General features: G+C 47.4%; 4 protein-coding genes, 2 long non-coding RNA genes and 2 pseudogenes across 17 annotated transcripts; 4 read left to right on the top strand and 4 right to left on the bottom strand.

Annotated features, from left to right (window-relative positions):
- Positions 1-36,841: 36,841 nt before the first annotated feature.
- Positions 36,842-55,264, bottom strand: LOC123631672. The gene is made up of 3 exons (XR_006733208.1): positions 54,627-55,264; positions 43,563-43,708; positions 36,842-38,815 (listed from the first exon to the last, which is right to left on the bottom strand). It is a non-coding gene; the product is annotated as an uncharacterized LOC123631672 (long non-coding RNA).
- A 122-nt stretch (positions 55,265-55,386) lies between these two features.
- RNF39 (ring finger protein 39) lies at positions 55,387-79,942 on the top strand. Of its 5 annotated transcripts, XM_045541514.1 has the most exons (9): positions 55,387-55,736; positions 55,854-56,250; positions 56,763-56,925; positions 62,499-65,077; positions 66,422-66,573; positions 74,489-75,081; positions 76,765-76,787; positions 76,996-77,087; positions 78,497-79,942. In XM_045541514.1, the coding sequence occupies exons 6-9, from the start codon at positions 74,719-74,721 to the stop codon at positions 79,075-79,077; spliced, it is 1,059 nt and encodes a 352-aa protein (XP_045397470.1). In that variant the 5' UTR covers positions 55,387-55,736; positions 55,854-56,250; positions 56,763-56,925; positions 62,499-65,077; positions 66,422-66,573; positions 74,489-74,718; the 3' UTR covers positions 79,078-79,942. The 5 variants fall into 5 exon arrangements, with proteins under 5 accessions (XP_045397470.1, XP_045397469.1, XP_045397471.1 ...); XM_045541513.1 differs by having other exon boundaries at positions 55,854-56,925; XM_045541515.1 differs by lacking the exons at positions 55,387-55,736; positions 55,854-56,250; positions 56,763-56,925 and having other exon boundaries at positions 59,571-65,077.
- A 606-nt stretch (positions 79,943-80,548) lies between these two features.
- Positions 80,549-83,178, bottom strand: PPP1R11 (protein phosphatase 1 regulatory inhibitor subunit 11). Of its 2 annotated transcripts, none has more exons than XM_045541518.1 (3): positions 82,791-83,178; positions 81,566-81,674; positions 80,549-81,121 (listed from the first exon to the last, which is right to left on the bottom strand). In XM_045541518.1, exons 1-3 carry the CDS (start codon positions 82,857-82,859, stop codon positions 80,919-80,921), a joined length of 381 nt encoding a protein of 126 aa, XP_045397474.1. In that variant the 5' UTR covers positions 82,860-83,178; the 3' UTR covers positions 80,549-80,918. The 2 variants fall into 2 exon arrangements, with proteins under 2 accessions (XP_045397474.1, XP_045397475.1); XM_045541519.1 differs by having other exon boundaries at positions 83,029-83,088.
- A 2,479-nt stretch (positions 83,179-85,657) lies between these two features.
- On the bottom strand, positions 85,658-89,094 carry POLR1H (RNA polymerase I subunit H). 6 transcript variants are annotated; one of them, XM_045541506.1, is made up of 5 exons: positions 88,955-89,085; positions 88,617-88,836; positions 88,360-88,460; positions 88,044-88,164; positions 85,658-85,902 (listed from the first exon to the last, which is right to left on the bottom strand). In XM_045541506.1, exons 2-5 carry the CDS (start codon positions 88,823-88,825, stop codon positions 85,878-85,880), a joined length of 456 nt encoding a protein of 151 aa, XP_045397462.1. In that variant the 5' UTR covers positions 88,826-88,836; positions 88,955-89,085; the 3' UTR covers positions 85,658-85,877. The 6 variants fall into 6 exon arrangements, with proteins under 6 accessions (XP_045397462.1, XP_045397463.1, XP_045397464.1 ...); XM_045541507.1 differs by having other exon boundaries at positions 88,964-89,085; XM_045541508.1 differs by having other exon boundaries at positions 89,015-89,084.
- Positions 89,095-89,177: 83 nt separating this feature from the next.
- Positions 89,178-93,588, top strand: LOC123631668. Its single transcript, XR_006733207.1, has 4 exons — positions 89,178-89,247; positions 90,324-90,510; positions 92,390-92,465; positions 92,864-93,588. It is a non-coding gene; the product is annotated as an uncharacterized LOC123631668 (long non-coding RNA).
- Positions 93,589-101,449: 7,861 nt separating this feature from the next.
- Positions 101,450-103,263, top strand: LOC123631667 (high mobility group protein B3-like). The gene has a single exon (XM_045541505.1). The coding sequence runs from the start codon at positions 101,784-101,786 to the stop codon at positions 102,384-102,386; it is 603 nt and encodes a 200-aa protein (XP_045397461.1). The 5' UTR covers positions 101,450-101,783; the 3' UTR covers positions 102,387-103,263.
- A 12,185-nt stretch (positions 103,264-115,448) lies between these two features.
- On the bottom strand, positions 115,449-117,691 carry LOC123632051 (annotated as a pseudogene). Its single transcript, XR_006733279.1, has 5 exons — positions 117,685-117,691; positions 116,327-116,601; positions 116,129-116,231; positions 115,655-115,687; positions 115,449-115,513 (listed from the first exon to the last, which is right to left on the bottom strand). The product of XR_006733279.1 is annotated as a patr class I histocompatibility antigen, A-2 alpha chain-like (transcript).
- Positions 117,692-120,060: 2,369 nt separating this feature from the next.
- On the top strand, positions 120,061-120,792 carry LOC123631962 (annotated as a pseudogene).
- The last annotated feature ends 17,709 nt before the right edge of the window (positions 120,793-138,501 follow it).

Genomic DNA, 138,501 nt, shown 5'->3' with positions numbered 1-138,501 from the left:
TGTGTTTTATTCTGCTTAATCATGCCCTTCACCCACAGTATCTTTAACATTAGCTGTTTGCTCTGCTCAGACACAAACTGCAAAGTCCCGTCACCCCCCTGCTGCTCCCTGAGAGGAGGGCACCAGCCGGTGCAGCCTCAAAGGGGGAGGGCGCGGCATGGGCAGGACCAGGTTGGAATCACCCGGGTTCTGTCGTCCACCCTCAGCACAGCGGTGGGAAGAGATGTGGCCGTCAGGAGCCAGGGACTGGGGGGGGGGGGTGCGCCCTTTCCCTGGGGTTCTTCAGGATTTCACATACATTGTCGTGTATTCCAAAAAATAACAAGTGCCTATATCATAAAACATACCCAAAGCTGTAAAACCTGAGATTCCACTAAGAAGTGGATCCTGTTTTTCTATCTGTATTAGTTTAGCTGGGTCTTTACAAATGACTGTGAGGCTGTACAGTATGTGTGTGTGGAGATCCTGGCCTGCTGCTGGGGGAGGGGGTTACACACCTTATGTCACTGAACCTTGGTGACTCTGTGAGGTAGACACTGTTTTTTTAATAGTTGTGGTCTCACTGTATAGCCCGGGCTGGGCACAAGCCCCTGGGCTCAGGCAGTCCTCCTGCCCCAGCCTGCCAAGTAGCTGGGACTGCAGGCTGGAGCCACCACACCCAGCTGGATCCTGTGATTATCCCCCTTTGAAAGTTAACAGAGCTGAGGCCTGTTGTGTTGTGATTATTTGCTCACCCAGGATCACACAGCCAGGATTGTAATCCACGTCTGACCCCGGAGCTCTTCTTTTTATCGTTTGTGGAGACAGGGTCTCACTATGTTGCCCAGGCTGGTCTTGAACTCCTGGCCACAAGCAATCCCCCCACCTCAGCCTCCCAAAGTGTTGGGATTATAGGCGTGAGCCAGCGTACTTGGCCTTGGAAGTTCCTAACCATCACACCGCACTGCCTCATTCAGAAATAGACGCCCGGTGTATACATGCATAGTGAGTGCAATGCGCACTGTCTGGAGGATGGACACACTTGAAGCTCTGACTCGAGGTTGAGGGGGCAAGGGCAATATACATAACCTAAACCTTTGTACCCCCATAATATGCTAAAATAAAAAAAAAAAGAAACAGATGCTGGGCGGGTCCTGGTGAATGTTTTAATACTGGCTGCCCTTCCCACGAGTGACTGGGATTCAGAAAGGCAATTTGCACTGCTTACACTGAGACATAAAACTGCTGGTGAGTGGAGATACCCATGCTGGCCTATCGGTACCTGCTCCTCCCCCAGGGTAATTTCACTTGACGTTCCCTTGCTTGCAGCATGTGGAGTCAGCAGGGGACGTGGACAGATCCCGAAACGCAGTGGCTTCATGGCCAGGCAGCTGGGGGACCTCCCGCCCCAGAGCCAGGGCTCCCAGGCCCCGCCCAGCAGTGCCGTGGTCTGGAGGCCCCTCGCTCCCTGTCGCCCCTTCCAGGACTCCAAAGTGCCACCCCACACGTTAACACCCACATGTCTACACTTGAGTTTCCCACAGCTGACATTGTAGCAACTCTTTCTAATGCAAAGGGACACCCACTGGAGCTAGTGCAAGTAACAGGCAAGCTTATTATTTGGACAGACATGGAAATGAGGAAAATGGGATTTTCCACCATCAGCCAGGCCTCAAGGGAAGCTCTGGCAGGGGTGGGGTGGGGCGGCGGGCAGGGGACAGCACCAGTCCCCAGTCCTGTAGGAAGAGCTTGGTCACGGGGACAAGCGGGCATAGAACTCACATGGCCAGACAGCACGGTGAGGATTTTGTGCATGAACTCACTTCATCCTCACAGCAGCCCCTGAGGCAGGTGCTATGGTTGACGTCCCCATTTCGTGCAGAGGAGAACTGACGTGTGGGGTCGAGTGACTGGCTCCCAGCCAGCCCATGGTAAGCAGCAGAGCACACGGGTTCAGGTGGCTGCGCTCCCATCTGTGTCCGTGACCACCGCGCGGTGGCATGTTGTACATGGGAAACTGGAAGGACGGGGCTCGGGGTCCGAGGGCGCGTGGGGACTGGAGACCCTGCGGCCCCTCAGCAGCTCAGGTGTGGACTCCCGCGAGGCCCCGATGCCCTGCGGCTGCTCTTCCACCACCGCCACCGACACATTCCTCGTGGACCCCTCTGGGTCTCCCAGGGACCCTGGTGCTTTCAGCTAATCATCCTTGTGCCTCTTCCATAAGGTCTTTCTCAAAGGGCCGCCTCAGAGATGTGATTGGCCAGCCATCTGCGGGGGGTCCCCGCGGCCCGGTGGTCGGAGCAGGGCCCGGGAGGCCTGGCAGCGCCTGAGGTACCCGGACTTCCTCCAGTGGAGAGACCCCAGGGCCCGGCAGCCTCCTCCCCGCCTGGTACTTGTTCTCTCGTGACATCAGCCCCGCCTGGGACGCAGCATTGTTGGCCGTCACCTTTAGGAGTGTTCCTTCCCTGGCTACTGCCTTGTTGTTTTGGGGTCTCGTGCTTCTCTGAGATTGCAGCTCCCTGCCAAGCACCCACATCCTCTTCCTGAACACCCACGCCAGGCTCCTTCCCCTCCCCCACCCCCAATCCCGCCCAGTCCGTCGTGCACAAGGGCTCCAGACTGGTTCTCCTTGAACACCACTTTCCCTTCACTGCCGACTCAAAACCTCCGACGGCTCACGATGTCACTGTGTCACTATGTCATGGCATCACCCGTCCAGCCTGCCGGCTTCCGGTCTTCCCCTTTCCTGAAAATTCCACACTGACCAGACCTGTTTCACCACACTCCTACCAACGTGCCGTGGCTGTTTCCTACCTCCCTGCTTTCATTTGTGTGGCTGTCCTGACCTGGAACGTTCTCACCTGTCTCTCCCACCTGTCCAATCCCCACCTCCCCCACAAAGCCCACCCTGACTTTCCCGGCCCCCTCGTGTCCCCTCTGGATTCCCAGAGCACTTGGCAGTTAGTGACTGCCTACCTGAATGCAGGGACACATTCCCTTATTATTCCGTGTGTGTGTCCTGGTTCCGCAGCTCGGTTACAACTCGTGGAGGGGGAGTGCAGGTTTCTAAAGACGGAATAACATGCTTGAGTCTACGACACGTTGGCACTGCGGCAGACACCCAGCACGCACGGTGTTAATTCCGACAGCGACCCCAGGCCACAGGCCCATCACCCTCCTTTTACAGGGCGCTGCAGAGCTCAGAGAAGCTAAGTGACGCCCGGGACCGGAACTCAAGTCTGACCCCTGAGTTTTCACGCTTCGCATGGCCACGTGGCACCTCCTGGTGGCCAGGTTTTGCTCCCTGCCTCCCGCAGCGCTAGCGCAGGGCTAACGGCCTCGTCACGGGCTCAGCGAGGACTGGCTAAAAGGCAACTGATGGCGTCCTTTAAATACGGAGGGTCACGAAGGGCCCTACACTTTCTGTCCATTCGTTCACGCATCCGTTTACAGTTTTACTGACACCGACTGTGAGCCGGCGCTGAGGACACAGAGCACTGTCCTTGCTCACGCAGAGAAGTGAGACACATACACAGACTGATAGACAACTGCGTTACTTCTGCATTGCTCCCTAGAAATGGCCACACACCCGCAAATCTACTGCCCTAAAACAACACATATTTGTTGTCTCATGGATTCTGTGGGTCAGAACTGTGGGCACAGCTTCGCTGGGTTCTCTGCTGGTCTCACAGGGCTGTAACTGAGGTGCGGGCTGGACTGGATCCTCATCTAGAGAAGAACCTACTTCCACGTTCACGCAGGTCGTCTCTGCTTCCTGTCACCCGGAGGCTGGGACTGCGAGCTGCCCTTGACCCCTGGAGGTTGCCTGCAGGTCCTTACCCAGGGGCCACTCGCTTCATCAGGACAGCAGGGAGTCTCGAGAGTGAGTCTGCCGGCAAAGCCGAGCCCGACACAGCAACACAGTCACAGGGGACACGCGTCACCTTCGCCATGTCCCTGCATCGGAAACCAGTCACAGGTCCCACCCACACTCGAGAGGGGCCCTCCCAGGGCGTGAGTGCCAGCGGCGAGGCTCACGGGGCTGCCTGCGGGTCCCCCTGCCACAGCGATGAAATGGAACGGCCAGGTGGGCGCTACAGAGCTCGGGAGGAATATTCCCTCCAACACGCCTGCCGGGCTCCCCGTGCCGAGGTGGCACCACCGCAGATGAGCTCGTGCCACCCAGACGCCTGGGCACACCTACTTTGATATGAGGTTGTGACAGACGGGCGCCACCATCGGTTCGCAGGTAAAATGCCGATCCCGCAAAGGGCCCTGGAGGTCGTGGACCGTGACCCCCGCAGCGGCCTCAAGCTCCGCTCAGGAAGGAGGCCGGGGCCACTGTCCTGGGGCCAGAGGGTCGGGCGGCAGGTGACGCTGTGGCTGAGGCAGTGGGGACGTGTTCAGGAGGGGCCAGGCCTGCAGGTGCACCGGCTGCACCTACCGGGGGCTGGACAGGAGGGAGGGGGGAGAGAGGAGGCCGAGCTGAGCCCGCAGTGAGGCGGCCCCGTGTGAACAGGCCGGAGCTGCTGGGGGCTGGGGAAGTCGTTCACCGACTCTTTCCCCAACTCGGGACAGAGACCCTCTAGTTCCTGTGGAGCACTCCTAGGAACAAAGAGATCCTTCAGGAATTCATGTATGTGCACACACTCCGTTGACTCCTGCACCGGCCACGAGGCATGAAGACGCTGAGGCTGACGGAGCCGCGGCCTCCTTGGCCGGGTGGAGCCCGCACCCCTGTGGTGGGGACCGGGCTGCCGGGACACCCACCTGCTCAGCACCTCCCTGGCGTTCTGGGAGGGAGAGAGAGTCACAGTCAGTTCCCAGGCTCCTGTCACCCCCAAATTCCCTTCCCAACTCACTCTGGGACGCCACTCCAGGGTGCCACCTGGAGACCTGGGGGGATGGCACCCCCTTCTGTACACGCTCTGCGGCAGCAGCACCGTGTGGCCTGGGAGAAGCCACCACCAGCAGCACACATCACCGTGTGTCCCGTGAGCCCCTCCCCCTCCCGCCCCCAGGGCTGCGGCGGGCAGACTGCCCGTCACGGGGCGGATCCCAGCTCGGCCGTGCTCCTGCAGCGTGCTGGCACCCGGCTCCCGGGCCGTCCTGCCCAGGTCAGCGGCCAGGCTGCCGAGCTGTGCTGCCGCCCTGGACGCCTCGAGGACTCTGAGCACCGCTGCGGGCCCGTCCTCCCGCCGGTGCAGCCGGCTCTGAGGGAGGGCGCCAGCTGTGCCCTGGTTCGGTGCTGGCTCTGCAGCTCAGCCTCCAGCCTGTGATTGCCGTGGTCCACCTGGAGCCACAGAGCAGGGGCCCCTAAGACTCAGTGGCATTCGGCTCCCTCCTGGCCCGTCGCGCTCTGAGAGTCTGGGTGGGAGTGCGGATCCGCAGCCTCTTCCCTACGCCGCTGCCTGTGCCTGTCGCAGGCCTTGCAGAGACAGCTGCGCTCCACACTGACACACACGTGCCACTCGGCTGTGTCTTCTCACTGCCTGCCTTTAACCCCCTTAGGTCATACGGTGAGGACAGATGCCACACTCGAGTGAGCGAAAGGAAAAGGAATGCAGACTGTCGGGGACAGAAAGGAGACCTGTGGTTTGTCAGTGACGTCAGCTGGGGAGACGCTGGTGTCCTTTGATCCTCACTCCTCCCCCTGAGCCAGGGGGAGCGGGCTCGGCCGGGGTTGGTTCTCCTTTACCATCTAAGTCACATGAAGGTCAAGGGCTCAGCCTGCCCAGGTGCTCAGCCTGCAAAGCCTGAGGCCGAGGCCAAGACCCAGGTTTGCAGCCTCCACGACCTTCCCCTCCCCCACACAGGCTGCTCCAGGGGGTACCCTGTGCCCAGCAGGACGGAGGGGCCCTGAGACACTCAGGTAGCCCTTCCGGGAATCTGCGAACCCACCTGCAGGGCCTGCAGCTTCTCCTCCTCCTGGGCCTTGAGCCGGTGAAGCTCTGCGTGTCCTTTCTGAGCTCCTGCTGCGGCGGCTGAGTCGCCCCTAGAGACACAGGCACACCTGCTTGTCACACCGGGGGAGGGTGGCGCCCCTGCAGGAGCCGGTGGGACACAGCGGGGCTCTGAACCCAGCACGAGGCCAAAGCAGGTGCTGGTCAGGTGTCACGCCTGGGGTAAGGACCTGGAGATTTTAGTTAGGGGGTAATTATGAGGAAAAACAATGAATAAATGTTTTTAAGTCTTAGAACCACACGAAAATAACAGCATTAGAGCCACTTCTACTTGACTGCGTGGAGCTTTTCTCCCGACATACTAAAGTCACGTGAGGATCTTGTGGCGCTCCTCCCCACTGCCCAGCGCCTGAGGAGGAGGAGGCGGCTCCGGTCCCCCCGCTCCCTGGCCCTCCCGGGACGCAGGCGACACCCTGAGTGGGAGCGAAGCCACAGTGCAGGCGGCCACGCGCTCGCTCTCTCAATCTTAAGCCGGTATCTGGACGGGTCACCGTGTCCCCGAAGCTATGGATGGGATGGACCAGCTGAATTTCCAAAAAAAATTTGCTTTCAGGTTTTTGATGAACTGTGAGAGGAGCAAAAATAGACAAAGCTGGTCCTGGTATCAACACAGGCCTGTAATGAGCCAAAGTGGAAGGAAGGGGAGGATGTCGGCCAAAGACTCCGGAAACATCCTTCGTGTAACCGACTGTTAGATGAGTTGCGAAGTGTTCTTGCCCCACCCGGTAACAAAAGCCTTCAAGGCCACAGTACTAACCGCGGCAGCGGGGTAAGAAGAAGCGGAAAATGAAAGAGGCGAGACACATGGCTGTAAAGGAATTTTAGAATAACATGGAGTGCACAAATCGAGGGGGGGGGTTGCGCACACAGCATCCGTTATTAGAATCACTTCTTCAGAAATACCCCGACTCACTTGCCTCTCCCTCTCCCTGTTATTTTTCAGACAACTCTTTATCCTTGGGGTAAAGGAACAATCACCTTTTCGCTGACTGTCTGTCCTCAAGTGGCCTCTTGAAACATGTTAAATCCCTAATTTCAAGCCTCAAATTCGTGCTCCAAACCGCCTGCCAACACTAGTCGGTCTCTCGTAGGTTCACTCTCCCAAACTATATCCCACGGTCTCCTCTCTTGTCAGAGCTTTCCCACCCTGACCTCCACCCACACTGCTGGCATTCCTTCCTCACGTATCACTGAGGAAATAAAAACCAGAACACCCGAGCCATCTCCAAAACTGCAGAGTTACCTAAGCTGGCAGACGCCTTCTTTTGTTCCCTGCTGCTACAGTGCTACAGGGTGTCCCCTCCCAGCCCGAAGGTCCGCTTCTCTGCCGTCATCTTCCTGGACGTCTTACTGCCTGCAGCTTCGCTCACCTCAATCTACTGTCACTTCTTAACACACACCACTCCCCTTCCTTTACTCCCGCCTTTCTTGTGGCTTATTAGGGTGAGTCTCCTTTGCTGGGTCCTCCTCTGCCTAAACGACGGCCTTTCCCAGGACCTTGCCCTGGAACTTCTTTCCTCCCTAGATTCTCTCCTGAGGATACGACATCAGTTCCCTTGGATTTAAATATTGTCTTTATTCTGCTAGATCTCTGTTCTAGGCTGTGGAAATACTACCCCTGACTCTGGAGATCTGGATTTTATATCCAATTGCGTATCTAAGACTCTTCTCTGATGTTTCTCAACTTGGACTCAACTTGTCCTAAATGAAACTCTTGATATTTCATTCAAACTGCTCCCCCAAGTCCTTACCTTTCACAGCATCCACTGAGTTTCTCAGACCAGAAACTCATGGAGTCATCTTTGATCCTGCTCATCCCCCACCTCACATCTGGTGCACCAGTAAATCCTGTCCATTCAGACGCTATGGTGCATTCTTCTATGACAAGACATCTCAAGACGGGGCCTCTGCATGTGCTCCCTGCCTCCCGGTCTGTGTGTCGGTCCAGGTCACAGCTTCTCTGTCACCTCCTCCATGAAGCCCTCACTGCCCACACTCACATGGGTCACCCGTTACTCTGCATCTCAGACCCTCATTTGTTTTCTTCCTAGTTCATAAAACACTCACAGCTCATTTGATCTCTAATTTGTCTGTCCCCCTCACTAAAGTGGAAGCTCCCAGCAGCAGGGATGGCCTCTGTCTTGCTCATTGTTGATTCCCAGCTTGTGCTCTGCTCCTAACACACAGCAGAAATGTAAGTTTTTCTTTAATGAATAAACACTGTTATTTATTTGTTCTAGGCTTCTCATCATCATTTAAGGATGGACTAGAGGACAGGACTGTGAGTCATTGCTGCACTTCCTGCAATGCCTGGCACAACACACAACCCAAACACAGACCCGGACAAATCGCTGAGCGAGTGACCAGGTTTCTCCATCTCACGCCTGTCCCCTCTCCTGTGGACGCTGCACCTCGAGGGAATCACATTAGGATCCAAGAGAACTTTGTCTCTTTGGCTTTTTGAACGATTTCCCCACCTTTCCATAATTACCTCCAGTCTGGACGCCCCCCTTTCTCACCTTGTGTCACAACATGTTCTCCAAAAGTCAAGCACCTGAAAGAAGACTTTGGAAATCCTGCCTTCACTATTGAATAGAAAGATACCATGTGGAAATATTGTCACATTTCCAACCAATCGAATATTAACTGGATTAGGGTGATGGGAAAAGTTGCTAAAAATAATTCTAAAGTGAATTGGTGAAATAAAGATATATAAGTATCCACAAAAATCCTGAAAAATAAAAGTATTATGAGGAGTCTATCACGATACCTGACACTAAAACATATCACAAAAGTTTAATGTCTGAATCGGTCTGACTCTGGCGCTAGACCACTGTGGACAACCCGCTTCTGGGTGGGGGTTTCGGACACAGCAGAGCGGCTCCCTCACCGCGATCTGTTGCAGGTCAGACCTCAACACGAGGGTTTGTAAGAACAAACAGAAAAGAATAAATAATAAGATGGTCTGACTCATAGGCAGGAATGACAGAATAAAACAAAATAGAGAGTCAAGGAAATACTCCAGCAAATACGAATATATGGCATGTTATGAAGTTGGCATCCGGTCAGTGGGGAAACTATACGGCTTTTTCAATAAATGCTGACAGGACAGATGGACTATAGCTGGGGAAAAGTAAAGTTAAATTCCTACCTATGTCCTCCTAAATGTGTTGAACGGTATTCATTGCAACATTGTGTGTAATTGTAAAACAAAACAATAACCTGAGATAACACAATGTCTGCCAATTCATGATACATCTGCATACTTCAATATCACGCAATTGTTGAAAAGAATTCAAAAGATCTATACATACTGATGGAAAATGATAAAATGTCCAAGATGATTTTAGATGATAAAAACGAGTTACAAAAAAAAAAAAATAAGAAATTCTTTCTGTGTGCGTGCATGTGTTTTAAGAGTGTGATTTTCTGGAAGGATACACAAAAATCTAACAATGGTGACCTCTGGGGGCTGAGAAAGGAGGGAGGCAGGAAGAAAGATGTTTAATTTTGACTTTATACCTTTTAATGTTACTGTTTCGTACTAAGAGTATGTGTAACTTTTATCATTAAAATTTAATAAAAGAAGATAAAAAATCATGATGAAAGGAAAGAAAAGGGAAATAAAAGACAAACGCAGGAAGAAGAGAGAGACTCGTGCACTAATTTCCAGCTTTCAGTATTTGCAGGGGAATTATTGCACATGTAAAATCTGATGACGTTTCCAGCCCAGTTTCTAGCATTATCAAGCAGGGGGCCGTATAGTCTTAGTCCTGAAAGGGTTTGGCACCATCCTGCCCATGTCCTTCCCTCTGCAGATGAGCAGGCTGAGAGTGGCTTATGCTTCCTGGGAATCTGGCATCACAGTGACAGTTTCCTCTTTTAGACAGACTCACACTGATGCCTGAAACTCGAGCATCAGTAGCAAACTAGGCGCAGAAAAGCAAAGACAAGGTCCCCACCAGGGCGAAGCAGAAGAGACAAGGTCGGCGTCAGCTGCCGAGCCTCTCTGAGGTGCCAGGTGAACAGGTGAGCAGGTGGGAAGGGGGGACGCAAGGAGGTGGGGCAGGGGGCTGGCCACGGTGACCCAGCCTCACCTTGTAGTGGCTGATGGCATTTGCAACGGGCAGCTCGCGATGAGACTTGTGTTCAGGGGACAGCAGGCGATCCACACACAGGAGAAGTCTCCTCTCCTCACAGAACATCCGCACCCTCTTCTGGCGGCTGAGGCAGACGTGGCCTGTCCCCAGCACCCCCTCGGAATAGGGCTTCCGGCAGACGGGGCAGCAGAGGACTCGGGAGGCCGAGGCCTTCTCCCCGTGCTGGGCCGGGCACACTCGGCGGAAGAAGTGTCCGCAGTCGGTGCTCGCGGCCTCCTTCAGGCACGCCTGGCAGATGGGGCAGATTCTGTCCTCCCGGCTGTCCTTGTGCAAAGGGACCACGGCCTCCTCCTGCCCCACCAGCCTCTGTCTGCGGGGCCTCCTTCTCCAGCGGGCCTTCGGAAGGCCTGCTGCGCTCACCAGTCCCAGACAAGAGGCCCAGGGAGGAGGCGGCCCGGGCAGCGGGAGGCCAGGCTCAGGCTCCCGCTCCAGGGCACCGCCCTCCCTCCATCAGGGGCGCCGCCGCAGGAACCGCACAAACCGTGATTCCCACGGGCTTGCGAAACGTCTTGTCGGCTTTGACACGCTCCCTCTGGTTTCCTTCTATTCGCTAAACCCGAAGTCTGTACTTTTCATACCCCTGGAGGAAGCAGGCGACTCAAGAACCAGTTCTGCTTTCCTCTGGAGAGCTTTCTGTGAGTATTTTATAGCCCCGAATTAAAAGGCCAGGTTGTCCTTGCCGTGGCCAGAAGCCAGCCGGACCGTCACAAAGTCACAGCTGGAGTCTCCCCGGTTGCTGTCAGTGGGAGAGTTTGGCGGGAGTTTGCAGTGCTCTGGCCCACGCGGCCACGCTGGGTGGCTGTCACTGTCACCGCCAGCCATTGCAGCAGCATCCCCACCAGCCAGTCCTTCTCCCGACATCCCGTCCAGGGTCAGATGGATCCCACAGTGAAAGAAACAGAAAGAGAACAGGACACGGAACAGCCCAGAGACTCACATAGTGTGTGAAGCCCCTTTGTTTCTTCCTGTCAAGCTGCTTCCAAAGATGAGCCAGAGAAGGAAGCTCCCCCGCTGCTTCCCTGGAATGCTGGGCCTTCCCTTGTGTTGCCTCCTGCTCCGCCTCTCGCCTGGCCCTCCTCCCAAAACGCCCTCTTAGTGTCTTACCTCAGTTCCCCGCTACAATTTCAGACCATTTTCTCAGGCTCCAGCCCTGGGGACATGGCCAGCAGGTGAGTGATTCTTAAGTCGTGCCAATTATGTATGTTCCTATGTGAGTAAAACTGGGGTGGGGAGCTGGACAGGCTCACCCGTTCCTGGAAACACAGAATTACGAGGAAATGAAACTCCCCATGACCTGGGGGAGCCCGAAGGGGAGATGGACTTTGGCTGGGGCAGGGTGTGGCTGGTTTGCTTGCTCATGGGGAGGAGGAAAGTCTTGGCCTTTTGACATAAATAGGGCAGGAACTGAGACTGGACTCACAGCCTGGGGACCCTAGAACCCCAGCTTAGGGAGCTTCAGGATCCGGACATCACAGATCTGTGGCCCCTATTCATGACGCTGGGACATCAACCGCCTGCCCCACCATCCTCCAACTCCCCTCCAGTCAGGCTGGTCTTGGCATTGACTTTGGGTGAGCTCTCGGGGCTGGGGCACGAACTGGCACTACCACTTGAGGCTTTTAAGGGTCCAACATTCTTGTTGAAAAGTCTCACTCCATAGCCCCTCCCTCAGTCTGACTTTGTCACTGTTTGCTGTGGGGTTGTGTGATGTTGTGATAGAATTTAAAATATTATATATATTTGGTCTCCATCCCCAGTTCCTGGCACAGAGCTCCTAAAACCCTTGGATGGATGCTCCTTGGCTTATGGCTCCTTGGGTTACATCCTAATAAACTCATCGAAGTGAAAAATATCGTAAGTTGAATATGCACTTAATACCTGAATAAATCCATCATAAAGTTGAAAATTATAAGTTGAACCATCCTAAGTCCAGATGCCCCTTATGATGGGGTTATGTCCAGATAAATGTATCTCTTATTGTTTATAATAAGCCCCTTTCAATCACACCTGAGTCTATGCTAATGAGGTGACTCCTAGAGGACGAGCACAGGTTGCCAGGAGAACCAACCATGTGATTAGAGGCTGGAACTTTGGCCCCAGCTCTGACCTCCAGGGAGGGGAGAGGGGCCTGGGACCGGAGCTAATCACCAGTGGCCAGTGACTGAATCAATCATGCCCACATAATGGAGCCTCTAAAACCCTAAACGAAAGGTTCGGAGGGACTCCAGGCTGGCGAATGCGCCCACATACCGGGAGGGTGGCGCACCCCAAACTCCACGCGGGACAGAAGCGCCTGTGCTCGGGACCCTTCTGGGACTTGCCCTGTGTGCCTCGACACCGGGCTGCTCTTTTGTGTCCTTTACAATAAACGAGTGATAGTAATTTCAGTGTTTCCTGAGTTCCGTGAATCATTGTAGCAAATTACCCAACCTAGGGAGGGGCCACAAGAACCCCTGATTTGTAGCCGGGTCAGCGCAGTGTGGGGGGCTCGGAGACCAGCACCGGCAGCTGGCACCTGAAGTGGGAGCAGTTTTGTGGAACTGAGCCCCCAACCTGTGGGGTCTGAGCTAACTCCAGGTGGCCAGTGTTGGAAGTGACTTGAATTATAGGACACCAGGTGGTGTCAGAGCTGGCAGCGTGGACGGTGGGGGAGAACTCCCCCCACACATTTGGCGTCAGAAGGGCTGTGAGCGGAGCATCAGTTGTTCTTTCCGGTTGCTCCTAAAAAGTCCTTTCCCCAAAGTCCCTTGGCTTTCTTCTCGAAGGAGGTGGCCCTTGAACCTCGGGGTCCCACGGGGGTGGGCACCTTCCTCACCTCATGCTACCCCTGTGCGACCGCCAGTACGGGAGCCCGAGGACCAGCTGCGTGCGGGCGCGCTGGCCGTCCCCTGCCGCCGCCCGCCGCCCGCGCTCGTCTTGGCTTGTCCGGCCGCGTTCCGCCATCATCCTGGGGATTTTAAGGACTACACGGACGACCGTCCGACACGGAGCCCTTCGGTTCCCTGTCCCGCTCCCATCCAGTGCCACCTCCCTGGTGCCCGCTCTCGGGAACGGTCACCGCCATCGCGGGTGCAGGCGCCGTGCCCGCTGCCGGCTCTCTCCCAGGCCGCTCGCCGCTCAGCTGCTCCTCGACCTCTGCGCTGCCACCCTCCGGTTCTACATTTCTGCACGGCTTGTGGGATAATACAGAGACAAAGATGTGGAGAGACCGAGTGGCCTGCCCGAGGCACAGCGGGGAAACAGAGACGGGGTTCAGAGCTGGGTGTCTGTCATCCCGCCCGCGAGCTGCATCACCGGAAAAGGTCACCTCTCTTCCTACCTTTCCTTGCCCTTGGAAGGAGTTGAGTGAAGGCTTGATAAATGGACAGACAGATTGATAACCGTATGTATGGGTAGACACAGGAAGAAAGAGCACTCTGTACCAATTTACAGTACTGGTCATACAGCAACTTCTACTATGGTTACTAGATAATTTTCTTGATTTTCCTACCAGCTTTTTGAGCCATTTAAAGGCAGGAATCCACTGTATTTAAGTAACACTAGCTTGAGAATGTTTCCAATGTAGAAGCCATTACAGGAAAGATCTTTAAAAAGATCTGAATGGGGGAAAAAAAAAAAAACTACAAAGGCAATGTCAGGAGACAAATGACCAAATAAAAATGGAAAAAACACTTATAACTATCATCAAAATCAAAGGGTAATTTCCCTAATGTGTAGGGAGCGATTACAAACAAGAAAGAAATTATCAATTACCAAGGAGAAAATTGGACAGAAGAAATGAACAGACACTTCATAGAAAAAAACATACAAAAAGTCTCTAAAACATATTAAAAGATGCTCAGTTTCTCTCACATGGAAAAAAGGCAAATTAAAATGACACTGAAATACAATTTTCCCCTATCAGACCGGCAGAAATCCAAACGTTTGGTGACGCAGTGCTAGGGAGTCTGTGAGGGGACAGCTCTCCCACACACTGCTGATGGGAATGTCAGTTAGTGCCCCTCCTTTAGGGAGTAGTAATTTCATAATTTCCTTCAAGATCACAAATGCACATTCTCTTTGACCAGCAATTCTGATGTTAGAAATTTAACATACAGGTATACACATGCATATATGAAATAGTATATCTATATAAACATTGCATCGATGTTTTGGAAACATTTGCATCAGATTTTAGAAACAACCCAAATGTTCACCAGTGAAGTTTAAGCTAAATAAACCAGCTGCCTCCATACAATAGGACACTGCAGCCATTGGCAGGGGGCAGGGTGAAGGAGGGAACTTTTGTTACTGGAATAATCTGCAAGGTAAATTGCTACATCAGAAAAAAGGCCAGGTACAGAGCAGTGTGGATAAGGTGCTATTATTTGTGTAAAACGAGGGAAGAATAAATACATACTTTTTATGCAAAGAATATCTCTGGAAGGATAGGCCAAGAAACTAGTAACAGGTTGCCTCTGGGGAGAAAAACTAGATGTCTGGAAACCAGGGCTGGGAGGGACACTTTCCAATGTGTTCCTTTTGAATTTTGAACCAGAAAGTATATCATCTTTTTCAACAATTACTTATATTTTGAAATGTTTAAGAAGAGTAGGAATCAGTGGCTAGAATGAAAGGAATTCTGGACTAGTCAAAAGATCTGGATTCTAGACCTAATTCCAGAGATTTGGAGCTTTGTGTTCTGGGACAGCCACAGCTTCAGCCGCCTTCACAGGGAAGGGGATCGCGTGTCACAGCTGGAAACGGCTGTGCTTCATAAACGTCAAACAGCACAACATCAGGTTATTATTCCTGAGTCAGCCTATTCGGCACAGCTCCTTACGTATACTAGGTGCTCAATAACTTTTAAAATGAGTGATCTTACCTAACTTTACTTGCTTCAAATATATTGGAGCCAAGAGTTTTCTGCTCTTTCGTTTTCTCCCTCTCCTTTGTGCTTCTTTCCTGCCTCTGCTCTGCCTCTTCCCGGCAGAAAAGGCCTCCTACCTCTTCCTTGCGGCTGCTCTAAACCCTTCGCACCGAAAAGGCCTCCTACCTCTTCCTTGCGGCTGCTCTAAACCCTTCGCACCGGTCAAAGCCCAGCTCAAGTCCCCGTTTCCTGCATGAAACTTTACTAACAACTCCGCCTTCATTCTTCATCGAGGGCCTGCAGTTACAGTTGGGCAGTCTGTTCACTGCACAAGAAGAGCCGCTGGCAAAGGGGGCGAGTGGGGACTGAGACCCAGCCCACAGTCTGCTTGCCAAGCCATGGGCCCTGGCTCAGGGTGGCACTGGCCCAGCATAATTTGCACAAAGGGGTTGGGGGAGCCTGCGGGTCTATGGGCATCTCCCTTTCCTAAACCACCATCTCATTTATGAACATTTGGTTTTTGCCAGTTTCCCTGGCTTTGGCTCATACTTGGCTCCATGAGGGACAGGACTGTCTTTCTGTCTTTCCATACCCTCCTATGCCCAGCCCAGGGCTGGGCACCTTAAGCCACTCTCTCAAAGATCTCCAACTAAACCCTAAACTCAAATCCTAGTGCTGTTTTCTCAGTCCACATCCAAACTGACAAGTCGAACGTTAGATCAGCAGCAGTCCTCTCCTTTAGATTCTCCTCTCCACTGGCTCTGGGGTCCTCTCACTTCTCTGGTCATCCGTAAAAGGAGATCCACTCGCTCCCCGCGCAGGGAGGTGGAACTGCGTGGACTTGGAGGACAGAGGGATCGGTTCAGACCCCCACTCTGCCCCGCACGGTTGTTAACCACATGCAGGTGCCATAACCCTCCTGCCCCCAACGCCATCCAGGTCCTTATTCCTGGTCTGGATCTCCTTGCTGAGTTTAAGCTCCTGCGCATCCTGGACGTTCCATTATCTGGATTATCCGCCCACCTGCCCAAACAGGCAGTGAGGGGGTCCTTGGGCTGTTCGGGGCGCTGTCTCCCGGCGGGCAGCAGGTGGCGCTGTCTGCAAGGCAGGACCAGCTTCGCCCCTCGCCTCTGGAAGGCATCGCCGGGCTCAAACCCAGGGCAGGGGGATATTTCTTTCAACAATGGTGGCTTGAACACAGGCAGTGTCATTCCTCAGGACAGAAGTGTCTGGCTGTGGAAAGTCAGCCGCGGTAAATGTAGGTGGGGCGTGGGGAGAAAGAAAGGGAAAGCACAAAACCGCGCAGGAGGAAGCAGGGTGGCCCGGGAGAGACAGAGCCTGCAGGGCAGCAGAAGGCAGGGGACCAAGAGCAAAGTTTGCCCGTGAAAACTGTCCCCTGGCAGAAATAGCCAAAGAGTTTTTAAGAACAGAAAAGCCTAATATCGGACTTTAAGTTATCTGCTGTGCAGTCGTGTCCCTGGATGAAACCCGCCCGGTCCCAGCTCTCAACACCGTCCATCCCGGACGAGCAGCCGCTGTATGACACAGCTACCCGGGCGACAGGCTTTCTAGAGAAACCACGGAAGAGTCTGTGCTCTGTGTGATGGTAGGGTCCTCAGAAAAGCAGGATTCGGGAGGAGCAGGGGTTCAAATCTGATAAAAGCAACAAGCTCCTGCTGGGAAACCCCTGACTTCAGCCCAGCGGGCCCGGGGGGACAGCCTCGATTGCTGCGGGACCGCTCACACGGCCAGCAAGACAGCGGCCTCAGAGAAGCAGGGAGCAGGGTGGCGGTCACCAGAGGCAGGGGGCAGGGGGGTCAGTCAGAGGATACAAACGTTTACTTAGATGGGAGGAATGAGTTCAAGAGATCTAAGGTGTGTGACTATAGTTAATAACAAAGTACTGCATTTTTGAAAACTGCTGAGAGAGTAGGCATTAAGGGTTCTCACCACAAAACAAAAATTGGCCTGAAACATATTGAGGCTATTAGTCATTCACCAGGGTGATAAAGAATCCTCATTTTGAATCCTGAAAAGCAGCCGCTCCTGAGAAGCACAGTCAGGTGGACCAGTGGCCGTTGGGATGGGGAGGTTGTAGGGAGGAGTGAACCCCCACAGTGGACCGTGTAGGAGGGGCTGGCTCACTGTAAGCGCTTAGGTCGGACACACCAATTTCAACAAACGGTTAAGGTTTCCCATTTAACCACGTCCTTGTGACGGGAATTTATGAGCCTCCAACTCCAAACTCAAGCATAGAGATAATCAAAGGAAGTACGCAAACTCAGAGGGTGGTGACAGGTAGGCAGAGAGCGACAGTCAGCCTGAAGTGGGACCCCAGCAGAGAGACTTCAGAGACGGTCCTGCCGCAGTTAGTGGGGTGAGCAGAGGACGATCCACCCTGAAGTTCAGCCCTGGCACGGCGCCTTTCCAAAGCCCTGCAACAGGCTCTAGCAATGTGTTCACATAGTCACACTGGGTATTCTGTAAAATTTGCAAATGTAACATGTTTTAACCACAGTTAGGATTGCTGCCTCTTTCCACTCCAACTTCCCTGTCATAGTTTCTCTTTATCAGGTGGCATTTTGGAGATCTAGCTAAGGGGAAGGTGAGCTGAGCTCGCGTGGTCTGGGTGTACCAAGATAGGTGCTTCATAAGCACTTCCATGTACAGTCAAGTTATTGCTGTTTCCATATAGAAATGGCTTCCAGGAACAACCTCCACCACCCACTGGGGCAGCTCACCTGACGTCAGAGACTACAGAGCAAGGTCAGTGGACCGGTCAGGATAAGAATGTACCTGATGACATGAGGCTCCAGAAGTCTGTGGACAGTGGAGCCAATAAATCCTTTGAACCCCTAGATGTAGAAAATCATAAGTGTGGAATTCAGTCTCATCGAAGGCCAGTCAAAATGAAAGTTCTCTTCTTCAGGAACATATTTAACAATGCAACTTTACAATAATAAACACATCATGAAATAAAATTATTTTTTACATATTTCTATATGAAATCAACACAAATTATTCTGACATCAAAAAGTAAATTTGAAGAAAACATTTTTTGTAGTTCCAACCAAAAACAGTAATTCATTGAAGGGAAGAGATAAATTTTAAATAGACTGAACAGATGCCTAGATTTTTTTGATACTCACTTGAAGAATAAACCATATAAAGACATTGAAATTTTTAAAAATTTCTTGTTTTGGCATAAAATATTGGCATCTACAAAGATAATCTCATTACAAACCTTTACGACAAAGACAGCAATAAAAAGGTCAATGACCTCTAAAATTTAGAGTATTTAATGTTAGTCACTGCCCAAGAAAACTTGAAATGCTCTAAAATCTTGGACTCCGATAGGAAACTCTTGACAGAGGCTTCCCCAAATTAACAGGACTAAAAATTGTGAAACAGATATTAATTTTTATAATCTTTCAATAATAAAAAATAAATTTTGATTAACATGCTAGAGGAAATACCAAATTATTCATTTTCATCCAAGAAAATGCGTTACAAAAATGTTGTCAAATGAAGAGTTGTCAAAAACTTTAAAGCTGAAAATATAGTGAAAATATAGGTGTGGTTCAGGCAGTTAGAAATATTACTTTTCTGGATTTTTTGATGTTTTTGGTATTTATCAGGTTTTTTTTTTGTTTGTTTGTTTTTTTGAAAGAGAAGGTCTTGCTCTGTCTCCCAGCTAGAGCAAAGTGGTCTGATCAGAGCTCACTGCAACCCGGAACTCCTAGGCTCCAGCGATCCTCCCACCTCAGCCTCCCAAGGTGCTGGTATTAGAGGCGTGAGCCACTGCGCCCAGCCTGTGTCAGCTTTTTAAAATTTATAATTTGTCAGTGCTTTTCCCATTCTAAGTCAATATTTACTTTGGTTCCTAATTTTATTTGTCCTAATTTTATTTTTGTCTTTTTCCTTGAAGAGGCCCAACATAGTGTAAGCTTCAAACCCCACAACCCGTGCCCTCCCCTGCTCCCCGACGGTGTGGGGCGGTGGGCGCTGCAGGGGGACTCCCCAGACGGGAGGTTCCAACACGGAGCCCTAGAGAGAGCTGAACCGGAGGACGGGCTGCCCGGCAGCGCTGGGGACAGGGCTCAGCGGGGCGAGGGACCGGAGAGACGCGGAGTCCGGGCCCAGGCCCAGGCCCAGTGCGCTCAGCAGTCAGTTCCCTTGGCCGTCCCTGCTGGAAGTTCCTAACCGTCCCGGGGCTGCGGCTGTCGGTGCTCAGGCTGTTGTCAGGCCCCTTCTTCGCGGGAGTGTCAGGGGCAAGGCGTGCACTGTGGAGCCTGCAGGACCTTCCAACACGCATCTGAGCCCTCCGGTGTTTCCAGCCCCACCTCCCCAACCTGCTGTGTAACTGTCATCACCGACCGTGTGCTTTAGGATTTAATAAAAGGCCCACCTCAAAGGACATTGGGGCAATATAGTCAGGATTGCTCCCCATCGCCCCCACCCCGCCGCATCGGTTGCTTTTCAGATGCGGCTTCGTAAAGCGCCGTCAGTCACCCCGGCGTGGCCCGCGCGCGACCACCCTAACTGTCCCCAGCCGCGCAGACCGCCCCATTCTTCGCCTGGCCGCTGCTGGGGGGCTGCCTGCCCGGCCCCCGCGCACTAAGCCGGTCACAGCCCCGGAGCCGCAGCCAGAGCCCGACAGTCCCCGCCCACCACCGCGCGTCCCTCCCGAGTCTCCGCGCCGCCTGCTCCCGGCCGCTCCTGACCAGCGGACTTCGGGTTGCAGCTCCTCCCGGGGTCCTGCGCGCCTCGGACTTCTTGCAGAACAGCCACCTCCGTTCCTCAGAAACCGAAGCCCTGAGCCCTGAGAGGCGGACCCCAAAGGCCCCTGAAAGTGGTCACCAAAACCAAGTACTTTTGTGAGTGACTCTGGAAAGATTTGCATTTGATTTCCTGCAACAGAGGCAGCGTCAGAAATCCGGCCTCCACACTCCCCGCCCCGCAGACGCCAGTCCTTCAAGTCACCCCATACCCCACGTAGCAAAAGCTGCGGGAACAGTTCAACCAAACCAATGGAATGAAAAGGCTTTGTTTACAAGCGGAGCACGCGGAAGCCTTCGCTGGCCTGCAGACTGTTAATGCATCATTTAGCACCTCCGAGTGTTTTGTTTGGCACCTCTTTCTGCCTCCAGAGCTTCCTGCAGCTCCAATCTCCTAGTCACATCCTGGTCTACAAACTGAGACCTATCAGGGGCCTTTATGCCACAGGGCGACTCCTTATACTGGTGTCGCACTGGAGCTACAATTCTCCAAGCTGCCCCGTGTGCCTGCATTTCAGCGGCCCCAGCCTGAATCGATGCGCAAACAGGTCTTTTGTTTCTGAGCGGTGGGGTGGGGGGGGGGTGGGGAGAGCTCCTGGAATACTAGATGTGTAAGAGGCAGGCTTCTCTTCCGGCCCTGGCTGGGGGTGAGGGGGCAATGTGTGTATGCAAGAAAAGGTCATGCAGACTTTACTACTACCTGAAAAAAAAAAAAAGAAAGAAAGAAAAGAAAAGAAAAGAAAAAGAGAAGAGGTAGGAGAGAGAGAGAGAAACTGTTTTCTCCTAAGATCCAGAGGAGAGCAGACCACTGAAAATCTGAGGCCTGGATCAGAAGAGTTTCTGCTTCTATTAATGGACTGAGTAATTCAGACCAAGCCTTCAAGTGAAGACAACTAAAAAACCTGGATGAAATATCTTAAAAGTATCTATTAATAGTGAGGAACTGCTGAGCCAAGATTTGGGAAAGGCAAGAATCTGTGGAGGCCAGCACAGAACTTGGGGTTGCTTCTGTTCTGGGGGCATTTGCGGATCCTGAAAAGTCCTGAATCCAACCCGCATTTTTGGCAGTCTTTAAAGGCTTGGGGGAACTAGGAGTGGAGTCTCAAGCCCAAAAAAATCTCCAGCAAGCATTGATTGTTTAAGGTGACTCTAAGTTGCCAGTGTCAAAACCAAAAATCCTTTTGGAAAGAAGATGATCATCCTAGGCTTCGAATTACTTCTGCAAGTGCTTTCTCAAATACATCTAGCAAACAAGCAAAGGTAAGAAAGCACCGGAGAGGAGAGAAACTACTAGTAAGAAAAGCAGAAACAACAGAAGACAGAATTGGACCCAGAGGCCTCCTCAGTCCGGGATTATTACACAGACTGTATAACAACTGTGCATGTTTAAAAAGATAAACGACATGCTTGAAAAATTTGAATTAGAAATTGTAACAAGTGGCACAACAGATTTGGGGGGAAAAATCGGAACCCTAGACTGAGACAGTGATGGGCACCAGAGCTATAAAGTCACAGAAACTCAAGTGCGGTGGCCAGTCGGTCTGCCTGTGAGCCTAGGAAGAAGGAAGGTGAGAGGCTACGTGACTGCAGAGAGAAATGGAGAGAGTAGCTTCCTATTTTCCAATCCAGCTTTTGCCACCATAAAATGATAGAACCACAAATAAAAAATAAAAAAAATATTTTAACTATATAAAGTGTTACATTCACTTGGCTCAAAAAACAATGTGATGTGGGGAGCGCGGACGCCATTACAAGATGGCGCCGATTTCCGGTGGCTTGGCTGAGGTAAACAAGTGTGGCGCATGCGTAGTACGTCTGTAGATCTGTTATATAAGTATGCATATGAGGTTTTCTGACTCGGCCTATTGGTGACCGCTTGTGATTGACTTTGACCTATCTCTGTTACTTCCTGTTTCCCTGAGGGTATATTACTGTGTGAAAGCTTGTGCTCAGGGTCTTCCACATCTTGAAGCTTAGAGGGATCCCCAATAAAGCACTGTAGAAGAACTCCTGTTGCCGCGTCTTCCTTGCTGGCGAGGCGGGCGCGACAAGTGGTGCCGAAACCCGGGAACCTGTACCATCAGGGCACCAGCGGAGACGACCTCTTGTGAGGTGAGTTCAGAACTACAGTGTGGGACGGCCAATTTCCCCGCCCCCAAGAGAGACATGGGCAACATACCACTACGCAGGTTTCTGTGGCCTCTGAAAACTCTGCTTGCTGAAAATAAAATCCATGTTGACGATCATGACTTAAAGAGATTGTTGAGGGAGGTGGACCGGGTGTCCCCTTGGTTCCTAGCTTCCGGCTCGCTCACAATACCATCTTGGAGGAAGGTGGGCCATGATCTAAGCGAGGCGTTAGATTTAAGGCCTGGCGTCTTGATACTTCATAGGTTAGTTATGGATTGCCTAAAGTGCGATCCGCAGGGTTCGCAGAGTGCAGCAGAACAGCTTGCGGAAGTGCAGTCTCAGCTCTCAGAAGGAGGGAGAGGGGAAGGAGTTGCAACGGTTAAGGACGATCAGTCATGTCAGGTAGAGAACCGGCGAACGGGTGACGACCCGCTGTTGCCAGAATTTGCAGATTTGCATTTGTCCGAGGCGGAAGGTGAATCGTCCGCCTCGGAGGGGGAAGAAGCTACCCCCTCTTTTCAGCAGTTGAGAAAGGAAATACGGGGACTTAAAAAACAGGATGTGGTCCAGCCGAGAAGGCAGGCCCCGCCCAGGCTCGATATAGAGACCTGGCCTCCCCCGTATTCCCTGCCCCCACCTACAGCGCCCCTCGTTGGGCCCGCACCGGGGGGTGGAGCGTCTCTCCTCCCCCCAGAAGCGCGGAGAGAGCTAGGATTTGCTTTCCCTGTGTATGTGGACAACAATAATCAGAGATATTGGCAACCTGTGGACCATAAGCAATTAAAGGACCTTGCAGAGGCGGTCCGCAACTGGGGGCATAGCGCAGCCTACACTTTAGTACTGCTGGAGAGGCTCGCCGCTAGTGCCCTAACCCCCACGGATTGGCAGCAGGTGGTGCGCGCGGCGCTAACCACGGGCCAATATCTAGACTGGAAGTCCATGTATCATGACGGGTGTGCCGCGCAGGCCCGTGCGAATGCAGCCCAGGGAGGCGGCAGAGCAGCGTGGACTTTTGACATGCTCACCGGACAGGGGCAGTGGGCCAATAATCAAACAGCTTACCCGGAGGAGGTGTATCGCCAGGTAAATCAGATAGCCATTAAGGCTTGGAAGTGTTTGCCCAAACGGGGGGAGGTGCGTGGCAATCTGACAAAAATTGTCCAGGCTCTGGCAGAGCCGTTTTCGGATTTTGTGGCTCGCATGATGGATGCCGCAGGAAAGATTTTTGAGGACGTAGACACGGCCTTGCCGTTGGTTGAGCAACTGGGTTTTGAGCAGGCCACTTCGGAATGTCGGAATGCTATTACGCCATGGAAAAGTAAAGGATTAAATGCATGGCTGAAGGCTTGCAGGGAGATTGGGGGTCCTCTGACTAATCAAGGCCTGGCGGCCGCGGTCATAACGACACAAGCCCAGCAACAACGCTGTTGCTACAACTGCGGCAAGCCCGGTCACTTGAGAAGACAGTGCCGAGCGCCAAGTAAGGTGAAGCAATCATCTTCACAGCCGGGGGTTTGCCCCGTGTGCCAGAAAGGTCGGCACTGGGCCGCAGGGTGCCGATCCTTAAAGACAAGGAAGGCCGGCCCATCTCCCGAGGGCCTAGCGGCAGCATGGTTGCACTGCCAAAAAACGGGAGGCGGGGCCCACGACCCCAGGGCCCGCAAACATATGGGGCGATGCTGGCGCAGGACAGCCCCCAGGGGCCCCCGGGCCCGTCTCTGCTGACCCCGGGGACTCGTCCCTCCTTGAATCCGGCGCTACCGGGGGGGAACCTAGGAGGGCCACCCCCGGTTCCGCAGGATTGGACCTCCGTGCCACCACCCTCACAGTTTTGACACCTGGGTTAGGATGTCAACCTATCCCTTCAGACTTTAAAGGACCTCTGCCGAATCATACTGTGGGATTAGTGCTTGGGAGGTCATCGGCTACCTTAAAAGGGCTGATTGTCCACCCGGGGGTTATAGACTCAGACTTCCAGGGGCCAATAAAGGTCATGTGCTCATCACCTCGGGGAATTATCTCCATCCACCCCGGAGACCGATTTGCTCAGCTTCTGCTCCTCCCTAGCCTTCACGCTTGGTTCCCCAGCAAGCAGGAGCCACGTGGTAGTAAGGCGTTCGGGTCGTCCGGAGGCACTTGTACCTTTCTGTCTTTGGATTTAAATGTCGCGCCCGCCTCGCCAGCAAGGAAGACGCGGCAACAGGAGTTCTTCTACAGTGCTTTATTGGGGATCCCTCTAAGCTTCAAGATGCGGAAGACCCTGAGCACAAGCTTTCACACAGTAATATACCCTCAGGGAAACAGGAAGTAACAGAGATAGGTCAAAGTCAATCACAAGCGGTCACCAATAGGCCGAGTCAGAAAACCTCATATGCATACTTATGTAACAGACCTACAGATGTACTACGCATGCGCCACACTTGTTTACCTCAGCCAAGCCACCGGAAATCGGCGCCATCTTGTAATGGCGTCCGCGCTCCCCACATCTCCCCCTACTTTATTATTTAAGAAGGCCTGCCAGACTGGAAACCGCCTCGTCTCGTGCAATGAGCGAACTCGGAGACGTGCAGAGGCCGGTTATAAAGGCGGCCGTGGGTAAGGCCTCTGTCTTAGGCTACGCGGGCTGCCTCCCGGCCTGGCACCAACTGGTGTGCCTCCAGGCGCGGGACCCACGCATTCCCGTCATGGAGGTACCTTACAGCCGAGAGAGAGGGGAGAGCAGGCAAGTCGCGGAACGCCTATAACCTGGCCATCCACACGTGGGGGTCCTGGCCGAGTTGCAGTGCGGCAAAGGCTTGTTGCAGCAACATTTGGTTGCGCCGATTGCGACGCGCCATACGGGTAAGGGCCACAAATCCTATCAGGGCCACAGTCGCGAGCAAGGCTAACAAACAGCCCATTCCCGCCCACTCTTTCACATGGTTAGCCACTTGCCACACCCAATCCGACAGCCCCTGGGCAAAGTTCACGTCGACTCGCGTAGAGTTGACGTGAACTATACTAGCCTGCAGCTGTTCCAGCAGAGTCTCAAACTCACTGGACCATGTACCCAACAACTGCTGTGACAGGGTTCGTGATAGGTTAGCTGCCCGGGAAGCGTTCTGAAAAGGGATAGAGGTGACACACATGCCAGGCAGGCGCCACTCGCATCCGAGCTGCATGACCTGCATCAACAAGTCCACTTGTTCTTGAACCAAGTCCACTCTTTGGTTGAGAATCATGATGCCTCCTTTCAGCTGAGCGTTGACGTTTGATTGGGTCGCCAGGGCGGTCGCCACCCCCGACGATAAGTTGTTCAAGGCGGTGGCCGTCTGCACCGAAGTGGTGAGCGCAACTGCAGCCGTCGCCGCGGCAGCTACCGCGGCCGCTACGGCGGCAACTATGGCTGCGGTGATGCCAAAGTCGCGTCGCTGCCGATACAGCATCGTGGCCGAGGGCGCCTCCACAGGGATATCAAACGGGAGGAAAGGTAGTTCTAGAGACTCGTTGGTGGTAAAAAAGCGGGGAAAAACCGTGGCGTCATGCCGGACGGGCATCGGCAGAGGGAAGACATCCATCAGGGCCCAGCGCGCTTCCGGTACCGCCGTCGCCGTCGTTAGGACTCCCGCCAGCATCAGCATTTGCAGTAGCGCCATCTCGGTCCGCAGGACGTTCGTCCTCCTCAGCCGTGGGGTGCACCGAGCGGGTCAATCGCGCCGGAACCCAAATAGGGTCCTCACGATCCTGCGGGAAAACACAAACAGCTCCCCTGGACCTGGCTATAACCGGATCCGGGCCTCTCCACTGGCTCGTTAAGACGTCCTTCCATTTTACCACCTCGCGGCGAGCCACCGGGGGGGACGTGTGTCTCTCTGCCGCAGAGCGGCCGGTCACGTCCAAAGTCAAAAAGTTTAAAGTAAAAAGGACAAGGGAAATGGTGCCTTTAGGGGACCTCTGTATGCCCTCCAGGGCATCTCCCCCTTTCTGTTTTTGTAGATAAGCCTTGAGCGTGCCATGGGCACGCTCCACAATGCCTTGTGCCTGAGGATTGTAGGGGAGGCCAGTGAGGTGTTTGACTCCGAGGCGGGCACAAAATTGTTGAAAAACTCTGGAGGTATAAGCGGGGCCATTGTCTGTTTTAATAGCACTTGGCTTGCCCCAGGCCGCCCAAGCCTCCAAGCAATGGATGATGACATGACTGGCTTTTTCCCCCGTTAGTGGCGTGGCGTGGAGGACACCAGAACAGGTATCTATGGAGACATGAACAAACTGAGTTTTTCCCAGAGAGGGAATATGAGTGACGTCCATTTGCCACAATTGTAATGGTCGCAGACCCCTGGGATTTACTCCCGTATGCGCGACATTGCGAAAAGGAGCACAAGCGTGGCACTGCAAGACAATCTCACGCGCCTCGGCACGCGAGATGTGAAATCGGAGACGCAAGGTCTCAGCTGGCACATGGTAAAGTGTATGAAAATCTCTGGCGGCAGCAAGATTATCGGCCACCCAAAGAGCGCGGGTGGCCCGGTCTGCCATTGCATTTCCCGCCGCCATGGGTCCAGGCAAGAGAGAGTGTGCTCTGATGTGTTGAATAGAGAATGGGCTGGTCCTACTCAGGATGATGTTCCTGAGGTCCGTGAATAAGGAGAAAACTGTACTTCTAGGGAGGATACAAGGGGAAGTTTCCAAAACCTTCACCGCGTTAACCACGTAGCAAGAGTCTGAGATGATATTAATGGGATCGGTGATGGTGCTAAGGACCAGACCAACTATAGCACACTCCACCAGCTGAGGGGAAGTGTAAGGAAATTGCTTAGTAAACACCTGGTCCTGGATAACATAACTCCCAATGCCTGTTTTAGAGCCATCAGTATAGACATCCAGGGCATTAGGCAGTGGGTGTGCCGAAGTCACCTTCGGGAAAATGAGGTCATTCCTCATAGCAAATTGCAATAGGGGATGTTTGGGGTAGTGATTATCAATGCCTCCTGGGAAAGCGCACCGCAGCACTGCCCATGCATCAAGAGTGGCACATAAGGTGTCTATCTGGTTAGAAGTGTATGGACAGATGAGGCTCTCTGGGTAGCGCCCGAAGTGGGAGAGAGCCATGTGAAGGCCCTTTAATGCGAGGTCAGCTACACAAGTCGGGTAGTGACCAATCACCTTTCCCGGAGAGGCTTGAGGATGTACCCAGAGAAGGGGACCATCCTGCCAGAGCACTGCTGTAGGAAGGGTAGGAGAGGGGAGCAGACATAGAAGAAAAGGGTCCTGGTGACGAATGCGTACTAGGTGCGCATTCTTAATGGCTTCTTCAACCCTATGTAAGACCTCTAGGGCTTCCGGAGTCAAGGTTCTAGGGGATGTGATATGAGGGTCTCCCTCAAGAATCTGAAATAAAGGTTTTAGTTCAGAAGTGGTAAGGCCCAAAAAAGGCCGAAGCCAATTGATGTCTCCTAATAACCGCTGGAAATCATTTAAAGTTTTCAAAGCATCCCTTCGAATGGATAGCCTCTGAGGCACAATTTTATCAGGAAGGATGCTACTGCCAAGAAATGAGCCCACTTCCCCTTCCTGCACTTTATCGGGAGCTATGGACAGCCCCCTTTCCTTTAACTGAACATGAAGGAAGGCGAAGACCTGAAGCAACAATTGGGCGTCCCGATGGCAGAGCAGAATGTCATCCATGTAATGGATGATTCTTACCTTAGGGTACCTCTGTCGAACAGGCTGGAGAGCCGCGCTCACGTAAATCTGGCATAGAGTGGGACTGTTAGCCATGCCCTGAGGCAGGACCCGCCAGTGGTACCTTTCATCAGGCTGCTCATGGTTCATGGAAGGGAGTGTAAATGCAAATCTAATTTTGTCAGATGAGTGAAGGGGAATAGAGAAAAAACAGTCTTTAATATCCAAAATGATCAGGTTCCAATGCTTGGGCAAGGCAGAAAGAAGAGGCAACCCTCGCTGGACAGGCCCCATAAGGCGCATCTGGGCGTTGACCGCCCTTAAGTCCTGCAGTAAGCGCCATTTTCCTGACCTTTTCTTAATCACAAAAATAGGGGTGTTCCAAGGCGAGTGAGAGGGTTCAAGGTGCCCAAGAGTGAGCTGTTCCTGCACCAACTCACGGGCTGCAAGCAATTTGTCGGAGGGCAATGGCCACTGAGACACCCACACCGGATCCTCCGAAACCCAGGGAATGGGCAAGGCAGTGTCAGCGGCCCCTAGGAAAAACCCAGCCCCTGTCTACCGGGATTGGGAGTAGGCATAAGTGGTGTTGACCTGCCTTGCAAATTCTTTCCTAAGCCCTTACCCGGGACCCATCCCATGGTACTCATCATGTCTTGGCTCTGAGCAGAATACTCATTTGTTAACTTAAGGTTTAACTGTCTCAGGACGTCTCTGCCCCAGAGATTCACTGGCAAGGGGAGAACAAAAGGCTTAAAACTACCCCTACCGCCTTCAAGATCACTCCAAGACAGAGTTCGGGCACTCACGGCTGGGGCCGAAGCGTAACCCAGGCCCTGTAAAGTTGCCTCTGAGCGGGTGAGCGGCCAGCCTTTAGGCCACCACCACTCAGATATGATACTAGTGTCTGCTCCCGTATCCAGCAAACCCTCAAATTTCATTCCCTGAACAGTCAATACAAGGGTCGGACGGGTGTTTAAATCCAAAGACAGAAAGGTACAAGTGCCTCCGGACGACCCGAACGCCTTACTACCACGTGGCTCCTGCTTGCTGGGGAACCAAGCGTGAAGGCTAGGGAGGAGCAGAAGCTGAGCAAATCGGTCTCCGGGGTGGATGGAGATAATTCCCCGAGGTGATGAGCACATGACCTTTATTGGCCCCTGGAAGTCTGAGTCTATAACCCCCGGGTGGACAATCAGCCCTTTTAAGGTAGCTGATGACCTCCCAAGCACTAATCCCACAGTATGACTGGGCAGGGGTCCTGTAAAGTCCGAAGGGACAGGTTGACATCCTAATCCGGGTGTCAAAACTGTGATGGTGGTGGCACGGAGGTCCAATCCTGCGGAACCGGGGGTGGCCCTCCTAGGTTCCCCCCCGGTAGCGCCGGATTCAAGGAGGGACGAGTCCCCGGGGTCAGCAGAGACGGGCCCGGGGGCCCCTGGGGGCTGTCCTGCGCCAGCATCGCCCCATATGTTTGCGGGCCCTGGGGTCGTGGGCCCCGCCTCCCATTTTTTGGCGGTGCAGCCGCGCTGCCGCTAGGCCCACGGGAGATGGGCCGGCCGTCCTTATCTTTAACGGATCGGCACTCTGCGGCCCAGTGCCGGCCTTTCTGGCACACGGGGCAAATCCCCGGCTGTGAAGATGATTGCTTCACCTTACTTGGCGCTCGGCACTGTCTTCTCAAGTGACCGGGCTTGCCGCAGTTGTAGCAACAGCGTTGTTGCTGGGCTTGTGCCGCTATGACCGCGGCCGCCAGGCCTTGATTAGTCAGAGGACCCCCAATCTCCCTGCAAGCCTTCAGCCATGCATTTAATCCTTTACTTTTCCATGGCGTAATAGCATTCCGACATTCCGAAGTGGCCTGCTCAAAAACCAGTTGCTCAACCAACGGCAAGGCCGTGTCTACGTCCTCAAAAATCTTTCCTGCGGCATCCATCATGCGAGCCACAAAATCCGAAAACGGCTCTGCCAGAGCCTGGACAATTTTTGTCAGATTGCCACGCACCTCCCCCCGTTTGGGCAAACACTTCCAAGCCTTAATGGCTATCTGATTTACCTGGCGATACACCTCCTCCGGGTAAGCTGTTTGATTATTGGCCCACTGCCCCTGTCCGGTGAGCATGTCAAAAGTCCACGCTGCCCTGCCTCCTCCCTGGGCTGCATTCGCACGGGCCTGCGCGGCACACCCGTCATGATACATGGACTTCCAGTCTAGATATTGGCCCGTGGATAGCGCCGCGCGCACCACCTGCTGCCAATCCGTGGGGGTTAGGGCACTAGCGGCGAGCCTCTCCAGCAGTACTAAAGTGTAGGCTGCGCTATGCCCCCAGTTGCGGACCGCCTCTGCAAGGTCCTTTAATTGCTTATGGTCCACAGGTTGCCAATATCTCTGATTATTGTTGTCCACATACACAGGGAAAGCAAATCCTAGCTCTCTCCGCGCTTCTGGGGGGAGGAGAGACGCTCCACCCCCCGGTACGGGCCCAACGAGGGGCGCTGTAGGTGGGGGCAGGGAATACGGGGGAGGCCAGGTCTCTATATCGAGCCTGGGCGGGGCCTGCCTTCTCGGCTGGACCACATCCTGTTTTTTAAGTCCCCGTATTTCCTTTCTCAACTGCTGAAAAGAGGGGGTAGCTTCTTCCCCCTCCGAGGCGGACGATTCACCTTCCGCCTCGGACAAATGCAAATCTGCAAATTCTGGCAACAGCGGGTCGTCACCCGTTCGCCGGTTCTCTACCTGACATGACTGATCGTCCTTAACCGTTGCAACTCCTTCCCCTCTCCCTCCTTCTGAGAGCTGAGACTGCACTTCCGCAAGCTGTTCTGCTGCACTCTGCGAACCCTGCGGATCGCACTTTAGGCAATCCATAACTAACCTATGAAGTATCAAGACGCCAGGCCTTAAATCTAACGCCTCGCTTAGATCATGGCCCACCTTCCTCCAAGATGGTATTGTGAGCGAGCCGGAAGCTAGGAACCAAGGGGACACCCGGTCCACCTCCCTCAACAATCTCTTTAGGTCATGATCGTCAACATGAATCTTATTTACAGCAAGCAGAGTTTTCAGAGGCCACAGAAACCTGCGTAGTGGTATGTTGCCCATGTCTCTCTTGGGGGCGGGGAAATTGGCCGTCCCACACTGTAGTTCTGAACTCACCTCACAAGAGGTCGTCTCCGCTGGTGCCCTGGTGGTACAGTTCCCGGGTTTCGGCACCACTTGTCGCGCCCGCCTCGCCAGCAAGGAAGACGCGGCAACAGGAGTTCTTCTACAGTGCTTTATTGGGGATCCCTCTAAGCTTCAAGATGCGGAAGACCCTGAGCACAAGCTTTCACACAGTAATATACCCTCAGGGAAACAGGAAGTAACAGAGATAGGTCAAAGTCAATCACAAGCGGTCACCAATAGGCCGAGTCAGAAAACCTCATATGCATACTTATGTAACAGACCTACAGATGTACTACGCATGCGCCACACTTGTTTACCTCAGCCAAGCCACCGGAAATCGGCGCCATCTTGTAATGGCGTCCGCGCTCCCCACATTTAAACACCTGTCCGACCCTTGTATTGACTGTTCAGGGAATAAAATTTGAGGGTTTGCTGGATACGGGAGCAGACACTAGTATCATATCTGAGCGGTGGTGGCCTAAAGGCTGGCCGCTCACCCGCTCAGAGGCAACTTTACAGGGCCTGGGTTACGCTTCGGCCCCAGCCGTGAGTGCCCGAACTCTGTCTTGGAGTGATCTTGAAGGCGGTAGGGGTAGTTTTAAGCCTTTTGTTCTCCCCTTGCCAGTGAATCTCTGGGGCAGAGACGTCCTGAGACAGTTAGACCTTAAGCTGACAAATGAGTATTCTGCTCAGAGCCAAGACATGATGAGTACCATGGGATGGGTCCCGGGTAAGGGCTTAGGAAAGAATTTGCAAGGCAGGTCAACACCACTTATGCCTACTCCCAATCCCGGTAGACAGGGGCTGGGTTTTTCCTAGGGGCCGCTGACACTGCCTTGCCCATTCCCTGGGTTTCGGAGGACCCGGTGTGGGTGTCTCAGTGGCCATTGCCCTCCGACAAACTGCTTGCAGCCCGTGAGTTGGTACAGGAACAGCTCACTCTTGGGCACCTTGAACCCTCTCACTCGCCTTGGAACACCCCTATTTTTGTGATTAAGAAAAGGTCAGGAAAGTGGCGCTTACTGCAGGACCTAAGGGCAGTCAACGCCCAGATGCGCCTAATGGGGCCTGTCCAGCGAGGGTTGCCCCTTCTTTCTGCCTTGCCCAAGCATTGGAATCTGATCATTTTGGATATTAAAGACTGTTTTTTCTCTATTCCCCTTCACTCATCTGACAAAATTAGATTTGCATTTACACTCCCTTCCATGAACCATGAGCAGCCTGATGAAAGGTACCACTGGCGGGTCCTGCCTCAGGGCATGGCTAACAGTCCCACTCTATGCCAGATTTACGTGAGCGCGGCTCTCCAGCCTGTTCGACAGAGGTACCCTAAGGTAAGAATCATCCATTACATGGATGACATTCTACTATGCCATCGGGATGCCCAGTTGTTGCTTCAGGTCTTTGCCTTCCTTCACGCTCAGTTAAAGGAAAGGGGGCTGTCCATAGCTCCCGATAAAGTGCAGGAAGGGGCGGTGGGCTCATTTCTTGGCAGTAGCATCCTTCCCGATAAAATTGTACCTCAAAGGCTGTCCATTCGAAGAGATGCTTTGAGAACTTTAAATGATTTCCAGCGATTATTAGGAGACATCAATTGGCTTCGGCCTTTTCTGGGTCTTACCACCGCTGAACTAAAGCCTTTATTTCAGATTCTTGAGGGAGACCCTCATATCACATCCCCTAGAACCTTGACTCCGGAAGCCCTAGAGGTCTTACATAGGGTTGAAGAAGCCATTAAGAGTGCGCATCTGGTACGCATTCGTCACCAGGACCCTTTTCTTCTCTGCCTGCTCCCCTCTCCTACACTTCCTACAGCAGTGCTTTGGCAGGATGGTCCCCTTCTCTGGGTACATCCTCAAGCCTCTCCGGGAAAGGTGATTGGTCACTACCCGACCTGTGTAGCTGATCTCGCATTAAAGGGCCTTCACATGGCTCTCTCCCACTTCGGGCGCTACCCAGAGAGCTTCATCTGTCCATACACTTCTAACCAGATAGACACCTTATGTGCCACTCTTGATGCATGGGCAGTGCTGCGGTGCGCTTTCCCAGGAGGCATTGACAATCATTACCCCAAACATCCCCTATTACAATTTGCTATGAGAAATGACCTCATTTTCCCGAAGGTGACTTCGGCACACCCACTGCCTAATGCCCTGGATGTCTATACTGATGGCTCTAAAACAGGCATTGGGAGTTATGTTGTCCGGGACCAGGTGTTTACTAAGCAATTCCCTTACGCCTCCCCTCAGCTGGTGGAGTGTGCAATAGTTGGCCTGGTTCTCAGCACCATCACCGATCCCATTAATATCATCTCAGACTCTTGCTACGTGGTTAACGCAGTAAAGGTTTTGGAAACTTCCCCTTATATCCTTCCTAAAAGTACAGTTTTCTCCTTATTCACGGACCTCAGAAGCATCATCCTGAGTAGGACCAACCCATTCTCTATTCAGCATATCAGAGCACACTCCCTCCTGCCTGGACCCATGGCGGCGGGAAATGCAATAGCAGACCAGGCCACCCGCACTCTTTGGGTGGCTGATAACCTTGCTGCCGCCAAAGATTTTCATACACTTTACCATGTGCCAGCTGAGACCTTGCGTCTCCGATTTCACATCTCGCGTGCCGAGGCGCGTGAGATTGTCTTGCAGTGCCACGCTTGTGCTCCTTTTCGCAATGTCGCGCATACGGGAGTAAATCCCAGGGGTCTGCGACCATTACAATTGTGGCAAATGGACGTCACTCATATTCCCTCTCTGGGAAAAACTCAGTTTGTTCATGTCTCCATAGATACCTGTTCTGGTGTCCTCCACGCCACGCCACTAACGGGGGAAAAAGCCAGTCATGTCATCATCCATTGCTTGGAGGCTTGGGCTGCCTGGGGCAAGCCAAGTACTATTAAAACAGACAATGGCCCCGCTTATACCTCCAGAGTTTTCCAACAATTTTGTGCTCGCCTCGGAGTCAAACACCTCACTGGCCTCCCCTACAATCCTCAGGCACAAGGCATTGTGGAGCGTGCCCATGGCACGCTCAAGGCTTATCTACAAAAACAGAAAGGGGGAGATGCCCTGGAGGCCATACAGAGGTCCCCTAAAGGTACCATTTCCCTTGCCCTTTTTACCTTAAATTTTTTGACTTTGGATGTGTCCGGCCGCTCTGCGGCAGAGAGACACACGTCCCCCCCCCCCCCCCGGTGGCTCACCGCGAGGCGGTAAAATGGAAGGACGTCTTAACGAGCCAGTGGAGAGGCCCGGATCCGGTTATAGCCAGGTCCAGGGGAGCTGTTTGTGTTTTCCCGCAGGATCACGAGGACCCTATTTGGGTTCCGACGCGCTTGACCCGCTCGGTGCACCCCACGGCTGAGGAGGACGAGCGTCCGGCGGGCCAGGATGGCGTCACTGCAGATGCTGATGCTGGCGGGAGTCCTAACGACGGCGACGGCGGTACCGGAAGCGCGCTGGGCCCTGATGGATGTCTTCCCTCTGCCGATGCCCGTCCGGCATGACGCCACGGTTTTTCCCCGCTTTTTTACCACCAACGAGTCTCTAGAACTACCTTTCCTCCCGTTTGATATCCCTGTGGAGGCGCCCTCGGCCACGATGCTGTATCGGCAGCGACGCGACTTTGGCATCACCGCAGCCATAGTTGCCGCCGTAGCGGCCGCGGTGGCTGCCGCGGCGACGGCTGCAGTTGCGCTCACCACTTCGGTGCAGACGGCCACCGCCTTGAACAACTTATCGTCGGGGGTGGCGACCGCCCTGGCGACCCAATCAAACGTCAACGCTCAGCTGAAAGGAGGCATCATGATTCTCAACCAAAGAGTGGACTTGGTTCAAGAACAAGTGGACTTGTTGATGCAGGTCATGCAGCTCGGATGCGAGTGGCGCCTGCCTGGCATGTGTGTCACCTCTATCCCTTTTCAGAACGCTTCCCGGGCAGCTAACCTATCACGAACCCTGTCACAGCAGTTGTTGGGTACATGGTCCAGTGAGTTTGAGACTCTGCTGGAACAGCTGCAGGCTAGTATAGTTCACGTCAACTCTACGCGAGTCGACGTGGACTTTGCCCAAGGACTGTCGGATTGGGTGTGGCAAGTGGCCAACCATGTGAAAGAGTGGGCGGGAATGGGCTGTTTGTTAGCCTTGCTCGCGACTGTGGCCCTGATAGGATTTGTGGCCCTTACCCGTATGGCGCGTCGCAATCGGCGCAACCAAATGTTGCTGCAACAAGCCTTTGCCGCACTGCAACTCGGCCAGGACCCCCACGTGTGGATGGCCAGGTTATAGGCGTTCCGCGACTTGCCTGCTCTCCCCCCTCTCTCGGCTGTAAGGTACCTCCATGACGGGAATGCGTGGGTCCCGCGCCTGGAGGCACACCAGTTGGTGCCAGGCCGGGAGGCAGCCCGCGTAGCCTAAGACAGAGGCCTTACCCACGGCCGCCTTTATAACCGGCCTCTGCACGTCTCCGAGTTCGCTCATTGCACGAGACGAGGCGGTTTCCAGTCTGGCAGGCCTTCTTAAATAATAAAGTAGGGGGAGATGTGGGGAGCGCGGACGCCATTACAAGATGGCGCCGATTTCCGGTGGCTTGGCTGAGGTAAACAAGTGTGGCGCATGCGTAGTACATCTGTAGGTCTGTTACATAAGTATGCATATGAGGTTTTCTGACTCGGCCTATTGGTGACCGCTTGTGATTGACTTTGACCTATCTCTGTTACTTCCTGTTTCCCTGAGGGTATATTACTGTGTGAAAGCTTGTGCTCAGGGTCTTCCGCATCTTGAAGCTTAGAGGGATCCCCAATAAAGCACTGTAGAAGAACTCCTGTTGCCGCGTCTTCCTTGCTGGCGAGGCGGGGCGCGACAATGTATGAAAAAGTGTACCTCAAGAAGACCTGCAAGCACCCTGCCCTTATTCACCCCGTCTTCCACCACCCACCCCTGACCCACAGGTAAACACGATTATGAGTTTCCTGTGTGTCTTTTCCATGTTTATGTAAGTAAAAGTAAATACAAGTATATACATTGGCATTTCTCCCTTTTATTAAGCAAAATTTTGCATGCTAAACACTGTTCTGTTTTTCCCATAACAACGTTGCCTAAAGATTTTCGTCACACTGGTACCTAGAGAGCCTGTAACCGATGGCTCAGTGTAGTCTGGCAACTGAAAGATTAGCTATTTTGGGCCAAGTATTGCGGTAAGTGCTGAGGACATCAAGATGGAAAACCATAGTCATGGGTACGAATTTTTATTTGCACAGTCTGAAGCGGAAAATTTTTCTAGAGTTTGGTTCCAGGAGGGGATTAGACCGCTGCCCCTGGGTGCCCCGTCCCACTGCTTCTGGCCATCTGTAACGTGGACTCGTTGGGATGGCCACGCTACCAGTTCAGTGCGTTGCAGTGGCCGATGTCAGCCCGCGAGTTTCCGGCAGCCTGGGCCCAGCAGCCCGTCTGTGCCCGCTCTGGGCCAGAGCACTTTGCCGTCTTGCAGGAGACGGGGGTATCAGCCTTCCTCCTGCAGGCTCAGCAGAAGCTTCATTTCGGACTGAGCTGACCTGGTGACAGGACTGTGACTCTGACTTGGGGATCGCCTTTAAGGTGCTGTCAGGTCTCTGTGGAGCTAATGAATGGACTGGGACCATGGGAGCAAAGAGTAGGTCAGACAAACGGATGGAGAGATATCCTCATTTGGAACAAAAGCTCTCCATTTTAAAGCCTCCTTAAATTGTTCCATATTTTAAAAGCAACAACAATGAAAAAAGCAATTTTCAAAAACACTCTTGGGTTAAAAACATCGACTAAGGAAATTTTCCTGAATTAAAATAGCTGGAGAATTTGAATAAATTTCCTGCATATAGGCCGGGCTTGGTGGCTCACGCCTGTAATCCTAGCACTCTGGGAGGCCGAGGCAGGTGGATCGCTCGAGGTCAGGAGTTTGAGACCAGCCTGAGCAAGAGTGAGACCCCATCTCTACTAAAAATAGAAAGAAATTATCTGGCCAACTAAAATATATATAGAAAAAAAAAATTAGCCGGGCATGGTGGCGCATGTCTGTAGTCCCAGCTACTCAGGAGGCTGAGGCAGGAGGATCGCTTGAGCCCAGGAGTTTGAGGTTGCTGTGAGCGAGGCTGATGCCACAGCACTCACTCTAGCCTGGGCAACAAAGCGAGACTCTGTCTCAAAAAACAAAAACAAAAACAAAAAAATTCCTGCATAACTAAAATAGAGTTTCCTTGCTAAAGAGGATCTTGGATATTCACCTGTACCTGACTCCTGGGTCAGGGTGCTCAAATTAAAGGTACAATCTTTACAGGAAAGTCACAACCCAAGGTCAAGAAAAAGCCCTTTTGAGTATGCCCCTTCCTCACACCCCCTGCGCCCACCCCCAGTATCTCTTACATAATACTAACATAAGATTTGATAGGTTTGTCTTTCGTCCCCACCCACACTCACCCCTCCTCCCCACCCGCTGGTTACTTGGAAAAATTGGGGAAGATGGAAAAGAGATTATTCCAGCACATGGGGAAGGAGGATCACTTGTAGCTTTGCCAGATAAAATATAGGCTTCTCAGTAAACTGCAATTTCAGATGTACAACAAATAATTCTGCAATGTGTCTCAAATATTGTATTCATTGTTTATCTGAAATTCATATTTAACAGGGCATCCTGTACTTTTATTTGCTGAATCTGGCAACCGTACTTGGCAAATCTGGGTCTCAGAGTATCAGGCCAGCTGGGAAAGACAGTCTTGAGGAACAGAAGTTTAGGTGGAAGACAGGAGATCCCGGGAGGGGAGTTTGGACTTCATTCTGTAGAAAATGGGGCCAATTGAAGGTGTGGGTTTTTTAAGTAATATTTACTGTGGGTTTTTTTCTCACTGTAAGAGCAAGTGTGTTCATTGTAATAATACTTGAAAGAGAAAAGTATAAAAGAAAATAATTACCCATGATCCCACCGACCAGCAGTAACAGCTGTCAACGTCTTGCTGTTACCTGCCTTCAAGTCGATGACTTTCACCTTTGCTGCTTTATCTCCATGACGTCTATTCCCTTCCGGCCCATGGCCCATGTGGGGAGGTGGCTTATCGCAGGCGCCGCTCAGTGGGCGGAGTGTCTGTCCAGCCTGTTCCCCGTGATGGCAGTGCCTAGAACTGCGCCTGACACGCAGTAATAAGTATTCACCATAACGAACAAATAAAGTGTCCTCCGCATCCCTTTTCTCTGAATAGATGCTTTTGATTATTTCCTGAGGGCAACTTTTTAGACATGGAATTGCTGGGTCAAAAGGTTTTATGTGCATTTTTAAAGAATTTTAGTACATATAACAAATATATTTTAGTAGATATTGCCAAAGTGCAGTCCGGGGGCCGAGCCAGCTCACGTCCCCACGGGAGGACTGCCGGGCCGCGCTGTGGAGTTGGGAACGGAGGGGACCAGAGCGCTGCTGCTGCTGCGTCCGGTTGGAGGCCTGAGCGGTCCGAGACCCCCTGTGAGGAGCTGGGAACTCAGATCGGGGTGTGCGAGGTGGGAGTTCATCTGCCGGCCAGGACCACCATAACACAGCGCCACACGCTGGGGCGCTTTAGCAGCAGAACTTTGTTTTCTCACAGCTGGAGGATGAAGTCCAAGACTGCTTGTCCTGAGGCCTCTCTCCCTGGCTTGCGGGTGACCGTCTTCTTGCTGCGTCCTCCTCACTTGCTGGAATTTCCCTGGTGCCTCTCTGTGTCCTCCTGTAAAAACACGCGTTAGACTGCATTGGAGCCCACCCCAGCGGCCTTATTTTAACTCAATCACTTCCCTAGAGGCCCTATGCACAGTCACACTCGGGGGTACCGGGGCTCAGGGCTCAACATAGAAACCTGGGGCGGGCGTGGTACAGCCCACCACAGTGTGCACAGGAGGGACAAGATCCACCGCAGACCTGCAGCGTTCGGAAGGCGGCTCTCCTGTACTCCTGAGTCCCTCAGGGCCAACACCAGATCCTCACCCACGCCTCCCGAAACGGGATTTTAAAGCAGTTTGCATCCCAGCGGCCTCCCCTCCATGCAGTCCAGTCTGTAGGTACCTTTATTAAAACACGGTTCCCAGAGTGAGGAGTTACAAGAGCTCTGCTGGGCTCCGGGCACAGTATTTCTGTGTTAGAAGAATACAGCATAGTCGGATATGTTCTGACAGGAGTGTGTTTAGATCCCTAGGTGCAAATAGATATTTCTTCTTGCCATTTTTTTCTGATGTCACTTGTGGAAGTAGCATGACTATTAAGGGTTGAAGGTGGACACGCTGCATCAGAGTTCTCCATAGAAACATTAGGATGTGCAGAGGGAGATCTGAGACCGGAGACCCAGGGAAGAGTTGAAATTGCAGCTTGAGTCCTAAGCTGGTCTGGAGGCAGAATTCCGTCCTCCTCCAGGAGCCTCAGTCTTTCTGCCTTAAAGCCTTCGATTGATTAGCCAGGCCTGCCCACATTACAGAGCAGAATCTGCTTTACACACAGTCTACTGATTTAAATGTTAATCTCATTTAAAAAATACCTTCACGGCGACATCTGGATGATGTTGACCAAATGTCAGGGTATCATGGCCCAGCCAAGTTGACACATAAAATTAACCATTATCAAGGCAATAATTTAAACAACCTCTCTAGGTAACTGAGTCAAGTGAAGGCCAGGTCTTTTCGGCTTCTTGCTCCTGCTGCTACTGAAGTGGGAGTGTCTATCTAGGAAGGCCACAGTTTCTCCTGGTGGAGGGGAAGGAGTTTTAGACCACCATGAGGTTTTCCATTTGTGTTGGCACAAAAGCCCTGGATTTATGTTTATGTCTCTAAGGAAGAAAGGGAACTTTACATTTTGTTGGGTTTCTTAATTTTATGACTGATCCTTTTGTTGGGCAATTCAGTGCAATGTTATACTGAATGCTGTAATTATTACTTATAAACTGACCTTCCTTGACCCATACATTTATTTGTGTGTGTGTGTGTGTGTGTGTGTGTGTGTGTGTGTGTGTTTTCTTTCTGTTTGCACGTATGTGATTTCTGTAGAGGATTTTAAACTTCATTCTTTTTAAATGGGGTCTTATACATGCAAATAGAAAGCAAACATTTTAATCATTAAGGTATTTTAAACAGAACTGTTTTCATTATTTCCAATTTCTAATTTCCATTTTTAACTAAATCTAGCTCTCTTCTAGGGAGGCTGGTTATAGAGTATCTCTGTGTAGGCTGTCCCTTGACCTCATTCCTACCCCACAGTCCTGACTTATCTTAAAGTCTAAAAACCTTTTGGACAGCCTGGGCAACATAGCAAGACCCTGTCTCTAAAAAAATTAAAAAATTAGCTGTACGTGGTGGTAATGCACTTATAGTCCCAGGTACTCGGCAGGCTGAGGTAGGAGGATGGCTTGAGCCTAGGAGTTTGAGGATGCTGTGAGCTGTGATGATGCCATTGCATTCTAGCCTGGGTGCAGTGAGACCCTGTCTCAATCAATCAATTAATCAATTAAAAAATAAAAATGTTTTTGAAACCCTATTTACATTTCACTTTTCTTATAATATGTTTCTAGTCATGCACTGATTTCATTTTATGTCGTTTGCCTTGATGCTGTCCAAAAAGACAGTGACCATTCCCACGCCTACCACGGCATACGAAGCATCCCATTTTTCCACATCGTTGTCAGCTCTGGACATTTAAAACAAATTTTGCCAATTTGATGAGTACAAAGTTTGTTTCATTCTGGTATTTTCCAAATAGTAGGGAGGGAGTTGAACTTATTTTAGAATTCTTTTGAATTTCTATTTCTATCCATTGTTCATTTTTTATAGTTTTCCTATTTTAACTAAATTATTTTATTTTGAAAAAATTAATATGGAAAACAACAGAAAATAATATAGCAAGCACCCTTGGAACCATAACCTAGAACTAACAAATGCAGAAATTTTGCCATATTTGCTCCAGAGTTTTAAAAATGAAGTGTTAATAAATTCAATGTTCCCTTGGTGCATGGAGTTTTCTTCTTAGTTCCATCTCTCTCTCTCCTCTGTCTCTCTCCCTGTCTCTCTCCCTCTCTCTCATCTCTGTCTCTCTCTCTGTCTCTCTGTCTCTCTCTCCAGAAGCAAGCAGCACCATAAATTTGGTGTGTGTCCTTTCAGGCCACATACTAAAACTTCTATCACATATATATGGAAGTGCAAACTCTATGGAATGTTGTTTTGTGTGTTTCTAAATGTATACAAATGACCTCATGTTCATTACTGTTCTGAGACCTGGCCATATGCATACATACAGATCAGTGGTTCTCAACCAGAGGTTTTGTCCCCCAGAGACATTTGGTCACATCTGGAGACACATAGAGAGTAAGAAGGCTCTGGGGGCCACCTGGGTCCAAGTTTCCATTCCACTAGTTACTAACCAAATGACCTTGGGAAAATTATTTAATCTCTTTTGACCTCAGCTGACTTGCCCTCAAAATGGGGACAGTCATACGCCCTATATAAATGGGCTAATATGCAAAATGCTGGGAACTGTGGCTGATACATGGTAAGCATTCAATAAATATCAGCTTTTAGTTATTGTTAGTAGTAGTATTTCCACTATTATTAGCATCTTTATCATTATATAACCATCACCATTATCATTATATAACTTTGAAATGAAAATACATCTATTAAACTCCACTAACTATTAAAAAAACTGCTGTAATTTGTACTCTCACCAGCAGGCTAGAGGAGTCCCCATTGCCTCAAGTCCTTGGCCACATTTGATATTCTCAGACTTTTGATTTGGGGTATAAAATGGAATCTTCTTTTATTTTTAACTTGCATTTTTAAGATTACTGTTTTCATGCGTTTATTGGCCAATTGGTTTATTGCTCTGTGAACTTCCAGTGCATTCTCTGTCCATTCTTTTCCTTATTATTTAATGTTGTAAAAAAGTAATGTATTTACACAATTAAAAAAAATCACAAAAATCAAAGTGTAATAGAGTATACCGTATAATGAAAAGCCTCTCTTCCACCCCTGTTCCTTAGCTAGCCAGCAGTCCCTCTCCTTAGAGGCAACCGTTGTTAGTTATTAGATTCTTTTCCTTCTGGACAGAGTTGTTTTTTTTTTCCACTTTTTTTTTTTTTTTTTTGAGACAGAGTCTCCCTCTGTTGTCTGGGCTAGAGTGCCATGGCATCAGCCTAGCTCACAGCAACCTCATACTCCCGGGCTCAAGGGATCCTACTGCCTTAGCCTCCTGAGTAGCTGGGACTACAGGCATGTGCCACCATGCCTGGCTAATTTTTTCTATATATGTTTTTAGTTGTCCAGCTAATTTCTCTATATTTTTTTTAGTAGAGACGCAGTCTCGCTCTTGCTCAGGCTGGTCTCAAACTCCTGAGCTCAAACAATCTGCCTGCCTCGGCCTCCCAGAGTGCTAGGATTACAGGCATGAGCCACCACGCCTGGGTGAGTTTTTTGTTTTTTTAAGACAAGGGGTCTTGGTATGTTGTCCAGGCTGGTCTCTAACTCTTGGCCTCAAGCACTCCTCTTGCCTTGGCCTCCGAAAGTGCTGGGATTATAGGCATGAGCCACCACACCTGGCCCAGAGAGAGTTTATGTTCATGTTCAAGAAAATAAGTATATATTTTTTACCCGAATGGTAACATAGTACATGCATTGTTATGCATTTTTTTCTTTTTTCATGCAACATATATTGGTGACATTTTCTACCTGTAAGTACAGAACTTCCTGATTCTGTTTTATTTCCATTCAGTTTTAGAGCTGGACTACAATTTATTTAAACATTTCCCCACTGATGTACATTTAGGTTGTTTCCAATCTTCTGCTAATGCAAACATTACCACAATGTCCAAAGTACTTTTATGCATGTGAGTGTATTTGTAGAACAAATTCTCTCTCTTTTTTTTTTTTTTTGAGACAGAATCTCACTCTGTTGCCTGGGCTAGAGTGCCATGGTGTCAGCCTAGCTCACAGTAACCTCAAACTCCTGGGCTCAAGCGATCCTCCTGCCTCAGCCTCCCAAGTAGCTTGGGACTACAGGCACATGCCACCATGCCTGGCTAATTTTTTTCTATATATTTTTAGTTGTTCAGCTAATTTCTTTCTATTTTGTAGTAGAGATGGGCTCTCACCCTTGCTCAGGCTGGTCTCGAACTCCTGAGCTCAAATGATCTTCCCGCCTCGGCCTCCCAGAATGCTAGGATTACAGGCATGAGCCACTGTGCCCGGCCAGAACAAATTCTTAGAGGTGAAATTCCTGATATAAAGGGGATGAGCATTTGTTACTTTGAAACATATTGCAATACTGACCTCCATGGAGATTACAGGAATTCACACTGGCCCAGAAATGTGAATCCTGATGCAGGGGAAGCTTATGCAGCTGAAATCCTGATGCAGGGAAGCTTCTGTAACATTGTGGGCAGAGGATGGGTGTCTGGTCACTGAGCTGCCTCTGGCTCTCACTAGCCTCTGATAAGGTGTCTCATCTCATTAGTCTTGGCAGGTCCCTCTAGGTCTGTGCACCCACTGCTGAGTGATTCCTTGTCTGCTCTCTTGTGCATGATAGCTGACTGGTCAGGTGCATGGTAGCTCTGCATCACTTCCTCTTTTATGGCTATGATTTATAAGTTCTATGCCCCAGTTGGCTTGGAAGTTCCTTGGAACTAGTACAATCCATCTCTCTCAAGACCCCAGCACTTGCAAATTGGAGGCATTCAGTTTTTCAGACGACTGAGCCTGCTAAGAGTTTAAAATATCCATTCAGTCCTGTGGATGGATAACTCAAGGATAACAATAATAATTCTAGGAGAGTAAAACACCTTTGGAACACTGCACATTCTCCTTTTCTATGTCTAAATTCTCCCCTACATGAAGCTGTCAGTACCTGTTTGGTGACAGTTGTTTGGAACTCTCCAGTGGCGTTCACCTGAGCATTCTCATCCTTTCTGCCGGCTTGCCCAGCCTCCTTCAAATATCAATGTTCATTTGATTTCTAATCAAATTAAAAATATTTGCTTGCTAGAACAGTGTCTAAAAAAAAAAAGATTTGTTTATCATTTTGAAGATTACCATTTGTTTTGTTGACACTGTAACAGAAAGAAGAGTGAGCACTAATATGGAACGGAAAACCTGGGATTGAATCTCAGCTCTGTCATTTATGAGCTGGATGAGCTGGAACACTTTGTGGTGTCTCCAGACCAGGGGTTCTCAATGTGTGGGCTCCGTCCAGCAGCCCTGGCATCCCAGAGAATTTGTTTAAGATGTAAATTATCCGGCCCCACCCTGGACCTACTGAAAACAGAAAGTCTCTGCTGGGGCTCAGCAGATCTGTTTTAACAAGTGTTCCAAGGGATTCTGAAGCACACTCCATTTCCTTGTTTGAGAATGGATAGAGATAATTTCTTACAGGTGAAACTTAAATGAAGTTATATAACCAAAAGAAATTTGTAACTCAGGGTCATAAGGTCAAATGCCTTCAGGGGTGGGGACACATGAATTCACAGGGAGTGGTGGGAAAAACAGCCACCCCCTCTAAAGATATCCCAATAATCATTATTTTTTAAATCATTATGTCAGTCAAACAAAATCTGTCGAAAGTTAAATTAGCCTCCAGGGGCTAGCAGCTTCGGAGGAGTTAAAACTGTAAAACACTATAAATGTTAGGCTGCTTTCATTCAACCTTAAGCAAACCAACAGAAAGGCCTAGAGGTATAACATTTCTGAAAGTCTTTGGCTTACAACAGTTGCTATAATTAGGGTAACCATATAATTTATCGTCCAGACTGGACACTTCTGAGGATGAAAGGAGGGACTATTAATATTACGCCAGGACAAAGTGAAACCCAGGACTGTTCCAGGCAAGCAGAATGCATAATCATAAAATCACCCACAATTCCCATTTACGATTAAGGTCATGTAAAAATTAACGGTGTGCTTCTTGGTGGGGACAGACTGCCAGCTGACACTGGAGAGGCAAGAAGCTGGGACCCAGAGGAAGGGACAGGGAGGAAGCACCTTTTTCCTTAAGACAAGAAAGAATGAGGAAAGGTCAAGACATGAATGTGCTGAGCTACTGAAGGGAGTGTAGGTGACACTGGCTGATATTTTCCTCATCAGAGCAAAAGCCACAGGGGAAGCGGAGTTGGGGATCAGAGATGCACCAGGGAGGAGGAAGGAATACAGTGAGACAAATAAAGACCAGGCAGAGCCAAGGGGCACACAGACACCAGAGTGTTGAGGACATGCAGGGAGAACCCAAGAGAGGACAGACTGCCACAGGCGTTGGGGGAGGCAGAAGATCCACCAAGGTCAAGAACAATGTACAGAAACAGAGAACAACCTCTCAAAAGGGAAGTTCCCTGCCTCCCCCACTGCCGGAGGGATGACTTGTTCTCCCTGAGACTGGAAATGCCCCGAGGTAGGTGACGACATCTTCCACATTTCTGCAGAATTCTGTGAGGAGCCGAAGTACCTGAGGTTGAGAATTGCCTTTCCCTCCTTTCTATACGCTCCCCGAGGTCTGGGCTCCGCAAACCAGACGCCAGAAGCTCCAGGAGCCCCCGGTGCACCAGCTGCGCCCTCGCCCTTGCAGCAGGCATCACCGCCCCTCCACTCCTGACGGAAATCCTGTGAGCGGGTCACTCTGGTCGCAGTGAACTGCCTTACGAACACACATTTAGCTCAAGGTTCAAGACAACTTACCTCATTTTAAAAGCAGCACATATACATTCAGGTAGGACTGTCCATCTGTTTTCCTCTTTACCCTACATTCTAATTTTTACTCTTTTCTATCATTCCTTTAATTTTTTCTTCCTCTTCTCCTCCCCCCCCCCACTAGTAGGTAGAATCTTTGACCTCCACCTCCTGATTCCTCCTCCCTTCTTAGAAGCAGCATCCACAGCAGCCTCCCAGACTCCTACAGGCCTGACACAGCCGGCTGCTCTGTCACAGCCAGTCCCGTTTGCCAACAAACTGCAGGAGGAGTGACTTGCCCCATCTGCTTGGACATTCTGAGGACCCTGTCACCATCGACTGCAGACACAATTTCTGCCTCAGATGCATCACCCTGAGTGGGGAAGCAAGAGACAATTTTTTCAAATGTCCCTTGTGCAACAGTTTGGTGAGGAAGGACACATTCGGCCCGACTGGCTGCTGGTGAGTCTCGTGGAGAAAATCCAAGCTCTGGCTCCCTCTGAGATGCAGCCCCAAAGGGAAGCACTGCCGTGCCGTAGGCCCCGGGAGAGGTTCCACTGCTCCTGTGGACACGGTGCGAAGTTCCTCTGCGCTGTGCGCGGTGGGTCCAAGCACCACAGCGCCCATGAGGCCAGCTTGACAGGGGCAGCTGCGCCGCATTGTCAGGTGGGCACGTGGGCTCGCTTCCCCGTGCCAGTCAGCCCAGGAGTTCGAGGGCCCCGACGATGTTACCTCCTGGCTGTGGGTTTGTACCCGCTGCCCCCACCCTTGCACTAGAGCAGGGAGCTCGCCGTCAGGCACAGAGGGGGCAAAGGTCCGAGTCTGGGGAACTGTCGCGTGCTGGAATCAGGCATAGCGGAGAGCGGAAAGGATGTGGAATTTTGACTCGGGAGGTTTGGCCCAGGTCCAGACCCGAGTTTACTGCATAATCTTCCAGGAAGCACTGTACCCCTCTGGGCCTCAGGTGCCTCATCTTCCAGATGGTGCCAACAAAGCATCTCTTGAAGCTGTTGCTAGGACAGGTGAGGGCAGGCTGTAGGAGTTCTCTGATCACCGCAAAGCACCACCTGAACCGTCGTCGTCATAGCTTGTCATAACTAACCGCATCCCCCTCTCTCAGGTCACAGGCTCCAGATTCTCCCTTCCCAGAAGGCCCCTCCCCGCCAGCTTGGGGGGGTTATTAATAATTAACCCGGACTCCCCTGGAGAGTCCCACCCGCTCTCCTGAGAGGCCGGAGGGTCTTACGGGGGCGCAGAAATCCCAGGCACCGCCTGCCCGAGGCCCCCCCTCCCCCCACAGAGGCAGATTCGGTCGCAGACCCGGCCTTGTCGCCAGCGGAGCAGGAGCGAGCGAAGACGGTCGGTCGTTGTCACCACGGTAAGGAAACACTGCCTCCCACGGGCCGCGGAGGCAGAAACATCTCTGTCGAAGCTCGTAGAGTCCCTCATGACACTGACCCGCAGAGGGAGGCCGGGTGGCAAAGTCAGCGGCGGAGAGCGGCCGAGAGCCGCGGGACAGACAGTGGACCGGACGGGGACCCGCGGGGAGGACGCTCCACCTGCGCGGCCGCCTGCACCCTGCGGTGGGGACAGCCCGCCCCCGTCGAGTGCCGGAAACACAGTGTCAACACCCAGCCGCGCCCCTCGCGCGCCGTCACTACCTGGAGACTGAGTCCCCAGGTAGGAAATGGAGACACTGTAACGCCGTCCAACTCCTTTACCTGGGGAGTGTGTGAGAGAGACAGAGAGAGAGAGAGAGAGAAAGGAAAAATCCGTGTGAAGGCATACGATAAACTTCTGGAAAGGTGTTAGACACTCACATCCTTGGAGGCAAAAATGACAAAACATAAATTAACAATTTAGCCTAGAGCGGAGCACGGAGCCAGCGCTCCTGCCCCTTCGTCTCCTCCAGGGCTGCCACAGCCACGTCCCCGCCCTGGCTCTCAGCGTAAACTTAGTACGACAAAAAATGGGAACGAGGCGGCTACAAGGACTTTAAGGCCACCCTCTCATCTTCTGCGTGTCCCTTTCCCTCCCCCAGGCCCAGGTGGAGCACAAGAGGCAAAGGAGCCTCACAGAGTTCAAGCACCTGCTTCAGGTCCTAGAGGAGAAGACTTTCCTCCTGTCACGGATGGACTGGCTGGATCGAGAGGGAGCCAAGCCGGGAGACTCCATGTCACCTCCGCCCGGCACAGCTGAACTCTCTGAAGCAGCTCCTTGACTCCCTGAAGGCCAAGAGGCAAATGCCGCCCAGACCGCTGCTGGAGGTGAGAGTCCCTTGGGGTCAGAATCCCAGAGAGGTAGTCTCTAGTCTCAGGTGACAGCACTGACTGCCTAGCACATTACCTGAGATTGTCCCAATCATTCTACCCCTATCCCAGTGCTTCCACTAGAAATATGAGCCATGTATAATTTAGAATTATAATGTGAGCCACATACGTAATTTAGAAATCAAATGCCAGCCACATATGTAATTTAAAATTTTTCTAGTAGCCACATTAAAAAGATAAAAATGAAATTTATTTTAATAAAATATTTTAACTCAATATATCAAAAATATCCTTTCAGCCTGTAATGAATATTTTAAAAGTATTCATGAGATAGTTCACATTCTGGGTTTTTGTTTTTGTATTTAATACTGAGTCTTTGAAGGATATGTATTTTTCACTTAAACACATCTTAATTCAAATGCTAAATTGTTAATTGTTGAAGTAAAATGTAGTCCTACCAAATCAATAAAGTTATATTTAATGGGAAAAGTATTTTATACTGCTGCAAGGGTTTTTAAAAAATTTTTTAAATTATTTAAACATTTTTTTTAGAGACAGGGTATTGCTCTGTTGCCAGGCTGGAGTGCAGTGGTGTGATCATAGCTCACTGCAGCCTCAAATTCCTGCCCACAAGTGATCATCCCATCCCGCCTTGGCCTCCTGAGTGGCTGGGATTACAAGCTTGAGCCACTGCACCTAGCTTTGCTTCAGTTTTTAAATTGAAATTTGAATTAGTGAAAATTACATAAAAAATTTGGTTCCTCGTCACACTAGCTACATTTCAAGTGTTCCATAGCCACATGTAGCTGGTGGCTTCTGAACTGAACAGTGCAGGTCTGTCTGCCTGGTGCTCAGAATAACCTGAGATGATCCCTCCTGAATTCACCTCCTTCAAGAATCCCTATTTTTCTTTCAAGAAAGATCACACAAAGCCATTCTAGCCTTTCTTCTGTCCTGGCTAGCAGGGCTCTCCCGGTTCAGTCTCAGAGACAAAATTCATTTTCCAAATCTCACTCTTCCCTTCTACACTCAGTTCTCCTTGAGGTCTAACCATTTTCCTGCCGACTGGCAGATCAGGTGCTTCCTGGAAGAGCCCTTCATGGCAGGTGGGCAGGGCAGGGCATAGGGAGAGAGAGAGCATGAGGGACTTGGAGGTGCTCTCACTCCTCCTGCTCTGCTCCACACCCAGCAGGGCCGGCACCCCCTCCCTAGTGCCTGCGAACAGGCCACGTGCTGAGGTTGTGCTGTTCCTCTTCCTCTTCTAGGGCATCAGCGTTGTCTTGTGCAGGCATGATGGGCCGTCCCAAATGCGTTCTGCCTGCTGCCTTCTGATTCATTCATACGTACAACACTCACCATGTATTCAAGCGCACTCAACATTCCTGCCTGGCACATACCCACACACTCTACCTTTGCAGTCACACGTTTAGGCGCAGGTGGGGGAGGCCTAAGCTGAGCATATTAGCAAGTGGGTTGGTTGTTAAAGAGACCAACTGTTTCCTCTGGCTTCCTGATTCTCCTATTTCCTGCATGCCCCTTGCTCAGCCGAATGGCTGATGGGGCCCCTATTCCATCTCCCTACTCCCTTTCCCCTCTCTCCTCTCCTCTGTCTCCATCTGCAATCTTCATTTCCATATCTCCCTATGCCTCACCTCCCTCCTGCCCCAAATCCCTAGCCCTGGCCTCCCAACTCCCAGCTCACTGTCTCCTGACCTCTACCCCTACCGCAGGTCTTCAGGCCCTCCTCCCTCAACCCCATATCCCAGATCTCCCTCCCGGACACTCCATCCCCTGACTCACCACTCAGCTCAGCCACGTCTCTCTAGGAGTGAAGAGTTTCAATTCTCAGCCCAATCCCTGTTCATCTGGACCTCGAGAAAAAACTCAGTGAAGCAAAATCAAGACATGACTCCATCACAGGGAGCCAGAAAAAATTCAAAGACAAGGAAGAGGCTGTCCCCTTGTCCATTTACCTACTTCTAGGGGATTCTGTCCCCATTACCTCACTGAACCTGAACTGTGACTCCTACATGCCAGTGACCACTGGGTCCTTCAAATGCCAGGCTCTCTGCTGAGCACTTTCCACGCACCACTGTGCTTCCTTTCACACATTTCTTTCACTCTGTCTTCATCGTATGCTACTTGCCTGCCCCCTGACTCCTGTGAGAGCCACAGAGGGGACCTGGACTTATGCCCAAGCAGCCCCATCTATCACGGTGGCTGTGAGTGGGTTGGTGCTGAGTTAGCTGGCGGACCAGAGCAAGGCTCAGGCAGGGACTGTGTGATCTCTGGCGTTTACTTCTCTGGCACACACTGGAGTCTCTTCCTAACCATAGAAGAAGAGAAAACAGATTCAAAGTCAATGATATTTTGGGGAAATCCCTCTTCCAGTCTTGCAGGGAAACAGAAATCAGCCAGAACAGAAGTGGACGACTTGTGCTTTAGATGTTTGGTCAGGTCTTTTTCAAAATCTTGTCCAGGTTTGCAACTAGGACGAAGGGTTGGTGTTTGGAAGGACTCCCTTCATTGTGAAGACTGTCCTTGTCTAAGCCAAGAATAAAGCGCTGGCTGGAATCTTCTTTCTAGAAATGTCACCAGAGCTCCACACCCCATGGCCCCACCCCCACTGCCACACACACACACACCTCCCCAAGCACCCATGGAAAAGCAGGACCAGGGCAATGCCCAAGAACCCTACCCAGACCTAAACAGGGAACTGTGTTTTGTTTTCATTATTAATTTTGTTTGGGCTTTTCTCTCCTCTGGCAACTGCTCTGCCTCATCCAACTCTCCCATCCCACCAGGTGTAATCTCAGCTGATCAGCAACTTTATAGTCACTTCAGGTCGAAAATACTTGGGTTCCAGTTTAGAATTTCCCCTAGCTTTCCACTTCAGCAGGTTTGGGAGTGGAGGAGACAGGCATAGCCGGTTCTGTCTCTCTCTGTCTCTCTGTCTCTGTCTCTGTCTCTGTCTCTCTCTCTCTCACACACACACACACACACACACACACACACACACACACACAGTCCCTGAATTCCTCCCTGGCCCTGTTAATGCCCAGGAAATGGAGGGGTGGTGGGGAGTCTCACACACTGGTCCAACCTCCACAGTCCCTGTCTTGAAAGTCATTGCCCCTGTTGGAGGATGACAGTGTCTGGAAACTCAGGGATGGAAGGGACGTGGCTGGACCCTGAAATGCCTGAAGGGTCCTGCAGGTGAAGTGCTCCCAGGCAATATTCCCACTGCTCCCACTCTAGGTTTGCAGATCCCTCCTAAGAGGGTCACTGAGTCTCCCCTGAGTGTTCTACATGGCTGCGCTGGCAGCTGTCAGGGGAGCTGCCCCTGTTTCTCCCTCTTCCTACTCTCAAGGCTGCTCTGTGCTTTTGGAAGCCCCTCATCCATGGTCTCCACCCTGCAGCTCTTCACTCAGCCCAGCACCCCTACAGGAAACCCAGGCCAGGAAGGGGCCATGTTCCCAGCTTCTGGGCTCCTCCTCTACCTGCACGAGGGGTCTCTGAGCCCTGCCCCTGTTTCCAGCAGGGGTGCCCTGGGAGAGGAGGGGCGCTCAGCTTCTGACTTCAGGAACTCTGTCTCCTTTCTCCTCTCAAGCCCTATTTCTGGGCAGTGTTGCCATTCAGGCTTTAGGGGAGCGGGGCCCCTTCCTACCACACCATGCTCCTTGGTGGGGGCCCCACAGCAGCCCTTCTGCTGAAGCTAAAGAGTGAGGCCTCAGAGCACCTGTTGTCCTCAGCACCTACCTTTGTCAGGCAGTGAGGAAGGGGCCAGCTCTGCACTGCCCGATTTGGCAGCCACCAGCCACGTGTGCCATCAGGCACTTCAAAAGTAGCTATTCCAGGGCAGGGGTGGGGGCAGGGGGAAAAAGTAGCTAGTCCAAATTCAAATATGCCGTAAATGAAGAATCATCAATTTCACAAGATTTAGTATGAAAATAGAATGTAAAATATAATAATAATTCTTATAGTTCGTACTGAAATGACAATATTTTGAAAATACTGAGTTAAATAAAATATATAACTAAAACTAACTTTACTAGTTTCTTTTTACTTTTTTAATGTGACTACTAGAAAATCTAAAATTATATAAGTGGCTCATATTTGAGGCTCAGATTATATTTGTCCTGGACAGTGCCGGGCTAGATAGCCACCACCGGGAAGCAGGAAGGGAATCTGTCAAGTGTTTTATACCTTCTTGGTACCCTAAAAATATGAGAGGCAAATCCAGCTCCCATTTCTCCCAGGCCTTCCAAATCAGTGCCATGCTGTGTGATACTGGGTTCTTTGCTCAGCCTCTCTGGACTCTCACCATTTCATCATATTCTCTAGCCCCAGACAATCTCCAGGCTGATAGGAAGAAAGATGGAAACAGATTCTCCAAAGGCATGAATGAAAACTACATGAAGACCTGTAAGTGGGAAGTTGCTTCTGCCATTTGGGGAGAGTGAGCAGAGCAAAGGGGCAGAAATCTGCTTCTGTGGTTACGTGAAGGCCACGTATGAGTAGAAGCCCATTCCTCGGCCAACTGAGAACAGGCATATGGATATGTTTTATTATTTTAAACTCAGGTAACTCACAAAACAGTGACTAATCCCAATTTTCAAGATATTCAGAAGTAATAGGAAATTATAAATTTATTTCTTTATCCTAAAGACAGGGAGGAAAAAGTGGGACAAGGAGGAGGCAGCTGAAGCTCTGTAGTATTCGCTGCCATACCGGGCACATAGCAGGTTTCTGGGATCTCTCCTCTGGGTGAGAGGTCAGGACAGCTCAGGGGATGGAGACCCACTGTCATCACGGCCTGTGCTGAAGTCATTCATCAGAGATGGTTCCGACACCTGAGATGGTAACACTGGAAGTGCTATTTCTTAAAGGACTACTATGTGTTAAGCACCCGACATTTCAAAACCCCACAACTGTCCTCCAAGTGTTATTATTTGCAATTTGCAGTGAGACCCATGTAAGTCCAGGGAGGCAAGGTTAGTTACCTAGGTCATGTACTATTAAGTGAAAGAGATAGAATTAGAACTCATTTCTCCAAAGCCAGAAAGTGCATAGTGCATTGCAAAGCCAGAGAGCAGGATTTAGGGATTCTGTGCCGCCAGCGTTTCTCCACAGAAGGAGCTACTGGCATTTGGAGAGGCTAAGTCTTTGCTGTGCTCCACGACTTGTGCTCTGATGAATGTTTAACATCTCAGGTCCCAGGAAAAAGCACTACCGGCCAGCAGAGAGTCCCCGTCTTGCTGTCGCTGAGACAATCTGAAAGGTTTCTCCACTTCCCCGTGAGTGGCAGATGGTCCCCACTGAGGACCACTCTCTGTTCTGATTGATGTGGCAGGGTGCTTGTTTTTGTTTCTAATTTATAGTTTCTGGTTATCAATATGGAAATGGGTTTTCTCCTCCCAATTCCTAGGGTGCCTGTTACAGAATAACATCCTAAAACGAAGAAAACCTCAGAGCCTGAGTGACCGTCTCCAGGCAGGAGTCCTATCTCTGAACACTGAAGGGGCACCTCCAAGTCTACGGTGGTCAAAATGCTCTATCTGCGCAGAGCACCAACGGGAATGCACTGAACCGGCGCGCAGGGGAAGGGTGCAGACCAGACTGCAGAAACACGCAAGTCACCCTCCCTGACCAGAGTTAGGTGGGATTGAATGATCGCTCTAGGTGGAAGGAGAGAAAGGGTTTAGAGAGATTGTAAGAAGGTATGGAGGTAGGGGGCTATGCAGTCTATTGTTCTTGGATACTTCGGGTGCCAGAGATCTGCGGTCCCCAACCCCTGCGCGGGGGCCAGTACCGGCCTGTGGCCTGTTAGGAACCTGGCCACCCCCACCCCTCCCCACCCCCGCCCCACTGCAGAAAGCGTGTGTTCCATGAAACTCAGGAACGCAGCCACACTGCAGGGGGTGAGCGGCAGGCCGGCCCGCGGAGACGGAGTGGCGGGCGGGCCAGCGAGTGCAGCGTCATCCGCGTTACAGTCGATCCCGCTCGCTCGCATCACGCCTGAGCTCTGCCTCCCCCAACCCCCCGTCCCCTACGCCCGTGTCTGTGGAAAAACTGTCTTCCATGAATCCGTGCCAGAACGGTTGGGGACCACCGGCAGAGATGGAGTGGGATGGGGGTAGGCATCTCCTCCATTTCCTCATTTCCTCCCCAGATTACACCTCCCGCTGGAAACGGTCGCCCCCCGCACTTGTCCAGGGGTTGTACTTCCTTGAGTTTAACCTGTATCCCTCCTGCCGTGTCTAGGGATCAGCAGCGCCGTGTGACGATGAAGGACTACGGGGACGCGCTCCCGCTGGGCTCTCTTCTCCAGTCCTCTCCCTCCAAGGCGACGGAACAACTACACCGGGGTCACCAAATCCCCGCCCCTCGACTCCATCCCACCTCCCGTTTCGGGCCTCCTTTGCAGGGAAAGCCTCCGACGCCGAGGTTCCTCCAAGCCCAGCCAGCTCCGAGACCCGGGCGCCGGCGCCGCGCGGGCTGCGGAGCACCAGGTGGCGCTGAGCGGGTGGCTGAGAGCGACCAGGGTCCCCGATTAAGAGCGGCCCGGGGCGTGGGGCCGGGGGCGGGCCCCGTCTCCTGGGAGCGGTGGCGGGGTGGTGGTGAAGACTCGAAGAGGGAACGGACGCGTTCTTGAGCGACAGGGGCCCTCAGCGCTCCCGCGCCTCGCCGGGCTGCTCACCGGTTGGCCGTGGCGCCCCCTGGCGGACAAAGGGAGTCCCGACAGCGCCCCCCCCCCCCCCCCGCCTTTTTGTTGTTAATACGAACAACTGTCCCCCGCGGCCCAGTCCGCCAGCCCATCCCCATGAACCTGACCACGGTCGCTGTTCCTCCGTCTCTCCCGACCCCTCACATCCAGCAAGGGAAAATTAATATCGCAGAAAAGGGTTGGGATTAGGTAACAAGTCAGGAAATAGAATGAGGTTCCCCTTCCTAATTAGGTAGCAGAGACGGGAGCCACTACTCACGCGGCGTGGAGGGCGGATTGGGGCCCTGCCAGCGCTGCCACACTGTGACTCGGCGTCCGAATCCTCGTAAAGCGTGTGGGGGGCGGTTCTGGCTGTTCCTCCTCCTGTGTTACTCATCCCTGTTTGGGGACTCCACTTTGGAAAACGGCTCGCGCTCGGAAGTCTGATCCTCGACATTCTTACACTGGCCCCAAGTCTTGTTTTGGATATGGGAAATCAGGGACCACGGGAAACCGGGAAGGAGGAGACGGTCTCATCTTTGGGTGTTGAAATCTCCCACCCCCCCCAGTGGGGCGCTCCTCTCCACGCCCGCAACAGCGACGCGCTGTGAAATTTGGCCATTCACTTCGTGGAGGAGGGGCGTGGCCCGGGGCTCCTCTGGGGCCCAGAAGGCCGAGACCGGGAAGAGAAAGCCTCTTTCCGGCCGTGAGGGGGCGGAGGGACCGTAGGGGGAGGCTCGGAGGAAGGGGGCTGGACGACTTGACCTGGGGCTGCCCCCTCTTTCTCCTCCTCCTCGTCACACAGCCCCTGTGACCCTGGACGCAGCCTCGGCCCACCCAGTCCTCATCCTGTCCCAGGATCTAAAGGCAGTGACGCTGGACCCCGCCTCTCTGGGCGGCTTGGGAGAGGGGGTGGACCCGGGCCCGTCCGTCCGTACCGGGCCGTCCTGGGCTCGCCCCGCTTCTTTCCCGCCGCCCGCCCGGGAGGCGGAGCTCGGCGGCCCGGGGCGGGGCCTGCGCGGTGGGCGTGGCCTCGGGCCTGCGCGCCGGGGGGCGGGGCCTGCTGGTCGCGCATCCCCGCCCGCTTCCCCGCGCGGCGCGTCGCGGGCTCTGAGTGCCCCGCGCTGGCCCCGAGCGTTCGCGGGAGGGTCTCCCGGTCCGTCCGCAGACGGGGGCGTCTGCGTGGATTGCGAGTGCGGGGAGGTGGTCGTCTACGGCGCCACCACGAGCGACCACACCTGCACCTTCTACGCCTCTTCCTTCCCGGGCAGATCTTCCGCTTTTTCTGGCTCCTGTCTTCCGCACCCGGATCACCCCGAGCCCCTGGAGCGGTTCTTGCCCTCTTCGCCGCCGCCTCCTCGCTACCCCTCGCTTCAGGATCGTGAAGCTGGTAGGGTTGAAGCTGGGCTTCCAGTCGCCCTTTGGGAAGGTCACACCCTTCATTCAGGCTTCCTGACCCAGGCCTGATGTCCCTGACCGCGCTTTAAATGCTCCTTCTTTCTCTCAGTTTTCTCCCTCCAGGACGCCCGGGTCGAAAAGAAAGGCTCGAATACACCGAAAGGCCGTGCACGAGGCTATTCATCGCGCAGTTGGTAACAGGACAAGCCTGAAAACAAACGTACATGGACCGGTGGGGGTTGACAAGCATCCAGCTGCATCCGGTTAAGACACAGATGCTGGGGACTGGGCCGCTGCCCCGGTCTGTCTTCCCTTCTCCTCTGCCTCGTCTCCTGCAGCCCCCATGACCCAGAGCGCGGCCTCGGCCCACCCGGACCTCAGCCTGAACACCGCGGCGCTGGCCTCGTCTCTCCGGGCGACTCGGCCAGGCCTGCCCCCGCGCCTTCCATCCATTTCGCAGATGAGACTGTCTATGTATTACTACAGGACGAACTCCAACATATACTGTTAAGTGAAAAAAGCAACACGGGGAACAGTACACAAGCATGATACATTTTACCTAAGGACAGGGGGATATAAATGTACATATTTGTTTGTTTATATGTTTTTTAAAGTGGAAGAGAAACCAAGACCTAAAATAAGTTACCCACAGGAGGAGAGAAAACCAGGTAGAAAGGATAGAAATCGGTCTTTTCTGAATGTACCTTGTTTTGTACATTTGGCTTTGATACCATGGAATATTTTACATCATTATAAAACAAAATGAGATAAAATGAACATTTGCTGTAGTTGGCAGCTCACATACCACAGAAGAATTATTTTAAATGACTTTAAAAATGCAGTAATTTGTGGGACATAAGACAAAAAGAATTGCAAATAAACTTTTCAGTTATTATATTGGTAATAATAATAGTATTAGTATTGCTATTCTGAGACAAAATTAATCCCAGGACCAGATGCATCTTGCCCTGGAATCCTCACCACCACCACCCGCAAAAGAAACCTCGATCTTTTCTAGGGTTGCCATGTGAGGGATCGCAGCTAAACTAGAGGACTGTCTCTGTTTCCTGGGTGACTTTCAAAAAGTAAAAGGGGTGAGAAACTTGGAAACACGGAGCCAACAGGACAAGAAGACCTACCGAGAGCAAACCCCACGACTCGCGCCAGAGTTGAAGATTACTGTGAGTTCCTTCCTCTTTGACTCGGTTCAGCCTGGCAGGGCCTGGGCAGGCGGATTCCGGCTGCGTTCTGAGGCTTTTACAGCCGGGGGTTGGGGCTGGGAGACCGCCTGGCTACCGCAGGCTTGGGGAGTCGCCCGGCGACAGCCAGGCTGCCTGGCGCGTGTCTCCGCAGCGGGAGGCGGGCCCGGGTGTCAGGGCGGGAACGAGACGCCGCCCGGAGCGCGGATTCCAGGAGCGCGCAGTCAGCCCTGGCCCGGCTCCTCCATCCAGTTCCCCCGGTCGCCCGCGAGGCGCCGCGATTACATAAGCAGCCAAGGGACAACGCTGGGCTGGGGACACGCAGGCCACGACACGCAAGCAACTCCCCTCCGGACGTTTATTCAGAATCGCCCTGGGACAGTCCAAATTCCCTGTTTCCAGTTTTCAAAGCCCTAAGTGGTGGACTGCACATGTGTTACCGTGCTGTTTCCTTTAATTGTATACGGATTCAGCTTCCTTACTAGTGAGGGAGCTCTCTGCCAGCTGTCTCATGTTGATTTTACATTTTCTTGCTCTCCCAACCCCTGACACTTAGCACAGACCCTAGAATTGGGTAATTGATTAACAGGTATTTACTAAATTGACACCATCCCTTAATTCCTCTTTCCCACAAAAGACTAATGTCTTGGAAACCTGATTCCATTTCCGGGGACCAGCTCCACCCCCAGGCAGGGTCCCTGGCTCTTCCTGTAGGAAGTGTGCACACTCCCAAAGCCACCAACAGCCAGCTCCCTCGCCACACCCGCCACTGTAGACTGTGAAGTGTTTAAGGACAGAAGCGGGTCCTACTCCTTTCGTTTCACTGTCCCACCTTCCTTGCCCAGTGCAGGGCCTGGCTGATAGTAATGAAGGAATACTTTGTGGCGAGGTCTAAATTAGCCAAGATCTTCCAGCCTGCACCTTAACCTTGAACTATGACCATCCCCTTCTTGGCCCCTGGGGGAAAAGGGCCCCCTCTTTTAGAGCCTTTCAGAAGTTGATTTACTTAACCGGTGTTGTGGCTGGGAGGTTGTGGGCATTGAACCCTTACCAAGGGCCTAGATGTCCACCCCCCAGTCCTGCAGTCCCCACCTTCCGGGGCTGTGTAAGTCTGTGGCCTGTTAGGAACCTGGCCACGCATCACCACCTGAGCTTCACCTACCCAGACCCTGTCCGTGGAAAAATTGTCTCCCATGAGACTGGTCCCTGGTGCTAAGAAGGTTGGGGACCGCTGCTCTAGTCCAAGGTGTTTTCTGCTCTTCCACTCCATTATTACAATAGTACTACCAACATGTGTACAGAGCTTAACAGGCCACTAAATGGCTTCAGAAAGATTGTTCCATTTACTCCTCAAAACCTCTAGAATTAGATATTACTATATTTCCATGTCCCAAATATGGCACAGATGTTCAAACTCGTCTTTTAACCCAAAGCACAAATATTAATAAAAGCCATCTTGAAAAGATAAAATCCCATAAAATGTATGACAGAATGGTTATAACAAATAATAACCTTTGTATGGTACTCCCTGCCCCACCTTGACACCCTTAACTCCTATGTTAGTTTCCTAGGGCTGCTATAACATATTACCACAGACTGCATGGCTTAAAACAACAGAAACACTCTCTCACAGTTCTGGAAGTTAGAAGTCTGAAATCAAGATGTCAGCAGAGCCATCCTCTCTTGAAAGGCTCTAGAAAAGAACCTTCCTTGCCTCTTTTAGCTTCTGGCATGTGCTGGCAATCCTTGGTGTTCCTTGGCCTGTAGGTGCATCACTGCAATCTCTGTCTCCATTTTCACATGCCCACCCACCCTGTGTCTCTGTGTCCAAATTTCCCTCTTCTTTTATAAGGACATTGGTCAAATTGGATTAGGGCCCACTGTTGTCTAGTACAACCTCATTTAAACTTGATGAAAAGACCCTATTTCCAAATAAAGACACATACACAGCTACCTGGGGCTACGACTTCAGCATATCTTTTGGGCAGACACAATTCAATCCACACCTCCATAATCTATCACCCACTGGAAATCGATGGTATAAAAACATGAGAAACAATGGTACTGGAAAAGAGAGTCTAGGAGAAGACTTGAGAGAGGCTAAGATGAGGAGAAAGGGAGACAGGACAGTGGGGATGGAGGAGAGATTCTCTAGGAAGAGCCAAGTTTGAGCTTCTGGGCTGGGAGACCAAAGAAAGGAGGGAGAGGGTCCTCAAAAGATAGAAGAGGGCCAGGCACAATGGCTCACGCCTGTAATCCTAGCACTTTGGGAGGCCAAGTTGGGAGTTGCTTGAGGTCAGGAGTTTGAGACCAGCTGAGCAAGAGCCAGACCCCATCTCTACTAAAAATAGCAAAAATTAGCCAGGTGTGATGGTGTTCTCCTATAGTCCCAGCTACTCAGGAGGCTGAGGTAGGAGGATTGCTTGAGCCCAGGAGTTTGAGGTTGCTGTGAGCTACAATGACACCCTGCACTCCAGTCTGCCTAACAGAGTGAGACTCTGTCTCAAAAAAAAAAAAAAAAGTAAGAAAGAAAGAAAGAAAGAAAGAAAGAAAGAAAGAAGAAAAGAAAGAAAGAAAGGAAGGAAGGAAGGAAGGAAGGAAGGAAGGAAGGAAGGAAGGAAGGAAGGAAGGAAGGAAAGAAAGAAAGAAAGAAAGAAAGAAAGAAAGAAAGAAAGAAAGAAAGAAAGAAAGAAAGAAGAGGAAACGGGTAATGGGAGTTGAGAAGGCACTAGGAGGGCAGAAAAGCTCCTCCCTAGCGAGGCAGAGTAAGCAAGAGCCACTCTACTCTTGAGGACGTCCAGTGAAAGCTGGGGTCAGCGTTAAGAGGAGGCCCACAGTGCTGAGTCCCTTCCCCCACCAGAGTGTCCTCGGTGAAGAGCCAGGGGTCTGCGAGCTCCCAAACATGTTCTCACAGATACTGTGAGATCAAGTGATCTTGTCCCCCTTCCCAGATCTGTTCCTCCTGCCCTGTTCTCTACTCATTGTTGCCACCCCCACGACACCCCCAGCTGGGTGTTACCCTCAAGTCCTCCTTTTTCCTCACCCTTACCGTCATTCCAGCCCCTTGTCCACGTTAGCTCTCACCCAGGACTCTGCCACTTTCCTCACTCCTACTGCCACCGCCTAGATGGGGCCATGAGCCCTCATTCGGATTAAGATGAAGATGAGGGCTCCTCCCTCATCTCCCTGCCTCCAGACTTATCTTGCCCAATCCACCCTCCATGACCCCCGCAAAGTCATTTTTTCCTAAAATTTTATTAAGAAAACCTTCCAACAGACAGAAGAGTTGAAAAAATTTCACAGTGACCACCTAAATACCCACCACTTAGACTTAAATAAGCATTTTACTATACTTGCTTTATCTCCATCTATCCATTCCTTCATCCGTCCATCCATCTTATAAGTTTATGCATTGTAAAGTAAGTTGCACACATTCAAATGATTTTTTGAAATATAATCTGATTGCTAGACTCCCAGTAATGCCCTCTTTCTCTAAAAGATAAAGCCCGAGCTCCACATTGTGATTGGTAAATGCCTCTAGCCTAACCCAACCCCCACCTGCTCCCTATTTTATACTCGGTCAGGCCAAATGACCTGAAGACCCCCTCACGGCACTGTTGGCCACCTCGCTGACCTGCTTTTACTGTTGGTCTCCAGAGCTTGTCCTCAGCCTCCAGGGCCTCTAGTGCCCCCTCCTCTCCCACACTAGTTTATACCCGCCTCCTCTGCAAGCACACAGCAGGCGCCAGGGCATACAGCAGCCAGGGGCATACAGCCGCCTCCAGGGCATGTCCTCGTCATCGCACTTCCTGCCACAAATCCTGATGATCTGTTTATGTGTCTTCCTCACCTTCACCCCCACTGAGAGGTTCTTGAAAATTCATGGTTCCTGCTTTATTTGTCTATTGTTCTAGGCACCTAGAACAGTCTGTGGCACATGTGGGTGCTCCATAAATATCTTTTGAGTGAATGCATGGCTGGTTTGTCCTTGCTGACAATACCGCCTGCCTTTTACTGCCTTCTCCCACACAGCATGCGTCCAGTTTTTCAACGTGCCTCCCAGAGAGTAAGAAGGAAGAAAAGGACACTGGGTGTTATCAATGTCCTTTAGCCAAAGACCCCCAGGAACACACCTGTCATTGAACAAGTGGGGTTTATTACTCATTGCAGAGAGAGAGAATTCACCCCATAGGGCGTGTGGGACACCTCAGTAAGAGTGGGTCAGAAAGAAACGGATTACAGCATTGGGGGTTTGGTTAGGTGGCTTGGGGGAGGGTCTAAGGAAGTTGGGGCTTGCTGTAGATTAACGCTGTCAGAAAGCAGAGCAGATGTTATTACTGAACGTCTACATAAATCTTTTGTATAGTGAGGGAAGGCTAGAATGAGGAGAGAAAGGTATGGTTGGTAGAGTAGTAGCAACCATTTCATTTAGCCAAGAGAAGGGGTACTTGGTGTTTTGTGGATGGCACGATGACCTTGTTTTTGTCTGTGCTCAGGCAAGATCATTAAGCGGGCTTGCTTTGTCTCATTTTATCAAGATCTCGGAGTAAACTTGTCTGAGGTTGGTATTCTGTAAGATAGTTTATGCCTAATAGGAGATAACACGGCTTACTGTGTTAGACACTCTTCTGAGTGTCAGAGGCTGTTTTTTTTTCTTTCTCAGCGTTTAGGTGGGAAACTGGGAAAAAGATGAATTAGTGGGGTTGCAGCATGTGTATATATGTGTGTAGCATCCAGTTCAATGGAAGAAACTTGTCAAATAGAGCAAGTCTCAAGTTTAACTCTCAGATGTCCAACCCCCAATCTAGCCATACAATCCTAGGTCACAGGCTGACACATTCAGCCTCCACAGTTACCGACCCCATGGGCATGGAAAGGGACAGGTGACTCTGGGCCCTGGTGCAGCTGAGTCATGAGTAGGGAGGAACCAGCTCTCTTGGGTGGCCTTGTTGGGGACCTCTCTTGGGCTTCTACCTGGACATCCTCGTTCTCCCAGGGCAGAGACTCCACAGCTTGTTTTCTTGGCTGGCTGTTTTTGTTTGTTATACTGCCTGGTGTCACAGCCTCCCAGTGACTCCCATACCTACTCATTTGAGCCCTGAGGAAAACCTGTTAGATATGAATTCTTTGTTGGTTTTGTGGCAGTGGCCTCTGACCAGACGGGTTCAACTCCCAGGACCCCAAGGGCTTTGCTGTCTCTGCTCCCTGCTTTTGCAGTGATGACCTCACTCTTGCGGTCAGTCTCAGGCATCCAGTGACTCACTGTAGAGTAAATCAACAGCGTGACAGATGCCTGGCACCTGGGTTCTCTGGGGACACTCTCTTAGGATGTGGGGCATGACCTTTCATCCTCAGTCCAGCTCTTCTGCTAGTTATTCCCCTTCCCTGATAGAGCCTCAACATTTCCTTCAAATCAGACGGCTCTGAGGTTGCTCTCTCCAGCCCTCATTATCCCTTCCTGCCCAGCCAGACCCAATGGCTTCTGTTCTAAAAGCTCCCCCACCCCACTCCCAGTTGTTATCATATCTTCTTGTCTGGCTGTTCTCTTCCCTTAGGTTCCAGTCTGCTTCTTGCCGGATGAAGTGCCTGCTTGCTGTAAGACCTTGAACAAATTACTTAATTCTCTGGGCTTCAGTTTTTACACCTGTAAATTGTAGGTAATGATAATTACCTTTTAGTATTGTTGTGCGGATTAGTTTGTTTTTTTAACTACACAAGTAATTAATGTATACATTCAGTTGTAAAGAATTTAAACAAGACAGGTAGAACAAAAGTCTCTTACTACCTCCCTGAATCTTGCTGTGATTGGGTGCTTCAGGACATTTTTCTTTGTATTTACATACATATTTGTGTAAATATAGAAATAAATATGTATGTGGGTGTGTTTGTGTTTTTGAAATAGCTATAGAGTGAGCGTAGTGGGGATTGCGAGGGTAGTTGTTTGTGGACCAAGTGAGGTAGGTGGTTAAAAAAAAAAGCTGCATCTTTCATAAAAGCAAGTCAGTAGACAATGCCTAACACTGGAAGGACATATAGCAGTGGCGTAACCCTGGCATTTACAGATGTGCTAACACCAAAAGCAAATCAACTGAAAGAGCTGAAAGGAGTGGAGATGGGGGTGAGGGCTGCTAGAAACATTTCTAATTAACTCATCTAATTCTTTGAATTTTCATTTGCATGTATAACTGTGGTTAAAATCCTGGGGATTATCTAATTGCATTGTGTTCCTTTTTGTCCCTCCCAGCCACATCAAGGCCTGCCGCCAGCTGGCCCCTCAGCCCAGCTTCTCCCCCCTCGGCCCAGCTTCTCCCCCCTCGGCCCAGCTTCTCGTGCCCCAGACCAGCTTCTCCCCCCTCGGCCCAGCTTCTCCCCCCTCAGCCCAGCTTCTCGTGCCCCAGACCAGATTCTCATCCCCTAGACCAGCTTCTCGTCCCCTAGACCAGCTTCTCCCCCCTCAGCCCAGCTTCTCACCCTGGCTCCATTCCCACAGGCCAGCCTTGTGCAGCCCTCGGGGTCTCTCACCCCTAACTGGTCTCCATCCCGCCTCCAATCCACCTGCAGCCAGAACAATCTCTGTCACATGTGTCATCAGAGCATGTTTCTTCCCCACTTAAAAACTCTCTGAGACTGGTGTAGGATGACAGGGCTGATTCCGCCCTCAGCAGGCAAGCTCCCCCCCCTCTCAGCTGCAGCCCCGCAAGATTCCAGGGCCACTTCTCACTGTCACCCTCAGCCCTGGACCCGCCTCCTGCGAGGCCCGGGATCTCTTGGGCCGCCCGGGCTCTGTATTCTCTGCTCCTTCTGTGGGCGTTTCTTTGATGTGGATCATAACTCAGTACATAATGCTCTGCACTCACTTCTTTTAACCATGGGTCTTCAGGCTCTTGTCAACCCAAATTGGTCTTCCTCTTTCTTTTCAACTACTGCGGAATGAAGTTACCTAATGTTATGCGAAAGCACTTTGCTGCCGTCTGGCGTGTAGGAATGCTCAACCAATGCTCATTTCACTGAGGTTCCGATCCCCCCGACGTAATGGAGAAACGCCCTCGTTATCCCCCAACACTGTGGCCGTAAGAGCCCTCTCAACCCTTACCACAGCCATAGATCCTGAATTTGCCGCCGCTGCGCTCCCCGTTGTGTCTGTAGCTTCCCCATCCGGCTCCCTACACAGCCCTTTTGTTCCCCTTTAACACACCCAGCTCTTCAGAGCTCCCGTGCTTTTTCCTGAAAGGCCCTCTGCCACTCGCTCCCGCCATCCACTGGGGGAGAGTTTTCCTTCTTCTCAGATGTCCCCTGTAAAAGCGTCCCTAAGCTGCCCTCCCCAGAGGAGCCCGGGTCCCTGGGCGGCCCCGTGTCTGGTTTGTGCCGCTCCTGTCCTCCTCAACCAGAGCTCGGCCTTTTGAACTCCGACCGTCCTGGCATCTTCAGAGCTTAGCATATCGCCTGGCACGTAAAATGCTAGACCCCATAAATGCTTGCTGGATGAAAATCCTCAACTTCCTAAAAGTTTAATCTCTCTTTGCTATGTAATATGCCACCCGCAGGGGCAGCTGTGGTATAAAGGAGAAAGTAGAGCGTTTACAGTCTTACTAGCTGCGTGATTTGGGGCAACTGACTTCACCTGAGTCTCAGTTTCTTAATCTGTAAAGTGGGAGTATTAATATCTATGATGAATGAATGAGGAAATAAAAGATATGAAGATTCTCTAAAAATGCAAAAGGTATTATTATTATCCCTTCTCTAACCTCGTTTCAAACTTTACAGAGCTCTGACAAAATCCTCTCCCCAGGTCCAGCCACTTCTGCAAGATCGTCCCTTTCCTCCCCCTCTGTTCCTCCTTCCTTTCTGGTGCTGTTGTTTCACCCTCCCACCCCCTGCCCCTGACTCGGTGGGCCCTGCTCTCCCCTTTTCCCTCCTCAGGGTCCGCTCCCTGCCTTTGCCTTTCTCCTGCCAGCATTCGTGTGTCTTCACAGCTTCCTCGGAGCCGTCCCGAGGGCGCTTGTGGCTTCCTTTCCCTGCACTTCCTGGAAGCTCCTTCCTGCCCTTCCTGACACACAGGCCACCCGGGGGCAGGAGCGCCGGGCACGGGTGTGGATAACTCCGCCAGACGCTGGTTTCAAGGACGCTCACAAAGGTGCTCAGAGAGAGGGCAGATAAAAGGGCAGATAAAAGGGTGCGAGATGCCGCGCTCTGTGCGGGGCGGGCGTGTGAGCGGAGCCGGTTTTCCTCCCAGAAATGCAGGGCAGGACACGCCGGGCGGGAGGGGTGTGTGGGGGGACATCTGAGCCCAGGAGGAAGTCCGAGGGAGTGGCTTCTGGACTAATTGGCAGGCTGGGTGCCAGCAGCATGCCAGTGATGTTTTGGCGACCGGTCACCCAGAAGAGGAAGGAGGGGAGGGAGGGAGAGTCTGTCATGTGGCCAGGACCCAGAGGCAGCCGGGGCGTGCTGTCAGCTGGCTCTCAGCTCCTCGGGCTTTTCTAGGTCATTCTCTCTGTGGCTGCCTCTGTCACCAGGTCCCACTGCTCTGCCTCATGCTGTCTTTCACGTCTCCAGCTTGGTTTCTTTGACTCATAGTCCACGTCCCCGACACGCTTTGTGTCTGTGTCCCCGGGAGCCGGGGCTTTAACACTGTGTTGGCGGAGGACGCACTGGGCCCCAGCCCCGGCTCTGTCCCCACGCAGACCTTGCCCTGGGGCAGGGCAGCCACTTATTCCCCGCGGCCCAGTTTCCTCCCGCAACTGCAATGCTACACGCTCTCCTGAGCCGGTTAAGAGAGCGGTGAAACTTTTAAAAGATTTGAAACTTGGTAATATGAACTGTACCTGTTCCTCTTGGTTCTGCCGCTGTGCCCAACGTCACAGGCTCATGTAGGGCTGCAGGAAAGTCCTCATGTCCCCACCCAGGCAGCCCTCAGTCTTCCCCACCTCAGCCACTGGCAGCTCTGTCCTCCCAGCACTGCCACCAAACCCCTTAGAGCTTCCGACTCCCCTTCTGCCGCCACACCCGCTCCAATCCAGCAGCAAACCCTGTAAGCTGTCAGCTCGTGCCCTGGACTCAGCCTCTTCCCACCACCCCTATCCCCCACCAGGCTTTCCTCGACCAGCATGAAAGAAAGTCCTTACCACGACCTGGAGACCCCCATGGCCCACTAGTCACCGCTCTGACTTCCTACTCCTCTCCCGCTGCCCCCTCCACTCCAGCCACAGGGCCTTCGTGCTAAATCACCAACACACCCAAGAGCTGCAGCCTCAGGGCCTTTGTCTCTGCCTTCCCCTCCATCTGGACCACCGTTCCCCCAGATAAGACTTGGCTAATTCTCCTACCTTCTTTAAAGTTTTGCTGAAATACACTCTATTGACATTGTCACCCTGCCTACCTATCCAACACTCCCTATCTTCTGTCCAAGCTTTACTTTGCTTCCTGGGGCCCCAGGACTTTTCGCTTGTTTATTTGTTAATGATCTGGTTCCCATTTGTAGTAATTCGCAGGAGGGCAGGTTCCTGTGGGCTTTATCTCCGCCGAGTCCCCAGCCTCCAGCACCGTATCTGGCACAAATGAGGCACTCAGTAAATGCTTGCTGAATTCATGAATATCAACTATTTTCTTTGATCCTTAAAACAATTCTTTGATGTAAGTATAATTTTTTCCACTTTACAATTACAAAACTAACAAGAATTGAGTCAAATCTTGAAACCCTATCGTTTCCAAGTGGCATCAATGTTCCTTCACACTGTGCAATTTCTTAAACCTAGTTTGGTCAGAATGGGCAAAGGTTTTTAGCTTTTTCAACTTTCAAGGGAGCAGGTGAGACTAACGGATTTCCTGTCTGCTAGAGAGTGATGCCTGCTCCTCCCTCCGGCGCCCCCTGAGCTGCTTCAGTCCAGGTTCTTCTCCCTCCCCAGCCTCATCCCTTCCTGCATCAGGGCAAGAGAGGTTAAATGGCTTACTAGGTTCACCGGGAAACCCGGGGCTCACAGAATCACAGGAAACCTTTCCATTTCTAAATTCCTACACTCCACCCATCGCACTGGCTGAACGTCTGATTCTGTGAGGAAATAGAATGTCTACAAAGCAAAAAGAGAAGAGAGAGAAACTGGTGGAGGAGAAGGCAGGGAGGGAGAAGAGGGGAGAAGGGGCGGCGAGTGCGTGCTAGGGAACAGTCTGCAGAGGGGAGAGGCAGTCGTGCACTGTTGTCCCACTGAAACAAGACATCTCATCACTTTGTCCTTACGGCCTCTCCTGATCCCATCTCAACACTCAAAGCTCGTTAAAAGGGTTTTCCATTTCAGTCATGGCACCGCATTGACACAACTGTCCATTCTAGAAATCAGGAATTCAGCCTTGACTTTCCTCTCCCTCATCCCATCCCCACCCCCACCACATCAACACTTTGGTCAATTCTACATAGAAAACACACTTTAAACTGGCCTACTCATTTCCAGCTCCACCATATCCCACTGACTCAAGCCATCATCCTCTCCCACCTAAACACTGGAATAGTTTTCTGTCTTCAGGTGACCACCTTGTGCAACTCTGGGGGATGCCATTAGCATGTGGTGGCCCTGGTCTCCCCATTGCACTCTTGGCTTATTCTCCTTAACATGGCAGATTTCACTTCATTATTATTATTTTGTGCCATCTTTACCTGCAGCTCATCGTGTGCCAGCTTTGCTTAAATTAGTCCAAACTGTTCTTGTCTCTGGGTCTTTGCAAAGCTGTTCTCTCTGCCTGGAATGCCCTTCCCTCCTCTCTGTGTGTGATAAATTCATCACTCAGGTCTCCTCTTAATTGTCACCCCCTCAGGGAGACCTTCCTCAATCCCCATATAAGTTAAGGACCTTCACTCTCAGTTTCTGTGCTGGATATTTATAGGGTTGTCAGATTCCACAAATAAAATATAGGACACACATTTAAATTTGAATTTCAGATAAACAATGAATGCTTATTTAGTACAAGTATGCCCCATACAATATTTGGGAGATACTTATATTTTTAAAATTTACTGTTTATCTGAAGTTTAAATTTAACTGGACATTCTATATTTTATCTGGCAACCCTAGATATGTGGATCGACTTTATTCCCCTTCTATTGGAGAGACTGGAAAGTAAAAAACTTCATTTCTCATAATTCTTTGCAGCTGGGTCTCTGGACGTGAATTAAGTCCTTCCAATTAAATGTATTTTTATGAGATTTGAAAAGTGAAGTGAGATGGAGATCATTTTCTGGCAGGAGAGAGGGTGAAAAAGCCCCAGTAGACTTGAGAGGTGTGTAGGGGTGGGACAGTTGGGGCAGTGGCCACTACACTAGCAGTAGCTGCAGCATTTCTGACCTACTGTGATTGACTGTGAAGCCAAGAGTCCAGTTAGGACCTCCTGACTTCTAATCCCCCAGCCTTTTCAATGATTTTTTTTATCATCTAGTTCCCTGAATTAAATCCCCTCCTGCTTAAAATACCTAGAGTAGTTTCTGCTTTCTGCCCTGGGCCCTACCTGGTACAATTCTCATTACCTGTACTTTCCCCACATCACACAGGCTATATATGTTGGGCAGTGTCTCCTAAGCTCAGCACCATTGCCCAGTTTTGCTGTGAATGAACCTCTCGTTTACTCGTTCTCTTTTTGTGAAGCTGGACTTTGACTCTAAATGGATCATGAGTGCTCAGTTAATATCTTTTAAATTGAAATAGGTACCAAAGAGACAGGAAGGAAGCTGCTCCCGCACTCCTGAGGGATGAGGATCAGAAAGATTCCCTCACACCAGCTAGATCATCTCTCTGGGCATGAATTTTCTTATCTATATTGTGAGGGTTAGACGACACATTGTAAACATCCCTTTCAACCCTAATAGTCTACAAATCTAGGATTCTTTGAACTTAGTAGAGGTGGGAGCCAGAATGAAATTAGCCACATTTGGTGCACTTACTGGAGATCCCTGTACAAGTTAATAACTAATTGGTTTGGAAGACTGACTCTCCCTAACGGGAAGTGGACATGGGAATGGGGTGATTACCTTGAATGGGGGTTAGAAAAGGAAATGGAAAGAAAAGACTACTAGGACAAAATGAGCTTCTAAATGCATAAATTGGACCATGTAAATCCCCCACCTAAAGGTCTTCAGTGGCATATCACTGCTCTTACAAAACCCAGCTCCTTATCCTGGGCCCCGTGGTCCTGCACAGCTTGGCTCATAGCATCTCTCCAATATCATGTCAAACCGTTTCCACCACGTCTCACACTCCTTCCAGGTCTTTCCCACTTTGGGCCTTTGCACCAGCTGTTGCCCTGGCCAGAGAGCTCCCCTGCAGCTTTCCTGCTGCTGGCTTCCTCTCAGGAGCCAGGGCTCCCCTCAAATGTCACCTCCTTGGAGGAGATTTTTCTAGCACCCTATTAGTGGTAGTCACACCTCCTCCAGTAATTCCCCTTATATTACCCACTTCATATTCTTCAAAGCACTTATCACAATCTATAATCATCTTGTTGGTTTATTTGTTTACTTGCTTATTGTTGGTCTCTCCCGATAGAATCTAAATTGCCAGAGGACAAGGGACCACGTCTGGCTTGTACCCCACGGTATCCCTAACTCCCAGAACAGTGCTCAGCAAACAGTAGGGGTTCAGTAAATATTAATAACTGTTGAATAATTAGATGGACGGATGAATAAATGCACAGTTTTTAAAGGGACACCGCTAAGGGGATGGAAACAAGAAGGCCTTGGGAGCATTGAGAAGGATGAACAGTGAATGTTTAGGGGGAATTAAAAGGATGGATAAAGCAACAGCAGTGACATGGACAAGGGGGTTGCCAGGAAGGAAAGGGAACAAACAAGTAGCCAGGGCGAGCGGGAAGGAGGGGCAGCATCTCAGAGGAGCTGTGAGCCCTAAGCAGAGATTGAAAGGGGGAGAGAAGAATGAGGCTTCCAGGAGGGACAGAAATCAGAAAGTAAAGTCTCAGAAGAAACAAATTAATGTTTACGGGAAAGAACACCGAATTTAGAGCCAGTAAATTTGGATTTAGTCCTGGCTCTGCCTCTCACCAGCTGTCTGAGCCTGGTCAAATCCTTTGCTCCACCAGAGTCCCAGTGATGCCACTGTACAATGGCTGCACTTGGCCCCACAGCTGTTGCAGGGTTAAATGAGAGAGTGGACTATGAGGTGACAATCCCGTAACACAGGTCATGCCTCTGAGATCAGGATTGATTGGATTAATCTGGATGGATCTTCCTCCACTGTCTCTACCTCAAGCCCACCCCTCCCCACCCTGCCCTCCCCTCGGGGCATGTTTGCCCAGCGTCCTTGCAGCGGTTGCATAGGAAAACTACCCTGCTCTGATAGAGCTCCAGTTATGTTAAAATACACTGTAAACTGCAGTCTTTTAAAAAATTAGTCATTATAGAGGCAATCCAGATAGAAGGAAATATTTTGGAAGGGCAGAGTGGCAGACATTGAGAAATAATCATGGTTTCCTTCATTTGTCCTTCTTACTTCCTGGGCCTTCTTCTCGAAAGTCCGGTTTTCCCCCTAGAGGTGCTTTACATTCTCCATTCGGCCTTTGCACATCTCTCCCTCTCCAGACAGCCTCCCTTCCCTTTACGGGTCCTTCCTGAAATCGTCCCACTCGTCCTGTCTCTGTCAGCAGAATCCTCACCCGCTCTTCCCCTCAGTGTCCGGCAATGGCAGACTGAGGCTGACGGCGGATACCGTATCTGCCTTGTCACACTCCCTGACACAGGAATGGTAGGTTTGGCTGATGATGCATGTACTTTACCTGCCTTATCACACTTCCCAAGGGCAGGGACCATGACCATCCTGTCATCGGTCTCCCAAACACCTCTTCATACCTACCACTCCCCCCTGGAAGCTCCTAAAGACTTATGGAATTTTTAAAAGTCTGGGGATGTTACTGATACAGAGGAGAGAGACTGGAGGACGGACAAAGGGAGCGAAGGACAAAAAGGAAGAGAAGGAAAAGAAAGGAAGGGAGGGGTAAGGCCTCTTCCACCTCTAACACCCCCCAGTGCCATGCACGGGTATTGGGTATTGAGCTGTAACACTCAGCAACACCGCAAGCAGGGATCCCGGAAGGAGCTGGAAAGGGCTGGGAACAGTTACGTGGGTGGCCCTGTGTGAAGTGAGGAGAAGACGCGGATGCTAAGCCAGAGGCAGGATGCAGCCACAGTCAGCCGCAGCAAGCCAGGCCGAGCCAGCACACGCAAGCTCACATCCGCCCCTCCAGCTCTCCAGAGATACAGTGAAGCCAAGGCAGGATTAAAGGATCAAGTGTAGAGTTGCTAGGGATTTTGGAGAGAGGGAAAAGGTCTTGAGGAGTGAGACGTTTCCTGGCAGGGTCTGCCTCCAAATGCCTTTCCCTTACTGATGTCCTAGAACCGTAGATGTGAACTCATGGCAACCAGGACTTGAAGGCTGAGCGGAGCTTTGTTAGCAGGAATCCTCACTGTCTAGTTACAGAGGGAAAACAACAACCAGTCATGAGCTTCTCCAGCCAGACGGAGCACCGTGTCCCACATGACAGGAGCATGCCCCAGCACGGTGCCTGGCATCTGCCAGTGAGGAATGCCTGTTGACTGAGAAGGACTAGAAGGTCTAAGCCGAGTCAGTCAAAGGATCCTCTCACTGTGCCCGATCCGTGATGAGCAAGTCAACCACCTGGGCACAGATCACTGCAGCTGCGTGCCAGGCACTGCAGCAGCGAACACGAAGGTCAGGTTCCTCTTCCTGTGCCACTTACCTGCTATCGGATAGGAGCAGATCACAGACAGGTAAATACACCACTGCAGACAGTAAAACATGCCGTGAAGACAGTAAATCTGGGTGGAGAAAGTGAGTGCCTGTGAGGAAAACTACTTGAGACACAAGTGGCAAAAGGAGTCCTCTCTGACTATGTTACCTTTCAACTGAGACCTGGAAGAGAAGATGGAGAAAGCCTTGTGAGGCTCTGGAGGGAGGGGGCCCAGGCAGAAGGAACACTGAGTGCGAAGCTGTATGGCCGCATGAGCCTTGGCATGTTCAAGGAACGGAAAGCATAAGGCACCGCAGCTGGAGCACCGGGAGGGCCACCTGCACACTCGCCATGCAAGGCCATGGTTCCCTTGTGGCTAAACACTGGAACCTCCTGGAGAGCTTTCGACACTACTGACACCTGGGACCCATCTCCAGAGACTCTGTTTAATTGGTCTGAGGTGTCACCTGGGCATCAGGAGTTTAAAAGTTTTCCAGATGATTCCAATGTGCAACCAAGGCTGTGAAGCACTGACAAGACCTTGAAGGCCACGGCAGGGCACTTGGATTAGTGACAATACAAGGTTCCCCTGAAGAGACTCAGAGACATTTCTCCAGATCCAGAAAGAACTCTCTGTGTGAGAGGCCTTGGAGCTGGGGATGGAGCCGGGAAAATGAAATAATCCAGAGGAAAAGGACAAAAGGGGACTGACAAGAAGGCCAAGACAGGCAGAGAATTCCAGAAAATGGGACAAATTGAAGGCACAAAAACAGACCAGTGCAGACAGAGTCAGAGAGCCAGAGACTGAGGGACAGAGGGACTCATGTGTCCTAGTTTCCTATTGGTGCTGTAACAAGATACCACAAACTTAGTGGCTCCAAACAATACACATTTATTATCATGTAGTTCAGAAGCCTGAAATGGGTGTCACTGGGTTAAATCAAGGTGTCCGCAGGGCCTGGTTCTTTCTGTCTGCTCCAGTGGGGAGTCCACTCCCTTGTCTTGCAGCTTCTAGAGGCCCCACCTTCCTCAGCGCATGCTCCCTTCCTCACCCCCCAAAGCCAGCAACGTCAGGCTGCACACTTCTCAGCCACTCTCTCTGGTTCTCTTCTGCTTTGGCCCTCCACTTTTAGGGGTCCTTGTGATTACACTGACCCATGTAGACAATCTGGAATAATCTCCCTGCTTGAAATTCAACTGATTAGCAACCTTAATTCCACTTGCAAGTTTAATTCCCCTTTACCAAGTAAGGTGACATGTTCACAGGGTCCAGGAATTAGGGCACGGTCATCTTTGGGGGCCATTATTCTACCGACTGTAGCATAGATACACATTTTTTACAAAACAGATTTCAGCCATATCTGTAGTCTTTTGCTTGGGTATCTGTGTATTTTATGAGCCCTGAACTGGGAGGGTTGTTCCAAGATGAATGTGCTTGTGTTTGTTCTAGTAGGTTTGTTTATCAGGGTGTCATTTTTGAGTGTGTCCCTGACAAGTACGGGGGAAGGGAAGACAGGTGCCTAATAAAGTCCTGCTGCTCCACTAAAGCCTTGCTGCTGTTGGATTGTTTTCCTATTGACTATAAAACTAATGATAGTGTCTCTTTGTATGTTTTCTTTGAGCATGTCCATCTGTTCTTAAATAATATTGGATGTCTCTCCCAGTGATATTTAATGTGTATGAGGCTATTGAGCTGTATCTGTGATGTTTACATTATACGAGTGTCTCTGTAAGTTTGTGCATTTGGACATTGATGGTGCACACACGTACTTAATGGTGTGGGTGATCACAGCTGCAGATGTTTACTCACAACCCCCCATGGATACCCAGACAGCAAGGCCTGGCACGGGGCAGGAGCTAGGAAGAGAAGGGAGGAAGAGAGGAGAGCTGGGAAGAGGAGGGGAGGAGGAGTAAAAGAGAGAGTTGGAGGCAAGGGAAGAAGGGAACATCAGAAAAAAAATCAGAAAGCAGGGGGGAGTTCCAGGGATCTGCAATTAAAAAAAGAGGCAGGGGTGGGTCACAGCAAGGGGACGAGTCAGAAGAAGATCTAGGTACGGCTCCACTTCTAGTCATTCCCTTGCTGTGTGACCTTGGCAATTCCAGCTCTCTGGGCCGCAGTGAACGATGACAGTTGAAATAGTATTCCTTGGGTACACTCCCAAGAAGGAGGAGGGAAAGAGAAAAATGGAAATAAAAAGCACACACGGGGAAAGGAGAGGGAAAGAACCAGAAAGAGAGACTTAGGAGGAAAGTAACGAGAGGCCCTGGGAGCTGGCCGCAGGGAGAGCTGCCAGAGCCCTCCCGCTCCTTGAGGCCCGAGCGTGGGCGCCTGCTCCCCGCCCCTTACCCCAGAGCTTCAGAGTGTTCTTAAGCCCTTAATAGGTAAGGAGGGAAGATGGAAAGGCGAGAGGCGCGGGAATGACAGCCACACACCGACACTCAGAGGCTTGCCAAAGCCGCACAGACCAGGATCCGTGCTTCCGGCCCGGCCCTCAGATGTAGGTGTGCCAGCCACCTGGAGTGACTCACACCCCGGCGATGCGGGCACGCATGCCAAGAGCGAGCCTGGGCCCTCTGCCCGCCTGCACACCACAGGCCGAGGGGAAGGTGAAACCCGGGCTCCGGAGGCGGGTAACAGGGGGTACCCTCCCCACACAGGGCTACCTTGCCCCCAGAGCGCCCCTAGTGACCACCTCCCAGGCGCCAGGACCCAGGTGTCCTCTTGTCCCCAGCTCCTCCCCCAAGCCTTACTCGGAAGCGGGAGAACCAGGCGAGGGGTTACGCAAGGCCTGATGTTTACCTCCCGCAGGAGCCTCCACCCTCCCTATAAAGCCTGATGTGGGGAGACTCGCGCACAGACTGGGACTCCGGTTGAAGACAGAGGCAGTCCCAGGAGGGGGCAGAAAAGCGGCGACACTTAATGCGGGAGACGCAGAGAGGGGCACCGACTCCGCAGGCAGCAGGGCCGGCCCGCCATCTGCGCGCGCGCAGGCGGTCGCGGAGGTCGAGGAAGGGGCGGCGTCCGGACCCCAGCTCCCCATGGATGCGCCGGAGCTGGGCCCGGGGCTGGTGGAGCGTCTGGAGCAGCTGGCGACGTGTCCGCTGTGCGGGGGCCCCTTCGAGGACCCGGTGCTCCTGGCGTGCGAGCACAGCTTCTGCCGCGCGTGTCTGGCCGGCTGCTGGGGGACCCCGCCGGCGGCGGGCACCGAGGCTTCCGCCACCGCCTGCCCCTGCTGCGGCCTGCCGTGCCCCCGCCGCTGCCTGAGGTCTAACGTGCGGCTGGCGGTGGAGGTGCGGATCAGCCGCGGGCTGCGGGAGAAGCTGGCCGAGCCTGGGGCCCGCGCGGGGAGACGCCGAGGGGGCCGCATCCCCACCATGGGCTGCCTGGACCCGCACACAGAGGTGAAGCCGGGCTGCGCGTCGCGGGTCCGCAGCTGTTGGAAGGGGCAGCTTCATGGGTCTCCGGGGGAGCCTGAGGAAGTTTAGGCAATGGGGCAATGGAGCTGGGGGAGAAAAAGCAAAGGATGAGGGGTGGGGTGACCCTGGGTCCGCAAGGTGAGAGGTGCCCGGAAGGACGATGAGGAGTTGACACTTGGTCCAGAGGGGAGGAGGCCGATCGGGTGCCTGAGTCTTGTGAGAGGAGCTGGAGAGAAGGGTTTCGGGAGGCAGAGAGGGGTTGGGGTGCTAGGCCGAACGCGAGAGCCTGGAGCCCCGCGGAGAGCGCGGGAACTGCGGGAGTCCGGGCGGGGCAGCCCGGAGCGCGGGACAGGACAGCGGCGGAGGGGAGGGAGCCGGCGGGCGGGCGCGGGGCCGCCTGGGGCGAGGGCGAGCAGGGGGCCGAGGAGCACGGTGGGGGAGGTGGGAACTGGCGGGGGGACAGGGAGCGGTGGGGGGGACGGGTGCGGAGAAAAAGCTGGCGTGCCGGGGCGGGGAAGGGAGCGAGGATGGCGGAAGGGAGTGGGGAGCAGTTCCAAACGCCCCTGCAGTGTCGTGGGTCTGTCCCTGGACTCGGGCTCTAGCCGAGCTGCGTGTCGTTTGTTATTGTCATTCTCGGCTCGTACGAGGGCCCCAGGGAGGGGCGGCGACAGACGGAGGCGAGGTCCGGAGAACAGCCTTTGGGGCCTCCGGCTGCTCTCCGCAGCCCAGCCTCGGCACCCGCCTCTCCGCGCCTCGGCTGGGCCGCCAACCAACCCCATTCCCTTGCCCGACCCCCACGCGTCTTGGACGCCCGGCTTGCTTCTCCCCAGCAGCCAAGCCGGGCTCGGGTCTTGCTTCCCCGCTTTGAAGTCTTCGCAGACCTAATTGGCCCGGGCGTAATTGGCACACTTAGGGAAATTGTCTTTCCTCTCTCTCGCTCACCGCCGACCCAGCCGGCAGCCCTGGCAGCGAAGTGGAGGGGTCAGGGATCCCACACCCGGAGGGGGGGACATCTAGCGCCCTCTCCTGGGTCCCATGGCACACTGCGGGTCTGTTGGGCCTCTTGGGACACATCCAAGCCCAGCTGCCTCCCTGGCCTGGGTAGAGAGACACAAAACAAAAGGCCCAATAAACGCCACCGGGCTTTTATGGCAAGAGGGGAAGCAGCTTTACTGTAAGGCTTTTATATGCCAACTCTTAGCCCAAGGGCTCCGGGTGTGTGTTTGGTCTGTGTGATGGGGGGTGGGGGACAGACTTTTGTCTGGGATACACTCAGGAAGGCGATAAGGATGGGGCCTTTGAAAGACACAGAGATTGGGGCTGAGGAGGCAGCAGAGGGAGGCAAGGAATGGGGCAAGACCCAGGCATGGATGAGGCTGTGGAAGGGGAATTGAGAACCCTTAGGGAATGGAGCGGGGAGGACAGTGGGGCTGAAGTTAGGAGGGTGAGGAAAAGTGGTGGTGGAGAGAGAGGAAGGATGGGTGGCGAAAGGGGAAGGGACAGAACAAGAGGAGAAAGGAGCACAGGGATGAGGAAGTGAGGTCACTCCGAGAGGGGGGAGGGAACATCACCAACTCAGAGGGAGCCCACCTGAGGAGGTGGATGGGGGGAGGGTGCCCCACAGTATGAAGCCCAGAGCTCATATCCATGTTTCTTCTGCCCAACCAGGATATAAGGAAGACGTGGAGACGGTGAGTCCACTTTTACTGTTCCTTTTCACTGCCAGCTGCCACAGCCATCACTTTCCCACATCTTTGTCCCCAATCACAGGCGGGTTTTCTGGGGTGTGGCCTCACCCCTTCATCTTCCAGAGATGTGAGTGGGATAGGGGTGGGGGCGTTAGCATCAGAGGGTAGAGGTTATCTACTGATTTCCTGACCCTTCCCCTCATCTTTCCAGATTTGATGTCCCAACACCCAAGTCACCTAACCCAGAGGATGATCTCCCTGAAGATTACCCAGTGGTCAAGAACATGCTTCATAGACTGACCGGTAAGGGGGGTGGAGGGGAAGGAACTGAATCAGAATCTGTGTTAGGCTAGCTCTCAAAAATGATCAAGTCCTTTTTAATGTCTGTATTCGTTTCTTAAGAATGCTTGCTGTGTAACAAAGGACCACAAAGTAGGTGGCTTCAGCAACAGACATTTATCATCTCAAAGTTCTGGAGGCAGAAGCCTGAAATCAAGGTGTCAGCAGTGTGGTTCCTTCTGAGGGCCATGCGAGAATTTGTTCCATGTCTCTCTCCTAGCTTCTGGGTCTCACATGTCCCTTGGGTTACAGATGGTCTGCACATTGCCTTCCTTTTGCATGCACTTGGCTCTGTCCAAATTTCTCTTTTCTAAGTCAGTAATCAAATTGGACTGGGCCTAAACTAATGACCTCATTTGAACTTGATTACCTCTGTGAAGATCCTATTTCCAAATAAGGTCACATTCTGAGGTATTCAGGGGTCTTCAACATATCATTTTTTGTGGGAGGATACAACTCAACTTTTAACATCTATCCTCATATCCTAGCCATTTTCTCTCTTCCTTTTTCATGCAAACAACAGACTCCCAGAGGTCAGTTGCCTCTCAGGAATCTCTGCTTCCACCACCTGTCATCACTCCTCTCCAGAAGGGATCCGGGACCTCAGCATCTCCCTGCCCCTTCCTTCCTTGCTCACTCCCCAAAAGAAGGATGCCCTCTACCCTTCTCTAAACTGCCTAGAGAGGATGGTCTACCCTCTTGGTCACCCACCATCCCACCCAATCCAGATTGCTTCTAGCACTCCTAATCCAGAACTCTTTCCTCAAAGCACCCCATACATATAGAGCCACTGGTTCTTTTTTCTCCTCTTCCCAACACCACCTATAGAAACAGGCCTGTCCACACCCACTAATTTCTGTGGGTGGGTGGGCTGGTTTCTCAGGATACCTTGGATTCCTCCCTCCGCCTCTTCTCTCTGTCACTTGGGGTTCCAGTAGCAGGTGTCAGTCTTTCTCTTTAGATCCACCTTCCCAGCCTGCTGACCCAGCTCCCACGCCCCACCCCAGATGCTGCAGATTGAGGTATCAGTCCTCATGCCTCCCCAGAAGTTGGATCAGCCTCACACTTCCTCCCCCAATCCCACAAACCAGACCACCTTTCCTTTGGTCTCTCTGCTGTGCCCTCTGCCCTGGGCTTTCCCAAGTCCAATTCTGCAGCAGTGGCGCGTTGGTGCACAGTTTCCATATTGCCCAGGCCTGCTCTTCACACGCCTGCCTCCTTTCGTCCCGCAGCCGCCTTTCAGCTGCTGAGAGGTCACGCCCTAGCACTCAGTCCCTTGCGTGCCCGCCCTCGGTTGCCCATTCTTCACCCTACCCTGCCTCTGATTCAGAAACCCCTCTCACGCAGTCCTCTCCCTGTCTCCTCGTCTCCAGCTGACCTGACCCTGGACCCTGGCACCGCACACCGCCACCTGCTCATCTCTGCCGACCGCCGCAGCGTCCAGGTGGCCCCACCAGGGACGCCCGCGCCCCCTGACGGCCCCGGGCGCTTTGACCAGCTCCCGGCCGTGCTGGGCGCTCAGGGCTTCGCGGCCGGCCGCCACTGCTGGGAGGTGGAGACCGCGGGCGCCGCCTCCTGCACAGACTCTTCCGGGGAGGACGAGGACGCCGGGGAGAGCCGCTACGCCCTGGGCGCGGCAGGGGAGTCGGTGCAACGCAAGGGTCGCGTGAGGCTGTGCCCCGCGGGAGCCGTGTGGGCCGTGGAGGGCCGCGGCGGCCGTCTCTGGGCCCTCACGGCACCGGAGCCCACCCTGCTGGGCGGCGCCGGGCCCTCGCCGCGGCGCATTCGCGTGGACTTGGACTGGGAGCGGGGCCGCGTGGCCTTCTACGACGGCCGCTCGCTGGACCTGCTCTTCGCCTTCCAGGCGCCCGGGCCCCTGGGGGAGCGCATCTTCCCGCTGTTCTGCACCCGGGACCCCCGCGCCCCCCTGCGCATCGTGCCAGCGGAGGGCTGAGGGTCTCGTCCCCAGCCCCCATGCTAGTCACCGGCGCCACGAAGCTGCTTCCTCCTGGGCTCGGAAGTCCCCGCTCATTGCAGGGATCATGTCCGCACGCCCATGGCAGGAGTATTAATAAGCACCCCACACCAAACTGTACCATCTATTTTCTGTCTTATTATTTCCCCCCCAAATAGTAAGGCCTCAGCTGGCTCCAGGTTTCCACACCCATGCTATGCCCAAAGCCAAATCTGTTCCTCCTCCCCTGCCCCCTAATCTTTCCTTTCCCACCTACTTTCTCCCCTTCCATACTATTCCAGGCCTGAACTGGGGAACAGGCCCTGCCCTGCCAGTCCTGGTAAACTGCACGTTTACTACACAGAGGCCCTGCTAGTCAAGTATTTACCTCCCACTCTTGCCCATACCAGCTCCAAAGAAGAGCTCGGGGCCTTCTCCGCGGCTCTAAGGCTTGGGCTTCCCTGTCCTGTCCACTCTGAAGTTTCTCCTCAAGAGAAACAAGAGACTCCTCCTAAAACAAGTGGCTTGACTCTGGCCTGGGCCCTATGGCCCTCTAGGAAGCTTAATACCCCTTTTTGTGGGAGGCAGGGAGGGACAAGCCAGTTCCACTCCACCCTCCTTCTGTGACTTTTTATGCTCATGGCGTTTTTCCATAAATCCGCCCCTGCATGTACTCACAGAAAGGATCAATGGTGCTACCTCTCCTCTCCTCAACCTGGGACTGGCCTAGACATCCCCAAACTACCCTTGTACAGTCTCATAGCTTTCCCCATGTGTATAAATGGGCCCATATTTAACACATTTTGTGATGTTGGGTTATTTATTTTGTGCATCTGTGGAAATAAATGAGATCTCAGTGGTGGTATGGATTTGACTGATCTCTGCAACTGTGCACGGGAAGAGGACTGGAAAACACCCACCAGATCCCAGTAAGGGGTGGGGAGGGCTGAGAGCTGAATATCTTGGCTGCAGAGACATCAAAGCTTAGGAAGGAAGTGCTAAGAGTGCAGTGCAGGGGACACACCCCCATCCCTTTGCTCCCTCCCTCTTCCTTTCTCTCTCAGGGACCCAGGCCCCTGGGACTATGCTGGATCTGTCTGTGAAGCTAAAAGACCAAATTTGAGGAGATAGTTAGTTCTAAGTGACCTGTCTCAAGCCAGTTTTGTCATAAGTCCTAGATAACGTGAGAAGGATAGGGAAAGAGGACATGACTATTTCTTGTTCCATTTTCCATTAGAGGTGAGAATGATAAAGACCCCTCTCTCCTAACTCCTCTTGAAGGCATGAGGGGAAGAACTGGGAACCCTGGGTCTCTGGTAAGACCTTATAGCCCACAGGCAAGGTCTAAGAATTGGGATTATGTAATACCTCAGTGGAAGAGATCTAAACCAGGATTAACGAGCGCAGCTGGGGCGAGATTGCCTGGAATGTGACTGGGACCCTGGCAGTGAAAGCTGGGACTATTGAAAACCCAATTTAAGTGTTTGCTACTTTAGTTGAGAGTTCAGGGGGCCAAGATAACTAGATCCCAGGACAGGCAGTTTGGCAGTGAGAACAAAAGGAAGAGACTGGGACCAAGATGCTTGGATACCAGACAGAGAAGGGTGGGCACTGGCAGGAGAAATGAGGACTAGGGGAACCCAGGAGCCTGGGTTGTAGAATAGCAGCAAGTCAGAATTCCAGGATCTCTGTCCACACTCCTCTTCTTCTTCCCTCTATCAGGCAGAGGAGAGGGAAGGAGGGGGTGGGTGAAGGGATCAAACCATAGGTTTAGTCCCCAAGTAGCCACATGGATACATTCAGGGCCAGACAGACACAGGGATGGTGGGGGAGGGAGGAATTTAGTGCTGCATTGGCCCTGGAGGGGGCTGGGAGGGGTCAGGAGGCTGGGGAGGGGTGGTAGGGGTTGGTCCAAGGGTTGCACGAAGCCGTCCTTTGCGGTGGCCCCGTACACAGTGTGTATGACCACAGCCCTCCTCTTCCTCCTCATCACTCTCCGTGGAGCTCTCACCAAAGGCCCGAGGTTTCTCATAAATACAGCAGCCTGGATTTGGAAGGAGGAGCTCAGTTAAAAAGGAGGAAGAGTAAGATGTATAGTCAGCTCCATTCCCCCTCAATCTCGGTGAAAAGTCTTACTTTTAATATTGTCTCTTCCTACCATCCAGGATCCAGCTTCCCCAGCCAGGCTCACCCTCTGGGACTCAGGCACCCAATTCCCTTGCTCATTTAGACAGCCAAGAATCCACAGCCCCACTTCTCCCATATCTGACACCTCCTGCCATCAGGCCTTGGCACACTGCACTTCTAGCGCCTCCTTACCTCTTTCCCTCTAACCTTAACCTCCTTCCCCTGATGCCAGAGATCCACCACGAAAGTGACAAAATATGAGCATCCTGGGGCTTCTGGGAGGCCAGTGGCTGTGGGAAGGCAGAAGATCTGCAGAACGGAGCCAGCACTGCAGGGCTACTGTGCAGCAACAGTTACTCACATTTCGATGAGCGGCGCCCCATGTGTTCATTGTCCACAGTGTCACTCGTCCATTCCACCTTTTTCTCTGGCTTCCGTTTCCGGAGTTTGATGGTTAAGCTCCGGTTCTCCTAGAAGGTTAAGAGGGATGGGCATGCCTGTCTAGTCCCATCCTACTGACCTTTCCCACTCCCTCTCGGGGGACCTTCTCTCTTCTCTTCCCCAGCTCAATCAGTACATAGCACCAGAGGAGCTGAGTGCTGAGAAAAGATAAAATAGAACAGGTCTTTGACCTCAGGAAATCCCTTGAGGAGTATTATTTCCTGTTCTTGATAACCACCAGTATACACACAAGACACAATTCCTAACCTATGGAAAGTCCCAGCACATCTTCAAAGGAAAACATAATCTTCGCTGTTTCTCCGTCTTCCTCCCCAAATCATCCTTGGTAGTATTAATACATGAAAATTATTTTTTCAGTCTCCAGTGCCTAATCTTTGATCTCCTTTTCTTTTTTCCAGGTCTCTATTCTTTTTTCCCATTAAAAAAAGACCCCCATTCTTATCGCTCTCATTTTCAAGTCCAGCCTTTCCCTACCTTTTACCATTCATTCTCTGGCATCCTGATATCTCTCGTAACAACTACTACTAAACTATTAATTACTAAAATCCCTTAATCCAGAGGTTATTAAGCCCCATGCCACCTTTTCCCTTTGAAAGCAACTTAACCTGTTTTTGCAAAATGCTACTTGTTTCTCCATTACATCTCCCCTCTCTGATTTTTCAAAATATCATCTTCATCTCCTTTTTTTGTTTCCTCATTCCCTCCACTTCCTTTTACATTCATCCTTTCAACAAATATTTACTGGTAAGTATTAATATTTATTGATAAGCTGGCCTTCAATCATACCTTCTTACATGGTCTTGCATTTCCTCCCGACACTTTTCTTGCTCTTTAATCCCCAATTTCCCATTCGTTTATTACATATACGCACCACCTCCCCGAGTAGCAATACCTATATCCTAACTGTAACTCCCCGTTACACGTCCCTTGGCCAGTCACCTGCACCGTCACTGCCACCTAAATTGCTCCAATACCTTGAGGTTCTCCCAGCCCCGGATATTCAACACCACACCTCCCGTGTCCCCAGGCCCAGGCGCCCCGGCAACTCTCCTAAGCCCCGTCCCCTCCCTCTCGGCATCTCCCAGACCCCTAAGCAGCACCGCCCCCCCCCCCGCCTTTCTCACGGGCTCGGTTGTCACGGTAACCGTTGTCTCAGTGACGGTCTCACTCAGCCCGGCCCCTGCCTCGGCCATGGCTAAGGCTGAGGGGAGGGAGGAGGGGAGGAAGAGGATGAGACCTCCCTCCCTCTTCCTGTGTCTCTGAGGTCTAAGAGAAGCGTATAGGATTCAGAGTGGTAGCCGGGATCCTCTGCCTTCCTTTCCCCCTCCTCCTGGGCCTCCGCTCCCCACCCCGGGGGATAACCTGTCCAACCCCACTTCCGGCCCTCCGCTTCCGGGTGTGACGCATTCCGCACTGCCCCTTTCCCCTTCTCCCGGCACCAAATGCGTCAGAGCGCAGGCGCCGCCGGATTAGTTCCGCCGTAATATGGCCGCGCGCAGGCGCCGCAGGAAGAGCGTCCAATCTAGCGGAAGAGGCGCCGCTGCGGGCGCGGGGCGCAGCGAGGGGCCGGGGCGCGCTCGGGAGGCCGCGGGAGGGCGTGCGCGGAAGGGCCGGGCCCGCGGGCGCCGCACACCGGGCGGCGGGGTGCGGGTGTGTGCCTCGCGTGGAGGAGTCGTAGGGCGGCGGAAGGGCGCGGGAAACTCAAGGGGCAATAGTAATGACCCTACCTGGGCCATTTTCGTTTCTTTATCGTTTGGTCTGGGTTCCCTGGAGAGAAACGGGACCTGGGAGCAGCTGGAAATAAGATTAAGATGCAAGCGTTCTGGGTTCTGGTCCTCGCCGTGTGCTTGTAGGGGTTTGAGCACTTAGTGCACCTCAGCTTGGGTTTTTCCGGTCACTGTGCGAGGCCTTGAACGTGGAGGCACGTGAGACACTCAGACCCTACCGTTTAGCTCCCAGTCTAGTGGGAAAGATGGGCATGCTCAGAACTAACAAAAATATGAGACACTGGGGGCATAAACATGGAACTAAGTCTGATCTGTGAAATTGAATTTTGTTACACTACCAACATACTCTCTCCGGGGCCATGAGTGGAACTAAGCAGAGAAATGGTCATAAATTACAATATAGGCCATTAAGTGAAAGTATGTACGCGTTTCTTAGAGTGCAAAAGAAAGTGGGAAAACAAGAACCAGAAAGGCAGGTAAATGTTTTTTTAGGTAGAGAGCTGCTTGCAGTCGTAGGTGTGTGCACTGAAAGAAATGGAGTTTTGTACTGCTAGGATCTAAGGGGAGGGCCAGATGCAGCTTGGCAGGTAGGCGGTAGTTATATGGAATGCCCTCGGATGCTTTGCTAGGAAGTTTGGACTTGATCCAGTCAGTGTTATGGGCCAGAGAAAGGCTTAAAGAGGATAGAAACAAGATTTGTTTCAGATTTCAGGAGTGGGTCGGGAAAGTCAACTTCTAGAACAGTTTAAATGTAAAGTGGGGAAGACAGTTCTGCTCATGCTTCAAGTTGCTGTGTCAAACAAGATAATGTAAGCTTCAGAGCCCTGAATATAAACAACCACACAATTACAACATAATCATTTTTACTCTAACCCCCTGATCACCATTTAAGCCAAGGATGCAGGAATACTAATTTCCAGAATCAAAATTTGAATATTTTATATTGTGCCTGGACTATGTATTTGTTTCCCTTGAAAGTTTTTGGTTCAAACTGAAGAAAGCAAGATACAATTCAGCATGTATAGCATAGACCATTTAGAAAACCAAATATAGGCCAGCCATTTTGGGAGGTTGAGGTGGGAGGACTGCTTGAGGCCAGGAGTTTGAGACCAGCCTGGGCAACGTAGCAAGACCTTGTCTCTAAAAAAAATTAAAAAAATTAGATGCATGTGGTGGCACTCACCTGTGATCCCAGCTACTTGGGAGGCTGGGACAGGAGGATCGCATGAGCCCAGGAGTTTGAGTTGAGGTTGCAGTAAGCTATGATGACACCACTGCACTATAGCCCAGGTGACAGAGACCCTGTCTCAAAGAATACTCAACCAAAATATTTATACACACAAACATATAGCCACACATACATACACAAGTACAAATATACAGTATAATTTGGTTGTCTCAGTGGAGTGGTATTCCTTGTGACTTTTACTTTTTTCTTTTAACCTTTCTATATGAGAATCTATTACGATCATTACAAAGAACCCTTGAACGACACAGGAGTTATGGGCGCTGATCCCCTAGCACAATCAAAAATCTGTGTATAACTTTGGACTCCCCCAAAACTTAACTACTAATAGCCTACTATTGACCAGAAGCCTTACCAATAACATAACTAGTTGACTAACACGTATTTTGTATATTATGCATTATATACTGTATTCTTACAATAAAAAGATAAAGACGTTATCTTCAATACAATAAAGATGTTATTAAGAAAATCATAAAAAATATATTTACTATTCATTAAGTGAAGTGGATCATCATAAAAGTCTTTATTCTCATTGTCTGCAAGTTGAGTAGACTCAGGAGGGGGAAGAGGAGAGGTTGGTCTTGCTATTTTATGGGTGGCAGAGGTAGAAGAAAATCCAAGTGGGACCAGAGCTGTTCAAATCCATGTTGTTCAAGGATCAACTGTATATTATATTGATCTCAAGTGTCACAAGTACCCCTATAGTAAGTATACACTGATAACCCTTAATATCAGATTTTTTGTTGTCCAAATTTATAGGCCAAATAGATCTGGTTAAAATTTCTGTTGAATCTCTCACTATCCGTATTCCTATTACTTTTTGGTTTCCCTAAAGTCGGAAACCAAACAGATTCAGATAGTGTGGGAATACTTATAAATGCTTTCTTATATTAGCCTTATTTCTGGCTCCATTTTTTTGTTCTTTTTTTCCTCCAGTTTTCTTTTTCATACAAATACATGTGTAAGCTCATTTAAATTCCTTTTGGAACAAGACAGATTATAAGTAACACATATGTCAGGGTCTTATAGAAAAATACAACTTTAATAAGGAAACTCAACTAGGAGTATCTTACTCCAGGGACAGTGGTAATCCCCATATGATGATTTGATTCTTCTCTGGGAGCAAAACATTGCAACTAGAAGGGATGCATAAGGCATCCCTTGTCCAGGAACTCAGTATCCTTCACCTTCCAAGGAAGAGGAGGGACGGACTGTGGAGTTGCCCAGGAAAAACATCAAGAATCTTCCTTCTCCTGGAACCTATGAGGAAAGAAAGGACTTGTTGTAGTCAAACAAAAGAAGAGTTTCTAGCAGTACAAGATGAGATACCTAATTAAATAATCAAGGAAGGACTTTTATTTATGAGACTGTGGAGGACTAGCTCCCCTAAACAATTCTCCAACTCGACTTTAAGACAACTAAAAATGCTGGGATTAAAAACATATCTAATGAATTATAACCTTGAATTTCTTTGGACACAAAAAGCGCTAGCCATTAAAGAGGAAAAAAAAGGATAAACTAGACCTCATAAGAATTAAAAACTTGTCACCTAAAAAAAAAGTTAAATAAACAAACTACAGACTGGGAAAAAAAATATTCTTAAACTATATACCTGGGCTGGGCACAGTGGCTCATGCCTATAATCCCAGCACTTTGGGAGGCAGGAGGATTGCTTGAAGCCAGGAGTTCAAGGCTCCAGTGAGCTATGACTGTGCCACTGCACTTCAGTTTGGGTGACAGAGAGAGACTATGTATGTATGTATAAATAAATAAATAAAAATAAAGAAATATATATTTGAATATGAATATTTTTAATCCATTGATGAGATGGCAAGAAACTAAAGGCAACCTTCACACTGGTTAAAAGTGACGTAAAATCGGAAATCTAGACAGTTAAAACTGAAGCCTCTGCTAGGATGGTGCCCTTAATATTGTTTTGAAAGCCATAGGCAGCATAAGAAACCAGAGAAAAAACCTATAATGTCTGATAGATCCCCTGCATAAATTTGGGACCCCCAAAGGGCTCTCTTATGTGTAAAATAGAATAACAACAAAAAAATTCAACTCTGTAGAAGGGGAATTTGTCTCAATAGATAGAGGGAGAGAAAAACCTCCCCTGAGAATTTTTAACCATAATCTGGCCCTTACATGGATTTGCAGCTGAAATTCATACTATGTGTCTGCTCCAAAAAAACCTGAAGCCAAGAATTTATTTAAAGTAATTCCAGCTTGACAGTGCCTTAAGGCATCTGGAAAAAAAAAAACAAAAAACAAAAAACACAAGTGCCAGAAATATAGCATTCACTCCAGGCCTCAAAGGATTCCCATAGTTTGAGTTTTAAAAAACCCTCACTTACAGTCAAAAATCACAATACAAACAAAAAAAGCACCACGAGAGAATCAGCAGAAATAAAAGACAGCAGGAGTCCACTTGCTCAAGGCTCTGGGTAAAAAAAAAAAAAAATTAAAAAAAAAAAAAAAAAAAGAAAGCAGCATCAGACATACAAGATCTGTATATATCAGAATTATCAGGCATAGAATAACCATGTTTAATATTTTTAATATTCATTTAAAGAATAATAGGAATACTTTTCTTTTAAATTGAAGAACTGAGAATTATTAAAAATGATTTAAATTTGAAAAATAATTAGGTAGAACTCAAAATAATAACAGTAATGATAAATAATAATAATAGAAACTGAAGACAGAATTAGTGATCTGGAAGACAGACCTGAATAAATTAACCAGAAGGCAGCAAAAGAGAAAAGAAATGGAAAATATGAAAGACAGGGTGAGAGAACTGGATGATAGAAGAGAAGTTCTAATAACTAATTAGAGCTCCAGAATGTGAGAAACGAGACCATGGAGGAAAGGCAATATTAAATGAGACAATGGCTGATGAATTTCCAAGGTTGATTGAAAAAAAGGTCTATTCTCACTTTCAGAAAGTCCAACAAATCCCAAACAGAAAAAATAAAGTCACATTTTGATATACTGTAGTGGAACTGCAAACACCACACACAAAAGAGGGGGTCTTAAAACCATTCTGTGTGCCCATGGTCTCTAAATCATGCATGACTAATTCTCACCAAGGTAAAGCTACCTTGACTGCAGTTTGAAGACTCTAGCATAAAACCTGACCACAAAGCAATCCCTGCCTTCTCTGTCTTTTAATTTCCTTTTAAACATCTTAAAAGGTTTACTTCACTGGCTATAAGAAGGGTTAAAAAAAGGTGCTATTTTTAAAAATAAAAAACGACCACAAAATCTCCCTATTTCCAGAACTGCATTGAAATGAGGGATAGGATGAAACAACTGTCTAGTATGAAAAATAAGTCACTGGATTTGCGTAGTTAGCGAATGGACCGAAACCGGGCAGAGGGAGGGGAAAGGACACCCACTTGCAGCTGGTACAGGTGTAGAAGACGGTCTGCCCCTCATCGGCTGAACGCATCTGCCTGGTGTGGTACGCCATTCCCTCACGACCACATCGGGAGCAGCGCCTGTCAACCTGGGGAGAAGCTGGGGGGTTAGGGAGGCCTTGTCATGTCCCCGACTTCTCCCAGGAATCAGACTATCATACTTCCTTAGATACTGATGCTTCACACTTCTCTTCCTTCTTGGAATGGAGAAAAAAACCTCTCCAGATCTCTGCAATCACTCCTCCATTTCTTTCCATCCACCTTACGGAGCCAGTCCTTGATCTCATTAACGTACCACAGGTCCCTGGAACTCGGGCCCTTCCTCCACCGACACAGGCATGGCGGTCCCCAGCTTGCGGAACACAGCTGAAGTCTTCACAGTCTTGCCCTCGAAGTCTGTGCGGGCAAGTAAGAACCGCCTGGAGACGAGCGTAGGGAGCCGACGCCCGAAATGCCCCCTCCCAACCTGCCTCCCTTCGGGTTTCGTCCCCAGACCGAATGCACGAGTGCCCGACCGCCTGCTCCAGGCCCCGCCGCCCCAGTCCAACCGACCTTGCGGCCCCCCAGCCTCCGAGCCTGGGCCCTCCGCCACGACCGCTGCGTACGAGCCCCTCACCCCGAACGCTGATGGAGAAGCCGCAGCGAGCACAGGTGACCGCATCCTGAGCCCCGGGTAGAGGCAGGACCGAGCCGCAATCCGGACAGAAATCCAAGTCCGACTGAAAGCGGGAGCAGGTGCCGGCGGGGTCCATGACCGACATGCTGCAGAGAGCTAGAAAGGGAAGGAGAAGCTCATTAACATAAGAGAGAGGAGCCCCGCCTCCCCACTCAGGGGTCACACTCTGTCCCAGGACCTAGACGTAAATAACCCGAGCCCTCCTCCCACGCACGCCGCCTGCCTCTGCGACCAAGAAGCCGAAACGTCCGGAATTCCCAGCCCGCGTCCTAACCGACTGGGAAGCCGGGGGCCGGCGAGCGAGGCGAGCCAACTCCGCGGGCTAGAGCGCCGCCTCTGCGCAGGCGACGGGGCAGCGAGAGCATGGAGGGCTAGAGCGTCGACGCGTTCGGGGCTGACGCGTGGCTATGACGTCATAATTAATCGCGAGGCTCAACTCCAAAGCCTTTGAGGTGGAGCCGAACCTCCAAGGGAGATTGCGGCGTTACCTTTACCCTGTGACGTCGGGTAAGAAAACCGGTAACCAGTGCTGCACATCTGGCTAATTTTCCTACCAGCACCCAATCCCGGGATATTTATTTTCTTTGTCTCACATCCTTCAGAGACCCAGTTGCAGGGGAGGGGGGTCTTTCTGAAAACTGTACTAACTTTGCCGAATACTGATTTCTTTGGATTAGAGAACTACAACTCCCGCCGTTCCTGGGCCGGTATTTCCCTTTTGCAGCTGTGCAGCGGTTAAAAAACAAAAGCTAGGCATTCCGGGATTTAGAGTTCTAGTGACCCTTAGGGGCCGCCGGCCGAGCGCGAGCGTCTTACTCGGTTGCCCAGACTACAGCGCAGTGGCGTCACCATAGCTCACAGCAACCTCAAACTCCTGGGCTCCAGCGATCTTCCTGCCTCAGCCTCCCGAGTAGCTGGGACTACAGGCGCGTGTCGCCACGCCTGGCTCTTTTTTTCTGTGTTTTGGTAGAGACGGGGCCTCGCTCTTGCTCAGGCTGGTCTTGAACTCCTGAGCGCAAGCGATCCTCCCGCCTCGGCCTCCCAGAGTGCCAGGATTACAGGCCTGACCACCGCGTCCTGCCCTGTGAGTGGGCTTCTTAAGGGACAGGAAGTGGGGAGGGTGAAGTCCGGAGGAATACTTAGTTCCACAGGAGAGGAAGCAGGGATGACACTTGGGAAGGGGCCCAGGACTTTGGAGGTAGTGAAACAGTTGGGGCTCCTCACTCCTTCGGCTCCTGCCATGTGAGGGATGCTGACAGTAGTCAGGGGAACTCCTTAGGTAGAACTTCATAAGACTTAGGTCGTTTGAATTTCACTCGCAGACTGCCTACCACCTCTTTTTCACCTCCTGTCTGTCCAACTTTAAATCATCGTGGTCATCCATTAACTGAGTGGTTGACATTTCCCTAATGTTTTATAAAACATGAAGATAAGTATCTTTAGAAAATCTTGCTGTTTTCATTCATCTGTGACCTACAATCTAAGTAGAAACTTGTCCTGAAGGGGGAGCTTCTAGTTGAGTTTTCTTCCAGCCTTCTCAGCAGCACCTACCCTGATAGTCATCATTATTTTCTTCTCTGAAGGACACAAGCTGTGGTCTTTCCTTGGGAGAGGGTCCCGTCTGCCTTCTTCTACAGTAATGGAGAGAACACCATAGTGAAGGTGCAAAAACTCAGCTGTGGAAGAGTGACAAACTCCATCATTTTGCATAGCTGTGAAATTGCCTGTCATTTTGACTGTCTTACAAAGGGAAATCTGTTGCTGATAATGGTAGGCAGTTTTTATTCTCACTTATTTGTGTCTTTCTCCTTTGTAAATGGAAATTGAAATTAGCCCTCCACCCTCCCTGGTTTTGACACATTTAGTGAACATCCATCATAAGTTGAATATGCAGTAAAGGAACAAAGCATTAAAAGGCATGGATCTTTCCCAACACAAGTTCACAATGTGTTCAATAAAGTATTTATCAAACACATATGCAAGCCCAGACTGGGGCAAAGTTGAGGTCTGTGTTCCCTGACCTAAAGGAACACAAATGAATAATTAGAATACAATAAAAGTACACTAGTAGGTAACAAAATGTGAGAGCCAAGGACATGCATATGAACAAACATATCTGTAAACTTCGAGGAAGACTGGTAAATGCTTTAATAAAATGATACAATGCTATGGGAAATATAAGAAAAGGATGCTCAGATACGTGGTAAGGATCATCAATCAAAAAATCATTAATTTTGAGAACTTGGGATCACAGACTCTAACATTGAGTACTGTGCTGGATGCTGTGTATACAGAAATTAAAGTAAGATGGTCATAATTTTAAAATCTCAAAATAGGTATATAAGGCAAATAAGAATATACCTAAGAGGTCAAATATGGAATATTTGATATCAGGTCCTCTCTGATAATATAGAGACATCATTAAATTTTAGATATAAATTGCATTCCTACCTTTTATGAGCCTGTTTCAGCGTTAAATGTTAAAAATGACACATGAATACAGATACCACAATGTAAACCATGATTAATTTTCAAATGAGTTGTAGAATTAAAAAATGTAAAGTGTTGAAGGCAAAATCACTGTGATGGAGTAGACCAGAAAGACTTCCTAGACAGGGTCTTGACTTGTGAAGGATAGATAGCTACCATTTATTGAGAATTTACCAAGTTCTTTACATCTAATTCATACTTGTTCTTTATAACCTTGAAAGGCAGATTTTTGTCTTATATCTCCATTTTATAGATGAAGAAACTGACATAGGAAGAAGTTAAGTTACTTGCCCTGAGTCACATACTTAGAAAATGGTAGAATTAGGATTCAAATCTAGTTCTTGCAGGCTCCAATGCCCATGTTTTTAACCTAAATGGTATAAAAGGCACAGAGATGAAATGCCAGGCATGCTTAGTGTCTTAAATACGACCTCACAGTAAACTCAGATTAGACCAGAGACGACACATAAAAGTTGGTGGTCTTCGTTTATGCTGCCATCAGCCTGGCCTATAAATAAACCCAGAGTAACTAAAAATTCCCATCCTGAAGGGTTCAGTCTCATAATGTATTTAGGGTGAAGGATGGTTGGCAGTATAAGGCAGGTGAGCAGAGGGTTGGGCAATCAAATGAGAACAGAATTTCATAACAAAAGATTAGAAGGCAGAGATGCTGTATGTGCTGATAGAAGCAGAGAGGGCTCGGATCAAGCAACTGCAGGAAGAGGATGAACTGGTAAAACGGAAGATGAGAATTATCTCAGAAGACAGAGAAGACTCAAGGACTGAGGGATCTGACATATATGTGCTCAGGCAACACCTCACCAAGGAGCCTGTCTCTTCCTACTCACAACCCTGGGTACAAGATTCAGAATGGTTCCTGCTGAGTCCACAGGAGAAGTATGCTTGTAGTTCATATGAAAGGAGAGATTCGCTTTTTATTAAAAGAACATTCATTATTTTCCACCATAGGAATGCAGTGGTTTCCCATGAGGGAAATGGCCCTGCTGTAGCCCTGCCCATTAGCAGATTTTTTTCTTTGTAAGGGAAATATCCTTGGTCTTAGCCAAAACAATTGTGTTCTTTTACTCAGACAATATGTGAGCAGATGTGTTCTGACACCTCCCATGTTCTGATCTACTTTTGCTTTTTTATCTTCCAGATTGGCCTGGGCTAAATCATCTAAAGATCCTCGGATTGCTGCAGGTCAGCAGTCCCCACTGGAGAAAAAGATCTTGGTAAATAATTATCTTCATATCAGACAGTTTGGAACTACTCCAAGAAACAATGTTAGATTAAAATCCTTCTGTGTAAGTGACATCTTCAGGTAGTATGTCTACACTGGCAAATGTTTACCAGTTATAGCCATAGTTACAAAACAAAGTATCATTTTGAAAACTCCCAATATTATATATTTTTAAAACTAGTTGTTGATGTGTGGTGGTGAGTACTTCGTACTTTGAGAGGTCACAGGCTCACCTGGGAGTGATGGAAGTACAATCACAATTGTTACATTAAAGTAAATAAAAGAGCATATAGCTTTTGTTGGTGTCAATAGGGAGGGTAGGCTTCTGTTTAAATGTGTTCAAAGGAAAAAGATGATCACATGATAAAGTTCTGAACCTCACTTTGACAGACTCTAGGTGGCGTGCACACAACAGCAGCAAGACAGTTGGTAACTCAGAGATACCAAGAGGAGTATGAGACACTCTGTAGGGAGCAAGCCCTTTCTCTTGACTACTGGCTTGCCAAAGCTGAGTCTTATTATAATAAAAGAATAGTGGAAATGATGAAAGAAGAAGAGACAGCTAATGAAATCAAGAAGAAAATGGAGGGGAAAACAACCCAAAGCATAGAAGGACTAAAACGGTACTATTTGGTACATGAGAGAGAGAAGAAACACATAGAGAGGCATATACATCGAACAGGACAGGCCAGAGAATTTACGAACAAAACATTTAAACAAGTACTGCGACCTCTCAGTGAAACATTACCAAAAATTATGCCAGAAGAGCACGGCATCCACAACACACAGAGAAGAAAACAGGCAAATGCGAGGGAACAGATGCAAATTAAAGATCATCAGGAGCGCATGATTCGAGGGAGAGAACTTACAGAGCAAAGACTCAAAGAAAGAATCTTGAGAAAAAGCCAGAGTCAGCTACCTACACATGAAAAGCGTGAAAGAATAAAGAAAGAGATAAAAGAGTTCGAAAGAGTTATTGCATATCCACTTTTCCAACCGCTCAGTAGAAGTCGGATTAAAGTGAATATTCTTATGGAAAAGTCTCAGAATGGAGAGGAAGCAAATACAATTATAAAACCATACCAGAAAAGATTATTGGCTGTGCCACCCTTTTTGAGAAGTCAAATAGGAAAAATAAAAGATTAGCAAAGTTTTAGTGCTTTTATGATAAAATCATATTTCTTATGTGAACCTTCTTTTTTTTTTTTTTTTTTTTTTGAGACAGAGTCTCACTCTGTTGCCCGGGCTAGAGTGAGTGCCGTGGCATCAGCCTAGCTCACAGCAACCTCAGACTCCTGGGCTCAAGCAATCCTACTGCCTCAGCCTCCTGAGTAGCTGGGACTACAGGCATGTGCCAACATGCCCGGCTAATTTTTTCTATATATATATTTAGTTGGCCAGATAATTTCTTTCTATTTTTAGTAGAGACGGGGTCTCGCTCTTGCTCAGGCTGGTCTGGAACTCCTGACCTTGAGCGATCCACCCGCCTTGGCCTCCCAGAGTGCTAGGATTACAGGTGTGAGCCACCGTGCCCGGCCATGAACCTTCTTTTAAAAATGTTAGTTCTTATATTTCCCCAGGGTTCAGTGAATATTCCCATTTGTGTCAAATACAGATAGTTTTGGACTTGAAAACTAGCTTTTCTGTTTTTAGTTGCCTTGCATTTGTTCAAGTTGCTTATCCTCTCTGATGTTCAGTTTCCTCATCTGTAAAGTGGGAATAATGGAAGGATTATGATTTTTGTGAAGCATTAATTTGTATTAGTTGTTTTATAAATATTAGTTTCCCCACTTGAGAAGCCCTGAGTTGGGCAATGGTGAATAAGGAATTGTTCTAATCTGCCTCTCATCTCTGCCTGCTCCCAACTCACCAAGGCTATTTCGATGAGATTGCTATAGTTCAGTATATATCTGGCCTTTAATTTCCTGTTCATGCCTTCATTAAAGAACTACTAACCAGGCCCTAAGAGTAGAACTTGCACCATACAATTTATTTGTAGGAGAAAGTTAATTTTGAGAACCTCCCATGTGCTAGGCATTGTGTTAGTTACTGAGGGTGAATAAGGAGACGTCTGTGCCCTTGGGTAGTTTACAGCTAATGGCAAAGCTGCTCTGTAAACAGGTAATGTGGCAAAGGTCCTGATAGAGGGAACAGGGTGCTGTACAAAGGAAGGATTCTAACCTGGCCTCGGTGAGCAGGGTGACAAGGAGGAAGAAGGAGGTCAGAGAGGAAGGGTAGTAGTCTGTCCTGTTTCTTCCAGCTCTTTTCATAACTTTCTGTCACACACTTAAGCAAGACCCTTCTCAGTGTTTGGATCCACTTGGATAATCAAACTCAGCCTCTTTCAAATTCATGCCTCCAATACTCATTTATAAATCAGAAAGCAAATTTATGGATTTAATGAGAATTTTAATTGCCAAGCAGAATGAAATTTATTATTTTCCGGTCAGTTCATTTTCTTCCCAAATACCAGAAAGTTGGGAAAGTGGAGATTCAGAGTTGGTGAGCAGAGAAGCAGAGAAGTGGGAACTGGGTATCCTAAGGAATATTATGCTTAAATTGTGACAATCCTGATGCCCACCCGTCTTGCTAGCAGAACATCCGTTACCCTGGATACTGCTAGGTCAGCGCTGTTGAATAGAACTTTCGGCTATGATGGAAATGTTCTGTGTCTGTGCTCTTCAGTACAGTAGCCACTTGCTACATGTGGCGTTGAGGCATTTAAAATGTGATTAGCGAAGCTGAGGAGTGGAATTTTAAATTTAATTTAATTTCAATTAATTTAAATTTAAATTGCCACGTCTGGCATGTGACTGCCCTATTATACAACGCAGCACTGGACAAACATAACTCCTGTTATGGATCTATGTCTAGGTTCCTGTCCTGCTATCAGCTTTCTGTCTTTGACAGTGTTGCTGCTAGGATAGATCACTGCTTGTCTTACATTAGTATCTGTTTAGTTTCCTTTCTATTTCAGAGGCCCCCTTAAGCCTTAAAGAGACTAAAAAGGCAATGTAGAAAACTTTGTGGAAATGAGATGGCTGAATTTGCTTAAATTGGGTTTAGGAACTGGCCCTCTCTTTGCTAGTTCTGGAATTTAGCCGGGATGCACACCAAAATGTCATTCCTATCCACCTTACTTGCCTCATACAAACTTCTGTTCTCTGGTCTTCTAAAACTGTGTTCCAGCTTTAGATTCTATATCTCGCATAGAAATGGATCATCAGAAAGCAACAGGAAGGCCGGGCGTGGTGGCTCACGCCTGTAATCCTAGCACTCTGGAAGGCCAAGATGGGTGGATCGCTCGAGGTCAGGAGTTCGAGACCAGCCTGAGCAAGAGCAAGACCCCATCTCTACTAAAAATAGAAAGAAATTATCTGGCCAACTAAAAATATATATAGAAAAAATTAGCTGGGCATGGTGGCGCATACCTGTAGTCCCAGCTACCTGGGAGGCTGAGGCAGTAGGATCCCTTAAGCCCAGGAGTTTGAGATTCCTGTGAGCTAGACTGATGCCACGGCATTCACTCTAGCCTGGGCAACAAAGCAAGACTCTGTCTCAAAAAAAAAAAAAAAAAGAAAGAAAGCAACAGGAAGAAGACTTAGAAATCCAAATCAGTAGAATAATATCAAATCCTTTGAGTTGAGTGGGACTGAAAAGTAACCTAATACATAACCTATTAGTAATTGTTTGCCATGAAGATTTTCAATGCTAGACACATAAATTGCTGAGTTCAGCTGCCCTCTTTCTCCTCCAAATCTAGCCTAAAATAACCAGTGATCTTAGAGCAATTTCACACCTAACATGGCTAAGAATAGAAACCTGTGGTTAAAGAGTTTGTCTAAACCTGGACCCATCATCTCCGTCTTACAACTTATATTCACCTTTTCATTTCCTTATACTGGCTGTGAGTGATATTCTCAAGCACCCTTGCTCAAATCCTGAGTCACACTTACTGCCTTTTTTTGTCCAATTTCCTTTTTTTATTTTCAATTGGAAATATACAACTGAAAATGTTATATATGTACAATTGGAAGAACAGCGATAAATGTCCAGTGCCCTTTGCTCGGGCTGAGGAATGGAATGTTACCAAACCTTAGGAGCCCTGTATGCTCTCCGCATTCATATCCCTGCCCCTTGCTCCTGGAGGACTGCTGTCCTGAATTTTGTGTAATTGTCATCTAGCTCTTATAGATTTCACCAACCGTGTAGATATCCCTAAGTGATATAACTTTTTATAGTGGCTTGTTTATAGTCTTTATGTAAGTGGAATTATACTATGTATGACTTACTTTAGCTCATTTTTATTTCTGGATTCATCCATGTTGATGTGTGGTCCTGTAGTTCATTTCCATGACATGAATGTGCCACAACTTAATTTTATATTCTACTGTTGATGTCATCAGGGTTATTTCCAGTTTTTGTCCTATTTTATTTTATACATGATACTTCTATAAACACTCTTTTAACATGTTCATGCCTGTGTGTAAGAGTTTCTCCAAGACATATAAGTTGTGGCACATTCCTATGACAGGCCTGATCCTGGAGCTTGTTAGATTTCTGTTCCCTTTTGGTTTTATGCTTGTCAGTCAGTTCTGTGGAGTCAGGCACATATTAGACTCAAATATTTGTTGAAAGAAAGAAGGACATTTGTTGTCCCTTAGCCAGGACTAAAACACAAAAATGCTGATAACAGACCATTTTACCTCCTTACCTCCTGTCCTTGCCCAACCATAGCCAACCCGTTGTTCTTATATTTCAGTTGAGATCCTAAAATATTTGTTTACTTATCATAACTGGTTTTTAATATTCTTCCAAGAAATTCAAGATTTGTTTCTCTCTCTATCCCCTTTTCAGAGCTTTCTGTCCACTGCTTTCTAGATAAGGTCACCCACACGCCCTCTCCCCAAGGCAGCTGGCAGCATGTTAAAATTTCATTAAATTGTGAACAAAAGGTTCCCAGAGAAGGAGACAGTCTCCTTTCAGTACCAGGTTGCAGGAGTACCTAGAGGGCCAAGGGCTGGGTGATGGTTCCTTCTCGTCTGCTGGAGAGAAGGCCAAGGTTCTTAGCCATTAAGTACCCTGTGACTTCGCCTTGACAAAGTACTGAATTCAGAGTGGCAGAGTTGGGACCCAAAGCAAATCTCCCAATTCCAAACTCAGTTTTATCTGATTTTTCAAATGAAATAAAAATGCTAAGGTGCTTTATAGCGATAAAATACCATATAATATCATGAATTGTTATTGACCTATTGTTTTTCTTCATCTACTGTCAGATACATGGTTTGCAAATATTTTCTCCAATATTTCTGTGGGTTGTCTTCATTCTGTTGATTGTTTCCTTGGCTGTACAGAAGCCTTTTAGTTTGATGCAATTTCACAATTTCATTTGTCTGTTTTTGCTTTTGTTGCATGTGCTTTTGGGCTCATAGCCAAAACAATCATTGCCCAGTTCAATTTCAGGAAGCTACTTCCCCGTGCTTTCTTCTAGTAGTTTTACAGTTTCAGGCCTTACATCTAAGTCCTTAGCCCATTTGGAGTTGATTTTTGTATGTAGTGTGAGATGAAGGTCGAATTTCATTCTTCTGCATGTGGATATTCAGTTTTCCCAATGCCATTTATTGAAAAGACTGTCCTTTCCCCATTTTTGGCTGAGCTGCCAACAGGAGGGTATACCAGCCAGACCACCCTGGGGTTGCTCCTAGGGGAAAGAAAGAAGCATGCTGCCCAGGGATTTCCAAAACAGGGCTAAATATAGGTCCTAAATAGGTCTCCCCATTCACTCACCCTGATTACACTTCACTCATTTCACCCCACTCGTTATCCCCTGATTTTGGGTATAGCAGCATCCAGTGACCAAACTGCCTTACTAAGGTGTGAGCCAGGAGGAGGTGAAGAAGAAAGAGCATGAAATCTTTCTGGTCGACTATTGAGAGAGCTGTTTTGGCTTGTGAATAATGGTAGGCAGCATGGAAGGCCCATTGCCTTGACTGTCAGCTCACTGTTGAGTAGCTTTGCAATAAAAGATACACTATTGTCAGACTAAATGGTCTAGAAAGCTGAAAACATGACCTAGATTAGTATCCAAGGCCACATTTTATATAGGCTACATTTTGGCCCATGTTTCAGCCAACCAACCAACCAAACTGTTGCAGGCCTAACTCTTTGAGCTGCAAGATTAAATGAACCCATATTAATAAATTTGGCTTGATTCAACTTTATGTTTCTTCCACCATTATCCCACACCCTTAATATCCATTCCCACACATATTTCTTAGAATTCTGTATCAGTTAGAAAAATCATCTAGTTCTTTTGGAGTGTAGGATACTTCCTAATGGGTCACACTTTGTATCTCACCCAGGCCTGCTGGGACTTGAGTCCAGTTATAGGTCTAGAAGGAAAAGGGGGTGCTAGCAGTGGGTCTGAGGAGAACCAGCAGCATCTTTTAAGGCATCTACCTCAGGGGAGGCCAATAAAGTTTCCTCAAGCAAACTTGGGTTAATCGCATCAGACCTGGAATGGTTGCTTCTACTGGCAAGAAGACTCATAAGAATGAAGGGTCTCAGTGTTTCTAGTTTCATCACAGTCTGCCATATGTCCCCATTTCAGTTTTCAGGATTGTGTTTTCAACCAATGCCTCCACTTCAACAGCAGACACCCTGCAAGGTTGGAAATTCGATTTGCGTTGTAATTCACCCACTTGCAGGATGAGGCTCTGACTTTGGTTTTCAGCACACTCATCTGCAGCTGTAGGAGAAGGATTTCTTTCCAGCCAAAAGCAGAAACTTTCAGGTCATTTATGTGGCCCTCTAGCAGGTTATCTGAATCTCTATGCTTTTCCTTTTCTTTCCTCCTTTTTGTGCAGGGCTGTTAGGAACAACCAGCCAATCCCATTATATCCATTAGTTTGACAGAAGTGTGCTAAGGTATCAAACCTAGTCACCCAGAACCTTGCCTCCTGTATTTGACTGAATTGGACTGGTGGTATTTTGCTTGTCTGTATTGCCACATCATGCCACACCGTGGACTATTAGTGCTCTCTTTACTACTGTAAATAGAGTCATTAGTATCTTTGAATTGAATTGGATTAGAGAACCATTGCAGAAACCCCAGAACCAATTCAAAAACTCATCTGTAAGATTCTGTTCTTCTAGAACCACCCTCAGTACCAAAATCTCTATTTGTCAGTTTTCTCCAGAAAAACAATCAATAGGGTGTGTGTATACAAACTCTCTACCCTCTCATCTATGTACGTATATATGCAAATTACCTCTCTCATGTATATATGTAGGTGTCTCATATATATTATGTATATCATAGATAGTTGAGAGAGAAGGAAATTTGTTCCAAGGAATTGGCTCATGTGATTGCAGGGGCTGGCAAGTGTGACTGTAGGGCAAGCCAGCAGACGGGAGATCTGGGAAAAAGCTGATAGTTTAGTCTTGAGTCCAAAGGTCTTTCGGGGTCAGAATTCCCTCTTCCTTAGGGCACCTCAGTCTTTTTCTCTTAAGACCTTCACTGATTGAATGAAACACCTGAAATGTGGCCTTACTAATAACCTGTCTAACAGAGGAAAATAAACTATCAAACAGAAAGTAAGAGAAATAAACTCACAACACAACTACTCTTTTTTTTTTTTTTTTTTTGGAGACAGAGTCTCGCTCTGTAGCCTGGGCTAGAGTGCCGTGGCATCAGCCTAGCTCACAACAACGTCAAACTCCTGGGCTCAAGCAATCCTTCTGCCTCAGCCTCCCGAGTAGCTGGGACTACAGGCATGAGCCACCATGCCCAGCTAATTTTTTTTCTATATATTTTTAGCTGTCCAGATAATTTCTCTTTATTTTTAGTAGAGATGGGGTCTCGCTCTTGCTCAGGCTGGTCTCGAACTCCTGACCTTGAGTGATCCACCTCGGCCTCCCAGAGTGCTAGGATTACAGGCGTGAGCCACCAAGCCTGGCCAAAGTGTCCTAATTTAAACGTTAATCACATGTAAAAAAATACCTTCACAGCAACATTCAGACTGCTGTTTGACCAAACATCCAGACACCATAGCCTATCCAACATGACACATAAAATCAATCAGCACACCTTCCCTCTGGTAGCTGTGGGTTTAGTTTGCTCTTCTTTTCTGTGTGTTTCAAGATAGAAGGTATATTACTGATTTGAGATTCTTTTCTTAATGTAGGCATTTGTAGCTCTAAATTTCTCTGTAAGTGCTATAGTAGCATCCATAATTTTTCATATATTTTGTTTTCATTTGCATTTATCTCAATATATATTTTAATTTCCATTTTGATTTCTTGTTTGACCCATTGATTATTTAGGAATTTGCTCTTGATTTCCACTTACAATCATCCCTAAGTGTCCAACGGGGAATGGGTTCCAGGACCTTCCGTGGTTACGAAATCTGCAGATGCTCAAGTCCTTTATATAAAACAATGTACAGTTGGACCTCTGTGTCTGCAAGTTCTAGATTCATGGGTATGGAGGGCTGACTATATTTGTGAGTTTCCCAAATTTCTTTCTGTTATTATTTCTAATGTCATTCCGTTTTGGTCAGAGTGTGGGGCGTTAGCTATGCTCCCAGCAAAAATCGGGTCCCTTTGGCTGGGGTCATCACAAGGGATATGGAAATAATAGAAATAGAAAATAGAGAATATGGAAATAAAAAACAACACAGAGATGAAAATATAGTTTTAAAAGATGGGGGGTCAGGGGCTCCTCCAGCATTCCCAGGAGCTGTGAGGCCACGAGTGAAGTCCTGCATCAGTATTTATTGGTGCAGTGATTAGTTGCCAGTGGTAACAGATTTACATAATAACAGGTAGTTCGTTTAGGTATAAAGTCTCCCCAAAAGCTTCTGGAGATCCCTTAATTAACTCTATCTATGTGAGCAAAGGGTTACAAAATCTTTCTGAGACAAACTTCTAAGTCCTAAGATAAAATTATCACTTAGCAGAAAGGCTAAACAGAAATATAGTGGCTCTATACTTCTTTTTCTAGTTTTTTGTTGATTGAGACAGGTAGTCAGGAGTGAAGCAGGAACTGTTTCTTAGGCCAATTGTTTCTAGCTGCAGGTGTCTGTCAGGCGGGCAACTCTTTGATCAGTTCTCAACCTGTGGCCCCATGCCGAGCCTTGTCCTACAGAGGTGTCAGGTGCAAACTGACAGGTCTGAGACAGCATCGCCATGGAAATCGCTACTGATCGGTGAGATGCTCTCTTGAGGCGAGGCAGCTTTTGATGTGTGAACTAACACATTCACAAAGTCGTGCCCTGCGCTGCCCAGACTAGCGAACAATACAGTCACGATGGCTAAAGGTGACCCCAAGAAACCAAAGGGCAAGATGTCTGCTTATGCCTTCTTTGTGCAGACGTGCAGAGAAGAACATAAGAAGAAAAACCCAGAGGTCCCTGTCAATTTTGCAGGATTTTCCAAGAAGTGCTCTGAGAGGTGGAAGACGATGTCTGGGAAAGAGAAGTCTAAATTTGATGAAATGGCAAAGGCGGATAAAGTCCGCTATGATCGGGAAATGAAGGATTATGGACCAGCTAAGGGAGGAAAGAAGAAGAAGGACCCTAATGCCCCTAAAAGGCCACCGTCTGGATTCTTCCTGTTCTGTTCAGAATTCCGCCCCAAGATCAAATCTACAAACCCTGGCATCTCTATTGGAGATGTGGCAAAAAAGCTGGGTGAGATGTGGAATAACTTAAGTGACAGCGAAAAGCAGCCTTACATCACTAAGGCTGCAAAGCTGAAGGAGAAGTATGAGAAGGATGTTGCTGACTATAAGTCTAAAGGAAAGTTTGATGGCGCAAAGGGTCCTACTAAAGTTGCCCGGAAAAAGGTGGAAGAGGAAGATGAAGAAGACGAGGAGGAAGAGGAGGAGGAGGAGGAGGAGGAGGATGAATAAAAAAAACTGTTTATCTGTCTCCTTGTGAATACCTTAGAGTAGGGGAGCGCCGTAATTGACACATCTCTTATTTGAGAAATGTCTATTGCCCTCATTAGGTTTAATTACAAAATTTGATCACGATCATATTGTAGTCTCAAAGTGCTCTAGAAATCGTCAGTGGTTTACATGAAGTGGCCATGGGTGTCTGGAGCACCCTGAAACTGTATCAAAGTTGTACATATTTCCAAACATTTTTAAAATGAAAAGGCACTCTTGTGTTCTCCTCACTCTGTGCACTTTGCTGTTGGTGTGACAAGGCATTTAAAGATGTTTCTGGCATTTTTTTTTTAATTTGTAAGGTGGTGTTAACTATATGGTTATTGGCTAGAAATCCTGAGTTATCAACTGTACATATCTATAGTTTGTAAAAAGAACAAAACAACCAAGACCAACTCTTGTTGCTCCTTGCTTGGCATTGAGGCCGTGGGGAAAGATGCCCTTTGGAGGGGCCGTAGCTCAGGGCGCGCACTGTGAGCTGGACCTGTTGACACTGCAGCGGGCATCCATTTAGCTTCAGGTTGTCTTGTTTTTGTATATAGCGACATAGCATTCTGCTGCCATTCTTAGCTGTGGACAAAGGGGGGTCAGCTGGCATGAGAAGTGTTTGGTTTCTTTTTCTTTTTTTTTTTTTTTAGTTAAGTATGGTAGTTTTTAAACTGTTTGTTTTAAAGCAAACTGGAGAACTCTTCATTGTCAGCAAAGCGGAAGAGCCACTGCATCAATGAAAGTTCAAGAACCTTCTGTACTTAAACACATTTGCAACATTCTGTTATTTTTTGTATTTAGAATGCTGAAATGTTTTTGAAGTTAAATAAACAGTATTACATTTTTAAAACTGTTCTCTATTAAAAAAAAAAAAACAAATTCCTTCAGGGCAAAGCCCTGCAAAACTGAAATCTTTTATGTCTCTTTATTTAGGGCAACACAGAGAACACACTTTTTATGATTTTAATCCTTTTAAATTTATTGAGACTTGTTTTATGACCTACCATATGGTTTATCCTGGAGAATGTTCCATGTGAAATTGAAAAGAACACATATTCCACTGTTGTTTGGTGGACTGTACTATACATAGATGTCTGTTATATCTATTTATAGTGTTGTTCAAGTCTGTTTCCTTGTTGAACTGCCTAGTTCTGTCCTCTATTGTGAGTGGAGTATTGTTGAATTCTCTATTTCTCCCTTTAATTCTATCAGTTTTTTCTTCATGTATATTGGGACTCTATTAGGTGTATGTATGTTTATAATTGTTATATCTTTCTGATGGATTGACCCTCTTATTGTTGTAAAATGTTTCTGTATATCTTTACTAGCATTTTTGTTTTGTTTTAAAGTATATGGTATTTTTTGGCTGGGCACAGTGGCTCACACCTGTAATCCTAGCACTCTAGGAGGCCGAGGTGGGAGGATCACTTGAGGTCAGGAGTTTGAGACCAGCCTGAGCAAGAGTGAGACCCCGTCTCTACTAAAACTAGAAAAAAAATTAGTCAGTCAACTAAAAATAGAAATAAAAAATGAGCTGGGCGTGGTGGCTTGTGCCTGTAGTCCCAGCTACTCGGGAGGCTGAGGCAGGAGGATCACTTGAGCCCAGGAGTTTGAGGTTGCTGTGAGCTAGGCTGATGCCACAGCACTCACTTTAGTCCAGGCAACAAAACGAGACTCTGTCTCAAAAGAAAAAATAAAAAAAGTATGTGGTATTTTGTCTCATGTTAGTGTAGCCATTTCATCTTTTTTATGGTTGCTATTTCCATGATATATCTTTTCCATGATCTCTTCTCTTTTCTTTCTTTCTTTTTTTTTTTTTGAGACAGAGTCTCTCTCTGGTCACCCTGGTTAGAGTACAGTGGTGTCATCATAGCTCACAGCAACCTCAAACTCCTGGGCTCAAGCGATCTTGCCTCAGCCTCCCAAGTTGCTGAGACTACAGGCGTGTGCTACCATGCCTGGCTAATTTTTATTATTTTTTGGTAGAGATGGGATTTTGCTCTTGCTCAGGCTCCTGACTTCAAGAGATCCTCCCACCTTGGCCTCCCAGAGTGGTAGGATTATAGGCATGAGCAACCTCACCTGGCCAAGATATCTTTATATATTCTAAAAATAAGTCCTTTGTTAGATACATGATTTGCAAATATTTTCTCCCTTACTATGGGTTGTTTTTCACTTTCTTTTTTTATTATTTTAATTATAATTTTTAATTGACAATAATTATATATGGGATACAGTGTGGTGTTTCAATAGATGTATATATTGTGAATCACTTTCTTGATGGTGTCCTTTGAAGCATTAAAAAAAATTTTTTTTTTTTTTTGAGACAGAGTCTGGCTCTGTTGCCCAGGCTAGAGTGCCGTGGCATCAGCCTAGCTCACAGCAACCTCAGACTCCTGGGCTTAAGCGATCCTCCTGCCTCAGCCTCCCGAGTAGCTGGGACTACAGGCATGCGCCACCATGCCCAGCTAATTTTACTATATATATATATTTTAGCTGTCCATATAATTTCTTTTTAATTTTAGTAGAGACAGGGTCTCGCTCTTGCTCAGGCTGGAAAAATTTTTAATTTTGATGAAGTTCAATATATCAATATTTTCTTTTGTTGCTTATGCTTTTGGTACAATAGCTAATAATTTATTGTCCAACCTAAGTTCATGAAGATTTACCCCCTATGTTTTCTCCTGAGTTTTATAATTTTAGCACATTCATTTAGGTCTTTGTTCCATTTAGAGTTCATTTTTGTATATGGTGTGAGGTAAAGGTCTGTATTAGTTTCCTGGAACTGCTGTAACACATTGCCACAAATTTGATGGCTTAAAACAACAGAAATTTATTCTTTCAAAGTTCTGGAGAGAAGTTTGAAATCACATCCTGTGTTGGCGGGATTGACTCTGAGGGAAAATCCATTCCATGGTTCTTTTCTAGCCTCTGGTAGCTATTGGCAGTTGTTGGTGTTCCTTGGCTTGTACATCACTGCAATCTCTGTCTTCAACTTCACATAGCCTTCTTCTCTGTTTCTTTTCTCTGTGTCTGTGTCAAATCTTTCTCTCCTGGCTGGGCACGGTGGCTCATCCCTGTAATCCTAGCACTCTGGGAGGCTGAGGCGAGTGGATCATTTGAGCTCAGGAGTTCGAGACCAGCCTGAGCAAGAGCGAGACCCCGTCTTTACTAAAAATGGAAAGAAATTATATGGATAACTAAAAATATATATAGAAAAAATTAGCTGGGCATGGTGGCGCATGCCTGTAGTCCCTGCTATTCGGGAGGCTGAGGCAGAAGGATCGCTTGAGCCCAGGAGTTTGAGGTTGCTGTGAGCTAGGCTGATGTCACAGCACTCTAGCCCGGGCAACAGAGTGAGACTCTGTCTCAAAAAAAAAAAATTTCCCTGTCCTTATTAGGGTACCAGTCATTAGATTTAGGTTTCAACCAAAATCCAGGATGATCTCTTTATGGGAACCTTAACTGAATTACATCTGTAAAGACATTATTTCCAAATAAGGCCACATTCGTAGGTACTGGTGGTTAGGTTTTAGACATACCTTTTGGAATACGTGGTTCAACCACCATAGGGTCCCCCTTAATTCTTTTTATGTGGCTGTCCAGTTGTCCCAGCACATTTGTTGAAAAGACTATTTTCCTATGGAATAGTTTTGGCGCCCTTGTTGAAAATCAGCTGATCATACCCACATGGTTTTATTTCTGAATCTCAATTCCCTTCTACTGATTGCCTGTCTATCCTTATGCACATACCACACTGTCTTGATTACAGTTAGTTTATGGAATGTTTTGAAATTGGTAAGTGTGAGTCCTCCCACTTTTTCCTTTTTTGTAAGATTGTTTGCATATTCTATGTCTCTTGAATTTTAATATGAATTTAGAATCAGTTTGTAAGTTTCTACAAAGAAGTTATTTAGGAATCTGATGGGGATTTTGTTGAATCTATAGATCAATTTGGGAACGTAGCCATTTAACAATATTAAGTCTTCCAATCCATGAACATTTCTATGTTTATTTAGATCTTTAATTTCTTTCACTAAAGTTTTATAGTTTTTAGAGTATAAGGTTTGCATTCCTCTTGTTAAATTTATTTTAAGTATTTTATTCTTTTTAAAGCTACTGCAAATGAAATTGTTTTCTTAATTTCATTTTTGGATTGATCATTGCATGAATATAGAAATATAATTGATTTTTGTATATTGACCTTTTATCCTACATCTTTGCTGAACTTGTTTATAAGTTCTAATCACTTTGTAGTGGAGTCCTTTTCTAGCATTTTCTATGTAGAAAAATTATGTCATCTGTAAATATAGTTTTACATCTTTCTTTCCAATTTGAATGTATGTTATTTCTTTTTCTTGTTTAATTGCTGGTCAGAACCTTTAGTAATGTTAAATAGAGATGGTGAGGGTGCACATTCTTGTCTTATTGCTGATCTCAGGAGGAAAGCAACCAATCTTTCACCATTAAATGTAATGTTAACTGTGGGTTTTTCGTGGGTGCTCTTTATCAGGTTGAGGAAGTTCCTTTTTATTCTTATTTAGTTGACTTTTTTTAATCATGAAATGGTATCAAATTATGTCAAATGCTTCTTCATCTATTGAGATTATCATGTGGATTTATCAGAATATACTTATCAGACTATACTCCATATTTATACTAACTTAATTTCAATAAGATGTAGAAATGTTCTTATCTATAGGTCCATTTCCTTTTCTTCAGTTTTTGTGCTATTATTTTATATATATTATATCTAAATATGTTACAAACTCAAGAATGCATTGTAATAACTATTACTTTATGTAATTTTGGAAAGCTGCTATTGCTGTGTCTACAAGGTCTCTGATCTTTTCTTCTACAGTATCAAATCTACCATTAATCTCATTTCACATCCAGTGTATTTTTCATCTCAAACACATTCATTTCTGGAAATCTGATTTTGGTCTTTTATTTATCTTTCATGTCTTATATAATGTTTTGAACTATGGGCATGGTGGCATGCAGTTAGAATAACTGTTGGGATGGAATACAGTTACAATAACTGTTTTAATATAATTATCTGCCAATTCTAACATCTGTGTCAGTCCCAGGTTAGTTTAGATTGGTTGTTTGTCCTCTGCCTTCTGGGTCATATTTTCTTATTTTCTTTGTAAGCCTGGTTATGTTTTATCTGTTGTAAGACATGATGATTTTGCCTTGTCAGATGCTAGATATTTTTGCCTTTCCTAAATATTCTTGAGCTTTTATTTTTGGGACACAATAAATTATTTGAAAGCTGTTTGATCCTTTTTGGGTCCTGTTAGGCAAAATTAGACAGTGTTTGGTCTAGGCTAATTATTCCCCAATACTGACAAAAGACCATTCTGCATACCCAATGCCCAGCAAATTATTAAGTTTCCCAGTCTGGCTGGAGAGGACAGCCATTATTCCCAGCCCGTGTATCACTAGATGCTATTCCCTGTATTCCTTTTGGATTATTCTTTCCCCGTCCCTGGGTAGTTTCCTTACTTGTGTGCACTGATGAGCTGAAGGCTTGAGGGGAACCCTTTGCAGATTCCGGTGCTTTTCCTGTTCAGCTATCTTCCGTGTAGGCCTTTCCCTTGCATACTTGGGCTGTCCTGGCCTCCCCAACTCACAGCTCTGTTCCGTCAATTTAGTGAGATTGCTGGGCTGTCTTGGCACTCCTCCTCCTTGCACTGTATCCTGGAAACTCTCCAGGATGGAAGCTGGACAATTGCAGGCCTCACCTCTTTTGTTTCCCTTCTCACAGGGATCACAAACGTCTTGCCTGTTGCATAATGTCTGAATACTACTATTTCATATATTTACCTGAATTTGTAGTTAAGGCAGGAGAGTAAATCTGGTCCTTGTTACTCCTCGTGGTTATTATAGGCTGAATTTTATCCCCCTAAAATTTATATCAATATGTTAAATCCTTAACATCAAATGTGACTGTATTTGGAGAAGGGGCCTTTAAAGAGGTAGTTAAGGTTAATTGAAGTCATAAGGGTGGAACCCTGATCCTATATGACTGGTGTCCGTGTAAGAAGAGGGGGAGACACCAGGGATATGCATGCCCAGAGGAAAGGTCATGTGAGGACAGAGAGAAAGCGGTGACCTGCAAACCAAGGAGAGAGGAGAAACTAAATCCCCTGACACCTTGATCTTGGACTTCTAATCTTGAGAACTATGAGGAAATAAATTTCTGCTTAATCCACCAAATCTGTGTTATTTTGTTATGGCAGGTTTAGCTGACTAATACGCCAGCCCAAAACAAAAGTCCATCAACTAAGTTTTTAATTCAAATTTTAAAATTTCAATTTCTAAAAACTGTATTTGCCACAGCTGGGTCATTGTCAGTTTCCTATGTTCTTCAGGCATCTTCAAGTATGCCATGTTTTTTTTAAACATAATTATCTTGTTGTGTTGTATTCTATGTTTCATAATTCCAGTATTGAAGTTTTATGAGCTTCTTTTTACTATCGTTTCTTCTAGTTCTTAATCATATTATCTTTTTCTTTCCATTTGTTCTTATACATTTCTTCTTCTGAGATGCTCTCTTTCCTTGTATAATTACTTATGTAAATTCTTTTACATGTAGGTTAAATGTGGATTTCTCTAGAGAATTTTGCTTTCTTCTTCTAATTTTTGAGTTACCATCAATCCAGGAGAATTACAGCTAAAATCATGGCTTGTGGTTATTGTGACCCACAATAGTAAAGGAAATTTAGACAACAAATCTACAGGCGTGCTGGCTGGTAGTTACAGATTTTCAGAAATTTGTTTGCTCCTTTTTTTTTCTTTCTGCTGACTCAAAGGCTAATTTCCTTAGAATACTCTTATATTTGGGGATGAAGCAGATTTTGTTTTGTTTCACCCTTTTAGGATTTGAACCTTTGGTTTCCCAGATTTTCTGGGGAAGGGAAGTGTTTCCTCTTATACTCCCTACATGAACAAGCACTGGGCATCATCTTCTGTCTGTCACAGCTTGTGAGCTGTAAGAAAGGAGCTTGTGAGCCTGAGAAAATCAAAGCTTTCTCCAGATTTGTCAAATGCACTCAGGATAAAAGCAACTTTTCTGTTTGGATTCCTGCCCACATTTATATTTTGGCCTAAATAATTATTCTTTTGTTTGTTCTTCTGTGCTTTTGGATGCTCTGTGTGTGTTTGTCTAAAGTTCACTGAAGTCTCAAACTCCCGCGCTCAAGTGATCCTCCTGCCTCAGCTTTCCTAGTAGCTGGGACTACAGGTGCCTGCCACCATGCCTAGCTAATTTTTTAATTTTTTTGCAGAGATGGGGTCTCATTATGTTACTCAAGCTTGTCTTGAACTCTTGGCTTCAAGTGATCCTGCCTCCTTGGCCTCCCAAAATGCTGGGATTACAAGTGCCAACCACCATGCCCAGCCACTGCTTTTTGTATTTTACCTATTATCTTGAGTTGTTTTCAGTGGAAGAGACAACCTTAAAATCTAGCCCACCATATTACTAGAAATGGAATCCCCATTAACTACTCATTAATATCTGTTATTTACCTGACACCAGGTTAGACACTGGAATACAAATCCATTTGGAACAATGCTAATCAAAGTGTGGTCTTTGAACCAGTGCTGGTCTCTGAATTGTTTGGTACCAGCCCAAAATGGGATGCATACAAAAAATGAGAGTGAGAGTGAGAGTAAGAAATAAATGTCTACTGATCTTATCTTGGACAAATAACAGCTAAGCAAAAGACGAGCAGTTATATCATGTTCTTTTTTTTTTTTTTTTTTTTTGAGACAGAATCTTGCTCTGTTGCCTGGGCTAGAGTGCCGTGGCCTCAGCCTAGATCACAGCAACCTCAAACTCCTGGGCTTAAGTGATCCTCCTGCCTCAGCCTCTCGAGCAGCTGGGACTACAGGCATGCACCACCATGCCTGGCTGATTTTTTTCTATATATTTTTAGTTGTCCAGATAATTTCTTTCTATTTTTAGTAGAGACAGGGTCTCACTCTTGCTCAGGCTGGTCTCGAACTCCTGAGCTCAAGTGATCTTCCTGCCTCAGCCTCCCAGAGTGCTAGGATTATAAGCATGTGCCACCATGCCAGGCCCATATCATGTCCTTCGGTCTGCTTAAAACAGTTTGATTATCAGCTATTCATACACCAGACTTTGAGTAACATGGTGATAAAACTAGGATTTTTTTTTTTTTACTTTTGTGGATGCTATAGACTAAATGTTTATGCCCCTTTCACCCCTGCCCAAATTCATGCTTAAAATTGATCCCCACTGTGATGGTATTTAGAGGCGGGGCCTTTGGGAGGTGATTGGTCATGAGTGTGGAGCCCCTGTGACTGAGATGACTGCCCATGCAAAAAAGACCCCAAACAGTTTCCTCAGCCCTCCTGCCACAGGAGGCCACTGTAAGAAAACAGCAGCCTATGAAATAGGAATTAGGCCAGCACCAGACACCAAGTCCGCCAATGCCTTGATCTTGGACTTCCCAGCTTCCAGAACTGTGAGAAATAAATTTCTATTGTTTATAAGCCACCCAGTCTATAGTATTCTGTTATAGCAGCCTGAATGGACTAAGACAGTGGGGGTCACATAAAAACTGATAAGTATTATAGTTACTCTACCCAGAAAATATTAATATAAAATTTTAGTGTATACATCCCCTGAAGTCTTAGAGATCTGGACTTTTTAATTCTAAAAGGAGAGAAGTGGTATTTGTTTTATTTTGTTTTTCAGAGACAGTCTGTCACCCAAAGTGGAGTGTATGGTGCTCAAGAGATCTTCCTGCCTCAGCCTCCTGACTAACTAGGACTATAGGCACATGCCACCAAACCTGGCTAATTTTTTAAATTTTTTGTAGAGATGGGATCTTGCTATGTTATCCAGCTGGCCTTGACCCCCTGGCCTGAAATGATCCTCCTGCCTCAGCCTCCCAGGGTGCTGGAATTACAGATCTGAGCTGCCGTGCCTGGCTGTGAGACAAGTTTCGAGTAATCATCCCACCATCCCACAATGGCACTCCACTTATCTGAGAGTATAAACTGGAGCATACAAAAGCTGCACCTCATAACATACTATCAAGGGAACAAGTAGAAAGATGTAATTTATTAGTCACTTGTTCATGCAACCAAACCCAAGTGCGTGCAAAATGCCAGATAAAATTCTAGTCTCAGATCACTGCACCAGGAACCAATTTTTTTCATTCTTTTCCCACCCTATCACCCCCATGTCCCAGCACCTGAACTCTCTTTCCATGCTAGGAGAATTCCACACTTGAAGAGTCTTGGTGGAAAGCAGAGACCACTCCTCCCATAAAGCGAAAAACTCACTTTCCCAAATATTCTTGCATCTGGATACAGCATGAGGCGTAGGCTCCACCAGCCAGGTGACAACAGGCTGGATTCTGACTCAGGGCACGGTACCATGGGCAGGCTGTCATGGTGCAGATACATTTTGGCAAGTGTGGAGTGAGGGGCAGCAGCGATGTCCAATTGCCTGAAGCCGCAATGAGAGAAGCTCTATCTGCAGGATCCAGTCCAGCATCAGGGTGTAAATGTGTGAGCAGTAACGTCTGTGCCCAGCAGGAGGGGCAGTGATTCCTACGTGGGACCCGACCCAGGGTAGGATTATGGATTCTATTCCTAGCTGTGTAGCTTCAAGCCTTCCCAAAATAAAACAAACACCATTTCTTATGTGAATTTAAACATCAGCAAAAAATAACATTTAAATGTGGACTTACTCAGGATATGGAAGAATTTGCTAAAAAAAAAATTAAAAAAATATGGACTTAAGACCCCTCCCAGCCTGGGCTCTGTTCTGATCAGTGGCCCCAGTGGTTTCCAGTCAGTCAAGCACTAGGCTGCCTGTAGGCTTGTTACAAAATACTCGGGCCTTTCCCTAGACCCATCATCTCAGAATGTGGAGCATGGGTCTCAGGAATCACTTATTTAACAAGCTACAGGTGAGGGTGATGCACACCCATGTGGGAATCCTGGTCTATGTTCTTGCTATTAAAAGTGTGATCTGAAAACCAGTAGCGTCTGCTTCAACATTTTTTTTTTTTTGAAAGGGGTAAGCAACGAGGATTTATTTGAGTGCTCCTGGGCGAGGGTAACGGGTCCCAACAGAGGGTCCTGGGTGAGGTTCACAGGTCCCGGGAGAGAGGGGCCTGAGAAGTCCCTTCAACTTTTTTTTTATAAACACTGAATCTGAGTATCTACTTTGGACCATCTGAATCTTAGCTAGATGTACTGGTGACTCCTATGCATGCTAAACTTTGGGATTCCCAGATTTATGTGCCTTCTAGACGTGGTGTCAGAACTGTGTAATCTGCTCTGGGCGTGTGGCCTGATAAGATCACTTAGCCCTGGAGGTTCAGGGTTCAGTCCTTGTCCCTGTCTCTTTTACAGCCAGTCACTCCCTTGGTGCCCTCATCCATGCTCAAGGCTTTAAATATCATTTATATGGTGTCACCTCCCAAATCTATTTTTGCAGCCCAGACATTTCTCCTAAACTCGAGACTCATATATCCAACTGCCAACACAACAACCTCACTTGAGTGTCTAATAGACATCTCAGATTCAACATTTCCCGAGTGAAATGCCTGTAGTGCCCCCTCCTCAAACATGCTCCTTTCAGAATCTACCCCATCTCTGCTAACAGCAACTTCATCTTCCAACTTTTACAGTCTGAAATTTTTTGTTTCCTCTTTGCCATATCCCAGATTATCTATTAGGAAATGCTGTAAAGTCCATGTTCAAAATATACCCAGAACCCAATCACTTCCCACTCTTTTCTTTGCTCATTCACTAGGCAAAGTCACCAGTGTCTCTAGCCTGGGGCACTGCCCTAGGTTCCTGCAGTTTCCCTGCTTTCCCACTCCCCTCACTTCTCAATTTTGTTTTAGCATAGTAGTCAGAGGGATCCTTTTCAAAGATGGGAGGTACTAGCTCTATAATCTGCTGAGAATGGTCCTACAACTCATCTCGCTCAGAGCAAAGGTGAAACCCTTCCTATGTCTTCAAACCTACGTGATCTGCCCTCATCTCTGGCCTCATCTTGGTGACGCTCTGCTGCCGCCACCTCAGCCTCCTTAACTCTTCCCAGAACACAGATCCCCGCCTGGAAGGAACCCGTCCCAGACATCCTCGTGGATGATTCCTCGTGGACATCATCTTTCCTCAAAGGTCACCTTCCCAGTGAGACCCATGCTGACTATGCTAGTAAAACGGCCACCTTCCCTGTCCCCACTCCCACACTTTGGATCACCTTCTCCACAGCACTTACCGCCTTCTAACACAAACGCTTTCCTTGTTTGCTCTGCTTGTAGTACAGTCTGCCTCTTCCCACTAGAACATATGCTCTGCAAGAACAACAACTTTTGCCTATTTTTAGTTTCCAGATGTGAAAATAGCATGCCATACAGCCAGCACTCAACAAATATTGGCTAAATAGATGATCAGTGTAGAGCACCTCCCTATTCTAGAGACAGTATCTTTATTAATGCAGCCAAAGGCTGTTTTGTAGCAGCTACAGCAATACAACCACTCACACTGACATTGATGCCACCTGTACTTTTCTCACAAACGCTGTTCTCCCCTCCCTCCCTTGCCAACTCTCTTATGCACCACAGCACACCATTACATTTCCCTTTCCAGAAAAAATGATCCTGGGTTTATGGACCCTATTTTCCAACCAACTGTGAATCAAACTAGACTGTTTTACAAATCCAGGAGTTTGGATTGGAGCCAGCCAGCACTAGAATTACTAGAGCTAAGGGTAGGGAGCAGGGTAGGTGGGCAGATAAGATAGGAAACTAACAGGAATTTACCTAAGATGAGAAGCTATGAGATTTGCTCTTTAATTCCAGAATCTGATTCCTTTAGGAAAGGAGGGAAAAGAAGGAAAGAATGATTCAGGAAACAGCCCTGGAGGGAAGACAAGTGCTGGATAGGTCTGAAAAATTCATCTCTTGATACCACGGAGACTCCGGTGTGCAGGGGCTGCCCTGGGCCTTGTGGGGACAATGACAGAGAAAAATGACTCCTGCTGCTGTCAGAGATGGGGGACACCCAGAGGGGAAGGAGACCAGAACTGGGACAAGAACAAGAACAGGCACAGTCCTCTATTGAAACAAACAAAGAAAACACACAAACACACACAGGGTGAGGGCTGAGGGCTGGATGCCGGCCTGAGCCTCGGCCCACCTGGCTGCACGACGCCTTTGCCCACAGTCCTGGGAACAGGACAAGACCTGGGCCAGGTCCAGGTTCATATGATCACAGTTCCTCGTGGGACAAGGTTCTCCTGGTGGGACAAGGACAAAGATGACCCCACCAAGAAGTGGCCACGTCAAAGCCCAGAATGACCTGAGCACTGACTGGGCACAGGCCTCACCTACACTCGGCTCCTCACAGCCTTCTCCTGCCCTCACCTGCAACAGGCTCAGCACAACAAACGTAAATTCTGGAAGGTTCTCAGGTCTTCTATTTGTTTCCTCTTTCCCCTTTTAAGAATCTTCCTCTCCTTTAATTAACCCATCAACCCACCTCCTAGCAAGAATGTGAAAAACAAAGTTCGTTTCCAGGTTCTTGTTTTCAGTAGGAAAGTAAGAGGTTGAAGCTCAGTGCCACATGGAGTTAAGACAGGAGTGGTGTCCCGGCCCCACCTCTGCTGGAACAGCAGCATCATTCATGGGAAGAGGGGACGAAGGTCAGTGTGAGGAGGCATCTTGCTGGGCAGGGTGGGCTGTTCCCCCACGTCCTGGCCTTATCCTAACAGGAGTGCAGACACATTCAAATGCCTGGTTCAGAAAGAAAAATCACAGTCTTCGAAGTCACAGATTGGGGCTGTGAACAAATCTTGCGTCACTCGGTTCCATACTAGGCAGCTGTCTCACACCATAGAACAAAATAATCATGAACAAACTCCTTTCAGTCACTGTAAATGGTGACTCTCTGAACATCCCACCACACCCTCAAAATGTCCAAATCCAGAGAACCCCCACAGCCCAGCTGTGTCCCCCTGCCCCACCGCCTCCCACTTCAGGCCCCCAGGCTCTCACACTTATAAGCCAAACACACATCCGAGCCCTGGGCACTGTCGCTGCCTCGGGTAGAACAAAACAGGACCCGGTCAGAGCCCCCAGGAGATGCGGCTACAGGAGGATTATGGGGTGGGGGAGCTCCCCCATGGGCTCCTGTCCACATTATCCCAAAGGTCTCTGAGCCAGCCCAGTGACCTAACTTACAGGCAGCCTGAGTGTGGCTCCCGCACTTTCCCCCTGTGGGAGGAACAAGTCCAGTGAGAAGCCAGGGAGGAGGCAGGGCCATGAAGTCCTAGCAGAACTGGATAGTTGTGGACCCCAGGATTTCCAAAACAGACTGCAGATTCAGGATAGAATCCAGAGACATAAGGAAAGGAAAGGAGGTGTGTGGGGACTGGACCAACTGCCCTCTTAGAGGTCTGTCCTCAGCAGACACCTTCCCCTCTGACCTGTGACTGGTGGGGATCAGGTCCTCGTCACCACAGTCATCTGCATGAAAACTCTGTCCTTGACTTTCACATGTGCTTTACAAGAGTCAGTGTTGGCACACGGGGCCCAGGCTGGGTGGGCAGGTGTGCAGATGGTATCTGACAACTAGGCAGGAGACAGGCAAACTCCTATCTGGGTCTTGAAATCCCCTAGTGGGACAAGAAAACTCACACCACTTCCTTTCCCTACCTGATGTCTTCTTCCTCCACATCACAGTGGCAAACACAGCTCCAAGGAGAACCAGGCCAGCAACGATTCCCCAAAATGAGGATGGTGGGCTCAGGCGGTGGTTCTGGCAAAGAAAGGGAGGGTGAGGGGACCTGACCCCAGGTCTCAGAAGGGCCTGCTTTCCCTGAAAACAGATATGACTCGCCACCCCCTCCCTACCCCATCTCAGGGTGAGGGGCTCCGGCAGCCCCACGTGCTGCACAAGGCACGTGTATCTCTGCTCCTCTCCAGACGGCACCACCACAGCTGCCCACTTCTGGAAGGTTCCGTCCGCTGCAGGCCTGGTCTCCACGAGCTCCATGTCCTGGGTCTGGTCCTCCCCGTCCCGCTGCCAGGTCAGTGTGATCTCCGCAGGGTAGAAGCCCAGGGCCCAGCACCTCAGGGTGATGTTGCCATCTGGGCTGGGTTGTGGGTTATGTATGTCTCTGAGGGATCTGAGGGGAAGAATTAGAAAATTCAGGCCACGCGCGGTGGCTCACGCCTGTAATCCTAGCACTCTGGGAGGCCGAGGCGGGTGGATCGCGTGAGGTCAGGAGTTCGAGACCAGCCTGAGTGAGACCCCATCTCTACTAAAAATAGAAATAAATTATCTGGACAACTAAAAATATATATAGAAAAAATTAGCCGGGCATGGTGGCGCATGCCTGTAGTCCCAGCTACTCAGGAGGCTGAGGCAGGAGGATTGCTTGAGCCCAGGAGTTTGAGGTTGCTGTGAGCTAGGCTGACCCCACAGCACTCACTCTAACCCGGGCAACAAAGTGAGACTTTGTCTCAAAAAAAGAAAAAAGAAAAAAGAAAATTCAGGCACTTTGATCCCTCTTGGGACGCTCCTGCAGCAGTCATGTGACCATCTGGAGAATGGACAGGACAATTGAGGTGGGGGGGGAGGGAACACAAAATCCAGAACTTAAATGATCAGTCTACCACCATAGAATTAAAATATAGAGTTTGTTAAGCTATCTATCTTTCTCTATTTTCTTTTCTGCCTACTTTGAAACTTCAGTTGCTAAGTTACTAGTATTGAGATAAAGTTCACTGTTTATGATATCACTAATTCAAGCTTACTTGAAACAGTTCCAACAAAAATGTAAACATTAAAAACTCATTTAAAACTAAAGAGAAGAGATAAAAATTTAGTTTTCTCTTTTAAATAAGATTTTCATACGATAGTAATAAAAATGACAAAGATTTTGTTCACCTTTTTAGAAAAGAAAAAAAAGGTGGAGGAAGGAGAGAAAAGAGACAGATTCAGTTTACTTCTTTATTAACTTGCATTTCAGCTTTTCTATACTAGATCTTCAAACCTACAGATCCTCCGGGAAAACCTATTTCCTCCCACCGCAAACTCCCTGGAAATGCACAGACCTTTACCTGTCGGCCCATCATGGATACCAGGCTCTGATTCTCTCCACAAAACGAACCTTAATAATATGCTGTGGTATATATAGCTTCCTATCACCTTTTCTTCCTTTTTATACTTCTTGTCACTCTACAAATGTCGCCACAGCCCAGCTTACATGCCATGCTGGTGCATCCTTTGCCCAAGTTGGGAACCCTAATAACCTTCCTTTCCATATCCCTCACGGCAGATGCTCCATAGCGTCTCTAACTGCCTACAGTCCGAGAGGCCCTCGAACTTCTCAAAACTGTGCACTCTTCTTGCCAAGTGTGGCCTTAGTTTTCTTAGTTAACACCTTTCTTAAGACCCCTAATGGCTCTGCTTTTGGTTCTCATTTTTGGACCCTGCATTCTGTTATCTGGTAACATTCAAACAAAACCAAATTCAAGCCCTAGCAGTTTCTCTCCAGTGAAACTGCTCGTCACACAATAGAGATGATTCCCGTCCCCGCGTCAGGTCTGTGAACTGCTGGGGGATTTCCTGAAACGTCCACGGGCACCGCTTATCTCCTTCAAAGGCAGAGCTGCTCGGGTGGGATTCGAGCCGGCGCCTCAGGCGGGAGGACCCGCGCCTCAGTCCTTCACGCGACGGCTGGGCTGCGGGAGGCTTCATCGTAGTTAATTCCTCTACGAAACTTAACATAAATTCTGCCGTGAGATTCTTCATCTGATTTCATTTCATATTGATTTTTTTAATTCTTATTTCAGTATATTGTGGGGGTACAAAGTTTAGGTTGCGTATATTGCCCTTGCCCCCCCACCCTCGTGAGTCAGAGCTTCAAACGTGTCCATCCCCTAGACAGTACGCATCACACTCATTATGGATGTATACACCCACCCCCTCCCCCACCGGCATCCGATCAATGTTATTCCTAAATGTGCTCTTAGGTGTTGATCAGTGAAACCAATTTGATAATGAGTACATGTGGTGCACGTTTTTCCATTCTTGGTATACTTCACTTAATAAAATGAGTTCCAGCTCTATTCAGGAAAATACAAAAGGTGCTAGATCACCATTGTTTTTCACGGCTGAATAGAACTCCATGGTATACATATACCACATATGATTATTCTACTCATGTATTAATGGGCACTTGGGTTGTTTCCACATCTGTGCAATTGTGAATTGTGCTGCTATAAACAATTGGGTGCAGATGTCTTTTTTATAGAATGTCTTTTGTTCTTTTGGGTAGATGCCCAATAATGGGATTGCTGGATCAAATGGTAGTTCTATTTGTATCTCTTTGAGGTATCTCCATATTGCTTTCCACAGAGGTTGTACTAGTTTGCAGTCCCACCAGGAGTGTATGAGTGTTCCTATCTCTCCTCATCCACACCAACATTTATTATTTTGGGACTTTTTGATAAAGGCCATTCTCACTGGAGACAAGTAATATCTCATTGTGGTTTTGATTTGCATTTCCCTGATGATTAGAGATGTTGAGCATTTTCCCATATATTTTTTGGCCATTAGTCTGTCTTCTTTTGAAAAGCTTCTGTTCATGTCCTTTGCCCACTTTTTGATAGAGTTGTTTGATATTTTCCTGCTGATTTTCCTGAATTCTATATAGATTCTAGTTATCAGCCCTTTATCAGATGTGTAGCATGTGAATATTTTCTCCCATTCAGTAGCTTGCCTATTTGCTCCCGTGAGTTTCCTTGGCTGTATAGAAACTTTTTAATTTGATCAGGTCCCATTTATTTATTTTTGTTGTTGCTGTGATTGTCTTTGTGGTCTTCTTCATAAATTCTTTGCTTAGGCCAATGTCCATAAGAATTTTTCCAACATTTGTGTCACACCTTAGGTTTAAGTCTGTTATCCACCGTAAGTTGATTTTTGTGAGCGGTAAATGGTATGGATCCTCTTTCAGTCTTCTACATGTGGCTATCCAGTTTTCCCAGCACCATTTATCGAATAAGGGTTCTTTTCCCCAATGTATGTTTTTGTCTGCTTTGTCAAAGATTAGATGGCTATATGAGGATTTTTTTTTTTTTTGAGACAGAGTCTCGCTCTGCTGTCCAGGCTAGAGTGCTGTGGCATCAGCCTAGCTCACAGCAACCTCAAACTCCTGGGCTCAAGTGATCCTACTGCCTCAGCCTCCCGAGTAGCTGGGACTACAGGCATGCACCATCATGCCAGGCTAATTTTTTCTATGTATATTTTTAGTTGTCCATATAATTTCTTTCTATTTTTTTTTTTTTAGTAGAGATGGGGGTCTCGTTCTTGCTCAGCCTGGTCTTGAACTCCTGAGCTCAAACGATCCATCTGCCTCAGCCTCCCAGAGTGTTAGGATTACAGGCATGAGCTACTGTGCCTGGCCATGAGGATTGTTTTATACCTGGGTTCTCAGTTCTGTTCCATTGGTCTATGTCTCTGTTCTTGTGCCAGTACTATGCTGTTTTAGTTACTATACCCTTGTCGTATAGCTTGAAGTCTAGGAAATTTATGACTTCCAATTTGTTCTTTTTGCTTAAGATTGCTTTTGCTGAGAAAGATGGCAGAGGAAGAGGAAAGGAAAAAAAATCTCTTTGGTTCCAGAAAATCTCCCGAAAAAGAGGAAGGCTTACCAAGTCCTCAAAGCCACCCAGGCAAAGCAGGCACTTTTGACAAAGAAAAAGCAGAGGAAAGGAAAAGGGCCCAGGTTTAAGCAACTGGAATCATCTCTACATGATTCCTTGTGGCAGCAATGTGACAGGGTGCATCTCAGACAACTAGAAGTGAAACCTCATGCCTTGGATTGCCAGATAAATATTCCTTGGCCTTTGTTGTATGCATCCAAAAGATTAATGGGGTAAGTTCACTGGTGCAAAAGACAATCACAAGACTTCGCCTAAAGAAAATTTTCAGTGGTGTCTTTGTTAGAGTCACCCCACAGAGCCTAAAATTGCTGCATATGGTGGAACCTTATGTGACCTGGGGATTTCCAAATCTGAAGTCTGTCTGGGAACTCATCTTGAAACGTGGACAAGCCAAGGTCAAGAATAAGACCATTCCTCTGGCAGATAATACAGTGATCGAAGAGCACCTGGGGAATTTGGTGTCATTTGCTTGGAAGACCTCATTCATGAAATTGCCTTCCTGGGGAAGCATTTCCAGGAGATCTCATGGTTCTTGCATCCTTTCCAACTCTCAGTGGCCCATCATGCTACCAGGAATAAAGTGGGCTTCCTCAAGGAGATGGGTTCGAAGTGAACACATTAATCAGCTCATCCACCAGCTGAACTAGACCCAGAATATCTGACAGCATGGTGCATTGGAAGCATGTATTTTGGGGTTTTGGAATTATCAAGTGTCTTCAAAGAAGATTATTTTCTGCTCTATCTTCAAAAACAAAGGAAAGGATCAGGGAAAAGACAGTTAGTTATGCTCATGGCAGGAACCTCTCATCACAATCCAGTTCCAAGGAAAAATCGAGTGTTTTCCACTTTGGCTGCTGCCACCTCCGACATCACATGGCATGGAGAAAGGAGTCCTGCTTTGTCAGATCATCTATCTTGAAGTTAAACGTTGGTGAATGAATGACTCAAGCAAGTGTATGAGGATCCCTAAGACTCCTGCAACAGTGGACCGAGCCCAGGGGCATACTTGAATCTGGGTATTCCCAGGGCTTTGTTTTGAAAAGACTTGAAATACAATTAGAAAGGAGAATGTGAAAACAAGTGTTCAGTTGTCTCTTTGAATCCATGTTCCAAGTTTTCAGTGATGGCTTTGAGAACCCTCAGACTTGGCTGGCTCTAAGTGCATATGGCAGCTTTTGTATCCTAGTCTGCAACTGGTTTAGTCCCTTTTTCTAGTTCAGGATTTGAGAATGAAGGACCACTTTGACCGGTAAATGCATATACTCAAAATTTTGCTCACAATTTTAGGGTGTTCACTGACTCTTCTCCCCATGGACCTTTGCACTTCTTGTGAGGAAGTCTTGCTTTTTGCAGGATTGGTCACCCAAGCTCTGATCTTGGAAGTCTCTGTTTCCATTGTCTTGTGGAGGACCAAAGCTGACCAAAATAGCTTTCCCCTTCACAGTGGCAGATTATGTTGCCCTTGCACTATCAAGTCTGGGAAATGCCCACCATTCCTCCCCCTCCACCTTTCAGGATGGAATTTCCTGGTTTCTGTGATGATCTTCTTTCTCCTTAAAACCAAGATCAGGAAGAAATGGACCATTTTCTTGGTTTGGCATGGATGAACTTAGCGCTATTTGGCTTTTGGGGTACCTGGCAGGCAGCTTGATTGACCTTTATCTTGCATATTCTGGACTCCAGAAATATTGTCCTTTGTCCTGCTGGTAATGTAAAGACCATCAATAGGCTTTCTGAGGATGTTAACCTTAAAGAAGTCAGTCTGATACTCCTTGTATTTTTTCATCAGTGTCCACTTCTAAGTGGGCCTTCACTTGGTTGCCTCAATTGGTGAGATTGTGCCAGGCCTAGGTTAAATTTGGAAATAGCCTTGGCCATTGTGTTCCTGGTCCTTTCAGGTCAGCTTTGCTGCAATTTTGGCTCATGGGGCCCTCAAACATAGCTGTGAAATTGAGTTAGAGGTATAACAGTGCCTGAAATGTGCCAGATTATGAGGTAATTAATTAGGTTGATTGGTCCAGAGTTAACCTGCCAGGAATAGAGGTTATAGATGTTACTCTTATATTTTAAAGCATTGTGAAATCAGATTACCTTAAAATGATATATCACAGATACCAATTGGATGTCAGACTGAGATGGGGGGTGGGGGGAGGTGATGGGTGTATGCCTACATGATGAGTGCGTTGCGCACCATCTGGGGAATGGTCATGCTTGAAGGTGCTGACTCGGGGAGGTGGGGCGTGGGGGGAGGGGATGGAGGTATGACTACATGGTGAGTGCCAGGCGCACTGTTTGGAGAATGGACACGCTTGAGGCTCTGACTCAGGGGGATGGGCGGGACATGGACAATGTATATAACCTGAGCTTTTGTACCCCCATGATGAGCTGAAATAAAAAAAAATGATATATCACAAAGTCATGAGAAAGAAGCAGTTGTGAGAATGGAAGCCCAGGGCTTAAATCCCAGCTGTCTTATACTAAATATGGGAACAGTATTTCCATTCTTGCCTGTGAAATGGAATTAATACCCTATAGCATGTCTGCCTCACATGGTGGCTAAAAGATTTAAGCAAAATAATAGTTTGTAATTTATAATTCTATATAAATAAAAGGTTATCACAAAAAAGATGGCTTTTGCTATATGGGATCTTCTCTGTTTCCATATTAAGCATAGAATTATTTTTTCTATATCTGTGAAAAATGATGTTGGTATTTTAATAGGGACTTCATTGAATCCGTGGATCACTTTGGGCAGTATAGACATTTTAACAATGTTGATTCTGCTGACCCATGAGCATGGTATGGTTTTCCAACTGTTTACATCCTCTGCTATTTCGTCCCTCAGTGTTCCATAGTTCTCCCCGTAGAGGTCATTCGACTCCTTAGGTAAATATATTCCTAGGTACTTTATTTTCTTTGTTGCTATTGTAAGGATATCAAGTCTTTGATTTGGTTCTCAGTTTGACCGTTTTGACATATAGGAATGCTACTGATCTCTGTACATTGATTTTATAACCTGAGACTTTGCTGCATTTGTTTATCAATTCCAGTAGTATCATGGCAGAATCGTTCGGGTTTTCTAGATATAAGATCATATCATCAGCAAAGCGCAGTAGTTTGACTTTTTCTGCCCCCATTTGGATGCCCTTGATTTCCTTCTCTTGTCTGAATGCTCTGGCTAGGACTTCTGGCATTATGTTGAATAGAAGCAGTGATACTGGGCAATCTTTTCTGGTTCCAGTTCTATGTGGGAATGCTTTTAATTTTTCCCCATTCAGCATGATGTTGGCTGTGGGTTTGTTATGTATGGCTTGTATCATTTTTAGGTAAGTCTTGCCTATGCCTATTTTGTTAATCATTCTTGTCATAAAAGGGGTTGAATTTTGTCAAATGCTTTTTCTGCATCTATTGAGAGGATCATATGGTCTTTGTTTTTGTTTCTATTTCTGTGGTGAATTACATTTATAGATTTGCATATGTTGAACCATCCCTGTATCTCTGGGATGAAACCCACTTGATCATGATGGATTATTTTTTTGATGAGCACATGAATTCGGTTTGCTAGGATTTTGTTGAGAATTTTTGCATCTATATTCTTAAGTGATATTGATCTGTAGTTTTCTTTTTTTGTTTGGTCCTTCCCTAGTTTTGGTATCAGGGTGATGTTGGCTTCATAAAATGTGTTGGAGAGGATTCCTTCCTCCTTGATGTTATGGAATAATTTCTACAGGATAGGCACCAATTCTTATTTGTAGGTCTGATAAAATTTGGGTGTGAAACCACCTAGTCTGGGAATTTTATTTTTAGAAGGATTTTTTATTGCTGTTTCAATTTCAGTACTTGATATTGGTCTGTCAGGAATTCTATTACTTCCTGATTGAGCCTAGGGAGGCTGTGTGTTTCTAAGAATTTGTCCATTTCCTCCACATTTTGCAGTTTATGTTCACAGAGGTTTTTATAGTATTTATAGATGATATTTTGCATTTCCGTGGCATCAGTTGTAATTTCTCCTTTTTCATTCCTGATGGAGCTTATTAGAGTTCTTTCTTTTCTGCTTCTCATTAATCTAGCCAGAGGCATGTCAATGTTTTTTTATTTTTTCAAAGAAACAACTTTTTGTTTTATTAATCTTCTGTATAGTTTTTTATTATCAATTTCATTTAGTTCTGCTCTGATCTTTGTTATTTCTTTTCTTCTGCTGGGTTGGGGGTGGGTTTGCTCATCCTTTTCCAGTTCTTTAAGATGATTCATTAGATTGTTTATTTGTGATCTTTCTGTCTTTTGGGTGTGGGCATTTAAGGATATAAATTTTCCTCTCAGGACTGCTTTGTCTGTGTCCCACAGATTTTGATACCTTGTGTCTCCTTTATCATTTAGTTCAAAGAATCTTTTGATTTTCATCCTGATTTCCTCTTTAATGAAATAATCATTTACCAGAAGGCTGTTTAGTTTCCATGACTTTGTGTAGAGATGTGTTTCTGTTGGGGTTGATTTCTAATTTTATTCCACTGTAGTCTGAGAAGATGCATGGTATTTCTATTTTTTAAATTTGTTGAGACATTCTTTGTGGCCTAGGATATGGTCAGTCTTAGAGAATGTCCCATGAGCTGATGAGAAAAATATACATTGAGTGGTTTTGGGGTAAAATGTTTTGTAAGTGTCAGTCAGGCCCATTTGTTCTAGAGTTCTGTTTAAGTCCATTGTTTCTTTGTTTGTTTTCTGTTTGGAGGATCTGTCCTATCCTGTCAGAGGGGTGTTGAAGTCTCCAGCTATTATGGTGTTGCTATTTATCCTTTGCCCACTTTTTAATGGGATTTTCTTTTTTTATTGTTGCGTTGTTTGAGTTCCTTGTATATCTTGATAAGTCGCTTATGAGACATAGACCAGTGCCTAGACCAATGTCCTAGAGTGTTTCCCCTATGATTTGTTCTAATGGTTTTATAGTTTGGAGTCTTATGTTTAAGTTTTTAATGCATTTTGTGTTGACTTTTATATAGTGTGAGAGATAGGGGTCTAGTTTTATTTATTGTTTTGCATATAGATATCAAATTTTCCAAGCACTATTTATTGAAGTGGACATCTTTTCCCCCATGCATGTTCTTGACATCGTTGTCAAAAATCAGTTCATTATAAATATATGGATTTATTTCTGGATACTTTGTTCCATTGGTCTATGTGTCTGTGTTTATACAAATAACATTCTGTTTTGATACTATAGCCTTGTAATATATTTTGAAGTCAGGCAATGTAATGCCTCCAACTTTGTTCTTTTTGCTCAGAACTACTTTGGCTATATGGGCTCTTTTGCAGTTCCATATGAATTTTAGGATTTTTTTCTAATTCTATGAAAAATGACATTGGTATTTTAATAGGTATTGTATTGAGTCTGTAGATTACTTTGGGAAGTATCATCATTTTAATAATATTAATTCTTCCAATCCATGAGCATGGAATATTTTTCCATTTGTTTGCACCCTCTTCAATTATTTTCATCAGTATTTTATAATTTCTTTTGTAGAGATCTTTCACTTCCTTTGATTAGAGTACAGTCACTAGGAGGAGGTGAAGCAAGATGGCTGAATAGAACCCTGGGTTTTTAGATTTTTTTGTAGCTATTATAAATGAGATTGCTTTTTTAAATTACTTCCTTGGCTAGTTCATTATTGGTGTATAGAAATGCTATTAATTTTAGCATGTTGATTTTGTATCCTGCAACTTTACATAATTTGTTTATCAGATCTAACAGTTTCTGGGTGGAATCTTTAGGTTTTTGTAAATGTACAAGCATATTATTGGTAGGGAGGCTAAAGGTTAAGTTGGTCAGCAATGGCTAATGATTTAATCAATCATGTCTACAAAATGAAGCTGCCGTAAAGTCTCAAAAGGACTGGGTTCAGAGAGCTTCCAATGGCTAAACACATGGAGGCTTACAGAAAGGTGAACAGGAACTCATCCATGTGAGTGGGGTTGGGAGGGTATGAGGGGGATGGTGCACCCCAGATCCACAGAAACAGAAGCTCAGAAGCTCCTGCACTTGAGACCCTTCTAGACCTCACCCTATGTATCTTTTTATCTGGTTATCTGAACTTTAAAAAATATCCTTTGTAATAAACTGGTAAACATTAAGTGTTTCCCTGAGTTCTGCAAGCTGTTCTAGCAAGTTAATTGAACCTTAGGAAGCGGTCGTGGGAACCCTGATACATAGCCAGTTGGTTAGAAACGCAGGCAAAATTACCTGGGGCTTGAGATTGGCATCAGTAGTAGGAGGGGGGCAGTCTTGGGGACTGAGCCCTCAACCTGTGGTATCTGATACTATCTCCAAGAAGATAGTGTCCGAATTGAATTGGAAGACACCCAGCTGGTGTCTAGTGCAGAATTGATTCCTTGCTTCTTGGTGGAGAAAAATCTCCAACATTTTGTCACAGAAGTCTTCTGTGTTGATTGTTGTGATGTGAGAGCAGGGAAAAACAGTTTGAATTTTTCCACAGAGTGATTCTAAATTTCGGTTTGCTTTTAAATTTTACTAGAGTACAGTTGCTGGGAGGAGGTGGAGCAAGATGGCTGAATAGAACCTTCCAGCAATCATCCCCCTACAGGAACACTAAATTGAACAACTATCCACGCAAGAAAGCACCTTCATAAGAACCAAAAATCAGATGAGCAGTGGCAGCACCTTGTGTTAACATTATATCAAGGAAACAGGCACTTAAGAGGGTAGAAAAGGCAGTCTTGCCTTGTCAGTGCAACCACTCCCCCATCCCCCTGGGCAGTACTGCACAAGGGACAGGTGCTTGGGGGAGGGACAGTGAAGTTATTGTGGGACTTTTCATGGGAACTCAGGGCCACCCTGTCACAGGGGAACACAACAGAGGGCAAAATCTTCTGGTGCCCATGGAGGGAGAATTTAGACCTGCCCTATCTAGAAGGGACTCCTCCACCTTAGTGGTAGGAAACTGAGTTGCAGCTAGCTCAAATGCTGGCTGATGAAAGTGGCCTGGGGCTCAGAATATATTTCTAAGGCAGTGAGGAGACAAACTGTGCAATCCTTGGGCAATTCCTGCGGTTGCCCTGGGCTGTGAGCCAGTGGACTTGGGGTGTACTTGATCCAGTGAGACACCAGCAGTGGCAGCCAAGTGACTGTCTGCATCACCCCCTTGCAACCCCAGGCAGCCCAGCTGGGGAGAGACCTCTTCCCCTTGGTGAAAGGAAAGGGAAGGTGAAGGTGACAGAGCACTTTGTCATACAATCTGGGTACCAGCCACAGTTAAATAAAGTAGCAAGCAGATTCCTGAAGCTCCTGATTCCAGGACTTAGCTCCTGGACAGCATTTCTAGAACCACCCTGGGCCAGAAGGGAACCTGATGCCTTGAATGTAAAGGATACATCACCTACTGACTTAGGAGCCCTTGGCCCTTGAATAAACACTGGTAGCTAGGCAGCAGTCACCAAGGGCCTTGGGTGAGACTGCGCTGAGTTCAAGTGTGACACAGTAGTCCCAACTATGGAGGCCATGAGGGGGTGCTCACATCACCCCTACCCCAACTCCAGGAAGCCCAGCATAAACAGACTTGTTCTGTTTGGGGGAAAGTGAGGGAAGACAGTGAGAAGAAACTTTGGTAATCCAGGGTATTCTCCTGTATATATTAGTGCAGTCTACCAAGGCAGTACCAACAGGAGTCTGCTAGAGTCACATTGTTACTGGGCTTGGTGTGCCCCCTAGTGCTAATACAGCTGCAGTAACCAAAGAAATAAATCATAACACTCAATTCTTGAATACCTGGAAATCCTTCTCAAGGATAGGTTCAAACAAGCCCAGACTATGAAGATTAGAAAAAATACCTAACTCTTCAATGCTCAGACATGCCTGATGAACATCCACAAGCAACAAAAACGTCCAGGAAAACATGACCTCACCCAACAAATTAAATAAGGCACCAGTGACCAATTTTGGTGTGATGGAGACATGTGACCTTTCAGAGAATTCAAAATATCTGTTCTCAGAAAGCTCAGGGTACTCCAATAAAGCACATAGAAGGAATTCAGAAGCTTGTCAGAAAAAACTAACAAAGAGATTGTAACAATTTTTTTAAAAAGTAGAAATTTTGGAACTGAAAAATTCAATTGACAAAATGAAGAATGCGTCAGAGTCTCTCAGCAGCAGAACTGATCATTCAGATGAAAGAATTAGTGAGTTTGAAGACAGTCTATATGAAAAGACACAGTCAGAAGAGAAAAAAATGAAACATGCCTACAACATCTAAAAAATAGCCTCAAAAGAGCAAATCTAAGAGTAATTGGCCTTACAGAGGACAGAGAAAGAAATTGGGGAAGAAAGTTTATTGAAAGAAATAATAGCAGGGAGCTTTATGACATACAGAAATATATCAATATTCAGCTACGAAAAAACCATACAACACCAAGCAGATTAAACACAAGCAATATTACCTCAAGGCATTTAATAATAAAGCTCCCAAAGGTCAAGGATAAAGAAAGAGTCCTAAGGGAAGTGAGAAAAAAAGAAACATATAAAGGAGCTCCAATATGTCTGGCAGCAGATTTCTCAGTGGAAACTTTACAGGCTAAGAGAGTTGCATGGCATATTCAGAGTGCTGGAGGGAAAAAAACCTTAATCCTAGAATACTATATCCTACAAAAATATCCTTCAAACATGAAGAAGAATTAAAGACATTCCTAGACAAACAAAAGCTGAGGGATTTCATCAACACCAGACTTGTTCTACAAGAAATGCTAAAAGAAGTGCTTCAATCCAAAAGAAAAGGACTTTAATGAATAATAAGAAATCTTCTGAAGGTATACAACTCACTGTTAACATTAACTACACAAATACGGAATACTCTATTGCCCTAATTGTAGTGTATAAACCACTTCTATCTTGAGTAGGAAGACTAAAAGATAAACCTACCAAAAGTAGTAACTACAACCACTCTTAAGAGACAGATAATATAAAAAGATATAATTGAAAACAAAAATGTCAAAAAGCAGGGAGGAATGAATATAAAATGTAGAGTTTTTCAGCTTTTTCTTTGCTTATTTTTTATTTTTTTAAAGCAGAGTTAGTAGTCAGATGTTTAAAATAATTGGTTATAAGATGTTATTGCAAGCCTTATGGAAACCTCAAATCAAAACACATACAACAGACAAATAAAAAATGAAAAGCAAGAAATTAAATCACATTGTGAGAGAAAATCACTGTTACACAAAGACAGATAGAAAGGAGGGAAAGAAGGAAGAGAGGACAACAACTAGAAATCAAATAACAATAAGGTAGTTGTACCTATCAATAATAAAATTGCATATAAATGATATAAAATTTCCAATCAAAAGACACAGTGGCTTACTGGATAAAAAAAAAATAAGATGCAACTATACACTGTCGACAAGAAACCCACTTCACCTATAAAGAGACACGTAGACAAAAAATAAAGAGATGGAAAAAGATATTCCATGCAAATGGAAACCAAAAGAGAGCAGGAGTAGCTATACTTGTACTAGATAAAATAGATGTTAAGACAAAAAACTGTAAAATGAGACAAAAAAAATCATGACATAATGGTAAAAGGGTCAATTCAACAAGAGGATGTAACCATTCTAAATATATATACACCTAACACTGGAGCACCCAGAAGTATAAAGCAAATATTATCAGAGCTAAAGAGAGAGAGAGAGTCCAATATGATAATAGTTGGAGAACGCAACCCTCCACCTTCAGCAATGGACAGATCATCCAGATAGAAAATCAACAAAGAAATGTTAGACTTAATATGAACTATAGACCAACTGGACTATGGAAAGTTACAGAACATTTCATCCAATAGCTGCAGAATACATATTCTCCTTAGCACATGGATGATTCTCAGGGTTAGACAGTATGTTAGAACACAAAACAAGTCTTAAAAAACTCAAAAAAATTGAAATCATATCAAGTATTTTTTCTGACCATAATGGAATAAAACTAGAAATCAATAACAAGAGAAACATTGGAAACTATGCAAACACATGGAAATTAAATAATATGCTCTTAAATGACCAGCGGGTCAATGAAGAGATTAAGAATGAAATTTAAAAATTTCTTGTAACAAATGAGAATAAAAACACAACATACAAAAGCCCATGGGATACAGAAAAAGCAGTACTAAGAAAAAAGTTTATAGCAATAAGTGCCTATATTAAAAAGTAAAAAAAGTCAAATAAACAACTTTATGATAGATCTCAAAAAGCTAGAAAAATAAGAGCAAACCAAAGCCAAAATTAGTAGAACAAAAGAAATAATAAAGATCAGAGTGGAAATAGATGAAATTAAAACAAAAAATACAAAAGATCAAGAAAATGAAAAGTTGGTTTTTTGAATAAGCAAAATTGACTAAATTTTAGCCAGACTAAGAAAAAAAGAGAGAAGAACCAAATAATTAAAATCAAAGATGAAAAAGGAGACATTACAACTGACACTGCAGAAATTCAAATGATCATTAGAGATGACTCTGAGCAAATATATGCCAATAAATTGGAAAGCCTAGAGGAAATGGATAAGTTCCTGGACACATACAACCTACCAAGATTGAACCAGAAAGAAATCCAAAACCTGTATAGACCAATATCAAGTAATGAGATAGAAGCAGTAATAAAAAGTCTTTCATTAAAGAAAAGCCCAGAACCTAATGGTTTCACTGGTGAATTTTACCAAACATTCAAAGAAATCTAATCCCCATCCGACTAAAACTATTCTAAAATATTGAGGAGGAGGGAATACCCTCAAATCCATTTTAGAGACCAGTATCCCTGATGCAAAAATCAGACAAGGACACAAGAAAAGAAAACTGTAGGCCAATATCTCTGATAAACATAGATGCAAAAATCCTTAACAAAATACTAGCAAATTGAATTCAACAACCATTAAAAACATTATTCATCGTGATCAAGTGGGATTCATTTCAGGAATGCAGAAATGGTTCAAAATATGCAAATCAATCAACGTGATACATCATATCAACAAAATGAAAGACAAAAACCATATGATCATTTCAACTGATACTGAAAAAGCATTAAATAAAATTTACACCCCTTCATGATAAAAACTCTCAGAAAACTGGGTATAGAATAAACATACATCACATAATAAAAGCCATAGATGACAGACCCACAGTTAGTATCATACTGAATGTAGAAAAACTGAAAGCCTTTCCTTGGAACAAGACAAGGATTCTCACTTTCACCACTGTTATTCACCACTGGAAGTTCTAGCCAGAGCAATGAGACAAGAGGAAGAAAGAAAGGGCATCCAAATTGGAAAGGAAGAAGTCAAATTATCTCTCTTTGCAGATGATAGGGTCTTATATCTAGAGAAACCTAAAGATTCCACCCTAAAACCATTAGAACTGATAAACAAATTCAGTAGAGTTGCAGGATACAAAATCAGCATACAAAAATCAATCACATTTCTATATGCCAAGAGTGTATAATCTGAAAAAGAAACCAAAAAATCAATCTCATTTACAATAGCTCCAAATAAAATAAAATACCTAGGAATAAACTTAAACAAAAAAGTGAAAGATCTCTTCAATAAAAACTATAAAACATTGGTGAAAGACATTAAAGAGGACACAAAGTAATGGCAATATATTCTTTGCTCATGGATTGGAAGAATCAATATTGTTAAAATGTCCATACTACCCAAAGAAATCTACAGATTCAATACAATCTACATCAAAATATCAATGACATTCTTCACATAAATAGAAAAAATCATCCTAAAATTCCTGTGGGAACCATAAAAGAGCCCAAATAGCCAAAGTAATTCTAAAGAAAAAGAACAAAACTGAAGGCATCATATTACCTGACTTCAAATTATACTACAAGGCCATAGTAACCCAAACTGCATGGTACTAGTATAAAAGTAGACGTGTTGATCAACAGAGTAGAATAGAGAACCTAGTAATAAAACTATATGCCTACAACAAACTTATCTTCAACAAGCCAGACAAACCACACTAAGGACACACTATTTAATAAATGGTGTTCAGAAAATTGGACAGCCATATACACAAGAATGAAACTGGATCCCTATCTCTCATCATATACAAAAATTAACTCAAGATGGATTAAAGATTTAAATGTAAGATTTGAAACAATAAAAATCATAGAAGAAAACCTAGGAAAAATTCTTCTGGACATTGGCTAAGTAGCAAAAAGTTTATGACTAACACCCCAAAACCAAATGCAATTTTAAAAAAAATGGAACATAAACAAACTAAAAAGCTTCTGCACAGCAAAGGAAATATTCAAAAGAGTAAATAGACAATATATAAAGGATGAGGGATGAAAAATTAACTGTGGGGTACAATGTATGCTACTTATGTGTACAATGCCAATATTGACATTGGCAATGTCAATATACAAAAAAGTAACATTTCTATATATGACCAATAAACAGTGAGAAGAAATGACATTGTTTAATTAACTCTGCTTTGTTAACCTAGTACCCTCACTCCCTTCCACTCTCCCCCCTTGTGAGACTCCAATGTCCATTATACCACTCCATGTGCCCTTGTGTAGCAAAATATCTAGGAATATATTTAACTAAAGAGGTGAAAGACCTCTACAGGGAGAACTACTGTGGAAGGAAATAGAAGAGGACATAAACAGGTGGCAAAATCACACCATGCTCATGGGTCAGCAGCATCAACATTGTTAAAATGGCTATGGTACCCAAAGTGATCTACAGATTCAATGAAGTCCCTATTAAAATACCAATGTCATTTTTCACAGATCTAGAAAAAATAATTCTACACTTCATATGGAACCAGAGAAGACCCCATATAGCAAAAACAATCTTGAGCAAAAAGAACAAATTGGGAGTCATAAATTTCCCAGACTTCAAGCTAATCTACAAGGCTATAGTAACTAAAACAGCATGGTACTGGCACAAGAACAGAGACATAGACCAATGGAACAGAACTGAGAACCCAGCTAGAAAACCATCCTCATATAGCCATCTTTGACAAAGCAGACAAAAACATACATCAGGGGAAAGAACCCTTATTCAATAAATGGTGCTGGGAAAGCTGGATAGTGTCACATATAGAAGACTGAAACAGGATCTGCACCTCTCAGCTGTCACAAAAATCAACACATGATGAATAAAAGACTTAAACCTAAGGCATGAAACTATAAGAATTCTTGAAGAAAATGTTGGAAAACTCTTATGGATATTGGCCTAGGCAAAGAATTTATAAAGAAGACCCCAAAGGCAATCACAGCAACAACAAAAATAAATAAATGGGACCTGATCAAATTAAAAAGCTTCTACACAGCCAAGGAAACTACCATGAAAGCAAATAGACAACCTACAGAATGAGAGAAAATATTCACATGCTACACATCTGATAAAGAGTTGTTAGTGGCCAGGCATAGTGGCTCATACCTGTAATCCTAGCACTTGGGAGGCTGAGGCGGGCAGATCGTTTGAGCTCAGGAGTTTGAGACCAGCCTGAGCAAGAGTGGGACCCTGTCTCTACTAAAAAAATAGAAAGAAATTAGCTGGACAACTAAAAATATAGAGACAAAATTAGCTGGGCATGGTGGTGCATGCCTTCCCAGCTACTCAAGAGGCTGAGACAGTAGGATCACTTGAGCCCAGGAGTTTGAGGTTGCTGTGAGCTAGGCTGACACCACGGCACTCTAGCCTGGGCAACAGAGTGAGACTCTGTCTCAAAAAATAAAAAAAATAAAAAAATAATATGCTGAAATAAAAAAGAAAAAAGTCCCCAAACAATAAATGTTGGCATGTATGGAAGAGATAGGAACACTCATACACTGCTCATGGGACTGCAAACTAGTATAACCTCTGTGGAAAGCAATATGGAGATACCTCAAAGAGATACAAGTAGAACTACCATTTGATCCAGCAATCCCATTACTGGACATATACCCAAAAGAACAAAAGACATTCTATAAAAAAAGATATCTACATTAGAATGTTTATAGCAGCACAATTCACAATTGCAAAGATGTGGAAACAACCCAAGTGCCCATCAATACATGAGTGGATTAATAAAATGTGGTATATGTATACCATGGAGTTCTACTCAGGCAGAAAAAACAATGGTGATATAGCACCTCTTGTATTATCCTGGATAGAGCTGGAACCCATTCTACTAAGGGAAGTATACCAAGAATGGAAAAATAAGAAACACGTGTACTCACCATCAAATTGGTTTTAACTGATCAACACCTAAGTGCACATATAGGAATAACATTCATCTGGCATTAAGCAGATGGGAGGGGGTAGGATGGGATGGGTATATTCACACCTAATGGGTGCAGTGTGCACCATCTGGGGGATGGACAAGCTCTGACTCAGGTGCCGTAAAAGCAATATATATAACCTAAACATTTTTACCCCCATAATATGCTGAAATAAAAATAAATAAACAGTACTATGTACAATAGCATAAAAACCACAAAATTTCCAGATATAAATAAAATAAAGGATATACAAAATCTCAATATTCAAAATTACAAAACTTTACTGAGACAAATTAAATGGACAATTATTCTATATTTATAGATTGGAAGAGAAAATTGCTAAGATGACATTTGTCCACAAAATAATGCATGGAGTCAAAATAATTCTGATCAAAATCCTAGAAGGACTTTTTTTGTGTGGAAACTGACATTCTCCTTCTAAAATGTATGTAGAAATATTAAGTACCAAAAATACTCCAGTCTTGAAAACTATGAAATTGTAGGACTTGAACTACCAGATATCAAGAGATATCTAAAGCTAGATCACTAAAGCTACAGTGATTAAAAGAAAGATGTATTTATTCAAACACAGACAAACAGAAAAATCAACCAAAAGAGAGTCCACTTTATTTTCTTCTAAGAGTTTTATATTTTACCCCTTCCATATAGGTCTTTAATTCACTTTGTGTTAATTTTTTTTATGTGGTGTGAGGTATGGTTTTAACTTTATTCTTTAGCATGTGGATACCCAGTTTTCCCAGCTACATTTGATAAAGAGTCTATTCTTTCCCTCATTGAATTTTCTTGATGCCTTTACTGATGTTCTTTACATATAATTTTTTATATGGCTGGGAGCTATTGTCTAGTGCCCTTTTATTTCAGCTTAAATGATGCACATTGTATTTTTTGTAGGAAGAATATACCAGCAATGAACTCCCTCAGCTTTTAATTATCTGGTAATGTCTTAATTTCTGCTTCATTTATTTTAATGTATTAATTGTGATAAAGTACATGTAACACAGAATTTACCATCTTAACTATTTTTAATGGTAGCAGATGATAGGGTTAAGAACATTCATTCTCATGAGCAACCAATCTCCAGAACACTTTCCATTTAGCAAAACTCCAAAGCTCCTTTCTGAAGTATAAACTTTCTGGCTACAGAACTTTTGGTTTACAGTTTTTATTCTTGCCGCACTTTAAATGTGTCATACCACTGCTGACTAGCCTCAATGGTTTGTGGTATAAAGTCAGCTGTTAATCTCAATGAGGATTATTTATATTAATATAATATATAGTGAGTTACTTGTTACTTGCTGCTATCCAGATTCTCTCTTTCTATTTCAACAGTTTCATTATAATGTGTGTTTCAGAGTTTATCCTGCTTGGAGTTCATTGAGCTTCTGAAATGTGTAGATTTATGGATTTTTATCAAATTTGGGGGAGTTTTCATCTGTTATTTCACCACATATTCTTTCTGTCTCTTTCTCTCTCTGTGTTCCTTTGAAGACTCCCATTATGCATATGTTAGTACACTTAACAATGTGCAGAGGCTTTATGGGCTCAGATCATTTGCCTGCATTCTCTTTTCTTTCTGCTCCTCAGACTGCATAATATTAATTGACCTATCTTCAATTTTCTCATCCTTCTGCCTGCTAAATTCTGAATATACTGGTCAGATTGGTGGTGACCCGTGAGTCCCTTAGGTTCTGTTCACTTTTCCTTATTCTTTTTTTTTTTTTTCATTTTTGCTCTTCACATTCTATAATTTCAAATGATTGTCTCCATGGTTGCTGATTCTTTTTTCTATTTGTTGATGTCTGCTGTTGAACTCCTTTAGTGATTTTTTAAATTTCAGTAATTACATTTTCCACTCTAACATTTCTATCTAGTTCCTTTTTATATTGTAACTTTATTGATAGTCTTTATTGAGATGTTGTTCTTCTAGTTTCTTTTCTTTTATTGTACATGATTTTAGTTTTCATTTTTTGTTTCTTTAAGCATATTTAAGACTGTTGATTTAAAGTCTTTGTCTAGTAAGTCCAGTGATTTTACTTCCTTGGAGACAGCTTACTGTGAATGGGCCACTTTCTTGCACTTTTGTATACCTCATAATTTTTTGTTGAAAACTGAACATTTTGAATACTATAATGTCATAAATCTGGAAATCATATTTTTCCCACTCTGTAGAGTTTCTTGTTGCTGCTTGTTATAGATGGAGTTGTTTCATTACTTCATAACTTTTCTAAACTATTTTGTAAGATTGTTCTTTGTCATGTGCGGTCAATAAAGTCTATTTTACTAGTTTAGTGGTCAGCTAGTGATTTGACAGAGGTTTTCTTAAACAGCTGGGGGCAAAATTAAATAATACTCTCCCAGCCTTTGCAGATTGGCTCTTCATTGGGGCACTCCTTCAACACTTTATCAGGCTGTTTACAACTTCTTCATTTTAGCATTCATTTACTACTTACAGAAAACCAGCCTAAAGATCAGCCAGATATTAAAGTTTAAGGTCATCTCACGTCTTTATGAGCATGTGTACAGCCTGGGCTTGCATGTGGTACTCTAGATTCCTCAGTATATGTCAGAGCATTTCGGAGCCGTATTCCCCTATGTGTCTCCTCCAGCCTCCACCTTCATAGGCTTTTCAGTCTGTCTGCTTCTTGCCCCATCTGTTATTCCTTGTGCCGGGCAGCTGTGACTAGTAAATGCCTTTAAATGATCTTGACAGACATTGCTATGGAGACCACTCCAGCCCTCTAAGGTTCCCAGCGGAGTGAAACAAAGACAAGCCTGTGAGCTGATCCCTTGTGGGGTCATCACACATGCAGAAGGACACAACCACAATTCTTTGAGAGAAAAGTTAATTTTGCCTCTTCTCGCATCAGGCAGCTGCACCAGGAATGCGGGCCACCAACCTCATGGCCTCCTCACAGCAGAGGGGATGGGGGTGGGTGTCAGGAGGTGGCTAAGTAAAAATGCCACTGCGCTGTTGCCAAAATTTGGAAGCTTCCTTCCTCATTAAGCACCCCCTTGGTTGTCAGTTTTCTTATTATATTCCAGAGTTCAGAAAAACTTGATTTTAACAGTTTTTTCCAGTGAAATAGTTGCTTTAATGAAGGGAGGTGTTTTTAGGATTCCCTACCACTTTGGGTGAAGTCACTACAATTGTCTTTTAATGAGATTTATATAGTATGAAAAAATCCTGTGTGTTTATCCAGGTAATTATCATTTCTGGTGCCCTTCATCACATATTTGCATCTGATACCATGTTCTTGTTGCCTGAAGGACTTAACACTTACAGTGCTGGTCAGGGGATTATGAATTCTTTAACACCCTGTGCATTTAAAATGCCTTCATTTTCGATAACTATTTTTAGAATATGTTAATTAGCTTGACTACATTATTTCTCATTGTATACATATATCAGTACATGACATCATACCCCAGAAATGTATTATGATTTGTCAATTTTAAATAATATTATGCCAGGCATGGTGGATCACACCTGTAATCTCAGCATTTTGGGAGGCCAAAGCAGGTATATTGCTTGAGGCCAGGAGTTTAAGACCTGCCTGGGCAACACAGTGAGACCCCTTCTCTACAAAGAATTAAAAAATTAGCTGGGCATGGTGACATGTCCCTGTAGTCCCAGCTATTTGGGAAGGTGAGGTGATACAGTTGCTTGAGCCTGGGGGTTAGAGGTTGCAGTGAGCTATGATCACATCACCTCATTCCAGCCTAGGTAAATTCCAGCCCTGTCTCTAAAAAAGCAAAATAATAAATATATATATATATATTTTTCACATGCACATATATATACACACACAAATATGTGTGTGCATATATAATAATATTAATACATATAAGAAAAAAAGATATTTTTCTGGGAATAGAATCTAGTTTGACAGCATTTTCTTTTCAGTACTTTAAAGATGCTGCTTATCTGTTTTCTCATTTGCATTGTTTCCAGTGCAATATCTGCTGTCATCTTTATCATTATTCTTATACTTATAAAGTGTCTTTTTGTCCATCTGCTGCTTTTCTGATTGTCTTGTCTTTTCTGGTTTTCAGCAAATATAGATTATTTTTGG

The sequence above is a fragment of the Lemur catta genome, chromosome 2, assembly GCF_020740605.2.
Source record: "Lemur catta isolate mLemCat1 chromosome 2, mLemCat1.pri, whole genome shotgun sequence".
NCBI classification, from domain to species: domain Eukaryota; kingdom Metazoa; phylum Chordata; class Mammalia; order Primates; family Lemuridae; genus Lemur; species Lemur catta.
The sequence above is the reverse complement of the archived record's forward strand: the minus strand, read 5'-3'. Positions and strand labels throughout refer to the sequence as shown.

Excerpts from the sequence above, each read along its gene's own strand:
- RNF39 (XM_045541514.1), top strand. The coding sequence starts at position 74,719 with ATGGATGCGCCGGAGCTGGGCCCGGGGCTGGTGGAGCGTCTGGAGCAG. Across the intron at positions 76,788-76,995 it reads ATAAGGAAGACGTGGAGACG|ATTTGATGTCCCAACACCCA; the intron begins GTGAGTCCACTT and ends TCATCTTTCCAG. Across the intron at positions 77,088-78,496 it reads CATGCTTCATAGACTGACCG|CTGACCTGACCCTGGACCCT; the intron begins GTAAGGGGGGTG and ends CCTCGTCTCCAG.
- PPP1R11 (XM_045541518.1), bottom strand. The coding sequence starts at position 82,859 with ATGGCCGAGGCAGGGGCCGGGCTGAGTGAGACCGTCACTGAGACAACG. Across the intron at positions 81,675-82,790 it reads TTACCGTGACAACCGAGCCC|GAGAACCGGAGCTTAACCAT; the intron begins GTGAGAAAGGCG and ends TTAACCTTCTAG. Across the intron at positions 81,122-81,565 it reads GGGGCGCCGCTCATCGAAAT|GCTGCTGTATTTATGAGAAA; the intron begins GTGAGTAACTGT and ends TTCCAAATCCAG.
- POLR1H (XM_045541506.1), bottom strand. The coding sequence starts at position 88,825 with ATGTCGGTCATGGACCCCGCCGGCACCTGCTCCCGCTTTCAGTCGGAC. Across the intron at positions 88,461-88,616 it reads GGAGGCTGGGGGGCCGCAAG|ACTTCGAGGGCAAGACTGTG; the intron begins GTCGGTTGGACT and ends TTGCCCGCACAG. Across the intron at positions 85,903-88,043 it reads TACACCTGTACCAGCTGCAA|GTTCCAGGAGAAGGAAGATT; the intron begins GTGGGTGTCCTT and ends CTTTCCTCATAG.
- LOC123631667 (XM_045541505.1), top strand. The coding sequence starts at position 101,784 with ATGGCTAAAGGTGACCCCAAGAAACCAAAGGGCAAGATGTCTGCTTAT.